At 35.1% G+C, this 131477-nt stretch overlaps 2 protein-coding genes and 1 long non-coding RNA gene across 6 annotated transcripts; 1 reads left to right on the plus strand and 2 right to left on the minus strand.

Annotated features, from left to right (window-relative positions):
* Window positions 1-5640: 5640 nt before the first annotated feature.
* Window positions 5641-119949, plus strand: LOC118439404 (neuroligin-1-like). The gene is made up of 13 exons (XM_035860688.1): window positions 5641-6178; window positions 44021-44434; window positions 57758-58039; window positions 89937-90075; window positions 90173-90186; window positions 98615-98794; window positions 99227-99942; window positions 100654-100838; window positions 106700-107046; window positions 108889-109075; window positions 114626-114953; window positions 117432-117900; window positions 119360-119949. The coding sequence occupies exons 2-13, from the start codon at window positions 44209-44211 to the stop codon at window positions 119680-119682; spliced, it is 3396 nt and encodes a 1131-aa protein (XP_035716581.1). The 5' UTR covers window positions 5641-6178; window positions 44021-44208; the 3' UTR covers window positions 119683-119949.
* Window positions 64609-66099, minus strand: LOC110860911. Its single transcript, XM_035860689.1, has 3 exons — window positions 65832-66099; window positions 65668-65760; window positions 64609-65029 (listed from the first exon to the last, which is right to left on the minus strand). The coding sequence occupies exons 1-3, from the start codon at window positions 66055-66057 to the stop codon at window positions 64683-64685; spliced, it is 666 nt and encodes a 221-aa protein (XP_035716582.1). The 5' UTR covers window positions 66058-66099; the 3' UTR covers window positions 64609-64682.
* Window positions 75395-77084, minus strand: LOC118439405. Of its 4 annotated transcripts, none has more exons than XR_004837407.1 (4): window positions 76869-77084; window positions 75932-76747; window positions 75698-75795; window positions 75395-75503 (listed from the first exon to the last, which is right to left on the minus strand). It is a non-coding gene; the product is annotated as an uncharacterized LOC118439405 (long non-coding RNA). The 4 variants fall into 4 exon arrangements; XR_004837406.1 differs by having other exon boundaries at window positions 75404-75503; window positions 75687-75795; XR_004837405.1 differs by having other exon boundaries at window positions 75487-75795; window positions 75932-76070; window positions 76408-76747; window positions 76869-77080.
* Window positions 119950-131477: the final 11528 nt, after the last annotated feature.

Here is a 131477-nt window from a genome sequence, read left to right on the forward strand (position 1 = left end):
GAGTTGTACACGTAAAAGACTTGCATTGTTAATTAACAAGAACAATCAAACAAAGATATATCTGTAATTGGCTTGAGGGTTACGAATTGTACAAAATAAATTATTTCGACGTGTAAAGTATACAAAACAAAATTTTGCCTTATTTTTAAATTGACTTGGTTTATAAATCCAAGTGATAAAGAGGTAATACACTAAAGGTTGAGTCTGATTCGTCAAAGGTGGTAACAAATCATTACCAAGTGTATATTTAAATTATGCGTGTTTATCACAGTGAGAACGATATTTTAAAGCTCACTGCAAGTCATCATTATTTAGAGTGGATATTTGTTTGTGGTTGTGGAGAAAGTGTGAGAAAGTACGTACGCGGGCATCCGTATGGACTTTGTATCTCCTCGCGGCATGAATATCGCTCTTTCTTCTTCTTTCACTGTGCGATCCGTATACTTTCTTTCATGCGTTATCATCACTCGACCAAAAAAGTGGTGAGATCTACATCGTCACCGAACAAACAGACATCAAATCACCACCACCACCAGCAGTATTTCAATGGTATGAATTTTATCTGGAAAATTATGGTGGTTGAATTTAAGAAAAAGAAATGCAAAATGTGATCACATATGGTAGCATCGGTTTGAAACGAATTTTGACCAATGTGCCTCCTGTCTCTGTACAAGTTACAGGAGAAGTAACTTTTAAAAAATAAGAGTAAAATGTTACTTCAAGATTATAGAAATTTTTACAGATTTTTGAATTGAGACAATTTGGCATGTTATTAATTTGGTTCACTTAATTGACTAAAAATTTGGTCTTAACTTTTATGTAACGTAACCAAGGATAAAATTACGACGAACATAATTTTAGCACAACTCAAAAAATTATAAATTATATGCACTTAAGAATGTTAATTTCAGGTTATTTGAAAATTTTTAAATTTCATACAAAATTAGGCGTTGATGACCCAAACCGATCACATTCGGTATGAACTTTAGGATGCAAATACAATTCTTGAAGGAAATAAAATAAAACAATATATTTTTTCAAAACACGGGTACACATACACGTGCTTAGGAATGGAAATAAGTAATAAGGGTTGCAATAATACGACCGAAATTTAAACAAATTTAACGGCAACAACTTTGTAAATTTGTAAAATAATAGAAGAAACTTTTACACAATAGATGTATTCATACTGATGGCTGAAGTGTTATGAGTGCTGTGGAGAATCTTATTTAATCTGAAATTCTTTTAGAAATATGTGTATTTACATTATCTTAATTTAATAAATTCTGTGAGCCATCCATTTATCCCTTGTTAATAAAGTTTCCCCAATCCGAAGTTATCAGAGACGAAGATATATAATTGTGTGATTACTTTTCTTTTATTTAAGCTTGGAAAACTTCAATGATTTTGAAAATGCTGACAAAAATGAGATACCAAAAACTTCTTCAGAAACATTGCTTGAAAATTGGGTAGGTATGCGTAATGATGACGACATGGTAATATTTTTTTCACGCTATTAGATGAGAGATAAAAATGCAAAGTGAAGTTTTTCCCGAAAAAAAAGAGTGCGAAATCGTGCTTCCCCACTTTCTTCATTGACAGAGGCATCATTTCCCTAAAAAAACTATATCCGGTGAGCACGGCACAATTTATGAGGATACTTACACACCGATAACGCAGAGGTGTTGCTACTTTTAGACGATTTTTTTAACAATCAAGATAAGTTTCCGGGAAACTTGCGTACGTAGATTGCTCAATGCTCGGAATTACCTATTTATTTATTTATTTATTCACATCAAGCTTGATTTAAAACAAAATCTTGTTACGCTTGACGGTAACCTATCATCACCACGTGGAGTCATTGTAAACCTCACCCGCATCATCAACGACTTGGTAACGGAAATGTGACCAGGATTTCCTCGAAAGTCAAAAATTATTTGAGATATTGTTGCTAGGTTTGCAGCAAATTTGAGTTTCGTGGAAGTTATTCCTTTACCAAAACTGTTACCGACGCTGGTGGTGACTCCACGTGGTAATAAAACTTGGTCTCCAATCTAAACACGCTGTTACATAGAAATCCAGCGTCAAAAACCCAGCTGTAAACCCATTCATCACGAAATGGTCAATGAACACAAATTATTGTGCGACCAGTTATCTCCCACGATATTAAAAGTCATATAACAATGAAAACCATATCCAGCTTGGAGTGAAAGGGAGAATGCTGAATCAGTGAAATCGTGGCGTGTAGCCCGTGCCGCATTTGATGTCGTTGCACTCGAAGTACAGAGATCGACCACTCGAATAAATTGAAATCTGCAACTTTAAAGCCCGTCTGCACAACAGACTCCAAAAATAAACCATCCGCGAAACTCTTCTTCATTTCACTGGCTACACAATCTCACAGACATCAAGTATTTGCAGAGGAACACACTCAGAAATTTGCTGACAGATAGATGTTGCTTGCATTGCTCATATTTTTGTAACTGGTTGGGCAGTGTTTGCCGTTATTTGATCTTGTTTTTTACCGATGTTTTCTCATATTTGTATTAATTATCATTTTCTAAATCTCATTTTCCATCCTTTTCTTACCAATAATGGAGTATTCCTCTGTTATGAATTTGATCTCATTTTGTTACAAAAAGAATCTAATTCTAAATAACAATTTTTATTGCCAAGACGCGAAAAGATAATTACGAAGGTGAAATCACCATTAAAAAAATTTACTCTTTACTACACTTTTCATACATGCCATCATCGACATTTGGTCAGACATCTCGAATATAATTAAAATCCTCAATTTTCCCAATTTTAATGAACAATGTTGAATCCTTACAAATTTCTCATATTATCTTTAACTGGTAATTCTCAGAAAACTGTTTCAAAAGTCGGGTTACGCATAAATATTTGTAACCTTGTTCGAATCAAGGAACAAAATCATTACAGTTCATTCCAATTCAAAAATTTTGAAATTATTTAAAGTATTACTGTTGATAAATTTTGAGCAATTGTATGATATCCTTGCCGTCTAATGAGTTTTAGCAAATTCAAACCGAACTATTAGATATGCAGATCCAGTCGGCATCCAAGGCAATTCTGTGATATCTTTAGGTAAATTCGTCAAGATTTTTAATTGCATGAATTATAATTTTCCAAATTATTAAAAAAATGTTTATATTCGGTTGCTTGTTAGTTTATTATTTAACGTATGAAAACAAAACAAAAAATATCGTGTTTTAATGGCTTGGAATTTTACTAATTTTTGGTTTTAAATTTGTATAATGAAAATTGATGGAAATTTATGTAGTCAAATTTTCATCGCCAATAAAGCAATCGATGTTTAGCGTTATTTGGCTTTATTTTTAACCAATCTGTTCTTATTTTGTACTAAAGATAAATCGATCCAATGGTGTCATGATGACTTTGATCATATTTTGCTACCAAAACAATACTCAACCAAGATCAATGCCTTGGTTGGATTCATACTGTTATACATAAGTAATACGGCAAACCATTTATCAGTCTTGATAGTATAATTAAAATCTTCATTGTAGCAAACTTTGCTGAAAAACATTAAACCCAACCCAGTGTGTGTAGTTATTTTTAACTCAATGCAATGTTGCAAAAGTCGGGTTATGTATATGTGTAAATTAGAAAAATTTGATGGTGAAATCACTCCAAGAAAATAATTGTTTCGCCATATTTTTAAAAGTGCACCTTAAAGAAAATGACAATACGGAGAAGTGGAGTACTGTCCTGACGAAAGAGTGAGTACATTTGGCTAATGGAATATGCAACCACTTTCTCCCCACCCCCACAAATAGACTATGTGAATGAGTGAAAGTTGGAATCTGCCACGTGTGGCAGAGATGTATCTTCGAAGCGAAATTTTGTGGGCGGGTGGTAGATTTTACTTATATATAAAATATACCACCTACTCACAAAGTCTTAATATATATATTAAGATTATTACAAGGTTGTAGAGGGATCATTTCAATAAAAATTTATAAAATGTAAGGTTTTTGCTGAATCGTGACACCGATTGTAGGATTTGTAAAATTGTAATTAATGGTAAAGCAAACAGATAAGGCGACAGAGATGAATAAAATAAGTGTGTTCAGATTTGCTTTAAATTATTATTGATTAATTTGAATTTATGGTTGCAACGATTACTGTTTGAAATTGATTTCTGTAAATTCTAGTTATTAAGGATTCGTAAATTTATCGTATTTTAGTGAATTCGTGTTTTAGTATTTTTTTACAAATTTTAGAAACATATATTCAAATATTTTGTACGGTGTAGGACATCAGTGGGGAATAAATTGACGTGGAAATTAAAATCACTACATGTCTACTCATCTTCAATAATATCAAGCTTTATTTTTTATCTAATTTAAATTAGTCTGTGAAATTTGCCAAATTTTAAATATAATCGCTTAACCGACGCAATTTTCTGAAACGCTGTAAACAAAGAAAACATAGATATTTGGTCCAAAAATTGGGTTTTGTACACCCGTTAAACTTGTTTAAATTGTGTTAAAAATGTGAAATAAAACCATTATGGTTCTTTTCAACTCGAAAATTATGGAATTATTGTTCAAAAATTGTCACTACCAAAAATTGTTCGGGAGCATAATATAGATCGGCAGCAAACATCATAGTTCTGTCACAAGTTTCGGGGTCTATTTGCAAATTTTAAAGCATGTAAATAATAATTAACATTTCCTGCCAAATTACTACTATATCATAGTTTATGCTCTACCAGCTCGGTGATTGCATGCAAAATGTCACCAATTTGGTAACAAATAACCACTAAATTATTTAGAGTGCAATTCTGTATCCACAGAGTAATCCTGTGCGAAGTCAACTACTGAGCACTCGACTTTCTCCTCTCTCCCCGTATTCCGTCTCAAGTTGAGACGACTGCAGTCCAAAAAACTCCTCAGTTCTCGTCAGACCTCGAAAGCGAAAGAATCACGCTGCTCTGAACTTCGTGCAGAATTCGTCTTTTCAACTTTTCAGAGCCACGATTTCCTTACAAGTTTTAAAATTAACCTGGAGTAAAATAAAGCATTTCGGGAAATTGAACGTAGTGAAAGTGGAGCGAAAGTTGATTTTTCCGTTGTTATTGATTGGTATTTATTTGCAGTGGAAGAATAATTGAAGAATTTAAAATCCATTTTTGTGGGCTCGGTGAAAGTTTTTAGCGATTGGTAAATTATATGTAATATTTGTACAATTTGTGCAATTATTTCTGCATTATAGTCAATTATTAATACTCGTTTGTGTTTAAAAAAAACAAGACATTGGGCGTACTCACGACAACTTCTTATTTCGCATCGCAACTCATTTAGCAAACTTGCGAAGATCAAGATATTTCTGTCGTGAGGGGATTCGCAAAATATGACTTCGCAAAACTCTCTTATCTCGCAAATCTACAGAAAAACACCTATTTTGGTATTGTTTCCATGGGTTTCTGTAATTTCTCTTGCAGAATTACTTTGCAAAATAATTTTGCGAAATAAGGACATGCTCAATTGCTGGGTAAATTTGCGAAAAAAAATCCCATGGTTTTCCAGCAAATTTTTTGCGAAATCTCGCATATCTCGCAAAACTTCGCAAGTTATGTTGCTATGCTCAATTTGCGAGATATGCGAGATATGCGAGATATGCGAAGGTTGACGTGAGTACGCTCATTAAATGAGACCAACGACTCGTGTAAATTTTAATAATTTGAGGGAAAATTGTGAAACTAAATTACTTTATACAATTGCAATTCAAGAGAAAAAGGCAAAATTGTGAAATTTTCAAAAATTCCACTGTAGTAAACTTACTGAAACATTAATTAATTACAAATTAACTTGTGAAATCGAATCTCCTCACTTCCACCAGTGAATCTGAATTCAACGAAAAACAGATACATAAATCTCTCTTGAATTAAAAAAAATCGCAAATTTTCTCTTTTCGATTTTGAAGAAATTCGTCTAAAATCTGTGTTCCTTGTTATTCAAAAGAATTTAATTCTGCGTGATGATTTCAATCTTTTGTAGATCTGATAGTTTGTGAAATATTTTTAGTGTCGTTTCGTGTTAGTGAGTGTTTTAGTGCTTTCGTGAGTTCCACTCCGCCCCAGAGAGAAAGCAATCGCGAGTCTGCTCTGATTTCACCAACCAACAAGCAGGTGATGATTTTCTTATTTTACTCGTTCTTCTCACCTCCTGGGGCATTTCCGCTTATCGAGAATGTCCGGATTGGAAAATAAAGTAAATACAATCTCGTGTAAAATTCGATCCGGATTTTTTTTCCATGAAAAAGTATCAGATTTTCGGATACCCAGTAAATTAAACTATTTGATCATTTCCTCGGTTTCCCAATAGTCATAAAGATAATGGCTTTCTCTCTCTTCTCCAAGTTTTCCTGTTCAAAAACACGATTCGGAAACGATGTAGAGAAATATTTTGTGTAAAAAAGATGAAAAATACCCGGGATTCTTTCCCCGAGAGAAGTTTTCCCTCAGTTTTTCTACTCCCTTATTCGTCCCCATACAAAAAAAGAAGCAACTAAACTGCACTCGAAGGACAAGATTTGGATTTGGTGGGCTCCGAGTTAAAAAAAATATATGACTTTTGTAGGAGAAAGCGGACATAAAAGTGGACAAAATCGACACAATTTACGAGTAATTAGGTCGAGAGGGAAGACGTTATCCTAACAAGAGGATGAGGAAGAAGGTCCAGTTTCGAGTAGTTTTTTTTGCGAAAAAGTGCGGGATCAAACATGGATTAGCGTTGAGAGGGAAATGAGAAGAGAAAGAAGGGATATTTTCAGAAGAGGAAGTGGGAGAAACTTAAAAAAGGGTGGACAATTTTGGTGCTAACGACAAATTGGACGAAGGGAAAGAGAGAAAATTCGGGTGAAAGTGAAGAGTAAAGCCAAAGAGGCGGATGGGACAAATCTGTATGAAAATTGGACGAATTTCTAGTAGTTTCACGAAAAATTGATTAAAATGGGGTAATACTGTCAAAATTTAGTCCAAGCAAGGGCCAAAGTGTGGCAAAATATTTTCCACATCGCGTAAATATTAGCGAAACGGAAATTAACCACTGGTTAAACTGAGGCGAGTTCATGGTCATAATCTGTCAAAATAGTGTCGAAATTACTGCAAAATTTTGGTGACAATGAGTAACTTGCGTAATTTTATTACAAACCTGATCACGATATTTCATTCCGAGATTTCATTAATCCAAAAATTAAACCGTGTCCGTACTGTTGAAAGCTGTCGTTAAAAAGTCCTTCTGAGAACAGATATCTTTACAATTCTTTCCAAAAATTTGGCGAAATCAGTATCATCAACTGGGGGATAGATACTGCTTGACCTCTCCCACGCTGTGCATGCCTCCCTCCCTCCGTTTCCTCCCCTCGTGGATATTTTATTTTATTTTGTTTTATTTAATAGGACAATTCTCAACTCGACAATTGCTTCTGGCTCGCTCTTGATCTCTCACCAACTTTCCCTCTCGTCCTCGTTTTCGCCAATTGCTGCACTTTCACCACTGCTTCTTCTTCTCGTTACTACGAACGAAGGGGAGAAAGTGAAAGCAATAAAATATGAGCGGATTATATGGCCTCGTCCCCTGTAAAATAGATGAGTGGGTCGGGCCACAATTGGGCCCAGATTATCGTGCCATATTGGCTACGAGAGAATAAACTGGGAGTAAAGTTGGACTAGTAAACTGCTAATTTATTGCGTTACGAAAGATTACACCGCTATTAATATCCAATCCGATCCGAATTACTGTTTGTTACCGAAATTCCGAGTCAACGGATTATGTACAAATGTTTTATTTCGTTATTAATCCGGGTGAAAGTTTGTGGGTGAAATGGTAACGAGGTTAATTTTGCCTTTGGTAAGAAGAGGACGTCGGGAGGACGAGGGAGATATCAACGTGTCATCGGAGGGACACTGACTGAGTGAGTTGGAACAATGGGATTTGTTGATTTGGAAGGAATCGATAAATCAATTGTTGGGGTTGTCTTGTTTATGCAAATGAGGGAGGAAGAAGGGAAATATATGTAAATGAGCAGGGATATAAGGGAAGTAAGTGTGGAAAAAATCAGATAAATGTGCATGGAGGAGAAATTAAAGGACCAAATGGTGTTGAAACTGGCAGAAAAGAGAAATAAGTACGGAACTTAAAATTTTGGTTTAATTGGAGGAAGAATTTTGTAAGAAAACAGAAAAATTGGTAAATAAAATTCTAGAAAAAATCAAGGGATGAAATTTGATAATGCTGGACAAGATTTGAACAAGTGTGTTACCCGAATCTTCAGAAAACTCGAGAAGAATAAATTTTTACAAAATTTTGATACATGCGGTTCAAAATACTGCTGAACATGGTGGAGAATTCAAATTTGAAAGCTGCGTTTTCAGAAAACTGGAGGAAAGTTCCACAAAACCAACGTAAAAGTATGCACGGGAAAAGGAAAATTTGGATGATTCTAATTACGAAATTCAACTAAAAATGTGTATAAAAAGCAAAAAATCTGAAATATTTTATCTCCCTTCATCTTTCACCCACTTTCTGCCCACCTTGTTTTCTTCCTAAAGTAAGTTTCTAATGCAAATAAATCCCTCCTCTAATTTTACCCCCGTCTAAAAATACTCTTGTTTTTGCATCTCTCAATTACGGGGAAAATTACTGCACACCCCGAAACGCAGTGACGCATGAAATTGCAACCTTACAAGTAGATCAAGTACTTTCTTTTCTTATTCTATTTTGCTTTCTCCCAAAACAGCAACAAAGAGAGAAAGAAACATCTCGTCTTTTCTCTCTATTTTCCATTTTTTTACAAACAACTCTAAGAAATCGATAGCTTACTTTCTCTTTGTTTTTCACTCTCGGAGAAAACCATGTGTCCGTCAAGGCTGGAAAAAATAATAATATTATTTAAACCACTCGAAAAGAAGAAGTTATACAACAAAAGATTTCGTATTCATTTTCAGAAATGTAAAAATAAAAATTATGGAGACTATGCACTCTTAGAAATCTGTTACCTGATGGCTAAGCTTTGCGGTAATAGATTCCGTATTATTTTTATTTATCAGAAACTTGAACTCAACAAGGCATTCGACGAATCAAAACCATAGATCTTCGTTATTTTTAGTTAATTATATTTCTGCACAAAATTTGAAATGACTTCATAATTCCTCAATTTGAAAATCTTGTATATTTCTTGCCAAACAAGATTTGTACGGTTCACTTGGTAGCAGAAGTTTTTGCATATTGTTTTTAAAATAATTGATATTATATGTTTTCTTCCATCGTGAAATTCAAATTACGTCTCAACCTGTAGCAAAGTGAAAAGTGTTGGATTTCCACAAAGTATTCCAGGCTTGGTAGAGTCACATTCGTAATAAAGTTTATTTTCATTTTAAATACTTCTATACTAAGGGATTATAATTTATTATTGATTTTGCCAATGTGATAAACGTTACCAAACCGGTGATAAGAGAATGACGCATAATTCCATCCTAGCTTTTTTCATGTGTAGTCTTAAAGTGACAGCCACTCGTCAAAAAGAAACTCGTTTTGGAACAAGATCTGAACCAGCTTTGGGTTAAAACAGTGAAAGAGTCGAAAAACAAAAGAAATTGCTGTCTGTGAAAGTTGAAGTTTTTTGCTCTCTTTCTTCCCGTTTTCTTTTAAACTTTCTCTTTTTTGACAGAAATTTCAACAAGTTGTTGTCTAGACGGAGGAAGAGTGAAGCAGAAGCAGCTTATGGAACATGGTTCCCCTCCGTTGCAAAACTTTCCTATAAGTTGCATATAGTTACACGTTAAATAGTTGGAAATATTTGGGTGTATTTCAAATAATAATTTTAGCTGTATATTTTTAGATTTTACAGAAATTTACATTTTTCATAGTTAAAAATTAGTTGTCAGGAGAATTAATACTTTTTTTTCAGGCCAACAAATAAACTGCAGGTTCTGTAGAAACGTTTTAGCTATGCAAATTTGTGGAATTTGATTGATGAAAAGGTCATTTTGGAATTCTTGAAAAATGTTTTCTGGTTTAAATTCTACTCAGATCGCTCATGCCGTCTTTTTTAGTGTAAAGTAAGTGTGAATAAACGAAAATTGAGTGTCGGAATAAAAAAAATAACCTCGCTAAAAAATTGCTAAAGGTTGTAGGTTTTTTTTTGCTCGAATGTTTCCAAATCTTCCAAATGAGTTGAAAAACTAATTTGTACCAAAATACCGACATTTTTGTCTTAGACCTAAACTGATCATCTTTCGTAAACTTCTGCAAAGGTTGTTCGATGTGCGGATAGTTTTTAAATTAGCTTACAAGCACAATAATTGAATTGGTCACTATTTATATTTCTTAAAATTCTTAAACCATACTTACACATGGATTATTTTTTACCAAATCTGGAAATTTTGGCGGTTAAAAAAATATAAGTATATTCATGCAGGGTGCACTTTTACATTTTCATGAATACATGTTATCAAAAACATGTCATGTTATCAATTAATGATTTGTCGTGTCGAGGTGAACGTGCCTCCGGAGGTCGAACATGGCACGTTGCGTGGCGTGCGTTAAGAAAGTTTAGCGTAATTAGAAGCCGGGCAGAGATGTGGTTTCGTCTCGTGGTGACTTCAACGGTGAGAATTTATGTAGCCGAAACCTTACGAAAGTCATGTTCCAGCTTATAAATTGTAGGATTGCAAGTGGCAATTAAATTTGTGTAATTTTTTTTAAAATCTGGTTTACATTATAAAGTATCTTTGCTAAATTTAACATTTTTCTGGTTAATTTGGACGCTAAATTGAAAGATTTTGCTAAATTATGATGCTAACTTAGATTATATGAAACATCAATTTTTGCAATGATGCGATTTACACGCCGTTTATGAATATCATCAAAAAATTAGTAGTAAATTTGCCATAGATGTTTCCATTTTCTATTAAAATTATAATGAAGTTTTTTTTGGACTAGCATTTTTAGTATCATACAAATACTTTACATAGTTCAAATTGTCATTGTTATTGTGATTGAAAGCACAAATTCATTCACAATAAAATAATAACCTAAAATTCATGAAGTTTACAAATTCAAAATTACGAGAAGCTAGGAAATTTATTTGTGATTACTACACTCAGAATAAAAAGTAAGCAAATTGGTACTGGGCGGTGTCTATATATGACCTCACTGGATTGGTAGCGATTTTCTACAGAATTGTAGTAAATTTGCTACCATCTTGTAGCATTTCCTTACCCCGCTGTAACGGTTAGTCAAAATATGGTAGCAAATTTACTACAGTTTCGTTGGAAATCGCTACCAATCCAGTGAGGTCATATATAGACACCGCCCAGCAGCAATTTGCTTACTTTTTATTTAGAGTGTGTCCAAATTTTCAAGTTTAACCATGAAAATTAAATACATAAATGTTTTGCACGTTGAAAAAAAAATACTACACATTTAAAGCAAAAGTTATAGAAAATTGTGGAGGATAATTAATTAATCGTGGGAAGGATGTGTCAATTCAATCCGCGAAATAAATTCGGTGAAAATTGCGTTGTAGATTAAGTCGAGTGAAAATGGAACGAGAAAGTTTGCCCTGTAATTAATGAATTGTAACGAAACTATTGAAATCATTCGACCCGACTGGTGGGTCGAACAGGATGTAGAAAATCCTAGGTTTATAAGGTTAAATTTCCTAAAGTAACAACTAATTTGTTTAATTGACAAACCCAAATTAAATACAAAAAATTGTACAAAATTATATACTTTACCAACTTTTCCAAAATAAAGAAAGAATCTGTGCAACTTTATGATACACTAACGGCCTCATATTTATTCGTATGTAATCTATGTAAACTGTTCCATAAAGTTTACAAACTTCAAATAATTGATGGTTCACACCAGATCAATGAAGATTGTAAAGATGATAAATTTAGATAGAAAGTGACGCCATATAATTATTTATTATGTAAATTTGGGTATGAAATTTTTAATAGATGAATTTTGACAGATTGTTGAACCTTTCAATTTTGTGAAATGGATAACTAGCGATCACATTTTTTAGCTTATCCTTACGGTCTTCACTGGACCTGATTTTTATGTTTGCGAGTTCCAAACATCAGCATGAAAATTATCTGTGAGTTTATATGAGCCTTTTCATTTCGAACAGGATTCAGGAATATTTGTGCTGCCAAAATAATAATATTTGCACCTCAAGAATTTTTTTAAATTATTGAATCCCATCCTTTATTCACGGCCCCCGAAACGTAGGTGATCGTTGTGGATTTATCGTTCGCTAAATAAATATGGGAGCGATTGAGTAAAGTGTAAAAGGACTTTCACCACGTGTATCGCCGCCATGCAAATGAAACTAACTCAGATAATGTGTGGACGAACTACTACCCATGCAAAAGGGCAGGGTTTCGAATGCAAGAACGAAGGAAAAAGCTACCTCATTCGGATTTTTGTAATTTTTCATCAAATTTGCAAGGTTACAAAAATCCCGATGAACTTGGCACAAGTAGGAGGATTATAAATCTACAACAGATTTCTCAACTGATCTTTATTGGTCTGACTTTAAGTTTAATGGAGATAGAATCATGATTTGGGGGACAGTTCGTTAAATAATTTCACAAAATTTGCGCAGTTTATAAAGGCATGAATTGGAGAAAATGCGAAACACAATTTTAGGAAAATTAAAAGGTATTTCCGAGTAATTTGAACGTCATAAAACTAAATTTGACTTGTTGGTGAATTTAATTAGATTAACTTAGATAATCGGCAAGGACATATTCAACTGTTGGATTTAGCAGATTTTTAAAAAATTGTAAATTATTCAATTATGCAAAACTATTACAAACATCGGAATTAATTTACTCAAAACTTGCGACCCGTAAGTTTTAAAATTTACAGAATTTGTGGTAACAAAATTCCGATTTGACGGAACCCTCCACGGAATATCTACACGATGGAAGTAATCAGACCGTGTACGTCCTGCGGTTTGTGCTTGTCTGCACAATTCCGTCCTCTGTCTCACTGTTAAAATCGTGTAAAGTAAAATTCGTGTGGTTGATTTTGATTGTGGGAAATGCAGACATACATAAGTTTCCAAGGATTTCGGTCGGATTGAAGACTTCATTATGGGTCGGGCGTAAAGCACGTGATCCATTTTGGGGGCATTGTAAATGCGTAAATCAGGGGCAAAAATTCTCCGGAAGACGGTCCAATATGTCATTCGAGTTCTACTTGTGCAAGTATTTTGGGCATTTATTTATGGCGTGATCTGGTTGTATTTTTATTTGAAAGTTATACCGTGTCAAAAATTCAGGCATTTGTTTTCTTGCCTTGAGCATTATTAGAAACACAACTCTAGCCTGTATTTATCACAAGAAATTACAGATTCTATTTTTTTATACAAAACTGTAATTATATTTTATACAAAACCGAAACCTTAAATTATCAAACTGTCTCACTGATCATCATCATGGTACAAAACTAAGAAAATAAATTAGAGACTTTATCAACTAGTGTAAATACCCACCCACCCAAACCGACCAATAATTAACCAAGCTATTTATCCAACATTTTACTGTTGGCCCGTGTACTTGTTTACATAACTAACAACAACATGCTATTTTTACTATCTTTACTCGCTTTTGGTTACATGTTTCTAAATATTAACACAAAAGACATCAAATCGAGGGAAGATTTGTAAAAAAAATCAAAATAACTGTTCATGAATGTTTTCTTTTGGTTTGTTAGCAAAATTTCCACCAAAAGTAGCGAAACATTAATGTTCCTGGATTTATGTGATGTTCAAAATTCGGGACATACTACAACCGAACGTGCTTTATGCATGGTCCGTCCCCCACACCGAGTAGATTTTACGGTTGAGTTTTGCTTTCCTTGTTTTGAGAATAGTTTCGGAATTCGGGATTAAATAGTTGAACCGCAAATAGGGTTCGTTATTCGTTGGTTTTAGGTCCAAATTTGATTAATGGTGGGTGGATGAAAGTATGTTTGAATGTAAGTGACGGAGAAAAGTAGGTGTTAACACACATATGTGGACACTCTAAATAATCCGGTGGTAGCAACATGTTACCGGGCGGTATAAAAGTGTTATTACTTTATTAAGTTTGGTTAATAGTAAAGTCATGTATTTAACTCGAGCTTTGTTTCAAAACAAATTGTTACCAATTACTGGTTGCACTTACCAAAAGAGACCACACATGACTATCGATTTAGCCCGGTTTGGCTTCAAAAAATTTCAAGTTTGAAAAAGTTGAGATTCATGTCGGATATGATAAAGCAACCATCTGGGATCATAAGTATATAACAAATACGAAATTCCGAGGATAATTGGATTTTCAACGTATTTTTCAGTGCGGCTAGTTAAGCCTTAGGCGCGCCTTCAAAGGGTGGGGCGGGCGTGAATGGTATCATACCGCTTTACACTTTTTATTTTCTCAGAGTGTACACTCTAAATAAAAATAAGTAAAATTTACTCAAGGTTGAGTAAAAAGGAGGATGACACAACCAAAAGTAAAGTTTACCCAGCCGTTGTGCAAAACTTGTCCAAAATTGTGTGAAATTTGCCCAAAGGGTTAAGTTTGAACAACGTTAGGTAAATTTTTCCTTTGGGTTATGCCATCCTTCTGTTTACTCAACCTTGTGTAAATTTTACATATTTTTTTAGAGCGTATACTACCACATATCCAAATGGCATCAAGATCTGTCATTATGAGGTTGGCGTACTTTCCTCCTAAGTATAAAGAAAGTTACCCACAAAATAATCTGTTGCGTAATTAAAATGCGCTACCAAACTGGTAAATAATGCGTAAACTCGGCAATAACAATTTTTCCCGAATTATTTACACTATGTACGATGCAATAAATACACATAACGAACAATATCAAACGCAAAATACGTTCAGCGAAAGTGTTTTGGGCCCAACTTTGTCTCACCACCACTTACAAAAATTAGTGTGTTAAAGATTAGGAATTTATCCCGTAATAAATATAATCTTGGATAAAAAGCAATAAAATAATGTCATCCTTCTCGTGCCGAAAGCGGTCGCAGAAAAGAGAAAGTCGCATAATAAAACGCGATACATTAAATAATTCTCTCGCTCAAGGAGAAAGTGCAGGAGGGAAAGTGGAGCGTGCTTTGGACGAGATTAGTTTCTGAGAAGGTTAAGCAAACGAAAAAAGAAGAGCAAAGAGGAAAACTCGTGATCTATATTTTTACATGGAGAAAGCCGACAGATAACAGCTTGCGATTTTTAGGTGAGAAAAAAAGAGGGTAAAATACGGTTTGTTTTTTTTAGATAGAAAATTTGAAGTATTAAAAGTAGCATAAACAGCAGGGTGAAAATTTAGTTTTGAATTTATTTCATAACGTGAACATTATTGTCACCATAGTAGTTTTTTTAAAACATGACATCTTAACGTTCTGATCATTTGACAAATAAATAAAATGTTTTTATCGTCGTGTAAGTCTAACATCAAAAAATTTTATTTTTTTACAATTTCCTTTGAACAAATTAAGTCTTTCATATTTAAAATTTTAAAAAATAGTTTCACCAATTTTGAATTTAATACAAGTTTTCGTTTTATTTGAATCTTTCGAGTTACAAAATTTATTTGAACTTTACTTATAGAAAACAGTAACTTTTAAAAATCTTACCATTTTTGACCAACGTAATATCAACTCAGTTTTTCTTTTCCCATCCCGCGCTGGTATCCTTCCCATACTATTAGTCTGGTAGGGATACGAAAGCGGGAATCAAATTTTTGGTGAAGTAATTCTGAGTCAGTAGTAACACCTGATGCACATTTATTTCTCCTGGGCTTATCATCTCGCTTAATCTTCTCGCTCCATTAATTCCTCCTACAAATGGGCAGGTTGAGAAGATGAAGTTACAAAAAAAAATAAATGGTAAACTGCAAGGTTTGGTTGTCGGTCTATTTTTTGCTTACTTAGGTAATTTTGTAAAAGTTGAACAAAATGTGTGGGAGTTTATGTTGTAAACTACGCAACATTTATTTTGATAAGGTCGCCAATACATTGGTCTCGGTATCATTGAGAAATTGAAGTCGTGTAGCTTATTTCACGTAATTTGGTGAAGCAAAGGTTTGCAAAGTAATAATTTACTGGGAAATGAGAAGTACTAATTATGTAATTGGCATAAACTTGAACTAGGTGAAGAAGTGCTCCACAGTTTCTTATAAAAGTGCACATACATAAGTCGTTACCCACCTAGAAAAAATTTTGCTGCATCTTTTTCATTAAATGATTCTAAAAAATGTCTGAAATTATTGAAATTTCTTCATTATGAAAAACTATTACGTCGTAATTGTTATTTTCCATTAGTTTGTATATTTAATGTGATAGGATTTTCAGATAGGTCTCTTGTCCTGCTAAATTTAAATTTTTGAAATAAAAAAAATAAAGTTTTCACCCATTTTTCAAATTATTCAACTGTGTTTTTATATAAATTGTCCTAATCTTTCGTTACTTTTACTTTTTTAATTTAATTTTTAATTTTCTAAACTTTAATAAATCTGAAGTCGAAAGTTAACTTGTGGGTAATTTAAATTTGCTAAAAGAATGCTATATAACGAGGACATGAGAAGTTCAAAAAGGCACCATGTTTTTTGGTTAAGCTGACAAAATTATTTGAATGCTTTTCTAATTAAAAAATGTGTCTACATTACTGGAAACTTGACGCATTGCACGAGACAGTTTTCACCTACAATTTAAAATATTTTTGATATTGATTTTGGATTTTGGAATATTGTTGATTTTGGTGATGGCACGGATGAAATTGAGTAAATCCTAGAAAAGTGAGTGAGCAATGAGTCTGAGGAAATGAAGAGGAATCCAGGAATCCGTCGTCTTAATGAGCACGATTTTGTTTACTGTTCTTCTCTGTTGTCTTAAAGAGGACGATTTAGTTTCTTAGTTTGTGCATCTCCGCAATATAAATCTTAACGACGGGAAACCCGGGTCGGGATTTTGGGGACCAGGCGGACACGATGTGATCACTCTTTACCGGGTTTTGTTGACCGGTACACTAACACATTACTGATTTGATAATAAACAATTTTGGATTACTTACAATTCAAAATAACGTAACGTCCTTATTGAAACGAGGGGGGTTTTAACCGGGTTTATTAGCCCGACTTAAAATTGAAGTGACGTTATGCATGGTAACTTATTAACTGGCCAGGTTCCATCTAAATTTGCTGTTTATGCAAAGTAATGGCCAGTCCAAAAGTGCCGGTTGAGAGGAGAATTCTTGCTTAATTGTGCATCTCCAGAGAAAGCAACGGAATGAATGTTAGAGACCATGCTGAAAACATGTGCAGAAAAAGTGTTTATTTTTGTCCATGAAATTGCTGTTTATAAAATAATTTTTGTATTCGTGGAGTCACAATGTAAATTTTTTGATAATTAACAATTCAATCTGTTTAATTGTTCCTGGATTTATTGGCATGTAGAATGTGGAAGCCTTGACCTTTCGCTGGTCCCCAAGTACGTTTCACAAAATACGTATTTTAAATATATCACAAAATCAATTTTAAAATAAAGCATAACATTTTATTAAACAATTAATTTCAGAAAACTCTGTAAATGCAGCAATTCACTCGGTCCTTGATAATAAAAAATAACCCAGAGCCAAAAGTTTAATTGCAGAGTTCAAAAATTGATAAAGCGTAACGCCGCAAACTAGTAAAAATTTAATGTACCTACGGTGGTAATATATATTTTAGATGTTAAGTTTATGGGGATTTCTAGAAATTACAGACCTAAGAAAGTTTGAATTTCAGCAAATTTAAATTTTTCCAACCGTTTTGACACCCAAAAACTATCAACTACTCAAAAAGCACGTGCATTTTAATATGTTTATAAGCATAAATACCTCTAACTAATCTAGAAATCATAAATTCATAGAAATTTTATATTTAGCATCTGCACTGCACAACTACAATATTTCGCGAATGTACCTACATTTGCAAAATTTTCCCCAGAATATCTTCCTCCCTTGAGGAACCTTTTATTTCACCACAGGGCTAAAAACTGCCCGACATTTTAAACCCCACATCAAACATAGTTTCGCATCCTACTTTCTCCACGAGCAACAAATTTGAGCAAATTTTAGGAGCAAGAAATGAAAGCCACATCACACGGAAAACTTTCCCCAGGGAATTCATCCTTCGCGGTTTGCTCATTTTGTTCACGACTGGAAATAATTATTCCGCCAAAAGAACAACGACCAAACCACGAAACTCGACAACAACACTTTCTCCCCGACTTTTACTTACTTTTAATTCTTAATGTTTTAACAGAGCAGCATTTCTGGGGGGAAAATAACAGAAATTTGTTTTTCAAAACTTTATTTAACTTCGAATTGCCCGAGTTGGAAGGTTTTGAAATTTAGAAAAATTTCAAGGTCAAAATTTTAGTTTATCCTGCCAAACGAAAATTGCTACACTTGAATTTGTTTTTTTTTCTGTAATGTCAAAGTTAATAGGTTGCACGTTGAGGTTAAACTTTGACCTTGTGACCAAATCTGACACCAAGTTCCACATTTTTAAAGTTGAATTCACATATCCTCCAAACATCTGTATCAAAATTAAATTAGCCGTCAAAAATTTAGGATCGCTCATAAAGCAGACAGACTGACACGACTCGTTCGATAAGGAAATTTCCCCCCTATGAAGAAAAAGTATGGAATTTTTCAACCAGAAATGCGTGAAGGTAACGGAGCGTGAGACGTGAAAAATTGGATTCACACACTCACACAGGGAAAAATTGTTTTCATTTCATACAAAAAACAGGTTTTCACAGGTTTTAAATGAGGGTAAAAACTTGATCTCAATATCTCTGAAAGAGAAAGTCTGTTGTTTCTTTTTCTGTGGGAGAAAAACTTAGGCGGAGAAGAAAAACACGCAATTACTTGTCCACTTCTTGCCAACAAGGACATTATTTAAAAGAACATTTTGAACTCTCTAAAAGTTTAGAGGTTAGATAAATTTCAAAACTTTTGTGTTCCATGTTTCCCTGGGTTTGTTTTGTGGTGAGAGAGAAAAACGGACATTACATGTGGACAAAGTTTAGGAGAGAGTATTTATTTAACGCCGAGCTGATTCTATACCTGTTTTTCTGTTGTGCGGAAAATTATGGGTTAAATAAACTAAAGCTAGTTAGACTTTCTCCTCTATCTGGTCAGGGTATAAGGAGCGACATTGAATTTATGCATAAATGTTGGATTATCACGGTTTTTAACCCCAAATATATTTAAAGCTGTGTCCAAGCATAAATAATTGTACGTAGCAATTCGTCACAGAATTTTATTAAAGGTAATTTTGTTTTCAGGAATTAATGCGCTACATACTTTTCATTTCCTTGCTTTTCATTTCCTTGAATTTCCTTGCCCATCATTTAATTATCATTTAAAATACAGTGCTTGTGGTTATACCAGTTCAAAAATGTTAAAAATAGTGTGTTAAGTTTACATTTTGCGTTCAACTTTAATAGTGTAACCACTCAAAATACTTTCAATGATTCTTTTCCAAATTTAATACGTTCTTGCCGATTGAGTCATATTATTTTGTCACTGATTATGAGTCAAGTTGAATTTCGGGGTAAATAAATTTTACCAATTCGCGAAAAATTACAACCACGCGGATGTACTTACCAGTTATAAAATGAATAAGAAAGCTATCGCCTGGTAACAAATGGTATTACCACCCAATTCTTCAGACTGTACGCATTTAAATATTTAACTTATTACGCAGTTTAGCAGATAAAATGAGATGGTTTTCTCTACCCCCTGATAAAATACTGCTGCCAAAAATTTCCAATTTTGGACGGAATTTGCTTATTTGACATCATCCGAGTCTTTTCCGCTGTTTTCAGACGGCGGAGAAAGTTGGGAGGAACGGGGGGTAAATGCATAAAAGATTTGTTGGAGTTGCAGGGAATTTTGACCTTGACTTCGATCTACACTTTTAGGAATCTAGTATAGTCACGCAGGTCAGGTACTGACTTCTCGGTACTAACATTGCTACCGATTGGTATTAAAATTATGCCGCTCCGTAAATATTTGCTACGGATAGGTAAAACTTTAATACCGAGATATTTCTAGACGGTATTAGTTAACAATGCCTCTTTTTTAGTCTAACATTAACACCGTTTGGCATTATTGTAATATTGGGTTTGTAAAAGTGTACTAAATAATGCCTCACTTTATAATAATGATGATAAGATTGACGGGATGCTGTGACCTCTGTGCCCAACAGAATTGATGACATGGTTTGTGCGGGGTCCGAAAGTAAATCGAATTTGCGTCGGAGAAAATCTGCACGTTGAATTGGAGAGGATTTTGTAAGAATTGGTCGAGTGGATCCAATTCAAATCATAAATAACGAAGAAAGAAAAAAGGATGGAAAAGAAAAACATGTTTAGAAACGAGTGAGAAAAGCTGGTTACGAAACGGAAGATTTCAAGTGCGACAGGGTTTAAGAAGGAAAATTTGTGAAATTAAAAAAATTAATTTTGATGATCTTGCCGTATTTACGTTGCTTTCGAGTTTTTAAGTAGTTTCGTAATTTTGTTTGTTCGAGTTAGCATTGAAATGGATTTGGCGTCATTATGATCTTTGAGAAGTTTGTACTTCTTTATTTTTAATATTAAGATCGTATGTCTTAAAATTCCCTAATTTAAATTATCTAGGCTTTCTTGTAGTTTTTCCAACTTGTATTTTTGCGCAATGTTTCAAACTTCGCTTGTAAAAAAATTTAAAAAAACACGAATTTGCAACCCTGACCCGTTTGAGCCAAAGTCCAGTTGTTCGAATTAGTCTCGTCCATTTCAGTCGAGTCCAGACCCGGAGTTTAATTTACTCCTTGAACCCGTTCCCTGTCGTAATGGAACTTTTACACGCCAATCAACCAAACCCTCCACAAATCGGACACTGAATAAAGGGCGTCACTAAACTTTGACGGGATAAAAATTTTACAGGATATTCAATTTTTGTATGATGAATTTAAATTTCTTGCCCTGTTTATCATTATCACCGTTTGGTAATAAACTGTTGCGCAATTTTGTCCCCATTTTATTCAAGTTAGCGTTTTTCTGGATCCGCTAAAAATCCCGACAAAAAATCACGACATTTTCATTGAACACCTCCAACCGGCTTTCACAAGGGATTTTCAAACAAAGTAATGTTTTCAAGGAGGGAACTGAATCTTGCTTGACGAATTGATGCAATCCATTATTACTCTTGCATTGCGTAAATTATTTATGTAACGATTTTTGTACTAGTCGATAAATGAGGAAGCTATGATAAATGGGTGAAAGTAATGACACCGTCAAATTTTAATTTATAATCATTTCCACGTCAAATACAATTTTTTCTCAAATTAGACTTCACGTAAAAAGTTTACAGGTGTCCAATACGATATGACGGATTTATTTAAGGTTTAAAAACCATCTGGTTTATAATTTGTTGTTTGAATGTATATGATCTAAAAATGTTTACGATTCTTCATTGATCTATTTCTGATTACAAAAATGTAGCTGTTTTTTAAAATTTAAATATTACTATTCCTTATTCTGCATAACTTACAAAAAGATAAGACTTAATTTGTAATCTAATTTTACCTCCTAAACATAACAGCTTTCAGAGAATTTAGTGGGTTACAAACATCCGAGTGAACTGTTTCTTTGTGTAAGCCAACAATAAATCACTTCAATAAATTTTAACAAAAAAGCTGTCTTCATAATTTATGCGGTCAAAACTTAATTTATTTTCGGTATGGTTTAACGCTAATTATGAGTTTCTGCAGTAGGAGAACTTTGAAATAAGTCTAGATTCCTAAGGCATTTTGTTGGTTCAATAATATGTTGATATTAATAAAACGAGGAATTTATGTTGATAGAGTGGAATGCTTGATATTTACATCTTTGTAATTATGCAGATTACAGAAGTTCCAAAATTTAAAAATGAAAACTAAATTTCTCGCGAATTTTGTAAATTGTGCAATTTATTTCAGTCAAGTATTTTGTTGATTTCCTTGCTAAATTGAATTTCAATTTTTTGTTCGCTCATTCACTAAAATAAAATAACGACAGGTTTCTATTCAGGTGAAAGCAGTGATCTGATGATGAGTCAACTCCAAAAATAAAATTCCGGCCAACATTTTTCCCCATAAAAATAAAAACCAACTTGGAAATATTTCTTTCTTTTCACTGACTTACTTTCACCCATACTCTTCTAATCAGAGAGCGGAAATATACCCAAATTTCTGAGTGAAGGTGAAAGTGAAATTCGGCCAAAAGAATAATAATCCAGGTCGCTGCTTCGGGCGGACAGAAAACTTGACGAAGTAGACAATGCCCCCCTTCTCTCACTCACTCTGCTTTGTGCCATTGTTTCTCGAAAAGGGTTAGAATTTCGCCGTAATAATGGGAATGAATGGAATTGTGGAAAGAATGCGGTTTCCATTTTAAAAAGTCCCTCGATTTTTGTGGAAAGGATGAAATACAATTGACCACAGTTTATAAAGAGCGCCTTTTAATGAATAAATATTTGAAGCAGATTCATTTTCGTAAACAGTTTGTACTCGAATTAATAATGGGTAGAATTTACTTATTTATTTATGTCTAGGTTTTGATTATGGTATTTTTTAATTTGAAAAATTGAGCATTTATCCTACAAGGTTTAATAAGGTCCGAATTTAGTGGTTATATAAAAATACTACTTTTATACAAACACATTCATTTTGACCAAAACCCAATTACACTAGCAATCTCGTTAATAGTCATATGCTTATATTTTCTGAATATTTCCGAAAAATGACGTCAAAATCGAGGCAACTTATTTTTAACAAAAACACCTTACCAACTCGAGTTGTTCAATTTATGTAATTATTTCGTTCAGAATTTGACACAAAGTTGAATTTGGTACATATTTTAAAACACGAATTAAGTTTTCATCGCATAAAATTTCAGAATTATTATTATTTTTTTGTATGTAAAAATGCGTGCGGTGTTCTTATCTTTCTGGACTCCATACACCTAATATGGATTATTGTAAATGTATGTTCTTCTATTTTTTTCACAAACGACGTACAATTGTGCAAAAAACTGAAAATATATACGGAGCAATATTTGTAATATGCAAATTAAACTTAACACATTTCTAGTGGGTGGCAAAATTATGGAGAACTTTGCCCTAAACAAGTACGCACGTCAACTTTTAGCCTTTTAGATTTGACAAATTTTTGTATTCTTTCCGAGTCGTCGTTGTTGGTCGTGAAGTTAATAAAATGAGCTCTGCGAAAGTGCGGTGTGTTTTGGATTTTGTGGATCTTTATACTTCTGTCGGATCCCTTTTGTTAAGCCGACCCACATGTTTCCGCCGTCTTGTTGAGAGCAAGTTACGTGACAACATGGGGCAAAACCTGACAAAGAGACGAAGCAAAAGGTATTCTTCCCCATTTCGCAGAGTTTTGGTGACAAAGTGGATTTTGTATAAATCATCTTCGCCTTGGGATGTCAAGCCAGGTTTGTAATAAAAGAATGGGCTTTTGTGTAATTAAAATTAGGGTGATAATTAAAATGTAATTAAGCCTCAAGAGTAGAATGCAATTCGGGATAATTAATTCCTGTAGGAGAAGTTGCGAAGAGAGAAATTAGTAGCACATTATATTTTACCATTTTTAAAATTATGAAATTTAATTAAATACTTAACGGGTAAAATTGTGCCTAGCAATATTGAAAATGTTTTTGAACTGTGATACGCCGAAATATAAATTCTTACAAAATGTTAATAATGTAATATATGTTAGATCCGCAATTGGGGGTGTCGGTCGTTTTTAAACAGATACAAATTTTTTGCAATCCCATTTTTTGCTAAAATTAGCAATTAAGTTGATTTACCCTGCAGTATCTTTGCTTTTTTATGGTAGGATAATTTATAAAAAGCTAATTATTTATTTGAAATCCATATTATCCCTCTCTTTTGCGTAATATAAGCTTTTCATGCATGAAAATCTCTCTCATATTTTGTGTTTTAAGTCGCCCCACTATTTTGATTCGCGGTGGTGGTGAGTTGGCAAGAGAAAGAAAGGCAATGAACAATTAACCTTGGATTTGAGTGAAGGTTAACAAGAGGTAGGAAGGAGTCGTGGTTTAGAGTCCGAACAGAGCAGACTTACTGCTGAGACAGTGGTCCTTATAGTGGACAATTGGTGTTAATAATTAGTGAGTTAATTGTGACAATAAATTGGCGTTGCATTATTGAGATCGTCATTTGTTTGTTCACACATTATTTACACCGTTTCTCGGAGGAAAGCAGAAGTCTCATCCTTTCAACCGGCGAAGAGACTACACCCACCCAAACCTGAATAGGCTCGCTGCTGGTAGTGGGAGTGGCTATTCAAAACTCTCAATTGGTTTATCCATTACGATTTCTTAGCGTGTAGAATGTGCCGATTGTTGCGGACTATGACAGGATTCTTTTAGCCAGTTGTGTTTGTGGCCTTGTTTTGTAATCTGGTGACTCTTCAGCTGAGCGAGGATGAGGGTTCAACAAGGCGAAAGGAGGGCTGAGCAGAGGGCCTGGAGCGACCGATGGTGGCTTTTGATTTGGTCCCTTTGACGACGACTTTCACTCCGTAACAAACATTTGGATTTGCCTCGAGGACGGATCATCTGCTGGCACGGAGAGAAGTAACGAATCGTTATGATGCAATTGGAACTGATAGAGGAGAAAGATGGAAGGGAAAGTTTCTGTACAACATGGATCTTTTAATGGAGAACCATAATGCAAAAATGTAAATTTTTCAAAATGTGTGAGAATTTTATAATTTGCGCCAGTTTGACATTTGTGACGAGGAGTTAAAAATTAAATTGTGAGGAAATCCGGCAATGCTGATTCTAATACTTGAAAAGAATTGCTCGGGTCCCAGGTCAAAATTTATTTTTAGCAAGGTTATTTTATTGGATGTTTAGTTTTAGGTTATTTAAATCGTTGATGAAAGATGTAGGTTCGGTGGCTTATGCTTTGTATTATGTCGACAAAAAAAGAACGGTAACAAAATCCTTAGAAAAATTAACGAAATAAAAAAAAACTTCTTTTAAAATTTTGAATCCGATCGCTCCTTGTCAAATAAAAGATATTTTGAAATCAATAAATCCTGAGAACGAATTTCAAAGAATTTATGCTACTCTGTCCAGAGTATAGTTTTTTTGACTTTTTGTCAACTGAAATTAGCTTTTTGTTGCAAGTTGCAATTTTGACAAATTCTGGATGCATTTACAGTTTAACTCTAAATAAGAAAATCACGAAATGAAGATTGTCCTTCAATCATCAATGTTGCATTTTGTCGCATGTCGTTCGTGGAATTCCCACGTGGCCTCGTTGCACTGCATCCTTTTCTGCTCGTTCTACAACTTTCCCCAAATTTCACAACGACGTAGAGCTGCTGTTTTTATTTGTTTGCAAAACCTGCTCGGCATGATAATCATGAGTCCCACGTGAATTGGATTGGATTCTGGGATCACTTTATCATATTTGTGTGGACTTTTTCCTCCTCGTTTGTTCCTCGCTGCAGGGTTCGGCGAACACGTGTTTTGTAAGAAAATTGAGGAAACACGGTGTTTTTTAAATAACTTCAGACATTTTTTGCATCTTTGGAACTAATGTAGCTTTATAGTAGTGGGATTAATTTGTCAATGCGAAATTCAAGTTTGTTACGAAACCAATAAATTTTCGTTATAAACTTATAACGATAAAAATACTCAAGTTGTTGGTCGCCTTAATTTCGAATTTGTTACACATCTTTTGTAATATTGTTGTAAAGTTGCTACTTGAGATTTGAAGCTAAGATTTTATTACCCCTTGTGTTGTAAGTGTAACGATGTGATAAGTTATCACTGATAACCTATCACACCTACCTGATAGGTTATGAATGAATGAATGAATGAATTTTATTAATCCCTTTTTTGGCCAATAATGGATATAATATAGGTAAATAATAATGCTAAAATTTCTTAATTGTTAGGCATATTGTGTAATTATGTACATGTACATGTCGCTAATTAGGAACTTTGGAACCAAATAAAATCGAAATGTATGCGAATATTTTAGAAATTTTGGATTTTGACGCCTGAATGAATATTTTTATAAAGTTGAAATATCTCTTTAATAAAAAAAACAGATGAGATTTTCGCGTGCTAGCTAAGATCATTTAAGGAGGGGTAAGAGCGAGGTTTAGATTTAAATAATATTAAAAATTTTCACTAGTCACTTGGCGTTCAACTCATACAATTTTCATTTTATTTTAAAATTAATTTTTCGAAACTGTGAATGGAATTTATTATTAAGTGAGGTATCGTTGGAAAGGTCTCGACGAGAGGATTCCGAATATATATACTTTATTGGGTGTATGATCACTCCTTGAATTTCCAGAGACCGAAGAATATTTCTGAGTTTGTGTCCATCTACTGCATGTTAGCTCTCAATCTACTTGCTGTGTTAAATTGTGGAGAATTGAAGATTTTTATTCTTCTGCTTCTGGAACACGAAGAAGTGGTCATACACCCAACAAAGTATATATATTTGGAATTTTCTCACCTAGACCTTTCCAATGATACCTCATTTGTGGGGATCGGTGACCTTTGACCTATCAACCTTTCGACGCCGAAACAAGGTCACGCAGGTCGATTTCGACCATAAGTCCAATTTGACTATTGTTCTACTGCTAAAGACCTACAACATAACAAAAATTGGGGAAACTGGAATTGGCGGGCATGTTTATTTCGTAATTTCTAAAAACCAAGTTTTCAAAAGATTTGAGCACCTTTATTTTTGCATTAATATCGGATTTTTTTGTTGCAAAATGTGTCAAAATATTCAACTCCCAAAGTTACTGGAGTTTGACCTTAAAGTCGCTTTCATGGTCACACCATAATTCTTTTCACGAAAAAAAATCAGAAAAAGTTGCATATTTTAATGTATACTCTACGTATCCGTCAAAACTTCTGTAACTTCGTGGAGACTAAATATATGCATCGATTGATGCAAAAAATCGAAATTTTATGGTCATTTGACGACGCTGAAAGTTTTTAAAACTATAACATGGGAGCTTATGGGAGGGCATAGTTACATACTCTCCGTCAGGTAGCGGTGGGAGTGTATCAGATCACCCCTTAAAGTGTTGTAAATTGCAAAGTAATTCTGAAAATTAGACTTATCCTCAGGAAATTCCAGAAATGCAACCAACACAAAAACACCCCAAAAAAATACGGTTCCCTCGCCACCCTGTCGTTTCCTTTTGCAGGAAACATTTCACATTCAAACAACACAAGGGCGACGGGAGTTCATTCTCACAGTGAAAGGGTTGTCATCTTATTAAAAGGTTTGTTTTACCAGCGAACACGTATATCCGCATGCCCTTCCGCGCGCAGAGAGGAATTGAGTGAAAGTGAAGGTAGGAATCTTGCCGGAGAAGTAAAGTCAAGAAACGAGGACGAGCCTGACTTCCTGTTTACACTGAAAAGAGCAGTCTTCCAAAGTTTAAAGTGCAACCTTCTCCGCGTGTTTTTGCCCTCTTTCTTCTTCCGGAGAAAGTCGGTCCGGCATGAAATTAATGAAATGATGAGCCACGCTACATCCAAGGCTCATAATCTCGTCGCGCTTTTATTACACGGCAGGGAATGTGGACGTGGAAAAGTGAAAGTATTCTTCTTCTCTTCGTTTCCGGAGAGGAAGTCAAATGAGAAAGTTAATTGAAGGGAAAATTTACGAAATTCCCGTTTTTTTTAGAAGGGAATTATTATAATTTAATCGAGGTGAAAGGTGGAATTTTATTTTCAGGGGAATATGATTTCTTAAAAGATGAAATTAGATTAAATTTAAATTTTGAGGTAGAAAATCGCATTTGGAAGTGCATAAGGTGGTATAGCGTTTTGTTGTCTCGTGGGAAAATTAGGGACGAAGTCTTTATGAAAAACTAGACTTTGGACGGACATTAAAGATTTTGGATTTATGATGCTCTTAAAGTCTCTGAAACTGAAAAAGGTCAAATCTCACCCATTGACTATTGAAATTTGGTCGAAATACGCTAAAATAATACAATGCTGAACATTTCTAATTTTATAATCGTTACGAAGTCAAGAGTTATTTACTGCAAAATCTTTGATCTCGATCCCCAAACTGGGAATATTTTCCCACCGGACACTTAATGAGATACGACGACTTCTGCACTTTGACTTTCAGAACTTCTCCCATGAATTGCGAACTATTATGGACATTAATTTTCATAATTTGTTGTATAACTTTGTTTTGTTATAAGATATGCGAATTAATTTCTGCACAAATTCCTGTCACGTTTTTACTAAACATTCGTAAACAAGATGTGACACTGATTGTCAAGCTTTCACACAATTTTGTGTCGAATGACTGGACGAAAGTGAAAGTGAAGAACTTTTTCATATTAACGTAATCCCAACCTCATCCCGGATTCGTTTCAATTTGCGTAAGTTTACAGCATCCGTTTCATCGAGGGAAGGCATCCATAGCGGAATTTTTAACTTTCTCTGAGCGAAAGTGGCTTTCACTCTGCTCTGCCTGTTGACTTGCTGGCCGACGAGTTCAGAATTTTGATGCGAAGTTTGGAAGGAATTTATTCTCTGCTTAATAACATCTTGCTGCAGTTAAGCGAGATGCGGACACTCTTATAAATTTTGGGGAGGATTTGAAGTTGCACGAAGGATTTAAGGTTTTACTTAAGATTTACTCAAAATATTTGATACAGTCGAATTTCAGAAAAAATAAAACATTTTTGAATTTTTATAAATTTTGTTTCGGAATCTGCTGGACGCCGTTATAAAGAATTTGGCATTTTAAAAACTTGAAGAGAATCAAAGGTCAAATGAATATTGGGGGTTTGAAATTTCTCAGATTGTTATGATTTCGAAAAATGTTAAATTTTCAACATCTTCGTTAATATATATATTTTCGATGCTAAAATTTGGCAAAGTGAATATGGCAATAAATAAATAGGTACATAGCAAAAATGTTGAGATTATTTAAAGAATACATGAATTTCACAAATAAGAAAATATTTGACTTTTGATAATTTCCGAAATTTTGGAAATGGATTGAGTTGAACGCCACTGTAAAAATTTTAAATTTCATGAACCTAAATGAAAAATAAGATACTTTTTTAGACATTCCTTCATAATTTCATTAAGTTTAACGCCATTATACAAAAACATAAATTTAAAAAAGTTGGAAAGATTAAAAGATAATTTACGTCGTTTTTTTTGGTTTTTTACTGAAAAACATGAAGTTTTTAATTGAAATGTCAGGAAAAATTAGTGAAAAGAAGTTACATTCGGAAAATTATTACATTACATTTATTTAATTGATAGAAACATTAATTAAATTATGTCTTTCGCATTTTTCGAGTTACAACTTGTAACTTACAAGACATGAAAATTTGTAAAGGCGAAAAATTTGTATTATCCACTTTTTAAGGGTGTCGTTGTTTGTGAGAATGATGATAATGGGGCTTTGTCAGTCGTGCAGCAGACTGGACGCTGGGTGGAGTGGACTTTGGGAAATTACTTTCTCCCAAGTTTTTTGTCTCTGCGAAATCAAGAATTTGGATGCTGACCCCGTCGCCAAAATTGTTTTCCGGGAGGAGACAAAAAAAGCGAAAACTGTTTTTTGTTTGGGCTCATCATGCACGAATTACTCGTTTTATTGGGGACCATGCTTAAATGTGGGATCATTGATTTGAGGGGAATTTTTGCTTCTATGTAACCCGAAGGACCGTAATTTTATTATGTTAAAAAAAATGAATGAATGAATTTTGAATTTGTCGTGAATTTGTTAAATCCGAAAATGCAAATAAGAATGGAGCCAGAAACAATTATTTGTATTACGTGACATTTAAGTTAAAATGTGAGTGCTGGAGATTCATCAATGGAAAACAATGGTCTGCTTAAAAATATCAAAAAGGCTGCCTTTTTGCACACTCTGAATTAAATCTCAAAATACATATTTTGGAAGATAAAAAAATATGTCGATTCTATATTTTATTAGAAACCGCATGGCAAGCAAAAGGGATAATTTGGGATAAATTATCCGCTAAATTTGCCGGGTAGGGAAAAGGTTCTCATGAATATACAGTAGCTTTTAATTTTCAGATTTTATAATAATTGTTGAGCCATAATTTGAATTTTTGTAAATTTAGCAACGCATACTCAAATACTTTAGATTGCAAATTTTTCTCTAATTTCGATAATTTTAAACGTAAATCGCAAGAGCAGCTTCAAGGCAAGAAATTACGCCTTCTTTATACTTCGAATTGAAATATAGTAGAATAGAATTTAGCGACAGGTAGAAAATACTTGCATATTACAGAATTTACCCAAATTCACGATTTTCAAAATTCTTACCAAAATTGTTTTTTGTCCAGAAAAATTTTAAAATTTTGGAATTATTATTGACTGATAATTTTAATTCTCATTGATTTTATCTCCATGTCTAATTTTATTTGTATGAAATAACATTTTCTTATTCATCTGCCATTAGAAGGACAACATTTAAATTTTCGTACACGATGCAAAAATGAGACAAAGCTACCAAAATTAACGATTTACTCGAATTCAACCATTGTTGTGCTCAAGGTCTGCAGTCACTGTTAAGTGCAAAGTGAAAGTATGAGCATAGCAGTGTTTTTATTAATAACGAGAAGATGAGAAGGGTAATTATTGGGCTTATGGAGTTGCCCACTTGGCTCTAACTTTTCCTGATGCGAAGGTTTTCTCTGTACGCCCCATTAATTAATTACCACTTACTTTCCCCACTCGCTGCCAAAGTGAAAGTCCAAAAATCCACCCACACGCCAGTCCTGAGCAGTGCGTACTTGTTTCGCCCTGGTCAAAATTAAAGTAAATTTTACCAAAATCGTGGGTAATTATGGTAGACTTGTATTTACCGTAAGTTAAAGGTCTAATGGTAAATACTTCTTACCAAGTTGGTAATTTGGTAACAAAAACATGACCACCACATGACCACCCATGAATTACTTATAATACAGTTGACAGTTTTGTTGTCGAATTGTTTAGAGCGTAGTATTAATTTCTCACGAATTTTTGAAGTAGCTACTAAACTGGTAAACTCTTACCAAATGCGTGATAGCGTGACGCTATTATTAACCTTCTACTACAGAATCATTAACAAGGAAATACTAATGTCCAGCGAATTTTTAAATTAAATTTGTAAAATCTACACAAAATATACATATCTTTATACGTCATACCTTTTGTGATTACCCAAATATTTACAATCTATGAGAGAAAATAGGAATAAATCCCGTTTTCACCCATTTCGTGTACTTAATTTCAACCGAGGAGACGCTCTAACACACTGAGGGAGACACCAGCCTGACTAATTATCTCGTTAGGCTGGGTAATTTGGCCAAATTTAATGCTGTATCTTCTCCTCATGCTCTCCAAAATGTGTGGAAGTTATTCCCACACTGGATTTTCCAGCAGAAATGTGAAGTGGTACTCAAGCTGGGTGAAAGTGGAAAATTAAAATTTATTTTCGGACGACGTTTAGAATAGTAAAACTGTAAAAGTGCACCAAAAATTGAATATTGTCCAGTAAGTTTGGCTATTTGTGTGGGTGCGAGTTATGTAAAGTAGGAATTTTTAATGGGACCAAGTAAACCGTGAAATTAAACAGCAGCTGCTAATTGACTATTTTGAAAGGAGCGAAAGGAGGTAGTCAGATTTTAGGAAATAATTATGCAACCGGTGGAAATTATTGTTTGTGGAGTGGCTTTTAATAAATTTTTGTAACTTTATTATAAGATTAAATTACTAATGTTAATTTCAGGCGAATTATTTGAGCGATCTTCAAAAACTTTGTTCAACAAAAATACCTTAATCATAATAAAAAATTGGCAAATAAGTCATTTTACAAAGTCAAAATAATTTATTGTCTGAATTTTATAACACTAATTTATATTAGATGAGCAATTTGTGGCGGACATTGATGAATTAATCTTGAAGCAGATATATTTAGCAGTATGCTAAAAAAAACATTTACAGAATCACTGGCTATAAACGTTGCCATTTAAATTGAACCCGGCAACATATAACTTTTACTCGAAACTTGTCAAATTTCTTACAACATTTCCAAAAAAGATCGAATATTTACAAATAGCCGAAGAAGTTAGTGAAAGGTAGCCCATTTCATTTTGTCTATCAATTCCACGTGCCATTCTTACCACGACCTTCTCAAAATAATAATCAATTAACAATGATTACAAATTACCACGTGTTGTTTTATATACTTTCACTCAAACATTCTACTCAAATTTAATCCTTAATCTGATTTCAGCCAAAAATCACGTCAAAGAAAGTTATTTTTACTCCTCAATTACCACCATGTTTGTTCCTCCCTTTGGGGAACATTCCGATCTCAAGTATAAGAACTTTTTCGAGAAAAAGACTGATCTTTTGCCCTGTGGAATTCAGGCGCAACAATTTCATTACTTTACTTAGGGAAGATTAAGCCATTTAATTGTTGCCCGTTAGTGGGGAAAGTGCTTAAGTGGGCAGAGTGAAAGTGAGCCATGTGAGATTCCGCTAAAGTGAAAAATATGGAAAATGGAAACTTTTAACTTTTTTGTGAACGTAACAATTTATGCGAGGAGAAAGTGGCACGATATGAATATTCATAAATGTGCGAGGAGAAGATACCCTTTTTGTCTTGGAATGGGTTCAAAGCCACTTTTTGCTCGGTTTCTGTAATGTTCTGGCCTGGGTTTGTTTGTATTGCATTTTTACTCGGGAATAATTTTTGAAAAAATGGGGAACGGTTTGGTTTAGTTAGATGGATAGAAATTTTGTAAAATTGAGAATATTTATTAAAGAACCATGCGTAAAGGGATTGATTTAATAGCCTAATTGTGTAAATTGTAAATAAATCCAATTTTTTACATGAAAATTACTCATACAAAGAAACCTGGGTAATTATTGTAATTCGCTAAAGTCGATTTGGATTATTATTAACTTTTGGCAAATGATTATGGTTTCCAGGTGTAGGGGTTCTTTACGCATAATTTTCAATTTGTCCAATTTTGATAATTTAACACAAATCATATTTTGCAACATATTAATTTATTATCCACTAATTTGGTGAAAATGTCAATCAAGACCGCCAGCTCTGCAATAATTGATTATAATTAGGTACATTAATACGTTTGTATATGTTTCTATTCTAAAAGTACTGAATATTATAATGTGTCGGAAAGACTTAATTTTTCATTGATGCATTTTTTGCAATCTGATTTTTTAAATTTGTTTTTCATTTTTTATAATTTTTTCGAATTTCAGCAATTTCGATAGAATTTGTGACGTAGATAAAGTAATTGAAAAACTTTCATAGTATTGCATACGTATTTCCTGTGAAAACAAGGAATGCGTTCTCCCAATAACCTTCACTCCCAATAACGCACAATAAAATTGTATAATAACCATTGATTCAAACTGCATCGTGTGAGTGTCGTAGTTAAGAATTGGACGTGGAAATGAGCGATAAAATGAAACAGGTACACGTTCCGAGTTGCCGTTTGACTTTCACTTTCTTGTCGTTTAAAAATCCGGCGAACTTGGAAGTTTGGCAAGATTGTTACCAACTGTACATGTTGTAATCCCGAAATCGTAGCGGTTTTCACCAATTTTCAAAAGAAGTATGCTAGCTCTACTTACCAAATTCAACTAAAAATGGGCCAACTTAATCTAGTGTTGCAATAATAATATATAATTCCATAAATAAATACTTTTGACTTTATGAAATTGCAAAATTTCAAACGTCTGAAATTATTGGTAGATTTTACCTTAATTTTTCAATTTAGAACATATTTAAAAAATTTCATATTTTCCTGGTTAACAATTTGTAAAAAAAAGTTCAAAATTAAATTTAGCGAATCAAAATTCCTCTAAAATTTAAATTTTACACCAAACTAATTTTATACTGCGTCCCAAATCAGTTCAGCTTTGTCGTCTTTTTAGTGGACAGGACGACAACGGGGTGACAATCTCTCGAACGGAAGTCAACAATTCGTCACTATTTGCAGACCACTTGAAAACACGGCTCTCATCTGTGAATTCGTCCAGAAATTTAAATAGTGCCGAAACAAGAAGCATAACAAAGGGCGAGCTCCAAATGTATTTCGAGGCGAAAAGGACACTAAATATTTGCACCGTGAATATTTACAACACTGACGAACACTGACACACCATTCTGAGCCGCGTCTCCACAAATTTGATGCTCTACGAGGGTGTGTTCTGGTGCACAAATTGGGGTGCCACCGCCACCTATGTGCTTTTATCCTCATTTTTTGATGCGAGGAGGTGTGGTGATGATGATGATGCGGAGGTGCCATCCCCCAGGTGGGCCAAATGTACACCGAGTTATTTGGTTGGCTCTCCCCGTTCTTCCATAAGCGTCACTCGAATACATAAGATCGATTCTTCTGGTAGAATCTATATTCTGTGCTAGGACCCCAGATGAAGGATTCATTCATATTTCCGTGTAAAACTCATATTTGGCGCCATGGCGTGGCGCCAAACTTAGAAATTTGCATTTTCGACCAATTTCAAACCCTCATAACTTTTGTAGTTTATGTCGGATTTTCAAAATTTTATGCTTAAAATGACCACAAAAGTCAAAATTTTTGAGAAAAAAATAAAAAAAAATAATTTCTAATTTTTGAGATATTTTTAGCATTTTTTCGACGAACCCCCATTTCTAAGAAAATTACGAAATTTTTCGAAAAGTTAAAAGCGATAATTTTGGAAAAAATTTCATGGAATACGAAAGTTTAACTCCTTGTCATGATTTTTGCCAAAAATTTTTAAAATCCGTCCAGGATTTCAAAAGTTCTGGCGGTTTCAAAAATAAAAACATTCAAATTTGGCGAATTTGGCGCCATGGCATGACGCCAAATATGAGTTTTACACGGAAATATGAATGAATCCTTCATCTGGGGTCCTAGCAGATTCTAAAAAACATAGTTACCACCCTGGACTCAAACGACAGGTCATGAGTGTCCCTTGTTAGATTTATCCAAATGTTACGTATCTACGAATCCGTTGCGAGAATTCACCCCGGAAATTACTGGGGTAAATTCCGGTGAATTCCGTGGTGGGTGATTTACATTAAATTTTATTTCTCCTTCCGTCTCCGTCAACGTCACGGAGACAGTGGGTAGTGGTTCAGCCTGGTATCAGGGAGAAACTACTTTTCTGCCATCTTCAAAGCAAAAAAGCAAACTTTTCCTTCGTACCCACTCCACCACCATGCATGCTCACCCGTCTTCTTCACAGTTCTTTTCTGGCAAGCAGGGAGATACCGTAAAATTTTAATAGCTCATGGAATTCTGATTAAATTATAAATTGAGGACTCCACCCAACTCCATCCACCCACCCATCGGTCAATAAAGGAGCTGAGACATCAGGTAAGCGCTTATCATACTTGGGGTGCGTGGATTTAAGTTTTTATGTTCAATTGAGAATGAAGACAAAATAACTTTATTTTAAAGCCAACGTTCCCTCGATGAGGAAAACGGCTCATACCAAATCCTGTGTGATTGGTAATATAATTTTACATTTTCTGTTATCTTTTCTACTCAAGTTTTAAAATGGAGAGTACGAGTACCAAAGAACTGCAAGACCAAGTCAAAACTCACGAGGCAAAAATACAAGAGCTCGAGGAAGCTTTAAATACAAAGAGTTTAAATGAAGCTGGTAACGAAGGGAAAAGAGATTGGTCACTTGGCCAAAGTGAGGACGAGGATGAGGCCGACAAATTACTCGGAAATTTAAGATCCAAAGATGATGGTAAAAATTTACAGTTATTATGCAAAATACAGACACAGATATATTGAATGAAATAATGAATTGCAAATAGATGGGAATATGTGCCAAATTGAGGAATTGCTGGCAGATATTGAAAAAGGAGCCGACCTAGGTCCTGAGATCTCACAAAATGTGGCGGAAAGCTTCCTCAAGACGATAAGTCGCCAACTGTCGAAAGAATCCAAGGCTAAATTACGAGAAACCTTAAAAACACCGTCAAATTGTAAACAATTTTCTCCTCCCAAGATTAACAACGAGATTTGGAAAATAATTCCCTCCCAGGCCCGCTTACAGGATGTTAAACAACAGCAGTCCCAGCAAGCTTTAAGCGTGGGTCTATCGGCGTTATCAATTATTACGAGTCAAGTCTTAATTCGGAAAAGTCAAATCCCGAATGAGGTCGTCAGCTCCATTGTGAAACTTGCCATAGATGCTGCAAATGTGCTAGGAGACCAGTCTCAACAAGTCAATTCTAACAGGAAAATGGATTTGAAACGATATTTGAACCCAGATTTTTATAATGAATGACAATGAAATAATTAAGTACTAGAAGGATTTCACGATGAGTTTCCATAAACTTAACTAGGTTCCTCAGTCTGAATGGCTATTTGGGAGTGAATTAAGTGAAAGTTTGAAGGAATCAAAGACTACATCCAGCTTGATGAAAAATACATCAGTTCCAGGAGGCGATCGATTTCATCCATATAATCGCCCAGGGACAAGTCGACAAAATTATTCTTCTTTAAACTACCAACGCCCGTTCCGGCCACGGTTTCAACCCCGGGGGAACGGGCAATATCGACCATCGTACCGTCAATCGCAACCGTCTCTGGGGTGGAGAAACAGTCAACCATATCGACCGAGCCGAAACTGAAATCTTTGGTAATCATAAAAGCGTGTAGGTTATCTAAGTATATTAAGGAATGGAAAAATTTAACTCCGGATAAATTTGTGAATATGTTAGTTCAGGGTTATGAAATCCCATTTAAATCACCTCCTTTCCAAGTTTTCGAACCAACTTCCCCAAAATATTCAGTTATCGATGAACAATTAATAGAAGACAGTGTCAGAAAGTTGTTGAAAACTGGTGCTATTAGTAAGTCCGAAATGGAGGAAGGACAGTTTGTGTCAACCGTTTTCACTGTACCGAAACCAGATGGTACGAGGCGACCAATTTTAAACCTCAAAAAATTAAATGAATTTATGGATTGCCCACATTTTAAAATGGAAACAATTAGGACAGCTTCGGATTTAATATTTACAGATTGTTTTATGTCAGTCATTGACCTGAAGGATGCTTATCACGCCATTCCAATTAGTCAAAATAGTCAAAAATACTTGAAATTTAGATGGAAGGGAACTCTTTATTGTTACACGTGCCTTCCGTTTGGTTTGTGCCTGGCCCCATATTTATATACAAAATTGACAAAACCTATTGTTGCTAGATTGAGATCTCAAGGAATTTGATTAGGTGCATATCTGGACGATTTTTTAATTCTCGGTCGGACACATGACGAGTGCAGAACTAATTTGCGAGTTGTGATTTCATTGTTAGAAAATTTAGGATTTACTATTAATGTGGAAAAGTCTCAGATGATTCCTTCCAAAATTGTTAAATACTTGGGTTTCATGATTGATTCTTCAGATATGGTTTTGAGACTTCCGGATGATAAGTCATCAATATTATTAGAAAAATGTCGTGCTGTGTTAAATTGCAAGAATTTAAAAATCCAAAAATTAGCCGAGTTAATTGGGTCATTAATTTCGGCCGTGCCAGCGACAAAAGTAGGTTTATTGTACACGAGACAACTTGAAATGGAAAAGATTTCGGCTTTGGTTTTAAATAATAACAATTATAATTCAAAGGTGATTTTATCAGATGAAGCTAAACAAGACTTATTATGGTGGTTGAATATTTTACCACGTAGTAGCCGTTCTCTTCATAAAGTTATGAATTATGATTATGTCATGTTCACCGATGCATCGCTTCAAGGTTGGGGGGCTGAATGCTCGGGAGTTGAAACTAAGGGCGACTGGCCTGCTGATTTTTTTCCAAAACATATTAATATTTTAGAGTTGTATGCTGTTTTCTACGGTTTAAAGTCATTGATTAAAGTTAAGAATAAGAACATTTTATTGAGAGTGGATAACACAACTACCTTATGTTATGTAAATAGGTTTGGTGGCTGTATTTTAGATTTGCACACAATTTCTAAACAGATTTGGCAATGGGCAGAAGAAAATAATATTTATTTAACGGCGACATATATCAATACGAAAGCAAATGTTGTTGCAGATCGTTAGTCAAGGGATAGGAGAAATTCTTCAGATTTTATGTTAGCACCGAATTATTTCAAATTCTTGCAGAGTAAGTTTGGCAGTTTTAAAATTGATCTCTTTGCGTCGTATGCGACGCGACAGTGTGCAAGGTTTTACTCTTATCTGCCCGATCCTTACGCTGAAGGGGTTGATGCTTTTTCGTATACATGGGAAAGTGGATCATATGCATTTCCACCGTTTAATTTGATTACACGGACTATTCAAAAAATTCAATGCGGCAATTCTGACGTAACTTTGGTAGTTCCTAACTGGGAAACACAGCCTTGGTTTCCATTATTTAAAAAATTAGCAGTGTCCGAGATTGTGATACTGGGTCCTAATAAGAGTTTACTTTTTGATCCTTTCAGAAATTGTTACATCAGTCTAACCAACAAAATGTCGCCCATGGCAGCAGTGCTATCGGGAAAATATGGAACGGTTTAAAAGTATCAAACTCAGTTAGGAAGTTATTGGAGGCGTCAAAATCAAAAGGAACTTGGTCGCAGTACAACTCATCATTAGAAAAATGGAAGACTTTTTGCAAAGATAATAATTGGTCACCAGAGGAAAAGATTGTTGAGCATTATTTAGAATTTCTTACTAGTTTATATGATAAGGGCTTAAGCTATAATACAATTAATACGGCTAGGTCGGCCTTATCGTCAAGTTATGGTAAAATTGATGGTGTAGCGATTGGTGAGCATAGATTGATTGTAGATTTATTGAAAGGTATTAGTAGATTAAGGCCAATTCAACCTAGGTACAATATCACATGGGACCCTGATAAAGTCCTGAGTTTTTAAAAGAATATTACAACCGAAACTTGCTCACTCAAGGACTTGTCGTTTAAATTATTAGCCTTAAGCATTAAGTACTGGTCAGCGGGTCCAAACCTTGTCAAGTATTAAGATTAAAAATATTCATTTCGGAGAAGCGGTCCAAATTATGATTTCAGATAGGCTTAAAACTTCAAGTGTTACCAGGAGTAACCCTGTACTAATTATTCCAACGTTCTCACAATTAGAGCTATGTCCAGTTAAAGCTTTGTCCCAGTATGTAAAACGTACAAGAGTAATTAGGAAAGAGATTGATAAGTTATTTATTTCATTTGTGAAGCCACATGGGTCCGTTGGATCTCAAACTCTGAGTAGATGGTTAGTTGGAGTACTAAAGTCATCAGGTATTGATGCTAGCAATTTTAAGGCACACAGTTTTAGGCATGCTTCCACCTCGAAAGCTGCAAAAAGTGGTCTCAGTGTAGATACAATTTTAAGAAGGGTTGGTTGGACTAAATCGTCTTCGGTCTTTGCTAGATATTATAATAGGCCAATTGTTGACGAATGCAAATTTGCTATTACTGTATTAAGTAGTAAATAAATTAAGTCGTTTTTATTATTATTTATAACTCATGATGTAAATCAAATTAACATTAAATCTTGCTATTAAATAAAATTAATTTGTAAATCGACTTATGAATCGTTATTGTTGACATATTTTGCTCATCGACTTGCTTTGAATAACTACCCACTGTCTCCGTGACGTTGACGGAGACGGAAGGAGAAATAAAATTGTAGATTTTGCGAGGTCGGCGAAGCCGACTGAAGCAAAATCCAGATTTTGTGATTCTTCCGGAAACGGAAGACGTCACGGCCCGCCCCCCATCCCCATAGGATAAGTCGATTCGCGCTTTGAATACTGTGAAGAAGACGGGTGAGCATGCATGGTGGTGGAGTGGGTACGAAGGAAAAGTTTGCTTTTTTGCTTTGAAGATGGCAGAAAAGTAGTGTCTCCCTGATACCAGGCTGAACCACTACCCACTGTCTCCGTGATGTCTTCCGTTTCCGGAAGAATCACAAAATCTGGATTTTGCTTCAGTCGGCTTCGCCGACCTCGCAAAATCCACAATTCTGTATCATGTTTAAAATTACCTTACAAAGAGAATCAGCTAAAAACCTATTTATTTAATTTGGGTGCAAATTTGTATCAAAAATACTAAACCGGCGTTAAGTACAAGTAAACTTTTTCAGATGGTGAATTTTTTTACATAAAAGAAGAATCATCTTCAGAATTTGAAATGTATTTTTTCTTCAAATGTTAGTTATATATAGAAATTTAAAAGGGTGAATACAAATACAGCCATATGCGGGATTTCACCATTACCAAATCGGTATTGAATTTCATACCCATTTTACCCGATTTTTTGTCCTACATAAATTTATTTTTTTGGCGTGAATCTGTCCATTTGTTCCTTTGAGGCAAACCAGTTACAAAATAAATCGATACGAACCACTTTCTAATTTCCATCTCAAAATTACGTCTCAAACCAAATTGATCCTTTTGAAGTAGGAAATAAGAGAAGAAGTAAAACTGTTTTATTTTAAATTGAGCCGCTCACAAATTAAAGAGAACTCTTTAAACTTCAACCCGCAATTATTGTTACGACGCTATCACCATCAAAGCGGAAAAGAAAATAGCACGTAATAAATAATTAATGTCGTTTTTATCCTTCTGAGGGGAACAATAGAATCGAAATTAGATCAAAGAAACCTAAATGGAAATTATGAAACAGTTTTTGTCATAGCCTTTAAAAGTTTTTCTGAGTAGAAAGTTGTTATTTTTGTAAGAAACAAAATAACACAAACAATAACACAAAAAATTAAATTTTCGTAATTATTGGGACATTATCGATTTCCCGAGGTGACAATTAAAATGAAGGTCACATCTTTAAAACGTTTATTTTTTTGCATTGTTTTTACAAAAAATTCGGACAAGGAATTCTTATAAATTTGCTGATTTGATTAATATTTCTCACCGAATTATATATACAAAACGGTGATATTTGTATCGGATTTGGATGAAGTTGAGGATGCATCCTTTCTGCACGGTCCCCCTTCTGGTTGGTTGAGTGGGTCCGCTGTGTAGTTGCTGCGGTTTTGTCTTCTTGTGTAAGTGGAAATGGAGGGTATTTAATCAGAGAAAGCTTTAGGTAAGCTTTCGAGGACTGAATCGATGGTATATTTCAGTCTCTCGCGATCCTTTCTCCCTAAAACAGTTGGTTTTCATTGCTACACACTATCAGCAAATATGGTTTACTTACAATGGCTGCTTCTCAGCGTATGCTCTCAGATTTTGACCAAATTAGTGTCAATTGATGACAAATTAATTAATGTGACAGGTGCAAAAAAAGACATGTAACCAATAATTCCATGTTTGCCATGTACTTGGAGAAATCAGTTTTTGAAAAATAAGTACACTTCATACACTTCATATCCCGGATTAAATACAGAGGACTCCGACTCATGCTTCGGGATGCTTCTCATCTCTAAATTTGCAAGCTTTCGCCACTTCACTAACGGGGGTGAACGTGATGAAATTAAGCGTAATTCCAGGAAAACACTTCCGCCTAATGGAATCCAACGCAAGGTGCAATCATATTAAGCAGAAAAGTTACCCCCTGTCGGATGAGTGTTGGTAAAGAAAAAATCAGACAAACATGCGAAAATCAGACAGGGCATACAATTTGGGAAGATTTTGGGTCTTGCAATCTCATATTTGCAACTTTTCCTACATTTTATATTTTATGTTGCACACTACCAATGTTTATGCTGCAATAAGCTGTATACAATATTGTATTCTGTTTTTTTGCATGTCGTTTTCACATTTGGCAAAGATTAACGGCATAATTATTATGCTTTATTAAATCGTGAAACGAATTAATTGCAGGTCGTGGTTGTTGTTTAATCAAAATTTTTATAATTTGCTTTCAAGATTTTTACAAGTGTGTAAAAATATGTGCAAACTTAAAGATTTGACTTAAAGTTTTCTCTTCTAAAGAATAACAAACTATTCACCACTAAATTCACATTTGGAATACCATAGAATACCATTTGGAACATACAGTGTCAATTAATTCATGTGCGTACTAACTTTCACTAGTTAAAGTGGACTTGACCAAATTTCCTCTCCCCAAAATAAATTTTTAATCATTACACCTCACTTTCCCCGAAATAAGAACAAAGTGAAAGTGAAATGAAACTGTTGTACATTTCGTCGTCCCAAAGTACTCGTCTCGTTTTAAGAGGCCGGATTATTTCGTTGTTTGGGTTTCTCCTCGACGATGTAACGCGTAATCTTGTAAACTTGTTTGGTAGGTGGACGAGGAGGACAAAGTAATTTCTTGTGTCTCCAATTTTCACCAAACCAAGAGAACCGAAATGGTAATGATATTACTACTTTGGCGAGAGAGAAAGTGGGAAGAAATTACGAGGACCTACCTGTAGATCCAGGGATTGGATGAGACTCGAAACTTGGAGAAAGTTTAATCGTCTTGCCCGTAAAATGGCCGACCGGGAAGAAGAAATTCCTATGTTGTAAATTAATCCTATTGTTTCTCCCGTTGTAAATACTGCAAGAGAGAAAGCATAGTTCGGCGAACTTTCGTACCACGTAGAGTCGTATTTATGATCTAAAATTTAGATCTTCATAGCTGTCGTGCTCGTCATATTGACTTGATTTTTATGTCAGTAAATAAATTATCAAAGGTGACATAATGTACATATCTGCTCACGGACAATGAGACCTGAAGAGAGGACTGTCCACCCTTCCCGGAAAGTGTGCATGTTAAATTACTGACAAAAATATTATTAGTCGCATGAGTTCATAAGTAGATTAGAAATTCTATTGATGAAAAATAAAAATTCCCAAGGTTGAATTTTAATGCCGTTTTTTAAAAAAGGAAGAAAAATTAGTATCCCTTACTGGGCCACAGATTCTTCAGTATTATTTCTAATGATAATGTATTAATTGCACTAAAGACAAATATCGATGAGGTTTTAATGGTTAATCGATGTCTCTACTTTTTAAAAATTATAAGTAAAGTAAAGTACATCATAAAATGCGTTGAAATACAAACAATTTTTATTTATTTTCCAGTTACAGATTTTCTAGTCCATCTATCACCGCAAAGGATCAAACTTTAATCAATTATTGAAAGTGTAAAGTTTCCAAATTTGACACGTGTACATGACACGTGTGCCATCATTACTAACGCCAAGCCGAATCCATTTGTGCCGTGTCTTCTCCGTCGTATTTGCAAATCTGATTCCCCGGCTAAATTTTACATATGGTCGCAAAAATCATAGTATCTTTTGCATGATTACTACCGACTTGGTAAAAATTATTTTCCCAGAGGTTTTAACAATAATTGTGAACCCAATTCAAATTTGTTCCCAGACTGGAAATAATTTCTTACACCGGAGAGTGATAAGTATGTTTTACAAATACTTTCGCCCTCAAGTTCCAAGAATAATACAATTTTGGAAACCTATGGTTTCACAATATTGTAGACGTTGTAAAACAGAAAAGTTCCAACGGTGTCCGGCATTCTGCGAATAATAATATAGTCATATCCGCAAAATGTTTACGTCCGCAGATGAAGTTCAGCACATGACGGTCCGCAAATGATTGCCCGCAGTTTTCCAAAAAACGATAATCCCGGGTTGGCCATCTAACTTGAATATGGCACGCGGCTGAAAGTTTGCTTTCGATTTCGGATTTAAAAAGTACGATGCGGAAATTTAAAACGGAAACCGCAGTAAATTATTTTATTGGAATTTCATACTTTTGCGTCGATATAACAAATTTTATGAATATTAATTAAATGTTATTACAGATCTTCCTGACCCGCTGAAGTTGACTAATATTTGTGTTTATGTAATTACAGATTTTCCAAACTAAAGCCACCCTTGGACTTGTGGGATTAAAAAATTTCTACAAATTGTGATATATATTTTCAAAATTCTAAAAAATTTGTGCAGTGAAAGTGCCCCAGTGAAACTTCTACACCTGTCATTTCCCCCCAATTTCCAACCTCCATCTCGACACCCGTCCCTGGACGATGCGAGCTTGGACATGGTCAGCTTCTCTTGGGCCGTGACCTCAGCACGACGGCGAGGTCACTGTAAGACTCTCACCTCGAAAACCACCCTCGCTCCCGTCCTCCTCGTGCTCCTCACCTTCCTCTGGACCGAGTCTCACTCCGCGTCGTCATCGTCATCGTCACCCATCGTCACGACGAAATATGGACCTTTGAAAGGTGTCCGGTTGCAGTTCAGCTCCAGCTCGGCGCGACATTTGGGTAATTTTTCCACTTTTCTTTACAACTTTTCTGACGAAAAGGGAAGTTGTCGAGCTAATTAAATTGCTTGCCTACCAGTGATCGACACCGTCAAGGAGTTGATAATGAATCGCGAGGAGAAAGTCGTCAAGAAAGTTTTGTGTAATGAATGAAGTGGCAATTTCGCCGGATTTTTGAGCGAGAAAGTAATTTGAGCCGGGTCCAGAAGAGCGAAATCTATCGTGCGCCTTATTCCAGGAGAAAGTCGGAGAAAGCTGAAAAGTTAGGAATGCTGATCTTAAAGACGACTTAACTTTTTTACGGAGTTGTAATGATCTCGAGATATTGGACGGATGGATTTCAGAAGGAGAATTTTCTGAGGTGTCTGCCTTTAGTTGAGCTTTGTTTTTGGGAAGAAAGAGGATTTTGTTATCAGCGGAATAAATACGAAGAGTCGGATTCATCCTGAAAGTGAAAGAGTGGATCAGGAAAAGTTGTTGTTTTGGAGGAATTGATTTTAAGTGGGATTTTGCTTTTGTGAAATTTGTGAGGATTGGATTTCAAATGGAATGCGAAATGGATTTTTTGCAGGGATAAATTTTGATGTGCTACTTTGCACAAGTGGAACAATATTTGCTTACTAAATTTCGTTACACTAAAAATGTGGATTTGGTATATAACAAACTGTTTTGTTGTTGGTAAACTGTAGTTCGAATAATTATGTAAAAATTGTGACAGGTGAATTTTCGATAAAGTTTAAAAATATTTTTCCATTCCATTTATTAGCCTTAGGGTCATTAAATTGATTATGTCAATCGAGTTGGTAAAAAATACTACTAAATTATTACGAACCAAAGAAGTGCACCAAGCCGGTATAATAACACTGTAATTGGTAAATTTCAATACTCGTGCCCCGATAACAAATTATTTAGTGTGTAGATACTTACACAAAAAATTGTAAACAGTGCAAAAAACGTTAATTGTTCCTGTTGGCATGAAAATGCATCCACCATTTGAAGGATGGATTGTGGGCCACTAGCGGAAAAAGGACGGCTCCGTTACATAATCACGACAAGAAGGAAATGGTCCGCCAAAACATTTACTTTGTTGGTTTTGGGTCATCTTCCTAACGACTGTTTGTCCGCTGGAATGGAGGATCATTTACAGGACGAAACTCATTCTCAGGGTTTCCAAACCCGTTTTTTTCGTGTCGTGTTTTTTATGTCAGGAATTGACATGTGTTTTCTGCGTTTTTAGAGCATTTTTGCCATTGAACGAAGAGATTGGAAACTGCATAATATATCATACAATTTAGCCATACCTAGTCGGGTACGAAGTTCTTTGATAAACATTTTTTACTGCAGAAAAATAACGGATAAGAATTTTTAATAAAAATTTTCCATATGGATGCATAATATACATGTGTATAATATAAAAATACTAAGTTCCCAAATTTCCTCTCCTGGAGTACACACGCTTGATAAATCTGATGGACGGCCGGTCGCTTGGAGCACGCGCGGTTTCTACCGGAAAATGGTCACAAGCGTGGAGAAACAAAATTTCAGAACTTCTGCATCAGTGGAAGTTTTAGAGAAGGCCATGGTCTCAATTTTAAGCCGCAAGTCATAATCTAGATGATTAAGGTCTGCTATTACCGATGGCATTTTTGTGACCAAATAAAATCGATGAAATGAGGTCAGAGTCAATTTTCGACAATTTTTGCACAATATGGCTGATCCTTTTAAGAAGTTCAGTTTCTATTTCTCAATACCCCGGACATCAAAGGTTTTACAATAAGTTTGGCAACTTCGGTAATGTAATTCTTGGCTTGCACTGCAACCCTTTCTAGAGAAAAAAACTGTTTCAGTTTCTCCAGGAGATTAATTCAAATCCAAACCATCACAAACTTAGGGGACGAGATGTTCGACGTTTTCTATTTGCTAGGGGTATGTATGATTTTTGCTTAGTGCAAATTCTTTAATTTTCATTTTTAAATTTACGCAAAGCTTAGGAGAAGTTTTCACAATAAACTGTGCGTAATCCGAGCGATCAGTTTACCATCAGATTTTGTAAGTGTGTGTACTCCAGGAGAGGAAATTTGGAAACTTAGTATTTTTATATTATACACAGGTATATTATGCATCCATATGAAAAATTTTGATTAAAAATTCTTATCCGTTATTTTCCTGCAGTAAAAAATGTTTATCAAAGAACTTCGTACCCGACTAGGTACTATTTATGCATGTGCGTAAAAAATATATATATGATTTTTCTTGGTCAGATTGCCTCACCAAATGTTGCCAAATTTCCTTGTAATTGAATGATTTCTGTGCCCTTTCGTAATTCTAAGGAGGGGAGGTTGTGTACTATCAACTCTCGGATCTCGATGCCCTTTGGATATTTTGTAGTGTCCCATGAATGAACAAGAACCCTGAAGTGGTTTAATGCCATGGCCACATTTGCGCCCGCCACACCCACTTAAAGGTTCCCAAAAATCGTTTTCACTCTAGCTTTCACTCATTCAAAATAACGCCAAAAATCCAATTTTACTCCGATTTTCAAATTTCTTTCACCATTATACTCCCAGATAGTTGATCTCTTATATACAGCATCAAACTCAACTTTTCGAAATTTTTAGTATTTTTAAAATTTAAAATTCTGAATGAGCATTGTTGTAGAAATCAACAAAACAAATTATTTCTGCGAGATAATCATCAAAAAAGTTGAGTTTGATGCTGTATATAAGATAGCAACTATCTGGGAGTATAATGGTGAAAGAAATTTGAAAATTGGAGTAAAATAGGATGTTTGGCGTTATTTTGAATGAGTGAAAGCTAGAGTGAAAGCGATTTTTGGGAACCTTTAAGTGGGTGTGGCGGGCGCAAATGTGGCCATGGCATTAAACCACTTCAGGGTTCTTGTTCATTCATGGGACACTACAAAATATCCAAAGGGCATCGAGATCCGAGAGTTGATAGTACACAACCTCCCCTCCTAAGTGGAATGAAATTATTCGAGTAATGAATTTAGATAGCATGTTGCAATTCAAGAACAAAATCAGGTATGAAATTAAATTTGAGAAACAAAATTTTTCTTTACAAACCCTTAAGGCCGATGTCCAGTATTGCATAATTTTTGTGCCATTACCAAATTCTTCATAAAATTGGGATGATTTAGCACCTACGGTAGGTAGAACCGTTACCGGTATAATTCTAGCACAAAAGTAGGCGTGAAATTAAATTAGTACATGAAACACAATGTTTTTATATACCCTGGAGACCAATGTCCTGAATTGCATTGCTTTATAACTTCGAACGATAATACGTCGTTGGACCGGATATTAAGAATCGATGCAACTACTGATGTTTGTTTTGGAGATTGATGTACACATTACTTTACCCATTTCTTTATGAGCTGGACATTGTTTTGCAAACTTGAGACGGAAACTTACATCAAATTTGTGTAAAAATCCTGACAAAGATAAAGTTCTGCTGACAAAGCAATAAGAACAGGGCAAAATTGTTTGCAAAAAAGTCCCAGAATTTAATTCAGAGTTGATTCTCAAGTTTCTTTTGTCTACAAAAGTTCAACATTGTTTAAGAAACAAAACTTTGTTTATGTAAAATTTAATCTAACTTATCTCCGTGGTCTTCCCCCCGGGTAAAAAAACGATACAATTTCAACTTATCGATTACACATTGTGTAATCGATTATGATTGAATCATAATCTTGTCTCCTTTTGCTGAATAATTTTCACTTTAAATTAAGCTATTATATAAAATATATCCAAAACTATCTAAAACTAGAACTCCATTTTTCTAAAAAATCTAATCCAGCTTACTCAAATATTAGATCATCCCGTTCAAAAAAGTATACCCCACCCACGCAATTTTGTTCAAACTTTGAGTCACAAGTGGGAGTGAAAGTCTGCCAAAAATTACCTCACTTGCATCGGATGAGTGATGCAATCTTTTCCTCCGGAGGGAAATGTGCACCCATAACAGTTTGACTTTCACTCGCTGCCAAACTTTTTCCCCAACCACGTGACGAGATGAGATATTTTCCCTCCAAGAACCAAATAAGTTATTGGCAGAGTGCGGCTATGTATTTACGAAAACTACCTGAAATAGGTGTTCAATATTTAGTAGGAATAAAGGTCAAAATACCAAGTCACAAAATATTTATGTACGTACAAAAACACAAAAATGAGAATTTTCGAAAAATTTGTATTTCCGAAGTTAATTCTGTTATATTTTCATGTCCAAATTTGTTAAGAAACAAATTCGCCTCAAGTCGTTGAACTATTTGCAAAATTAACATATTGCGTTTCAAAATACATACATACACATTATGTATTTTGAAAAAAATATATGGTTTGATTTCTTAAACAAGAGACTATTTTTAAACGCGCAAAGCGTACGGCGAATAGCCTCTATTAAAAAATCCAGACATATACATTTATAAATTTTTCAGAGATTCATATATGGGAAAACCTAGATATATGTAACAATTTGTAAAAATATTTTGAAATTTTTGTGATTTATAAGCCTTAGGAAACATAACCACAAAGTTTGAACATTGGTTGTCATAAAGTAGAAAAGTTGATTTAAATACATAACCGCCGTCTGGATACTCGTGGTGAGGGTTGGTTCTGTAAAAAGAAATGCTGAATTTTCTGCATGGAGGAGAAAGTAGTCTCTCACTTTTGAGGATTATTGCCGCCGTTGTCATCTGGTCTGGTGGTGGATCTTTTATCTCGTCGTCATGGCCAGGATCCAATTTTGTGGAGCGATTTAGCAGACGGCAAAGTTGAGGATGTATGCATTGTTGTAATAATGGCGATATTATGATTATTGCAGTCGCACAAGGAGACAGAGAGAGTGAGTTCTGGGTTTTGATCCCTATTTGGCAGGGGAGAAAGTGTAATTGTGAGGAATGCATTCCTCACAATTTTACATTCGAATGTAAAAAATAAGAAACTGAGCAAAGTTTCTGAGGAGATTGGGATATGAATGTACAATCGGAGGTTGTAAGAAGAGGAAGTAAACTCTTAACAATAAGGTAGAGTGGCGAGGGTAAGATTTTCAGATTTTCCTATATTTGTATGTACCACTAGGTAACCTAAATCTCGCTACATTAATGTAAGACTTTGTTATTACTACGCGGTGATATTTTTTGTCACCAATTCCAGTAGAACCCTATATGTGGGCACCGTCTGGTAATAAAATACTACCAAATTATTTGTACTGTTGGCACTACAATAGAAAAATTTGCCGTAAGTTGGAAAAAAGTGGCCGAGATGAACAAGGTGTCATTTTTACGCCGATTTGGTAAGCTGTGAACTATTGAGTATATAATTAAATGCAAAGTAACGAGAGAAGTGAGAGTAAGATTGTACTACTATCACTTCTCTCGCTACCCTTTTTTATGTTATGTTTTTCAGATTTGTTTCCACCTGAAGATTTGCAAAATACACGCAAAACATTGTGTGTAGGGGGTTAGCAATTCGAAAAAAAAAACTATCAAAAACTAGAGTTGAAAAATTTTTTGCAAGCTTCACAACTTGATGTCGCCAAGTTGAGTAACACGCGTTTAATAATAGTAACGCGTAATTTCGGGTCTTACTATTTGTAATGATAAAAATCCAACAGTTTAGATTAAAAATTTCCCATCTAGTATATCCGTTGTGTAGCTTTGTGTAATAAACGTAGCTCGTAGAGAAAGTCACCGATGTCAAAAACACATGTTACTAGTACAGAAAAACAGAAATGTTATAAAGCAAGGTTAACCACTTCAACCCTAGGAGACGAGTTTTTTCATACCTTTCACCCCTAGTAACCGCGAATTTTTACCTCCCTTGAGCCCGAAATTTTTATCTACTGCATGACGTTAATTCCTGGGCCATGAATTAAAAAATGGTGTTCCCACCGGAATTATTCTGGACACTTTTTTATGAAAATTGATGTGAATAACCTTTCAAGAAGGTATTTTGAGTTGTAGTTTGCATTTTTGAGTTGTGGCGAACCACCAATGTTTATAGCCGAAAATAGCCAACACGCCGAATTTTAAAAATGATTGTAATTGCATGAAAAGTTAAACAAGCATAGAGTAATACTTGCATAATAGTACGTAAACTCGCAAATATTGATTATAGCGCATAAAGCGCCTTAGGAGCCGATTTTGGGCGGGAAAACCAAAAATCCTTACAATGACTTTAAATAGACAGCAATGACAATGAATAATTATCCCGTGAGAGGAAATTGCTCGAACATAGACTATGGCGCATCTGGTGAATAGAAATCAATTTTAAGCGGGAAAATTAAATTCTACTAATTCCTGGCAATCTCTCAATTTTTAATTTTCCCGCCCAAAAGATATTTCAGCGGCACCCGGTACGTAATCATTAATTTTGACGTAGTTTACCCTACCGGCAAGATTATTTGTGGTATATAATTAAATCCATGCAATGATGCAATTCATCAAACTTTTAGTTTTCTCGCCCAAAACGCCCATTTGTGCTACATGCGAGCAAAACAATTTCTCTAATCTTATCGTAAAGCGTTGTTGAAATAAATCGGTGTCGAAATTTCCTTGCAAAAAACAGTTTTCACAACTCGGCGTCTTGGCTAGATATAGCCACTTGGCTATAAATTTATTTTGCATCCATTTCTAATATTATTTCCTAAGAGACAATTTATTATCCCGCCTAAAGGGAGGGTTGTTGACTCATAACTCTTGCTTTGCTTTGCTTGGAGAGGCAATAACCTAATTTTTTTCCGGATACGACACATAGTCGTAGGCCGGTGTGAACGGAAAATACGCCACATAGTCGTATCCGTTGTCAAGGGTCAATACGACACATCGTCGTATTCCGGTGCCAAGGGAACTTACGCCACATGGTCGTATTCGGTGTAAAGGTCAAATACGCCACATAGTCGTTATAGGGGCGAAGTGGTTAAAATACTGAAAGTTGGCATATGTCTAATTTTTCAAAACCCCTGCAAAATTTCCCACCTAACTTAAAATTCATTCGCATCAAACTTTTACCTTCCCCAATGGAGCCTGAAACGAGTTGATGAACTCGTTTTAGCATATTGTGTTTATTTATTATTTTATTCTGTGTCCGAATTGCGGCCTCGCGTGACATGACACAAAACTCGTTGTGATCTCTGCCAACGTACGAGCGTACGTAGCAGGATGAGAGAATGGATAATAATCATAACATAATAATAGCGCAGAACGGAAGAGAAAGGAGGTGGTTGGGAAGGATGAGCAGAATGGCGGACAAAACCCCGTTTTAATATCACTCACAGCTCAACCAAACGGCAAAACCGTGTCTGAAACCGCAATGGGAGAGAGTTTAATCACATTTCATTTTCATTTGTGTCCATGTTTTCCCTGCATTCCGGGCCTCCCGCTCGTTGCGATGGTCATGCTGAATCGTGTGCGTTATTAATGTTGCGTCATATCTGGTAGCCAAAAGTGGTGGAAAACTGGAGAGGATGAGATGAGAAGTAAAGAAGAGGAAGTTATGAGTGTGTTGGATGAGGGGAAAGTCAGGGAATTGTGCTTGCATTTCTTGTGGGGGTAAAGTAGTTGGTGAGAATTTTGTTAAGATGTTTTAGGAAAAATACTTAACAAATTCACATATTTTCAGTTAAAAAGTGGTGACAATTTAATCTTACAAAGATCCGGAGACTATTTTTAAATGTTAAAAATTCAGTTATTTTTGAAGTGTACAATTTTATGTTAGAAAACGTGCAGGAGTTTTTGCAAAAAGTTGCAAATTTAATCACTTTTTCTGAACACTTGAAATTCAAACTTTTGCAGCAAACACCAGTAGCAATTTGAGAAAAAAATTTGGTGAAAATGCAAAATCTTCAAGTTTTCAAACCCTACATTCTTTTTAACAAAATTCTCTTCTATTTCAAAATTTCTGGATAAATCTTCCCACCAATCTTTAGTCCCACGGAAAATTTTTACTTTCTCGCTTAAAAAATATAGCATAAATAAGAATTATTTTTTCTCTGGCCAGCCAACAAAATTGTAATTTTTTCCTCTGTCACCCCACCCGTTCCCGGAACGAAGGAGAAAGTACCAAAAAAATTCAACCCTTTCCTCTCGGCGTCTATGCACTTCTTTCCTTTCGGATGAAGAAAACTGCAACGTGGGCAGGAAGTTGGAGTTTAGGTTGGTTTGTGATTCTAATTTTGCTGCTGGGCAGTTGTGCGTTTTCTATTTGTGGTCGTGGCTGGTGGGCTGTTGTGGTCCACGTGTATCCAGAGGAGGGTCCAGTAATGGGACCCTCGTGGCTTCTTAACTGCCGCTCAGTTCCCATTAGGAATTATTCGTCTGTGGGCTTCTCTCGTGTCCACTTTGGGACCGTCAACTTCCTTTTTAATGGGAGAAAGACACCCTTAAAAAATTGGGAGGTTTAGTATAAACTGTATCGACCTGTAAATTGCGGAAAATACCAATTAGTTATAAAATTTGGAGGGGACAAATTTGTACAAAATAAATAACCGTTCGGTGCCACAATCTTGCCGGTAAAGAAGTTAAAAATGGCCGGTAACAAAGTTTTAACTTACTCAAAACGAAATAATTGAAAATGATTTACTTCAACGTCGAAAGGATTACTTGGTCGAAGTTTTAGTAGCAATTGAAATATAGGTTTCACATTGTGCACTTAATTAGCTAAAACTTTGTTAAATTCACTTGCAAACTATATATAAGCATAAAAATTAGTGGAACACGAGATTTTGTGATATTTTTACAAATGAAGAAATCTTTGAAATTCGCAAATTGGGTGGTTATAATTTAATATGTGAAGTCGCTTCTGGTACAGACATCGAACTTTGTAAAATGTTTTGGAAATTTCGGAAACTTACACCTACTACAAACATTGCATGATTATGAAATGGTTATGAAATGTTACCGAAAAATTGGTAGCAGGAAAGTATACTTTGTTCGGAAACAAAAAAAATACCGAAAAATGAATTAGTTGAAAGTCAAAATAATTATTTTTGGAGTATTTTGAATGTTCTCAATTGAAAGGTGACAGTTCTTCGAATTTAAATGTACTACTTCATGAATGCATTTTTTTTTTAATTTTGTAAAAACTAGTTAATCTTTCGAAATTCAACTTTACAAAATTTAATACGGACCAAATAGTCACTTTCGTGGTATCATTAAACTTTATAATCTCACAAATTGAAACGTATGAGATTTCTCTGGTAACAAATTGTAACCTATTCAGTAAGAAAGTATGTCGTATAAATTGTAGCAAAATTCACTGACCACAGAAAACAGGGAAGCTGATAATTCTGCCAAAAATAAGGAAATTGGGAAATGAAACATGTGCCGTGAAATAACATGTCCTAAATGAAGTCGATTCAACACGTTACCAGTGTCGTTTACAATACGTTTCGCGAGAATTTTTAGTGTGTATCGTGTAAAAGTCAAGACCAGGCGACTACGACGAGCTAATGTGATGCTATTCCATCTTATTTTAATATTTGGACAGTTTTGTTCCTCGTTTTAGTGCAATGCACGAATTGCAAATTGCAATGCAGATGATACAACAACTAATAAACCGTTACAACGCATGTAACCAAGGGGTGAAAGGAGTGTCATACGTCAATGTGAATATCAAATTGTTCGAAAATTTGTTAAGATTGACACTTCTGACGTGTTTTCGACTTTTGTGTCTTATTTGTGTCAAATTTAACAGTTGATAACCCTTATGTGACCTTTATATGACCTCTGAGGTCAAAATGGAGGTCACCATTGAATTCGGGGTTGAATTTCAGTTGAAATTGAAATAGATATGTCCTATGACCTTTACATGACCTCTGAGGTCAAAATGGAGGTCACCATTGAATTTGACATTGAAAAATAGTTAAAAATGACGTGTCACATGTCAAAACTGACAAGTGACACTTTTTCGTCACTTTTCGTCACTGTGACGATGTCATCGTCACAGGTTACGTCCAAACACAAAAGGACATGAATTTTCGAATTCCTCATTGAAAAATAGTTAAAAATGATGTGTCACATGCCAAAACTGACACGTGACACTTTTTCGTCACTTTTCGTCACTGGGACGACGTCATCGTCACAGGTGACGATGTCACAGTGTCCATCTTCGAACTCGTCCTGTCCATTGACGTTAGGAGTTTACGTTCAAAATTTCAAGTGTCTATGTCTTTTCGTTCAAAAGTTATCGGAGCTACGGACAGACAGACGGACGGACGGACGGACGGACGGACGGACGGACAGACGGACGGACATAACGATCTTATAAAGGGCTTTCACCCCTTAACAAAGGAAAAAAAAGATGAGATTGCCATTTTGATCAAGTTCACGCTAATCTTTGTAATTGTATTAAAAGTAACAACAAAGTTTTAAATAGCCACGTCAATATGCTAAATTTACGTCACGTCAATATGCTAAATTTACGTCACGTCAATTATGTATCACGTAAATAGGTTGACGTCAGTTCAGAAATTCTGCAGGTTTCAAGTGTTTGCAAACTTGACATTAAAATCCAAGCTGTTTAAGAATATTGCAAAATACCTCCTCAAAATAATCCAAGATAAAAAATATATCTAAATGTTAAATTTAATTTACAGTAAATAACTATTAATGAATAAAAAAAATACCTCCTCAAAATAATCCAAGATAAAAAATATATCTAAATGTTAAATTTAATTTACAGTAAATAACTATTAATGAATAAAAAAATATTAAAGTTCCTAAGTTTCTATTTCCTTAGTCACAGGGGAATTTTAAATTTGAATTTAATTTTTCCAATTTAGAAATGAAGGAATTGTTGTCAATTTTACATATAATTCGAGGAATTTTCAGAATTCCTGAATGATAGAATTTTTGGAATTTGACTCTTGACTCTGAATTTGTAGCTAAATTTTCCAAATTTTGTTTAAATTTCCACCCCAATTTTCAAAATCATCCCGGAAAGAGTCATACATCTCCCTTAAATTAGTCGATTTACTGAGAGAATCACGTCCTCAGTTGGTGAAAGTTCGGCACGACGGTTTTCTCCTCCGCTAATTGTTCCCACCAAATCCGAAATGGGAACGAGGCGGGCTAAGCTGTTACTCTCGTCGTTGCAATGTCATCCAATAATTCCGAATTAAACGTGGCTGGCGGGAAATGAAGGAATAAACGGAAATTGTTATGGCCCATCTTCATCCATTTTAGGTCAGTAAAACCAAATCGGTTGCTTATTCGGGGTTATACACGGATGCAGTTCTTCCCCGTTTACGGTGTGTATTTACACTGTAAATAATTCAGTGACAAAATTTTATTCTTAAAACAGTGACTCTACCAATTTCGTAACAATTGTTACGGAATGATGAGAAATTTGAATTTGCGGTAAATAAGTATTTGCAGGTCGTCGTGATTAGCATACCTTAAGTAATAAAAATACAAAATATGCATGAATTACTTTAAAGCCAGAATCAGTATTTTCAGAAGAAGAGATATAAAACTTAAGTGTAGATAGATGTTGTCTAAATCGAAATAAAAACCTAACAGAAAATTATTTGAGTTTTAAAAAAATTTCCCAAAGTTCCCCAGATTTTTCTTTGTGCAAAACGAACAAGTCTTTCGAACTTTACAAATTTCCGGTTTCATCAATCTACGAAAAAAGGGGTTTTATTTTAAAAATAAATAAAATAAATAAATTTAAAACTAAATGTTTAAACAAGAATGGAATACATATATTCTGCTTATTATTAGGAAATTACAAACTTTCGTTCAATTTTTCCATATCCTTAATTAGATTATTATGAATTCCCAAAAACTAAGAAATAATTCTTCCAAAAATCTTGACACAAATTTTTAATTTTCTTCTACGTCTTGAAAATAAATGGCAGATAGGATTCGAAATATTTATATAGCATGCCCAAGGTAACTGGTAGTAGCTCTTTACCCCGAAACCGCTGGAGATAATGAAAATCTGATAAGTGCGTTGGATTCCTCGTGCGATTTTGCATCAATACCGATAATCGTTTTTTTATTATTGCAAAGCATATCAAGAGGGAAAATATTAAAGGGACGCGGGCGGCGATAATTTTTCATCAAAAAAACAGGAAGAGAAATAGCGAATTTGAAAAGTGTGACATGAATTGAACGTGCACTTTAATTTAGTCAAGCGGGCTATAAAAACGTTGATGGGGACCCAATCGACTAAGTACAGTCGAAGAAGAATTTTTTCAAAGCCCCCAAGGACCACACCCGTCGTGAAGGCGCTGAAGGAGAGAATCAGAAGAAATTCCCGAAATTTCAGCGGAAATTACCCTCAAGGCTGACATTGTGGATGCAGATTATCCAACGAGTGCTCAAAATGAAGAGCTCTCCTCAAGCGGTACGCACCAAAAAAGTGGAGAAGATTTTTTTTAAAGATGATGAGATTTTAACAAGGGAAAAAATTTTTGACAAACGAGTTGACCTAATCTACGCCAAATAGGTCAAAGACATTCCCCAATATAGACAAAAGGTCAAAAAGTCACATTATCCAGGTTTTATGATGGTTTTGGTAGGTGGGAGCTAATTGGGGTAATTCCTCTACATTTCGTTGAAAATGGGGGGAAGGTGGGGAGATCAAATTTCTTAAAATACATTTTTGAGTTCGTAGTACATCCCCTCAATGCGATCCAGTTCAATGGAATCGATTGGGCCTCCCAGAAGGATTCAGTATCACCAAATAGTGGTAAAAATGATCCAAGCGTGGCTAAAAAAAACTAAATTCTGCACTTTATCTCCACTTCGGAATGACCATCATTCTGGCTGTGTTTAAATCCCCGGATTATGAAAAATGGTCAAAGTTAGAGCCAAAGGTGTGGTCTAAGCCTCACAGACGTGTGGAAGCTTTAAAAAAATCTTTGACCACAGAATGATACAATTTGTCCATGGATTTCGGGCGTGCACCAATCGAGGACTCGAGGTAGCGTCTTCAGCGCTGTATTAACGCAGGGGGAGGAAATTTCAAAAACTAAAAATTGTTTTCTACGCAGAAATTAACTGGCTTTCCATTAAAATTAACTAGAAGTTTGTAAAGCAAAAACTGTTGAAGCCACAGCGTTTCATTTCACTCCCAGTTAGCTTGGGCATGCTATGTATAGAGAAAACTTTTTATTCGTTTTTTTCCACTAAAACTCTTTTTAATCCAATTATTAAATCATTAATTACAACGCATTTGCAAACTAATTGCAAGAATACAATTCATAATAATGTTATCTGAAATATGATTTGTGTTTTAAAAATTAATTTATCGGATAAAAAATGTAACGAATTTTTACCAATTTTTGATTTTTTTTATAGATCCGGTCACTGCGTATCTTGGGATTCCGTACGCGTCTCCACCTATAAATGCGTACCGTTTCATGCCGCCCGTGGCTCCCCTGCCATGGCGGGAAACTCGGCCTGCGACGACACCTCCGCCCGCGTGTCCGCAACGCTTCCCGGACATTTCGAACCGGACGCGGGCGCTGGAGACGATGACGGAGCGACGCTACCTTTTTCTCTCGAAGCTTATTCCACATCTTGCCAATCAGAGTGAAGACTGTCTTTATCTCAACTTTTACGTCCCCACAAGTCCGCCAGGTGAGCCCGGTTTAAAATTATTACAAATATTTCGCTCGATTTTTGGTAAGTTTGCAAAACAATGAGGGTATTGATTACGAGTAAGGTCGCATCGCAACATAATTTTAAAAAAATATTGCGAATCAAATAGTGGAGATGCGAAAGTTCGAAAATTCATTTCGTTCTTTGCGAACGATGCGAACTCGTATTAAATGAAAATAATAATATTTTGGTAATTTTATAATATTGTCATTTTGCATCTAATCCATGATATCTAACTAGGTAAAATTACATTAAAAATTTACGGTAAAAACTCAAATAGTAGCCGGGGGTTACTATTTAAAAAATCGGTGGCTGGGACCCGGCTACTATTTGAGCAAGGCTACTATTTGGGCACGGTCACTATTTATAAATTATGAAAATATGCATGGCTACTATTAGCAAACAGCTATTGTAATTTTGTTTCCAGAGTCAAACTCAAATGAAATTTTAATAACAGCATCAAATCCTCCCTTAGATTCGTATTAGATGACAATTATATAGGTTAGGCCTGCTCTTACTAAATTTTATTAATTTCTCCGATGAGCCGAGTGTTCAATTCGATTTTGTATAACTGAGATTAAATTTAATTGTGATTTAATCACTTAAATGAGCTGGCTAGGAGATGTCTGGTTGTATGTAAGTACATTGGATATTGACGAGCGTCTATAATTCGATTAAGGCTACTATTTGAGCAGGGCCACTATTTGAGCAAGGTCACTATTTATAGAATTATGAAAAAAGGCAGGGCTACTATTTGGGCACGGCTTCTATTTGAGCAAGGGCTACTATTTGAGTTTTTACGGTACATTCAGAAATTATTATATAGATACATGTTTTGATATAATTATATCACAAAATAAAATAAAAAATATGAAATATAAATAAATAAAATATAAATAAATATAAAATAATGTAAAATTCACATGAATCCATGTAGTTAGATAAATTGTGCATAATTATTCTGACAAATTAACGAAGATTTGTTAAAAATTTGTAAAGACAAAATAATTGTACCGAAAATGATATCGCAACCTAACCACGGTAGACGTTTATTTACACTGCAAATTACTTCTTTTTGCGTCACTACTCGTCATATTTTCAAGTGAGGAAAGTTATCTACGAAAATTTCTCGCTAAGAAATCGTTCGATGGACTTTACAACACTAAAGTCGGAACTTGTAACTTACAACTTGTAAGTAAACTTCAAATTTATTAAAAATATTAAAAGTTCCGCAAAACGGTATTTGATTAGAAATGAATTTAAAAGATTCAGAAGTAAAATGATGTCAATATTCACTAATTGAATGCAAATTAAGTTTGTCTTTAATGAGGAATTAATTATTTAAGAAAAGGCAATGCTACAAATTAGTATAATTTGCGTGGCACAGAGACAAAAACTTCTGATTGGAATTCTATCCTTTCCGTCCATTTGAAATCAAGAAATATAATAAGTAATGACGCCGGAAGGATTAATTTGTAAAATACATCTTTAACGTAAATATTTAATTTTAGGTGATAAGCCCCGTTGTTGGAATTTTCAACGGTCAAGAAGCGAACTGTGGGTTGACCTCTGACCCAAACTGATCACATATGTTTTATTCACCTTCTCAAAGTTGAACTGACCAAAAATGTATTTTTTACAACTTTCCCTTCTAATTATTATTTCCACCGGAAGCGCAAACTTGCCTCAAAGAAGAATAGGACACGCTGTCACTTTAACTTTGACGAAACTCATCTCATTAGTTTTTCCTCCACTAATTTATGAATCTTCGTCTCAGAAATCAAGTAAATTTGCACCGTCCCGCTTTCCACTTGAAAGGTTTCAATTGAATTTGTGCGGAGATTGGAGAAAGCGAAAGCCGGATGAGATAATCGGTTAAGAGAAAAGGTGAAAAATGATGAGAGCCTCGCGAGGAATTTATTTATTTCGGGGGAAGAAAGTCAAAGTGAAAGTGGAGAACTGTGCCGAGACGGCTTCAAGCTTAACACGAGATAATGGAAGACTTACTGAATGGTGGATTTGTCGGAGAAAGCGCTAGTGAAAGGAGGCAGGGACGATGGTTGGACTGTAATTTTCAACCAGTTGTTTCTTTTCTCTTGGTTTTACGGGGAAAATAGAAAGTGGGAAAGGTGGATCAGTCTGAGGAGCAGGGAACGACATTGTTCATCCAAAATGCATTTTATTCATTATTATTGTCGCCTCGGAATGTACGTGGGGCGAGAGAAAGTTGGATGGAGACAAGGGGAGACGTTTTTCGGTGCATTTGCCATTTTCTCTTTGCTGGATGAATTGTAATCAGAAGGTTCCAACTTCGACTTGAGCATATTTTAATATTCACTTTTGTGACATAGTGAGCAATTGAGAGTGCGATTTGGTGAAAATTTTCGTAATGTGCTAACATCAGAAATTCCTAAAGATGCAAAGTTTTGCATTGTTAAATATATTGTGCTCAAATTTATAATCTGCCAAATCCTACACTGCGAACACATCATCTTATTTAATTACATATTAAAGTATTCATAATTCAAAAATCCATAAATGGCGCAAAGATGCAACGACAAATACCTAAAAATTAGTTTAAATCTAAAAAAAATACGTGTAGAATATAATTCCTGACAAAAGTAAAATTCTTATAGAAGGAAAATGCTTAAAAACATTTCTTACAGATATAAAAATGTAAAATTGAAATTCTTTAAAAAACCATGCATAAAATTCAATTTAAAAAAATATTCCTTCTTTTGACACCCTGTGTAAACCTAGTCTTGATGGATCCCGATTGATTTGATGATTCCGACTGACACGAGAAAGACAGAGTTGTGCTGAGAAAGTGGTGCTGGAAGTGGTCGTGGTTTGTTCTCTCGAAACGTAATTTTCCCTTTATTCCCGCGCCACAAAAGCTGTTTCTCGATGCGTGTGTGGCGGCGTTGATGGGATGCGACGTGTCAAACGGGTCGGAGTGAATGAGACGTAGCAGAAATAATAATAATTTCCACACGTAACAGAGTTGTAAGAAATTGCGAATTCTTCTTTTTTCTGGGCGAAAGTAAATCATGAAATATTGTCAGTTTCGTTATTGATTGACTTGAAGAAGTGATGAAGATGAAAGTTTGGTGAAAGCGGGTTTTAGTTTATGCACTAATGATGCGACGAAGTGTTGGCGGTGGACCAGTTTAGCGTGGATGAGTTGGATGAGTCAAGTGTGTTTGCGCAATTATTATGAAAGGTGTTGACATAGACGATGAGGAGCTAAACAGAAGTGATGTGATGGAATTGGGCGGGAATTTTTAATCTAGAGGTGATTCACACACGTAAAATAAGCTGGCAACAAGATCCGTGAACATGTAGTTACTATGAGATTTTATCACTTTAATAAAAATTTATTGCGGAATTATAACAACAATTTCCAGGAGATTCAAAGTTGTTAGAAATGTGTTATTTTCGTCAATTTATACCCGAATGGAGAAATATTTTAGTTTCTCTGAAATATTTTTGTTACCTTTTAATCACCAATATTAACCAGGCATTATTGTAATGTTGCTAAGTAAACCGGACAGATTTTCTACGCGCCAAAATCACGTGCCAATTTGATTAACATTGGAAGCGGGTTGAAATTCAAATCAAATCTATCCGGTTTACTTTGAGAAATCACAATACACGTGGTCATTTTTTTTGCTATAAAGTTATTATAACAGTTTAGAGGAGTGTATATTTTGTATTTTCACGAATTAATTTAATTTACACCATCCTTTGGGTTATTGGGAAACACTAACATTTAAAAAAGTACTCATTGTTGATGTAAAACGTCGAATTAAGAAAGTGACCAAATAGCTAATATAATAAAAGCTAACAGATAAATCGGACCGGTCTTCCCAAATTATTTTAAAATATAACATTTGAATTATTTAAAGGTTACCCCCAAAAAAATAATTCGTGCTGATCAAATCCGTTAAATCTCGGCACATATTTATTTCTAAATTATGTAGAGCAAGAATAATCTAGAACTCCTAGTTTGAAGTAAATTTCTTATTTGCGTAATTTTGTAAATCGACGCCAATAATTATTAATTTAAAAAAAGTATTTCTCAATGAAACAAAAGATTCGAGGGTCTCTCTCTCTCTCTATTTTTATTTTGTAAGAATGTAATTTCGTCTTAGGAATTGCAAATTGGATAAAAATTTGCAATACTTCACAAGAATTGTTGAGAAATCAATGTGTAAGTATTTAAAAGTATGTCGGTCAAATGGTTGACATTCTTCGTGCATTGCCGCTACTGTGATGCGAGGTGGAATCGATCAACTTCAGTGGCCCATATTGGCATGCAAATCTTCGTGGGAAATGAATTTTTTTGTAAAGGATTTCACCTTTACCTCGAAAAGTATTGATTTTGGCGGGGGCATCCTTGAATTTTCGAAGGCAAGAAATTAATACGGGTTTAGTCATCAGAGTGAAGTTAAGACCGAAAGTGAGCTAATCCTTAGGAAATATTTTTTACAGTAAGGTTTTGCTCGATTTTTTTTGTGAAAACTGGATTTTTTAGCGTATTTAAATACAAAGTGTCAGTTTTCATAAAATTCAGTTTTTTTATAAAGTTAGCTCGTACTCATTACAATCTCGTCCTTTTGCATGGGTAGAACTGTTTTCTATTAATATTTGGTTTATAAAATATAAAAAGCTTTTAAAAAATATGATAAAATGTTTTAACAAAATACTAGTCAAGGACTGCAATCTGTTTAATTTACTAATATGTAAAATTCTGAAAAAATAATAACTTCGACTTTGAAGTAATACAGAATCCGATATTCATAACGGGTTTCCTGTTTGAATTGTAGAATTTTTTTGGAAACCTTCGGATTTTGTACAAACTGAAGACTTCGTCGAGTTGGAGATGCGAAAGTTTGCAAATCATTTTTCAACTCAGTTTTAAGAACTTCTTGGCGAATTTTGTTTGATTTGTTAATGATGCGATCTCGTCATGGCATTAATTGTTTCACCGTCATGCTTAAGTGCCATTAACCGTTTTATCTAAAAGTCTTACGTGATGCAATTTTTGTATAAGGAGCTTTCGTGGATATGCTTTCATTTTTACTCAAAAAATGCAAAAATTTTCTGCCTTCAGAGCAAACTGAAAGTGAAAATATTGCGAAATAATAAAGGTCCCGAAGATGGACCACTTTACGTCGAAATTGGGCCTCCTTAGTCGCCGTGATGATGATGATGAAGGTAATTTAATCGGGTCATCCTCGTCACCACGACGCGGTCTCAGAGTTTAGCCTGCGGTTGGAGAAAGAGGAGAAAGCCCCGAAATAAACCGTCTTTAAATTAAGTGCAGAGTTGAGACCCATATTTCTCGGGATGAAAAGTATAAAGGGGAAAATCTTGTGGGAGAAGATCTTGATCGAATAATTTGACACAACTTTCTTCAAAAAAGATAAGTCGATAAGTGAACCAGGCTTTGGCTTCGTCGTGCCGGGGACCGTGCACGGGGGTTTCCAAATTTTAAGTTTAATACAAATTGAGATCAAACAAGATTTTGTGATTTTATAATATTGAATACTGAATTTAACAATTTCTTTAGTATTTACAAATTTTTGAATGATAAATAAATAATAATGTATTTTAAAATGGGTTCACATGCAAAATTCAGATTGTGTCATATTTGTGTTAAAAATTCAACAAAATTATTTCTCTTGCAATTTATATTCTAAAATTGTGAATAAACCCCCAAAAACCTGTCATCAAAAATGTCATTGAATCCATTTTTAAAATGATTCATAAAATATATGAACAATTTCCAAAATATTTTGACTAACGTGACAACCCTTCCGTGGCCCACATATGTGACCCATGTCACCAAATGACCCCGTTGACCCCTCAAATCGATCACAATTTTACTTACATAGTGCACTATCCTTCGCTTATCCAGAAATCTCTCTCTTTAATCCGGATTAAATTTCCCCATGAAACGAATCCCGCTTCGTTATGTCATCGTTTCGTGCATCAAGACGCCCTCCAGCTTTTCCTCCCGATTTGGCTTTTACATCCATCTCCTCCTCCTCTTGGAGAAAGTCAGTCCGTCACTTTGGACGGAAATTGTTCTTCCCGCCGTTGAAAATCAGCCTTTCGCTATCAGTAATTCAATCTCTGGTGGGCATATTATCTGGATCGCCGCGAGATCTCTAATCCCGAAAGAGGAGGAGATCATCTCTTTCTGGCGAAAGTACGAGTTCACTTTTACCATTTGCATAGAGTGCCCGAAGGTCTTTGAAGTATTGAGCGAATCATAATACTTACTTTCTCTTTTTCTTGGGCTGTTCTACTTCGCCCAGTCTGCATCTCTTTGTATGGAGTGACTTACGTGGCTGGATTGATGGTCTGTCCGTCTGTGTTTATATCGGTTTGTTTGATAAAATATCAACTTTGAAAAATATGTGTGCTGCTGTGAATTTGGCCACCCATGGTCCAGTTTCCCAGCGGCCCTTGCGGGCCGCTGGGAAACTGGCCCATGGGTGGCCAAATTCATATTGTTTTATTTCTATAAATTACGATGTCAATATATGCGCTCGAATAAAAACACGGTGCAGACATTTTGTTCCTCTGTTTTTTAAACAATTTCGTGTTTTTATTAATCCATGTAGTGCTTAGAAACCATTAATACGCCGGTAAAATCAAATGTGGGAATATGAACATTGTTTTTGGCTTGTATGATAGCTTGTTTCTCATAATTGCATTTCTTTATGATCTTAAAGTTCCTTTTCAAAATTTTCGGGATTTCGGTATACCAATATTTCAGTGTGCACATTACAAAATAGTCTTTCCTCACAAATGCACCCTGGTCACTAAGTTCGAATCCTCTATCGGGCCAACCGATTTGATTAGTGCCGGCAGGTTTTGGTGTAGGTGAAATTCCGAATACTGCGAAAAAGACCTTTTGAGCGTTAGTGATACCGTCAGGTTTCCCGTCGTTATCACCTAGAAATAAATAAGATTGAACAATTTTTGTGTGTGCAGGAAACATTTTATTCATATTTAACTAAAATCCTATTGTCTAGTAGTTAAGTCTAAAGGTCCGTCCAAATCGAAGAGATTGTGACACTCGATTTTCATTTCATTCAACACTTTCAAAACTCGCCAAACTGACTTCTGTTCATTGAAATGAACTCAAAAAGCGAATTTCCGCCAATGGTGATTATAATTTCTTCACCGATTGTCGTACATTGCAAGTAAGACTTTCCTCCGAACCCCTTATTAAACACGATACAATCATTTAGCAAATGATCTGGAAAAAGGTGGTCCATGAGATCTGCATTTACAAATATTAACTAATTATTCTAAGCCTTTACAAAGTTTTTAATATTTGAGCGGAGCAGTTTGTGTAGGAAGTTGGGTTTCATAAATTTTCGGTATTTCGTTCAAAAAATTAAGTAATTCATGTAAATAGTGCCCTCGGAATCTCACATGATTATTATAGTATTCTGTACATCTGTAACCGCAAAGCTTAATGTCTTAAACGATCTCATTGCCTAAGGTGTACCACTCAATCGAGTGATCATCAATTCTAGCGCTCAACCTTGGCTTGAAAAATGGCTTGGGCATAATTTTGGTCATACCACAAACTGCGGTAAGGTCTGTTCCATGAGCCCCTTCGTTGTCGGATGATGATGCCGACGATGAAGATGTTCCAGACGATGAAAATTCAACACCTACATATGAATATACGATCCTCAGCCAAGCAATGATTCGGAAGAATTCTTCCTATGAAAAACATGAGTACCTGATGCTAACGGAGCTTGTGAAGATTTTTCGATTTTCCTTCTTTTACAGATGAACTTTTTGAGTTTCTGAGCAGTCGACGGTTTACTCGAAGAACCGGCTTTCCCATCCAGATCGGGCTTACCACGCTTGGGTCGCTCATTTGCAGAAACAGGCGCATCTTCAGGCACTTGTTCAGATGTAATTTTTTCGTCGTCTGAGGCTAAGTCCTTCAGACTGTTTTCCATCTTATAGACTTGTGAATAGGTTCGAACTCAGCGAACAAACGCGGATAATACTCGCAAATTTTCTCCTTAAATACTATTGCCTCTATTTATATTTTTATTCTGATATTTTTTTTATGTATTTTATGTTTATTTATTGCTGCTTATTTCATTTTCAAGACCGGTTCGGAAATGCTAATTTAAAAAAAAAAAATATAAGCCTCATAATTCAGAGGTTTCCGAGAAACTTTTTCGGGAACTAATTTCAAATTTTTACGAGAGATAATTCCTCAGGATAAAATACACCTAAAATTATTTCCCCTGTATTATCACTTAACTTATATGTCACAGGTATGCTGTTTAGGATTTCTCGAATTTTGAACAAGTCAGTGGTGAACGTCGAAGCGTAACCTTTCTCGAATGTTGCTTTTTGAATCTTAATTCTAACATACTGTCCGATTCGAAATTTAGGAGTAGACGGCTTTGACTTCTGCAAATCCTCGTAACTCTTCATCCAAACATTAAATTGATTGGAAGGCTTTACATCTTTTGGTCGACAGTTTATGGACCTATGCACTGAAGAATTATAGGATTGTACAAAGTCTTGTAAATTGTCTATGTATTTCGTATCATTTGTAAATGTGAAAAACTTATTCAGACGAAGCATTAGCGTTCTATTAAATCTATTATATTAATGAATATGGAGAAGAAATCCATTTCACCAAAGGAATCTCAGTCGTGACAGTTCATTTCAGAAAAAGATCCTTTAAGCACAACAATGGAAATTGACCACGGTAATACATTTCAGTTGTTACATCGTTTTTCTATGAGTATTTCGGGAATTACGCAATCTGGCAAGACACAATTTTTAAAATCCTTGTTGCTAAATTCAAATAAGATTGTCACTCCAGCACCAGATAGGGTTGTAATATGCTTCACAGAAGAACAAGAAGCGTATAGAGAATTAGTGTCAAAATTACCTCATGTCGAACTAATCAAAGGCTTGGAATTCGATCTGGAGGAATTTAATCCGGATATCAATAATATTATTGTAATTGACGATCAAATGCATGACGCTGTTCAAAGCGAAAAAATTTATCAACTACTTACAAAGGGGTCACATCACAAATCAGTCTCTGTAATAATTTTAACCCAAAATTTATTCCCGCAAGGTAAACACGGTAAAACCATGAGATTAAATACCCATTACACAGTAATTATGAAGTCGCCTACGTTTGCTTCACAAATTAATTACTTAAGCAGACAAGTTTTCCCGAACAAATCACGCTTCCTTCCCGACGCTTATAAAAAGGCTACAAAAAATCCTTACTCCTATTTAGTGTTAAATTTGCACCCACGTTGTGACGATCAGTACAGAGTAATACAAGGTATTTTAGGTGAAACGGATAAATTTGTTTATCTACCAAAATGAAATATATTATTGAAATTGAGGGCTTTCAGTTGCACAGTGCATTTATTATAAAAGAATTGTCAATCGTCGCCTCTGATCTCGAAAATCATTTTTTTGTCAAGTCACCGTATAGTTTCGATAGATTGCACATGAACGATAGAAGAATTGTACGGTATTGCGAAAATCGTTTGCATAAAATTTATTGGTCATCTGGAAAAGACAAATTTATTACCGTACGAGATTATTTACAAGAACTTTTGAATAGAGACGTAGATAATATTGTATATACTAAGGGAATGGCAAAAGTTAACGTTTTACGAAACTTGTTTAAACTAAATTGCAAACTTATTGACATTAATACTATGGATGATAACATTAATCAATTATGGGATCAGCTAAGATGTGAATATAACGACTTGCAAGAAATGACAGAGCAACAGTGCCCGTTACGATTTCATAAAGCAAATCCCCATTGTAGCCATTTCAAGGCGGCTGTAATTTCGTTTTATTTCGAAAAACTGCAACATCAGGATGAGCAAATGCTTACAGAGGAATCAAGGTTTTCTGAAGACGTTACACAAATCCAACGACCAGACCAGGAAGAAACTCATTGAAGCGGCAACTCCCGACCAAATTAGAGCTCTCACAGAGATTGCTATGAATATTGTATGTGGAAATTTTCCGGTAGCAGAACAGAAATTAAAAAAGTTATCATTGCACAAAGACTCAATAAGAAAATTGTCAAAACGAACTTTATCACACAAGAAGAAAAAGCACTTATTATTGCAAAAGGGTGGTTTTCTACCTTTTCTGATTTCACCAGTTTTATCAGCATTAGGTGCAATTGCAGGTAGAGCCATTGGCTCACAATTGGGGTTATAAAATGGCACAAAGAATGCGACTGGTTGAAGACGACGAATACAAGCGTTTGCTAAAGAGACATACCCCTCTATCTCAAGTCAAAGAGCATTTCTTTCGTGATGCAAATGGTCGAGCCGATCAAGTACTTGATAATTCTGAAATCCCTGATGACATAAAAATTCAACTTTATGGTTCCATCATGAAAAGTGTAAAGCAACAATTGAATCAAATACTAGCTGATCCTATAAAGGTCAAACTTAGCCTAGACAAACCAGATGCAGCGATTAATGCCGATAGTAGTGCAGACTTTAGCTCCCTAGATCATTTTTCATCTGCTATATCGTCTGCACCGTGTTTTTATTCGAGCGCATATATCGAGTTTCGCGTCGTCGAAAGGTTCAGCGACGGCGTGGGATCCAGATACACTTAATGAAGTTCCTCAAAGTTCTCCTTTAAATTTGGACGACATTATCTTACTCAGAAATGAGCCCGCAAACGTCAAAGCTACGAAGCTTATTCCTCTCATGACCATGCTGAAATCAAGGCCCGATCTTATCAAATGGGACACAAATGGAAGGGTAACTTTTTTTGGAACAGAATTTGCCCCGGAAACCAACATAATTGATTTGGTAAATTACGTAACACGAGAATTGAAGTGGAGTCATAATCCTGCAGGTATTAATCGTATGTTAACAGTTTGTAAGATGGTAAACGTTCCAACGACAATGTTGTCCAAGGATGTTAAGCAAGACTTAATGGGTCCACTGGAAGGAATCAGAATTCGTTCTAATCAAACCGATAGCGCTTCTAGGATGGGAGGCTTTAAAAAATGGAAACCTATATCAAGTAAAGACAACTTAAATTCTAACTCAGACTCAGCTCGTTCATCGAGGGATACACATGGACCTACGCCGATGCGTAATGTAGATTCGGGTGCTAAAAGAAAACGACGCCGAAATCAAAATGCAAGCACAAGTTTCGGAACACCTAACTTATAAACCTTTCAACATGTTTAATAAGGACATGAGCACTTTCCAAAAACGGCTTCAATCGTACGAAGAATGGCCGACCAATAAGGCGCAAACACCCCATACGCTGGCCGAATGTGGATTTTATTATTCCGGCGAATCAGATAAAGTTATTTGTTATTTCTGTGGGGTCGGCGCGCACAATTGGTTGCCAGAAGATAATCCTTGGATTGAACACGCTCTTTTTTCGAATAAGTGTACATATTTATTGGTTAACAAAGCCAAAGCCAATCAGAAGGTAATTTTATCAAAAAAAATTTCAAGTCAAATTTGTATTAGTAATATTAGAATTACAAGCTTTGTCTTATTTCTATAGAAAAATTTTTCTGTTGATACCGCCTCTGAAGAACCTCATTCTGAAAATGGTAAAAATTTTGTTAGTTTCGCTACAGAAAAAATCAGACGATGCAAAATATTATAATGATTACCTTTCAGCTGCAGCTGCTGGAACTCCAATTCTGGCTACCGTAATGGTTGATCCTATCTGCAAAATTTGTGATGCATCTGAAGCGAGATTCGTGGTTCTGCCTTGTGCCCATTTAAGTATGTGTTTAGACTGCTTGTGTACACAAGATTATTGTCCACTTTGTCGCAAAAGGATCAAATTTCTTTTGAAAATATTTATTGCATAGACTCGACTTACATGTTTGTACAAACATAAAACTAATATATTTAAAATGAAATATAACCATTTTCGTTTACTTTATGCAATTTACAACTCTTAATTTTATTATTTCACATATACACTTAACATAAATTCTAACCGATGTAAACGGTTTACGCAACGATGCGACAATCATGATGGGCTATGGTATTAATCCCATCAGCTAAAATGTATCTCTTTGAATCAAAGCAATGGAGTGCAACTTTCGAAAAGTTTCCAGAATAGAGTTTGTGATGCCGTGAACGAATCAGATTCATTCTGCATACCAATTTCTTTTGTTTGAATAGCACTGATTTAAATCGTTTATGATTAATGTACTTATCAACTATTTGTTTCTTGACACCTTTCATTGCTTTCTTTCTTATACCTTTTCCAAGAAAGGAATACATCTTCGGCGCAACACCTACGAAACTCTCTAGAACATTTCCTTTTGCTTCATCTGTCATCTTCCCTATAACTTTCTTGTTGACGTTCAAATAAAGAAAGTGTGATTGGTCATAATTACTAAAATCAAACTCGTCAGCGTGCTCAGCCAAGTCCTCGTACAAATCTGCAGTGGTTATTGAATATGCTAATGAATCAGTATCTGTAAACAAGAATTTCGCTCTTTCCCCGAACCACTCGCCAATTTTATCATAGTGCCACTCATACATAAAGAGTTTACTTAAGTCGAGTACCGTGAAGGCAATATACAACGACTTATTTAATTTCACCACTGCGCGGTCAAGAAAAGTTATGACGAGGTCAGGACTTAAAATTTGATAATTTTTGAAATTCGAATGTCTAGTCAACTTCTTCATCTGCTCTAGGTTACTCACAATTCTAACATCTTCTCGATTTCGTACTTGTTCTGCGGATTTCCCGAAAATGCTATTTACAATAAATTTGAACAGATTTTGTTCAAAAATGGTTCGTGCTTGTTGACGCAAAGAACCGTTAAATAAGACATAATTTTTCAACCATGCAGATTGACTGAACTTAATTACACTGTGTACTTTTTCTAAAGTCATTCCTTTCTTTAAATAATATTTTAAATTCCTATAATGAACAGCGTACCTTTTACGAGGGCCCAAATGCGGTACGAGCTTAGGTTGCTTCTCAGAATAAGTCATATTATAATGGGAAATAAGGTCTGTCTGATACGAAGAAAGTAGCTTACTGTTTACACAAATTTTCTCGGGGGCAAGCGGGTACTCTGAATGTTTGGGGTGCAATGCCGACCCGTACCCTAGGTCCACAACTAAAATTCGCCCGATATTATCTTCATCGCCCCATTTTAAAATTTCTGAACGAACTCTGCGTCTTCCCATTCAAAATCTCCTGTGGGCAAATGCTGAAGAAGAGCTTCTCCGTACAAAATGTTCTTGTCAATGTAAAAAAGATAATTGTCTTCATCTTTTATTTTTCCGCTTTTTCGTATATACTTATTCCTCGCCGAAGCATATCGCGTCGAAATCATTGAAACACCACCGCGGAGTCCTAATTCTATAGTATTATACATGGCAGAATCGATAAACAAATCTAAAACCTGTTTCGTATTTAATAATGCAGCATCCCATGAATACCCTGCTAGCGAATAATAGTGAACAGGATCTAGTTTATAATGTGTCAAGGCAACCTCACGAAATTTCTCGAAACACAAGCCAACAACAAAGTATCGGTCATTAAATAGAGATCATGATAATCCCCTAAATCCGAGCAATATGATTTGAAAATATGTTTACCGTACTTGTAATCAACATCTGAAACGCCCGAACTTGCCAATGAATTGTAAAAGTCGGATTTTTTGGGAAACTTTTTTTGATCAAACTTTTTCCACTTATCCATATATTCATACATATAAATTCCTTTTCTGGACATTTCTTTAGCCGCACCCTGTCCGAAAATCTGTATTAATGGTTTGAAGTCTTGCTCAAAATTATTTCCCAACAACAAGTCATTCGTCAGAGTATCCAGTGAGGCTGTGAGGAAGAGAAACGAATCCAGAAAAACGTAATTCTCACAGAGCAACGCCATATACTTTTCAGAATTAGATGGAATCACTTTGACTTCTTTCGCAGACAGTTTTCTGACGTAACTAAGCAGTAAGTGCGAATCATAGCTCCTAAAATTGTGCATTAAAACCGGTATTCTATCTTTTTGACGGTATTTGGCATTACATTGACGATGCGCTGCCCCCCTAAAGCGTCCAGTTTCATGTGAATGGTCCCTTACTTTATCCTCCTGGAGAACATTTTCACAAATGTGACAAATATTACTCTCTTCATACAATGTTTGCTCTTCTAATGTAGGATTACTCATGGGCACCTTGTTTAAATTCAAACTATTTAGTTGATCGCAAATTTCAAGCTCTTTTACGAATATTTCCATGCAATCCTTTCCACGATATAACGATTTATAAATCACTTCATCGTTTGAGACAACTACAAAACAATAACCGCTCGGAACATGTTTAGCGTACTGCCGTATTTTTCCTCTTCTTCGCTTTACTTTCATACAGAGAGCCTCAAAATCCGAATAAATGACAAACCTAGATTTTAATTTTAACACTACTTCTATCCTTGTGGAAACCAAATTTATTTAGAAATCAAATACGTAAATCCCGAATAATGCCAAAAATTGTTACCCAGCCGGGAATCGAACCACGGCTCCCTTGAATTCATGTCAAGTGCTCTGACCTCTGAGCTACTAGGGCAATTAGTAACATTATAGGGACTTTTACTGATATTTGTCTGTGGCCTTTTTCTGTGAATTTCTACTTTCTTTTACGGTGGTAACGAACTGTTGCCTACCAAAGAAAGTTCACTTTTGGCCTACGATGGAAAGTTCTTTTTTATTCCGAACTAGGAATTTGTTTTGATTTTAACACTACTTCTATCCTTGTGGAAACCAAATTTATTTAGAAATCAAATACGTAAATCCCGAATAATGCCAAAAATTGTTACCCAGCCGGGAATCGAACCACGGCTCCCTTGAATTCATGTCAAGTGCTCTGACCTCTGAGCTACTAGGGCAATTAGTAACATTATAGGGACCTTTAACTTATTTTCAAACTTTTTAAATCGACAAACAGGCTCCTCGCGTAAATCATAGGGATCGGGCATGCAAACGCGTTGCTTCTTGAAACAAAAACAAAGTTCTTCGTGTTTATTTAAGCGAGCTTGACTTGGAAATAGAGCAAGGCAATTATAACACAGTAATCGCTTATGATGATTTTTAGAACCGTAAAGTTTTTCAATTCCATTTATGTACATAAAATGTCCTGGATTATTTGCACAGGTTTGAACGTAAAGTAGGTTAACAATTTTCCGTTTTTTATCTCGGATGTGCATACTTTGGTATTTAATATTTAGCTTCCCTCGATCATCGAACCCGAATACATTTACAGCGAACATCTTCTCAGCGTTTCGACTTTCAAATGTTTTGATATTCTGCTGTGTTGTAGGAAACTCAATGCATTTCCAATCATAATTATTTACAAATTTTTCGTACTGTCTGATCCTTGCTCTATGAAGTGACTTTATATCGTTAATATGCATGCCAATCAGAAAAGCCCATTGAAAACATTTGTTTCCCTGCATTTGCGGATTGATAATTGCTTTCTTTCCAGCCAACTCTTCAGGGACCGATACAAAACAACCACCTCGCAAAATCTCGAACTCGGCAACCCGAATATCGCTTCCTAGAATTTCGCATAAGTTCCATCCCGAACCATATTTCTCGAATATTTCAATTTGGTGTTGAAAATTCGTATCAATCGCGTTTAAAACGGCAGTCAGATAAAATTTGTTCAATACAACTTTCATATTCGAATTTATAAATTGTGTACAATATTCCTCTTCTTCTTTGTCGCAGAACGGGGTGTCTCTAATAAATTTACATTTCAGGGTTATTTGAATTTTTACGGATTTGTAGTCATTTAAGCATTGTTTAATAATGCCATAAATACAACGCTTGTTTTCTGAAAAATATTCCATTAATGTACGATACGGAGCATTTTTCTTCTTATTTCTTTGTCGATATGTTCTGACATATCCCTTACATGCAGCTATCTCTTTAAAAGGGTATGCGTCGTTTTGTCGCTTTCTCGATCCCGTCTGTCGACTGCTTGCTGCCGTCGTAGAAGATTTTATGTGCGTCAAAATATGATTATTTACAGCAAAAATATCGCTGTCCTCATACATGCAATGCGGACATCTATGTGAATTTATATGAATATCGTACGCTTTGTGTTGAGTGAATTCTAAATTACATAACTTGCATACATATAATCTAAAAGGCCTTCTGTGATTCGCAACGTGTTTTTCGAACCGCCTTGCTGAGGCGAATTGAAATCCACATGGGATGCATCTCGTGCAAGATTTCCATGAATTCATCTATAAAAATTATTACACGAAATGAGGATAAGAAAGATTAAATATTGAATAAATCATAAATTCGCAAGGACGCACATTGATATGAGAGAAGTGAAAACGCATATATTCCTCCGCATATAAAAGAATCCGCTCGTTCTTCAGTCTGCTACAGTATTTAATTATTAAATTGTCATTATACATAAATGTGGTGGTCGTACTCACATAGATTGTTTCATTCCTTCGAGCATCACCAGCCGCGAGTAGTAGTAGCAGCAGCAGCAGCAGCAGCAGCAGCAGCAGCGACAATACGACAAAATTCCGAGATTTGCGTCTAAATAATAAGAAAGTTTATTATAATTATTATATCATCATCATCTCAATTAAATTAAGTAATTATGTCATCAGCTGACATAATTTACGTATGTGTATCATACTTTTGTGAGTTGATAGCTTAAATTATTTGTGACAATTTGGCGTGTTGATATCGGGTGTATAATCAAATACCAAATGGAATTTAAAAATAATTCGGTTCTCATATTTATACTACTGAAGTGACATCATGACGACTAAAATGTCAAAGATCAAGTACACAGAAAGAAGTATTAAAAATAAATAAAAAATAATTTAATAACAATCTACTAAATACCTCTTGTTACAAAGAAAATAACTCAAACAAAGAAGATAATACGCATAGTCACAACAAAGTAATTAATTAGATCACTCCATTAACAAGCAAGTATTCACTTGTTATCGAATTATTTTATATTCTTGTTTACTGTCGTCATCATGTTCAATTTTGAGATTAAATCACGATATAAAGGACGACGATCTCCATTTAGTCGTATTAGTCAAAGAAATAATTTCGAGGAGTTAACTTTGAATTGTGAACAAGAAGAAAATTTTTCATCATGCCAAAAAGTAAGTTTTTTTTCTTTCAGAAATTTTATTCAGAAATATTCTTAAGCAAATTGCTTCAAAAGCAAAGAAAACAGAAAAAATTATTTGAATCTACAATTTAATTTCTATTTCAGAAAACGATAATCGCAGAAGCCGCAGCGCCACTCGCAGCACGAGCCGCAGTTCCAGCGATAGTAGTTCTTCACGGTCAAGTCATCGCAGTTCGTCGGGCAGCAGCGATGAGGGTAAAAGGCCTAGGAGCAAGAAAGCAATTTGGTCGGACGACTCGGAATCGGACCGATCCCCGAGAAGAGACGCCAAGAACAAGACGACCCACAAGGGCAGAAAGGAAGCCGAGAAGAAACATAAGGATAGCGACCGTAAGATTTATCGTTTTATTTTACTCATTTATTTTATTTTTTAATTTGTAAATTTACATTACGCTTACGCTCTTATTTACAGGTAGACGAGAAGAAGTTAAGGATGCGGAAAAGAAGCCCATGAAAAAGTCTAACGAAGGACCTAGGCAGGGATCGGGATCTGGAACTAAGCGAAAAGCTGGTAATATTTTTTTATTTATTAATTTTAAATATTAACACATTCGAGACGTAGATTAATATCTTATATAACTCGATTATTTTCAAATACTCAATGCAAAACATTAACTAAATTAATTGCTCACTTTCAGGCGACGACGATAAGAAGCCTGCGAAGAGGATCGTGAAGGACCAAGTCAAGACATCCAAGAAGGATCCCCAGCCTCACGTCAGCGGCGGAGGAGCAGGTGAACAGCCAGGTACAATTAAGAAAAACTTCTCGTCCTACGAAGAGAAGAAAGATTCGCAAAATTCAATTTGGTGGGAGGGGTTTTTAGGAGGCGAATACTACCTCCGACTCCAAACATGGCATAACAACTCAAAAACATATTTATCTTTACGCAAAAATCAAAATGTGGGCGCAAATATTCTGGTCGACCACTATTGGTCATTAGTAAAAGCGTTAGAAGAAATGCGCAACGACGTTGGTAGCATGCTCCCGGCAAAACCGGACGCTTAGAGCTTTATTTGATGTTAAGCTCACTAAAAGTTTTAAAATTCAAATTTTGGTTACAAATACTAGATTATTAGTTATTGCTCCATAAATCCTCTCAATACTTACCTTCAAATTAGCACCGGATCAATTCTGAAAATAAATAAATTCCAATACTTCATTAATTAACTAAAATTGTTGTCTATTAATTTCTCACACAGTTGACGGACTTATCTTTGTTCGTCGACATAGACGGGCAATGTTTCCGAGGAAGGCTACGCCTGGATCAGCAGCATATGACCTATTTTCTCAAAACTCTGGCGAAATCAGTGGTGGCGGTGTTGGTGTGGTGGAGACGGGGATCCAAGTTATACTGCCCCTCAACCACTTTGGTTTGATTAAGGGGAGGTCAGGATTGGCCGCAGCAACAATGATATCCACAGCAGGTTTGTTGCTCATTATTACATTACTGTTACAAATTGAATAATTACAAATTTATAAAATTTATTTAAGGTGGCATAATCGACCATGATTATACTGGCACGATGAAGATTATCTTGCACAACAACTCGAGCGAAAACTTCGCTTACAAAGCGGCGTCACGCCTCGGGCAGCTTGCAGTAATCCCAATGTACCACGGACCAGTGCGATACGTTGAAGGAACTAAGAAAGACGAAGAACACGGCGTTCAAAGAAGTGAGTTCTTATCCCGCGAGCCGCGCGGTGATAAGGGATTCGGTTCGACTGGACAATAACGCGTTTTTGGCATTGTTCATCACTTCACATATATCTCTTCCAACTTGCTAACAATTTTTCATTTAAACTGTTTTGAATTAGTTAATTAATTAATAAATTAACTTTTTAACCGTCTGGTCGGTATTTCCAGTCTGTTCACTGGGTTGTCACAAGCACGATCATATTCATCTGAACATTTTGGCATTGTATAACAACTAGAGTTAAAAATAATCCCATGTTTAGACGATCTCGTTCACTCAAGTGTCGCTAAAACTCCCATTCTCATATGAACATTTTGACATTGCATACATGCTTACACTTTAAACAATCCCATGTTTAGTCAATCTCAAACATTGTAGAAGCTCTGATTCTCATATGAGCATTTTGGCATTGCGTGCCCAATTGCATGCATGCACTTTTGATAATTTCATATTTGTTATAACTTGGCCTAACAATGGTCAAGTTATAACAACATATGTGTTTTAAGACAATGATTACTTCGAAATATTTGTCAATTTTTTGGCCGAGGAGTGTTTTACTTCTCGGAATCAATGTATATCTGTGGGTTTGTTCGTCTCGTAAAAATTTCAATTTTGAAAAATAGTTATGCTTATGTACCCACAAGTATCCCTACTTTTCAAAATGAAACACAAAATCAAAATAAATATTGAGCCTCGAACTGTATGGATTTTCCCTGTAAATTTTTATGCCCTGAGTTTGAACTGATGTTCTGTCGGTCCGTCCGTCTACAATTCTGTCGATATGTTTGATAAAAAGATCAATTTAAAAAAATACCTATCCCAAAGCGATAACTTTTTCACCATATTTCGAAATTTACTCAAAATTGCATCCTACATATCTCGGGCCGCATCAAATCCCCCATACAATTTCATGTCTCAAAATATGCAGCATGTTAAACATGTATTTCTCCCACTACAAGGATTTATTTTTTGATGAGAGTTATTATTACGGTCGAATTTTTACTGGACGACGAACCTCCCCCAAAAAAGCGAAGAGGCTGAAGCAGAGAGTTTGAGCTTTGATCCAAACTCGATTGCGTCGGGGCTCCAAATCCTTTGGCGAAAGTGCGGCCTTTGTCATTTTGTCCTCGCGTCGGACTGGATTGGGTTGGACGGCTGTCCATCTGCTGTGAGCGAGACGATGATGACGGCAGTTCGACAGCAGCTGGAGAAAGTAAATCCGCTTTACTTACTTTCTATCTCTCTCTGCTTGCTTAGTTGGTTGGTTGGTTAGTCGGAGGGGAAGATGGAGGAGTTGGAGGTACGAGTATTATTATGGATTTGCTAGAGAGAGAAAGCTCCAATAAGATCTTCTTCCACCGTCGTCTTAAGCGTGGAGGAGAGAAAAGAGAAATACTTGGAACTGGGAGACACTTGAGGAAGTAAAGTGTGAAGTGGACACGAATCGTAATTGTGCATAAGACGGGAAACATGAAAGCACGTTTTGCAATTTCGTGGTTTTTTTAAATAAAGGGTAAAAAATTGGTGGGCGAGAGATTTAAAATAAAGAGAAATTCGTGTTTGATATAGAAAATAAAAATTTACAATTCAGGAAAAAATTTATTTTAGAAAAGCTGGTAGGAACTAGGAACATTACAGGAAGATCTGTAATGAGAATTGTGCAATTTAGAAAGCCTTGAAAAATTTATTTTGCTTCAAGACAACAAACTTGATTAAGACAGAAGTTTACGAAATTAGTTCTGTCTGCAAATGCACTTAACATTTTTTTCATCCTGTCTTAATTCCAAAGACACTGATGCATCTTCAAAAGTTCGCTCCTTTCAAGTTATGAATAGTAGATTATTAGGCGATTTATTTCCTCCTCTCTTTCATGACGGATTACTCCGTTCGTCATATTCCTCACTTTCACTTTCACCCAAAAACATACACCGACGACGGCGTTGTTCACTTAATCTTAATCTCCTTAAAGTCAGTCGTCGTCCAGTTTTGGGGTATATTTCACCATCGCCTCGTTCTTATTGATGGCTTTGTTTTCCCACTTTCTTTCTTTCGTCGAGTCATCACTTCCTTCCGGTCGGTCTCGTGCGAGAAGTCAAAGTCAAGTCGAATCGACACCATTACTACGAAAGAGAGAGAGGAGAGAGAGCAATATTGCCGCTTTATTTCGCCTCGTCCACTTTTATTTTACGAGAGGATTCGGATAGACACATTTTTCCCACTTTCACCTCATCAAGAACGGGTAGAAACGGAGAAAGTGGGGAAAATCGGATTTATTTTATTGATGTTTATACTTCGGCGAGGAAAAGGGAACAAGATTAATTTTTTCGGGGGGTGTGAAACAGTAAGTTAGAAGTAAGGACAGAAGGTAGGAATTCGCCTGAATAAAAGTTGTTGTATGCAATTTTTTGCAAATTTCTACGGACATAATGGCCTCATAACTGCAAAAGTTCGTACAAAGTATGGTCCACCTATTTTAACCACGACAACCTTCGCGAAATTACCACATTATTAAACAAACACAGCTTAAGAATAATTTTTTTTACAGAAATTTGCCAAATTTCGCTATGAATTTTGCGAGAACTTCGTGCGATTTTTATTTAAAATTTAGCCAGCAAAGGGATTTGTTGTTATTCGCAAAGCTTTTGGCATCCTTTTGTTATACTAAATTTTGCTAAATAAGTTTACAATTTTGTCAACGTTCAACGCAACTTGCAATGACTAGATCTGGGTCAGCATAAGTTTATGGAAAATTTAATCTTGACACATTTGGCGTTGGAGGTGTTTAAGTTTTTTTCAGTTTTTCCAACGACAAAAATATCAAGAAATCTTATTTTCTTATCTACTTGCTTTGCAATTAAATGATTTTGACGTTGGTTTAATTTAAAAGTTACTGAGTGATTTCACGCCAAGTTGTGAGGTTTGAAAGTTTATATACTTTGACGTGAATTGAGGAATCGACATTTGAAACATTTTCGTAAACGCTTTTGTTACAAAAAGCTCGTAACGTCAAATGTGTGTAAAATTTATGTGCTTACAAACCTTACGTAGTTACGAAATGAAATTTCTGCATATCTAAACTCATCTAATTACATAGAACTTGCAGGTTTTGTGGATTTTATGAAGGTTACGAATGTTCACATCAGTCCCCTCATGCACTACAATCAAATTATTTAATAACAGTCCATGATGGAATCATCTGGATCGATTGGAGGATAATTCCTCCCGCTCATCTCCTCCCCTCGCCTGCTCCCGCTAAGCCGCTCCCGCTCGTCTCCTCCCGTATACATTTTCCTCCCCGTACCATCTCCTCCCCGCAGATCTCCTCCCGTATACATTTTCCTCCGTATTATATATTGTCTGACTACCCGTTGGGTAGTACCCAATGTATGGTTTTGGGGATTTTTATAAAATCTTCGCAAAAAGGATAATTATTATTTTTGTAACTCGACCATTTATCGCAAACTTTAAGGGAGAAGAGTTACCTAGATATGTACGAGTTTCGTATACTTCGCAAGCCTCGTACCACAACATAATTTTGCGAAGTTTGTGAACGTGCGAATTTTTGAGCAGAAAATGCATAGCATTTTTGAAGCTTACACTACTGCTCCATGGCTGATGGCGCCACAAATTTTACTTCACAAACTTTTTATCTTACTTATTTCCAGTTACCAACAGCAATAACTTCAAATTTAATTCGAACAAGAAATACGGAAGCTAAAGAATTTAATTCGAGAAGCGACTTCAAAGAATCTCATAAATTTCCTCACACGAAGCAAAATTTTGAAAAGCCATGGCGCATTCCTCCCTAGTGTTTACTTCGGATTTGTCTTAGGTGAGGCCAAATTAGTAACTTAGCAACCCCAAAAAAAGGGGGTAAAAAATTGCAGACCGTTTAGATTGGCAATGGTTTTTTTAATTTAAATAATGGAAAAGTTGCAAGCATGTATTTATCATTTCATGATGCCGGCATCAAAGTATTACATGTTGAAAAAATAAGTTTTACCTGTGCCTCATCTAAGGCAGTTTTTGAAAATTGTCTTGTTTCAAATGATGTTGCTAGGCGAACATGCAAACTAGTAATCTATACCCAATTTGAACGGTCCAAAAATCTCTTATTTGGAATACATTGGGTAATACGAAAACATATAATACGGAGGGAAATGCATCGGGGGAAAATGTATACGGGAGGAGATCTGCGGGGAGCAGATGGTACGGGGAGGAAAATGTATACGGGAGGAGACGAGCGGGAGCGGTTAAGCGGGAGCAGATGAGGGGGAGGAGACGAGCGGGAGGAATTTTCCCATCACCATCTGGATCAGCTTGAACATAACTTAGCTTTTAGTTTTTACAATGTTGGCATTAATGTTGCACGTTTTTTCTGTTTTTATGATAAACGCATAGAATTGGCATTCCGACAAAAGCATAATTTATCATCAATTATGAGAACCAAAATCTGTCAACTTTGCGACCATTTACTTTTTGGACATTTAATTTTATCACGTTTGACTGTATAGTATATGGATTTTCTTCTTAAAACAAAAATAATAAAAATGTGATGAAGTGTCATGAAAGATAACATTTTACATAAATGGTTACGAAATATGATAAAAAATGATTACAAAAATGCAATTTTTATTTGCTTATTAACAGTTTTTTGTCGTTTACATATGACATATATACATATGTTTACAAAAGAATACACAAAACATTGTAGCGATTATTAAAAAATTAGAAAAGACAATCTGGTAATGAGATATAGTAGGAAAAATCTCCACAAATTTATCCCATCCCACGAAACATCCCATTGTCCCCCACAAAAAAATGGAGGTACGCACAATTTTGTAAATTTAGCTCTGTCCAGAATAGCCCAGAATCAACAAACTTGATGGATTCTTGAAGCGAGAGAAGAATGACATGATTCGACAAGGAGAAATCGCACCGCTTAAAAAAAGAAAGTTCGTCTTTGCCTCCCACCGTGGTCCAGTTCAACTTTCTCCACTTTTCTCCATCCACATTTCTTCTTCTTCATGAAATAAATCCTGCCGTAAATGTTGGGCAGGTTTTCCTTCAGACATGAATTGTATAGTGTGCACCTAAGTATTTTCGTTCTTATACTCAAAAATAAGTTGGTAATACAATCCTCACCGCGAATATTGTAGTCACAAGATATGCGGCCATTCTGGTAAAGACTTACCACCGAAAGATAGCAATAATTTCCATCAAACTCAATTTTGACATTCTCTGGTTTGAATTGCTTACACGGAGGTAAACATTTTGAATCTTGTGGAAATTTGCTTGTTACCGTTTGGTGACAGATCCTTCATCATAATTCACTCAAAACAGTGACAAATAAAATTGTCACCCCGTGTATCGTGCCATCGGTAAACATTTTCCACTACAATAATTCCCAGGATATTCGTAATTATTACCTCGTTTTGTTCAATTCATAACAGATACATACGTGCTAAATTCGAGATTCGCAGAAATTATTACCTTTTTCAGTGGTAATTGTTTACCAATGTATTCGAGCCTCAAATTTTACTATACGCGCGCGGTAATAATTTTGTTACCAACATATTTTGAGTGCGGGACAATGATGGGTTGCATTGTGTCTACCGAAGTATTTTTACTCCTACGGTTTCCTCGTCTCGTGGTCAGTTAGCTGTGTCCATTATTGGAAATAAGAAAGGAAAATTTTCTCCCAGAGACGCAGATAAATTGCGGAAAAAGTTTTTCCCTGGGAAATAGAGGAAATTTTCAAGGATGCAGTTTTGACGGGTTGCTGTAAAAAGACCTATTTTGTGTCTGGCGGGAAAATCAATGGGGATCAGGGAGGAGAAAGTTTAGAGCGAAAGTTGACTGCTTTTCGCGATACGACGGACCAGATGTCAATTTCGTCTGTGGGTCCTGTAAGTTTCTGCTCCACGGAACAATATCTTTTTGTTGAGATGAAAAAATGCTTTACTTCATATCTGAATTTTGCAATAAAAAATGGATAGGTAGATTTTGTAGAAAAATTTTACTTTAACAAATACGTGAAAGAATTGTTGAAAAAGTTTGAAATATTTGAACCAGTAAAGTGTATAAACGAAAATGTTAGATATCTTTGGCACAGAAGGAAATTCACTATGTGAGCTTATGTAAATTACACATATAAATATGTAAATGTACAAAGTAACCCAGAATATATTATAAGTAAAGGTCAAAATGGTCAAAACTTCATCGCAGATATACTTGTAGGAAAATAATAATTTTTCTAAAATTCAGGGAAATGTAAAACTGGGTAATACAAATCTCCAAATTAACTATTTTTCAAAATATTTACGCAAATTATTGTAACTGTAAAACTATTGACCTATTAATAACGAATTTACTGTGTGAGTACGACAGACAAATGCAATGTAAATGTCGCAAAAACACAAATTTATTGCCAATTTTTCTCAATTCTCAGTAAGCAACATTTATATCAAACATTTGTCAATTTTATAAGTCCTTTGCAAATTTTATTCCATCATTGTTATATACAAGTTCGCATAATTTTCAAAGTTTGTAAAAAAATTGATCGACCAGAATTTACCAACTCGTAGTGAAACCCCCGAATATCCACCTTGTAGAATTTTGAGGGAGCAAAAATAAATCGTGGTCATGTATCCCATGGAGAAGGTCGACCATAAATAATTTTCTCTGATATTTGCACTCCTCGATGTGACGCATTGATTTATTTATTTGTAATCGTTACCATGAATGAGGTTGTCCTGTGGTGAAAGCAGTCGAGTCAATTTTGGGTTAGTGGAGAGAAAGCCAAAATGCGGGGGGTTGCTGAAAGGAGAAAGATACACAAGAGAAGAGAGATGAAGACAATCCAGTCATATATTTTGGATGGAGAAAGTCAAAGAGAGAATTTATTTGTTACTCACTGATATTATGAGGCAGGGTTTGGAGGAAATCAATTTCTACAATTACTAAATTTTGTAAGAAATTGTATTTCATAAATTTCAAATAATTGCTAAAGATTGTGTAAAAATAAAAATTTTTTGGTGGAGTTTAGTCTCCTTTAGACGATTTTTTGAGGTATTAGTACAATAATCAATCACAAGATTTGCAGCAGCTATTGGATGTTTTTTAAATATTTTTTTTTAGTTGCAGCAATTTTTGGTCGAAATAATAATTTAGAAATGTTTAAAAAATAAATGGAAGATATGAAGAAAGGAGTGGATGAAGGTAAACCAAATATTTCGTATGGAAAAAGTAAAGTAGAGAATTCATTTGTTAGAGTTTGATCTCGTTTCAGCGATTTTTCAAGGTTTAAGTGCACTAATAAATTAGAAGGTGGACATGAAGGTTTGTATTTATTTATTTATTAGTTACAAGAATTTTTTATATCTAAATTAGAATTTCTAAGTGTTAAAAAAATAAATCAGAGATATAAAGAAAAGAGAGAGATTTGCAACATTGCAAAATTTTGATGCCGAGTTGTGCATTTCACAATAAATAAGTATTTAAAAAGGTCCCCAAAACAAGTGTCATATCATAAGCATTGTGTTTTTAAATTTATTTGTGTGCCATAATTCTTCGAATTTTTATAACTTTTTGAATTTTCCAATGTAATTTTTCGATTTTTCAAAATAAATTATTTTGAGCAATTGGAAATTTAGGGTAAACATATTTAATTTTGAAAGCAGGAAGGGTTAAAGGGTCCTTTGATATTCCTGGTATGGAGAACTCAAAGCTCGAATTTACAAATTGTCGCGCGTAAATTTAAGCGAAGAAAAAATCACATTTTTGTTCAAATTGACTATGAAATACATATAACAAGTTCCCTGAGATTTTTCTTAAAAATTGTAAAACATGTATCTTGGCAGTGGATGATATATTTTGTAATGCACAACCCGGCAGCAAAATTATACGTTTTTATTTTAATAAATTTCATGGGATTTTCCTGAAGAAGCAAAATGGTTAAAAAATTACAGAATTATTTCGGATAGCACCCTCGGGGAAAAATCGAAATTCGAAAAAATTATAAAATTTCGAAGAACCACAGCACCCAAATAAATTTAGAAACCCTATGCGAGCGTAAGCTCGTTGGGAACCCTGTGTAATTTAATCACACTTGTTTATTGTGAACTATACAACTCGGCATCAAAATTTTACAATGTCGCAAATCTCGTTGAAAAAATTCACCCGGATGTTCGTGCAAAATTGGTGCGAAAATGCTCTCAATTATTATTCTCAATTAACACGACATTCGTAACTTGAGTTTTTCATAATATTTGTAACCTCGTAGAAATAATAAATTTATTGCCACTTTTCAAACATCTGCGTTAATTGTAATTTGACATTCTTTCTGTAATGCCCATTTTCTCGTGTGATTGACTGATGTGGGATGGAATTGACACCGCGTGTCCTTCCGCCTTCTTTCGGACACTTCCAGTCGTGATCTTGTCATCTTCACCTTCGTCCAACTTTCACTTTCACTTAGGGTGACCATATTTGTCCTGACTAAAACCGGGACATTTTTTGGCCAAAAAATTTTTCCATAATATCTAGTGCTTGGCGAAAAAATTTGCTATAATATCTAGTGCTTGGCGATTCAAATATCACCGAATTTTGAGAATGAGCCAGGCCTGGCTCGGTTACTTAATTTCCTTTTCCAGGAAAGGAAATTAAGTAAATATTACATGGATGCTACTAGTATTTATGTACTAAAATATACCTTTTCATCAATATTTTGGCGAAAAGGTGAAGTAATTTAATTTTTCCTGACGATTTAAAAAACCGGGACACTTTATCCAAACCGGAACATTTTCGGGACGCCGGAACAGGGTTTGAAAAGCGGGACATGTCCCGGCTAAACCGGGACGGATGGTCACCCTACTTTCACTTCAACATCCGGGATAGAATCTCTACGCAACTTCGACGGAGATCTGACACCGAGATGAAAGGAAGCAGATAATTCGAAGAGATGATGATGACGAGTGAAAGGAGGGAAGAAAGTGGGAAAGAAAGGATAAAGGAGAAAGTTGTACTTGAAGAAATATTTGTATTTTTGAATTGTGTTGTTGTGCTGTCAGACTTGGTACCGTGAGGTGTAACTTTCTAATCGGAGAATGAGGTTAAATAATTTTGTAACAAGGTTATGTTTTACAGTGCACTTTTATTTACAAAATTGTAAAATATGTTACTTTTTTTTGTACCAACTTTATCGATATTCCTGAGATTGTAAGGATTCAGTCCCATTTTGTAATTTTTATACTATTTCATGGGACCAATGAGTTAATTTTAGGTTTAAGGAAGTGAATATGTTTGCTAAAAAATTGAAATAATGCAGCAAATAGGCCAACAATTTACATAAATTACAAAACAATTTTTTCGATTTTCCCTAAATATTAAATGCATGTCGTATTTTTTCCAAATTGTTATCTTACTTTATTCATACTGCCGACAAATTCTGCAGACTTGCCTTATCCCAAATTAAGTAAACTTGTTAAATTAAATTTCATCTCATTCTGCCGACTTTGTCAGAATTATTAAGGTTTAATACGTCGTAAAATAGAAATTAGTCACGACGTCCCTGTTAATCACGTCGCATCGGAGGAAATGGTTTCTGTTCTAGGAAATGGGTTCGTGCAGATTAGAATTGTGCATTTAGTGGCGAAAGGGATAAGAAAGTCCAATTAATTACAGATTAGTCAGCAGTTTAGTTTGTATAATTGTTATTTTACGGCGAGTGAGACCTTCTCAAAGTTTTGCCTCGTCACGGCACAAAACGTGAGTTTGATATGTAGAGAAACGGGAGCCAGGTAAGGAACAAGAAGTGCATGACAAAGTAAGTAAATAATCCGTACAACTTTCCTCGTTAGCAAACTAGCCACCGTTTTCGGGTTTGTCTGGTCAGGTCAGCTGAAAGAAATCACGACATGAAGTCAACCATGGAGAAGGGTTCGTAAAACATGTGTAACAATTCTCGCAAAATATTGCAATTGTTTTAGCATTATTTGGCGATAACTTGGTGATCATTTAAAATATTTATAATGCTAAGCTTTTGACTAATAAGCTACACTACGGAACCGAAGGATCTGATCAGATCGTGGTGACCACATTGCGTGTCTATCGATTTGGGTAATATAAAATTGAAATTGTATAATTGAAATTTCAATAATTTTGGGTATCTTTAAATTTAAGCTAATTATTGTAATTTTCAATTTTTTTTACAACAATTGATCTAACGCTGTAAAATTTCTGTGAATTACTATGTTTGATTTAAAAATTGTTTACATTGCAACTGATTTATTCTTACGAGTAGTAATTATCTCGGCGAGACCTGAAGTATATATTTTGCTAATGTCGGCTTATCAATATTATTTTATCCGAAATCGACGTCAAAGTTTGAACTTTTTTAAAAATTTTTGGTAAAAAAGTTGAAATTTTGCAATTTAATTGCTCTCCTCTGAAATAAAAATATTTCCTGGAAAGTTTTTTCTAACGTCAAACGTGATAAGGGGACAGAAAATTGTGTGAAAATTGTGTGAAAATAAAGCACTTAAATGTGGTACAATTTTGGCATCTTGCTTCTGGTAAAATTGCATGCCGGACAACCTCCCGTCGTATTCACAATGCTGACAAAATTGTGAAAAATATGCCAATAAATTTAACTTGAAAATTCAAAGTTTATAAAAATACATCTTGGGGCACGAAAAAGATTATTTCATTGTATACTAGCGTATAAGCCCGTCTCCCGCCGGGCGACGGGCTTATTTGATTTTGATGAAAATTAATTGGGATTGTTCATAATTCCACCGAATTTTTTGTTATTGTATCTATATTTGAAGCTTAAAAGTCTGTTGGAAAGGGAAGTAAAACTCTCCCCACTTCCGTTTCCGTCACGGAAAATTACTTTCACTTCCGTTGCAGACAAACATTTCCAGCTTATAATATAGATGTCTATTTTAAAAAGAAGAAGGAATTTCCGAACCCTGGTAATTTTCTCGGTCACCCGAAAACAATAATAATAATGAAACGATCCCATTTTATTTATAGCTTGACCAGTAATCGGACCCAATCCAATTCGGTTTTATTCTTCCTCGTGGTTTGTTCTCGGTCCTGTTTTCATCCTTGTTTGCGGAACGGGCTGTCTCGCGTCGTAAAGTGAATTGAGTGAAATGTGCACTAAATAATGATGATGAGGAAAAGTTGGTCGTTTTGCTCGGTGAGAGAAAGCTGACTAATTACACCCCCAGCTTTCTCCTCCTTACCCAACCAACTAAATGTGGACAGGAATTTGTGTATAATGCAATGAGTTGTGGGTTCACTAAATAATGCGGTAACCATATTGTAACCAAATTACAAAATTACGTAACCAAATTGTACCCGAGTAAAAACGATTTGTTATCCAAAAACCAATTTATCTCGAACGCGTTTAAATTCGTGATGAAATTCTTGATACTGATTACTGGTATCATGTTGTGTCGGTCGACTAAGGCGAATGACGCTTGGATAATTCCATATCAATTTATATTTTACAAGAGCAATGGAGTTACGTGAAATCTACAGAACTTAAAACTAAGAACGAATCTCGACACAAATTTTCTCGGCGTTAAATCATTGCATATTCTTGGAAATGGACGACAACTTAGGATAAAATTAATAAATTATGCTCGAGTGAAATTTAGTACTGCTATATCAAACTGCTTACTACGACTATTTCCTATGATTTTATAAATTGCAATGCCAAATATTTAGCCAAGTACAAATCCAGCTCCTTAATTTTTGAAAAATACTTACGTTTCTGAAATTCTTTACCTTGTACCAGAATTCACAGGTTTTTACCTTTCCTACAATTTCTGATATATGGAGACAATTCACGCAGGGCTTGATGACATTGTAAAATCAAAAATGCAAAGATTCTGTAAGCTGGCAAACTTTTACAAGGTTTTATGAATGTTTCCAAGGAAGATTAGAAATTTAGAAATTTTTGCAATTTTACTTTTTCAAGTGATGATCATCAAGTGACTCTAACAAAATTACTTTTTACATAAGTTGTTTTTTAACCTTGTTTTGTATCATATGGCTGTTTTGTTACCGCATTTTTTACGGGGTGCCGGTAACACTGGTGCGGGAAACTTGGCTAGAAAGTAGTAATTACGACTTGCCTTGATTACAGGGTTTTATTTTATTAATAAGCGGGGACAAAGTGAAATTTATTAGAGGGAGAAAAAGTGAGTGAAACTTGTAGTCGATGTAGGACAGAAAATAAGGTGGAGTTTCATTCAGCCAATTCACGTAGATAGGTATTTGTAACACAGTAAAAAATTGCGTAAGTTGGGGAAAAAGTTGGGGAAATAAATTAGACCTGTTGACAAATGTTATGAAAATACGGTAACAAATTTATTGTGACCTTAAACAAATCGATGTGCATATTCATTTCAGAAAAGGTTTGATACGGTGTAGACACTGATTATTTTTCAACTTTTAACATTTCACCGTGAATCAATAATAACCTGCATTATCGAAAGTACAACATCTTTTTCATATATTAATAAGTTTTGAGAAAAATAATAAATTTTATTGTGATGTACACATTAGTCAAATGACTATTAGTCTCGTAAACTTGACAAAGAATATGTCGGCGTCAATTAATTTTGTACAAATTTGCACGTCTGGTACAGACTCTACAAGAATTTTACAAGAATTGCAAAGTTTACCAGGTTACTAACAGATACTTTGGGTACATTAAAAAATCGTTGTTATACGTGAAAATTTCGACAGATGAGAACTGAGCTAAGGCGAAACGTGAAAATTTAAAGTGTATTTTGTACCCGGTTCTTAAATCGTAAAAAGAAGTTCAAAATTATTTTTAAATATAGTAAATAAGGAGCGAAATCCGTCATTTTTTCAAATAAAATTTGAAATTCTCATTAATTTGAATTTCAAATTAAATTTCAGAAGATTCCCGCCGCGACGCCCGTTATCCGATCGTGCTTGTGATTCACGGTGAGAGTTGGGAGTGGGGGAGTGGCAACGAATTTGATGGGGCGGCCCTCGCCAGCATCGGAAATCATATCGTCGTCACCTTCAATTACAGGTCAGAGTTACAGACGAGTTGAAATTCAAGTTACTATTGGCGCTAAATTCTTGTACGTAACGGCTAAATGAATATTTTATGTTGATATAATTTTCAGGTTGGGCCCTTTAGGTGAGTAGCGGAATTATTTAAATTTTTTCAAGTTTCGACTCCCACGTATTTCATGCGTTTCATGATTTATGATGAGAAATTGTAATATTTAAGAGGTAAAGTGTCCCACATATTAAGTCACGTGGTCGCAAATTTGTTACGGGGGAGTTACAAGTTGTAACTTACAAATACACCATATCTACAACATCACATATCTAAACTAAGAATTGTCCTGTTTTTTATAAAAAAAATATTCCACTTGGCAAATTGTTAAACATGTCGTATATATACGTACCCAAGAATTATACGAAATTTCTCAGCACAATACGCAAAAAAATATTCCTTATAAATGTGCCACCAGACTGCTCTGTTTTTTTCTAAATTGTTAAAAATCTGGTAGTGACACATAAAACATGATAATGACTTCCGACCTGATTGGCAGTAGTTTTTTTCTTAGTGGTAAATTCTTGCTACCAAAACATTAGTAAACGGTAATTCCCGTTATTACTAATGCCCGTAGTAGATTCGAATATGTACCCTAGGGTGTAATGATTTCATACCAGATTTCTAAAAGTGTGAACTCTTTAGAAGAAACACAAAAAGACTTGATTTGTGCCAAACAAATGTAAATCTAGACAAAAATACCGTAAATAAAAACTCATGCCAGTTTGTGACGCAAAAAAACCAGGAATCTTCAAGCAGGAAGGTTGCAAAAATTAGCTCCTAGCGAATCAGGTTGCATTCTGTAATAAGAAAATTATATAACTTGGCTAACTCTTATCACCTGGCTGGCGATGAGTGAAATGTAATATGAGACCGGAAAACAAGGAATGTACACCTGTCCACCCACTGCTTCACTCTTAAAAATAGGCTAAAACTTTTCCTTGTCCACAAATAAATACGAAAATTATATGATAAAAAAATATGTCGATAGTTTAACGCCATTCCGAAAAAAATAAGAATTGTAATTTCGAATTTACATAATCGAGATGCTTATTTAGTATAAGCTTGTTTTAGTTTGTACTAAAATAGGATCTAACAATTATGAATAAAGCAGGGTATTCCGACCTGGGTTTTAATGGGTTGGGTTTTATTGGGTTTTAATGGGTTTTAATGGGTTGTAAATGAATAAAACCCACTGGGTTTTACCATGTTAAGTGGGTTTTATTTGGGTTTTAATGGGTTTTATTGGGTTTTAATTGAGTTTTACCTTAAAACTAAATTCTAAAAGTTAAATACATCTCCTATACGTTAGAAGACGTTATCTCAATTCATTCTAAAGCAGTTTATTTCATTACTATTCTAGTATATTATAATTCGGAACAAATCAACAATTGACTCCATCCTTTAGCATCACAGATTTCAAGTGTTATAAAACAAAAATAATTTGAGAATAGATACAAATTCCGAATTATTTTTGTTAAGTTATTACTTAAAACTAATAAAACCCAATAAAACCCATTAAAACCCAAATAAAACCCAATTAACATGGTAAAACCCATTAAAACCCATGGGTTTTATAATTCTTGATTAAAACCCTGGGTTTTTCCGAACCCTGGAATAAAGTAAACTGAATTTTGTAATAGAGAACCGGGTTCCAAGTTTTTCAAAAATTAGGAAAACTATTGCGAAAAAATGTTAAGAAATATTGACTAATTTGATGTAAAAAATATGAGATTTCTTGATTGAAATAATTTTCTTGTGATGCAATGCAAATGCAACGAACAGATAAACGTCTAACAAATTATTACTGTGATTTTTTTAAATACTAGAGAGAAAGCCGGTAAATAAAATTTGCACCAAACTGTAAATTAATCAATCTTCCTTCATCACCGTTAGGATAAAGTTTGTCACCGGATTTTATAGAGTGCAGAATACATAACAAGCTCGACAGCCATGCACCTCATAAAGTTTTTCTTGTCAGAAAAAGTCCCGCAAAACTGGGCCAACTCTTGACAAGAGTCGCTTTCGCAAAAGAGAAAGTAATTATGATCACATAACGTTCTCTGACGTGACTTTCACCACGAAAATTAAGTACAACCCAGATCTGAACCAAGACGCATTTCAAAAATTACTATTCGACCAGTAGTAGAAAAACCATGTGATCTATTTTTTAGAAGGATCGTTCCCATCTTAACTATAAAAAGCACCACACGTACATGAAATTTTCGAAAAATTCAATTGTGTCTGTTTTTAAATTAAATTTTACATCTATAATACTTACACATAGGTAGAAATGCATGTTGCATATTTTTAAAATTCACTGGTTTCTATTTTTCAGGGTTAAATTTTGTCTATAAATTAAGCACTTTGTTCAAATCAAAATTTAATTTAAAGAGTTTTTAATTTAGTTAACAATTAAATATATTTTTTGCAAGCCGTAACGTCGTTTTGTGGAAATTAGTAATATTTTTAGCTGAGTTATGTAATTCAGATGGTTGGTCGCGACTTCGATCGAGGCATTGAAAGTTTTTTTTGATTGTTAGAATTTCACCTTTTTTGTAATGGCCTTTCACCACCACCACATTTGTATATATACAAGTCTATGGCCACCAGGCCACCACATAGATGATATTGCCAATACGAGACTATAAACTGCACGCTAAATAAAGTTGTGTACAACCGGTTGAGTAAAGTGGAATTGGTTAATTTTTCTACAACATTGGTACAAATTATTCCAACCTAAGACTAAAAACTAATCAACGGAGTTGTATAAATTGATCTTTACCCAACGTTGTAAATTTTGTAGTCATTACTTGTGAAAAATCGGTTTTCTACATGTATGACTAATTTTTACTCAATTATTGGTTAGTTTTTTTTACAAATAATTGCAACAAATAAACCAACGTAAAAGTTGAAAAACTCGCTACAATAAAGAATAAATTTTATACATAAGTTGAGGAAATTTTACTCAACACTTGTATCAAAATTAACAAACCAGTTGTGTGGTCTTGGATGACGCTTCCCGCGAGCACAAAAATTCTTCAGTTCTTCTTGCCACCTCGCCGCTCTAGTTAGGTGGAGATTTTTGTTCCTGCAAATTAGTTAAAAATTTCTAGAAATGACGAAATTTTTGGAATCAATTCTCCAGACAGTTGGACTGGAAGTATTATTGGAAACTTTTAAAGGTAAGATTATATATTTGGTGAAAAATATAGGTGTTGTACTATTTATGTCATCCGAACTATTAAAAAATCGTGCAATGCTTGGTCATTATTATAATTATTTATTTTTCCAATTTTAGATAATGATTTTGACGACGAACTTCTTCGTCAAATTCCCGACTGCCCTGCTGGTTCACTTGAGGAACATCTGTTTGCCACGCTGGTCCCGTCAATAGGAAACAGACTAAAAATAATTGGTGCAATTAGGAAGGTTAGTGTAGTTAAGGAAGAAAATGTGTATATATGTAGCTTGTGTCATCGTTCCTTAAATTCTTTCAAATCTTTTTGGAATCATATCAGGGATTTTCACGAGATAACAGGGCCTTCAGCCAGAATAGATTGTCCCTTGTGTTTAATGACCTTCACAAATATTAACAATGTTAGAAAACACGTGCAAGCCAAAATATGCCCAAAATTACTTTCACAATTTAGTTTTCCAAAAATAACAAATAACCTTAATGATGAGAATATTTTGTCTCAAGAAAGTTTTTTTAGTCATGATTATTCTGCCAAAATAATTAATGAAGTGACAAATGATTATAAATTGTCATTTATGAGGTCACTTCAAATGTCTGGATCAATTCCCCTAGTAAAATCTGGGGAAATTCTTTGTGCTGCAAATTCTTTGGTTAATAGCATTGTTGATATTGCTAAGACTTTCCTACAACCAGATCTTTCCCACGATGAAATTATTATCAAATTAAACTCTTTAAAGGAACCATTTCCGAAACAAACTTCATCTCAATATCAAATTGAAAAATATTTAGAGAAAACAAAAATATTTATAGAAGCACAGGAACTACGACTTGGTTCGCATTTCAAATTCGACAATTCAGTAGGAGCGATGCGTGAGAAATTTGACAATATGTACTACTTCCGGATATCTGATATTCTTCCCGTAGCCCTTAAAAAATATAGAGAGGTCACTGATGCCGGAGGACGTCTGAATCAGGATAAAAATATTATACGGGATTATCAGTCAGGGGAATTTGTCAGTAGTTTTACAGGAAATCCTCTTTTTATCCAAATTTACTATGACGATATTGAAATCTGCAATCCATTGGGTGCAAAAGCTAAAATCCACAAATTAGGAATGTTTTACTTCATAATTTCGAATTTTGCTCCTCATTTAAAGTCACAGCTTTCCGCAATATTCCCACTATTAATTGTTAAATCCAAATATATAAAATCATATGGGATGAATTCCATTCTTGCACCAATTGTAAATGAGCTTAATAAATTAAACAAAAGTATGCCTAAATCCGAGGAATTTGAAAACTCACCCTTTAGCAATGTCCAATTACTTCAAGTTTGTGGTGATAATCTAGCGCTTCATGCAATCCTTGGATTTTCTGAAAGTTTCAACGCCAATTTCCGTTGCCGTTTTTGCAAAGCAACCAAATCACAGAGCTACGTTGATGTGGAGGAGCGAAAAGAGTTGATTCGAAATAGATTGGGATACTCTGAAGATGTTGAGGTTCAAAACGTTAGTCTCACTGGCATAAAAGAACTATCCATAATTAATCAGATTGCTGGATTTCACGTTACTTCTAACTTTGCCCCCGATATTATGCACGACATATTTGAAGGAATTTGTATAATTGAATTAAAGCTGGTCCTCGAACATATTTTACAGAATAATTATTTTTCGCTAGTTGAAATTAATCATAGATTGTCATGTTGCTTGAAGAGAAATGGTCATCATTTAACAAAATTTCCCGAAATAGGCTCAAATATTATTGACGGCGACAAAAAGTCTTGTTTTTCTGCGTCAGAAATGAGTAATTTCTTTCTCGTCTTTCCTGCAGTTTTTGGTGACCGAATTCCATCCGACGATAAATATTGGAACTTAATACTTAAATTTCGGAGAATAATACGCATCGTGATGGCTCCAGTCATAACACGATCAAAATTATTACTTCTTCAGTTCTTAATAGCAGAGCATCATCAGATGTATATTGATTTAACGGGGAATAATTTAACTCCAAAATTTCATCACTTATTGCATTATCCAAACGCAATTAATCAGTTAGGCCCACTCAGAAATTACTGGTGTATGAGATTCGAAGCCAAGCACAGATTTGCTAAAACGGTTGGTAAAAACTCGTGCAACTTCAAGAATATTTCCAAAAGTGTCGCAAGGCGAATGTCCCTAAATATGGCGTTTTCACTTGGTTCCATTAACATTGAGCCAAAAGTTCAACTTAGTATTGGACCCGGCAATACATTTGACATTAGGGACATCAAAGATGATGTAGATTTTTCCACCATATCGTCAGCTCAGTGTAATAAAATATTTTGCCTTGATTTTGTTCAAATAAATGGTACAAAGATTTCTCCACTAAACTATTTTCTTATTGGAAGTTCTGAGTCGGGGCTGCAATTTTGTCAGGTGATTTTGTGTTTTGTTCATGATGAGAGTGTAAAATTAGCCGTTGCTCGTATTCAATATGTTGAAAAATTTCAATATTGATACATTTTCAAAGTAGGAAAAAAAGACAAGGCTGAAATACTTGACCCCTTACAACTTGACCTTCAAAATCCATTGGTAGTGGTAAGGTCGTTCGATGAGTGTGATTCGGTGGATAATATTTGTTGTCCTATTGAGTTAATTTAGTTATAAGCTTATAATAATAATTCCCTTCTTTATCGTGATGCTCTCAATAATTAATTATATAGCGAACCAATTCGAAATCTGTGACGTCCAGCGTGCAACAGATTTCCGACGGTGACCAGTCTAGCCAGGAGGATAATATTGTTCAGTACTTAGTGGTTCGTAAATTTGTTAACATAACTTTATTTGTTTGGTTAAGTGCTAACTGTTTAAAAATATTAATGACTTCTAGGTAACTCCGCCCACCGCTACGCCACCTCGCCAAGAGGAAAACATATTTGTGGATGAATTACAAAATATTCCGGTTTCTCCAGATTGCAACGTCGCGGATCCCTTATTTGTAAGTTTAGTTGTAAGATATAATCTATCCTTTTTAATGAAATTATTTCTGTCAAGCAGGACGTTAAGCGGATTATTCTTACATCTGACGCTGATAAAGGAACAACCAAAGGAAGGAAACTTTTAGATGATTGCGTTGAAACAAATGTGATCAACTTTGCCCTTAAAAATCTGATAAAACGACGGACCGTGAATCATCTTGTTAAGCAATACTCATATTAGTAATTAATACTTAATTATCATTCACAAAACTATGCGTTACCTTATATGTTTTACAAAGTAATAAGTTGTACTAATTTTTGATTAATTTTAGCCCGCCTAAGTACGTGAAAGAAAAGTTTGCCCCGATGCATTGCAGTTCAATTGTTTCCTTCGCTCCCAGACTCTCAAAAATTGGATATAATTGGAAGAAAAATGTCAACACTTTAAAATATTTAAAATATTTTCCACTGAATTCAGATTTTTTGCTTCAATTTCAGAATTTATTCTACAGTGAGTCGAAGTTATCAAACTCCAAGAGAGAAGGCTCAGATGGAATTATTTACAGAAGAATTCCAGCATCCGGTTTGATTGAGGACAGATTGAAATATATTCGTCGAAAGAATGAAGTGAAGTGTCGAGTCCAACCGCCTAATGTGGAATCGTGCCAAGTTTTGGGTAGGCATATTATGCATGACAATTATTTAAAATTCCGGGAAAAATTACTAATTTTGTGAATTTATCAGATCCAACTGTAGACGAAGAGGAGAAAAAGTCTTGGCTTCTCAACTCTACCGTCCCCATATCTCAGGTCACTAAATACATGTCTGAGACCTACTGCTTGAGAACATCCCAATTCAGGAACACGAATAATTTAGCGGAAATGTTGGACCAATGGCCAAGGCTTCTCGACACTCCAGGAATGGTAACGTCACAACTTTCTAAGCGGACTAAATTTAAATTTGATAAAAACTATCGAACACCTTATAACTTTATGCAAAGATTGAGCTGGACTTCAAGACTTTATTTCCTGGCAAATGTGATAAGATGCTTCTGAAGTGGGCAGCAGTTTCAGTACAAATCTACAGTTACGCCGAGAAAATCAAAACCAACTTGGACGAAATCGGCATAAAAAAACCTTTGTCGAATTGGTCTAAAGGTTAGAAATTAATAATTAAGAAATATAAAGTTAATCATCTAATTTTAGTTGTGAATTTGAGATTTGTAAATGTTTTTAATATTGACTTATTTACACGAAGATGACAAGACGGTTGGGGCGCTTGTGTTACTGCCATATTTGACTGCTAGCTCAGCCTATTCAAAGAAATCCAAAAAGAGGAAGAAAATAACATCGGGAGAGTCAGCTGAATTTTTCATACAAGTTGTACCGGTTAGCTAATTTATTTTATTGATTTGTTAGGTAATAATAATTGGTAATTCAACGGTGTTATGTTTATTTAGGTAACACATGACATTGAAAATTTTAGGACAATTGAGTCAAGACGAAAACAACCCTTTGTTCTGTGTGTCGGAGAATTGGGATCCCTTATAATACATGACTCCTACGTTATGGTGGAGAGGAAACTTGTGAAAGCGTCGTCGCTAATTAATGCTGTGGATATCTGTTTCAAAATGTTTCATGTGCTTCAACTTCAATTCCCTGATGAATGTTACCCAGTCTGGTGCTTCTTCGATCACTCGATTTATCAAACTAAAGAAATTCGTTCACCCCCCTCGGCAGTTCTTTCACTTGGATCTCAAATAACTATAGATTAAGTTTATTAATATGCAACTACCTGACTTATAAATTAAGTACTAATCATGTTCTAGTTGTTAAACTTGGTACAAAATAATTATGTAATAATTTTAAAATATGACTTATATGAATAAAAACAATACTTTTTATTAAAGGTAAACAACATCATCTCTGAAATAATTATTAAATTCCAACCATTTATTGTGCACAATTTATCAAATTGTTGGAAAAAAATTACTCAATAATTGATCAGAATTTACCAAATAATTCAGCAAAATTCACTTAATAAAAGTGAAATTTTACTCAACTAATGTATAAAATCTTGTCAACCCATATTTTCGTATCGCGATTTAGTTGGGTTAATTTTACTCAACTTTTGATCAATTGGATTACTCAACCCCTGAGTGAAATTTTTACACAACAGTTGTGTCATCTCATTTCGGCCTCAACAGTTGGGTAAAATGTGATCAAACTTGGGTAAATTTTAATCAAATTTATTTAGCGTGTGCCAGAAATATTACAATTTTTCCCAATTGATCATGCACAAACAAAAATACGTTGATTTTTTTTATAACTTCTTCCTCCAATTTTGTGCAGGTTTTTTGAAGACGAGTAACCAGCAGTCGAACTTTGGTCTGCTGGACGTGATCGCGGCGTTGCATTGGGTGAAGGAAAGCGCGGACAGCTTTTCCGGGGACAAGAATCGCATCACGCTTCTCGGCTACAGGACCGGCGCCGTCATCGCCAATCTCCTCCTCGTCGCTCAAATCGCCAAAGGTAAAAAATTTATTTAAATACTCCCACAATACGTTGATCTTCGTTTATGGTAGAGGGACAATGACAGATCTTGTACCTTCAAACAATTAGCCTTTTTTACAATTACAAAATTTGGCGTAATAACACCACTAATTTACGACTTTTTTAAAAATTAATTACAAACTCTTTATTCGTCACATCTCAAAAAATTAACAAAAAAAATATTGAGGCGACGTATTCATGAGAGGACTTTACTCATTTTATGCTATCCATAAATATTATATAAAAATTCCTATTCTCCTGTAATTTTAAAGTTATGCTCGCTGTACAAAATAATTTTCTGATGAACGTTCCGACTATGTTTTAGCGCTAATATTGATACCAAAATCAATTAAAATACCTTAAAAGTTGGCCACTTTAGCACAAATTCAAACTAATAATCTTAATTTTCAGGTTTATTCCAACGCGCCATTCTAATCTCGGGGTCCGTCCTGTCGCCTTGGGCGTTACAACGTCGCCCAGAAGATGTCGCCAAAGAGCTGTCCACGGCGCTCGGGTGTGTCGGCAAGTTGCCCTTGTCGCACCCAGAGTCTGATTTGGCACCCTGTTTGAGGAAGAAACATGTCTCCGAGCTGATCTCCTTTGTGCCTTCGTCGCCCAAATTCCTGTCCGCCTACGCCCCTTACGTCGACAACGTGCTGCTCAATAACCCAAAAACCTTGATGGAATCTGGCGGACAATCTTCGTCATCTTCGTCGTCGTCATCCCAACATTTCGTCCAAGACCAATTTTTGCGCGCGGAGCTTTTAATTCTGTTCACGACGTCAGAGGGCGTGCACGAGCTTAACGATCACGAGCTCCGAGCCGGCTTTGAGTCGGATCATCGGGACAAAATTTTGAGAACGCTGGTCAGAAATGTGTTTAATTATCATCAGCAGGAAATTTTGTCAATTGTTCGGAACGAATATACGGACTGGGAGAGACCGATTTTGCACCCGATCCCGCTTCGGGATTCGACAGTGGAGGCGCTAAGTGATTGTGTGGCGATCGGACCGTGCCTCCAAGTCGCAGGGATTCATGCGAAGAGAGGCGCGAAAACGTGGGTGATGCATTTTTCACATGTTTCGAAGGATTCGGGAGGAGCTGGGGAGGAGTCGGCGGGGTTTGAGGTGAGACGAGAATGTTTGAAATATTTCTTTTGTGCAAAATTGCAAAGTTTCTATCTTTGTGTGCAAAAAATTATATTAAAATTTGTTTTTTCCCAAATTACGCTCAGTCTTAATTTTTAAAGGATATTTTGATACAGTATACATGATTTTCTAATTTATTGCAAGATTTAAAAAACAGATTTAGTAAAACATATTTAGTAAAATAGATGCGTCAAGACCGTTCTCGCAGCAGCAAGACCATACGTTTTAATTGCACAAACTCAATTTGTAAATGAGATTATTTTTAAATACCAATTTTGTTGTAGTTTTCTCCGATAAAATTTGTGATCAAATTGAATCAAATGAAGTCATAAATATTCTAATTATTTCATAATTATTTACAGGATTTAAAATTCTTATTGATTCAATCTTGACTGATAATTTTTTTAAGGTCGCGAGACAATAGCTTTTATGAAATTCATTATTAATATGAAATGAAAATGCGTGTTTCACACGTCGTAATTTACTTTTTCGAATTCGGTGTATATTAATTGAGCATGAGATATGATCACGTCTTTCACAGGAATATTATTTTCATTTTTCATGTTTTTTGCCGAGAAATCCAAATTCATCTTGGAAATTAATATTTTTAACGGAAAATTTGCAGATATCAAACTCAGAAAAAAAGTTTTAGAAAACTTCTTTTTTCTAAAATGTTTCTGTCATTTGCAGCGACTGGGAAGTCTGGAGGGTGACATTGTGCCTTACGTGATGGGACTCCCGGTGACGAACAATATTCCCGCCTTGGGCCTCAACCAGCACATTTCGCCCTTCGCCGCCCTCGCAAACTTCAGCAAGCAGGACGCCTTCGTGGCTGAAATGTTGCTTCATTATGTCGCCAACTTTGTGAAAAGCGGGTAAGTTGCGAGAATCGTGGCGTAATTTTCTCGACGGGAAATGTTAATGAATGGGGGAGATTTCTATAAAATAAAGGATTTGCTTAATATGTAAATTATTACGTAATAAATATGTGTAATGGGTGTACTCACGATAACGTTCATGGTAAATTTCGAACATTGAACAAATTTAAAAGGTTTGCGAAATTTGTATTCGAAGATTTCGAAGATTTCGATAAGCATTTTTGTGTGAGACTAATAATTTTGGGAGTTTTGCCAACAAAGGTATCCCCCCAATTTTGTAGCATGACATCATTTCATCAACATCATTTCGCAAAAAATGCTTGCATAATGCGACCCGAAGTTAAAAGTTGCGACGAGTACGCGCAATATTATTATATTCAGAGTGAACAAATTTCGGAAGGGTAATTTTTATATTTTGAAAGGAAAAAAATATGATTTGGAACGCTTTTGATGTTTAAGTTTACGAGTTACTAAATTACCTCGTGTACACAGAGTTCCATAAAAAATTTTGAGGTTAGAAAGTTCAGAAGTTATGATTTTAAATGATTTTCTAATTTTTGAATGAGGTGGATGCCGCAGACATTTTATTAAGAGGTTTAAATAGCAAAAATTATAAGGTAGATGCCCTACCCCCCTTCTAAAAAGGTTGATAGATTTCATTCTATGCATTGTGAGGTGGCTTTAATGCTACGCTATTGGTTTGTCAGGCCAATGCTGGTGGTTTGATACCACGGAGGAAAGTAGCAGGGCGGCGAATTCACGGGTGCAGTTGAGTGCATGTGTGTAGAATAGGGAGTGAGAGAGAGAGGATCAGGCCTGGTTGAGAGGATGCGGACTCGAATGCGGTCGTGGAGAGTGAGACCTGTACACAGTTAGTGTTCTCTGCACTCCTCTGCAGAGGCCTGTCGCAGGGCTTTAGTTAGCGTGAGGAAGAAAGTGCATGTGTGAACGCATCCGCTTTAACATACATCGGATTTATTGCTGCTACTCTCTAGCAGAGCTCAGCTAGCTATCGCAGCCAGTGAGAGAATGGTTAAGAGATACATAGTTGATTGGGCTTTTATACCCTACAGCAAGTCAATCCTGACTGCTGATAGGTAAATGTAACCTAATTAGATAATTGCTTACATGTAAATATATAAATACATAATCAATGATGATTCGGGTGGCGTCTGGCTACTCACTAGCCAGTCAAGGTCTGTCTCAGTCCTTACAGCATTAATCGACCTGAAAAATTAAAACTGGAAAATTCATAATTTTAACAATTATTATTTGAGATCATCAAAATTATAAATTTTGTATATAAATATACAATTTAAATTCATTCATTGATAGGAATTTAGTACATTCGTGCCCAATTTTGTATTAATTTCTTTGCATAGGTATAAAACGTCATAAATTGTTGTCATCAATTATAGCGAGGGGTAAAAATTCCTCAAGAAATCGATCACAAGGTGGTCAGGTGGTCTTTTCACGAGACACGATGTCTTATAAAAAATGCAAAATATACGTCGATTGACATGACTTTTTCCGACTGGAAGTGGGCTCGTGTCCTTGTTATCGCGTCAAGAAGATTACAGTGAAGAGGGGAAACTTTTGCGGGGGAAAGTCCTTTCTCGATTCATCAAAAAATCCGGCATGTGTTACACTGACGGAGAAAACACTTTATTTTCGACGTTGTAGTTCCTTCCTTGTCGGTCTCAACAATTGGAGAGAGTTAATACTAAAAAATGGTGAATGACACTCTTAAAAATGTTCGGGGTAAATTATTTCGTAATTAGGTGACGAGAAAATCAATAGAAAAGATCAATTTATTTACACTTGTTTCATGAGGCTTGAAATGAAATTTGAATTTTTCAATCCAATTTATTGGAAGTATTTTATACATATTAAATTTTGTAATTTGGTGACGTCGAAAGATATTATTTTGAGATGTTTGGAACCTCTGTGTTGCTGTCCAGCTAACTCGATACTGATACTGATTTGCAAAAATTTGCAACTTCGTATTAATCGTTTACTACCGTGTTATTTGGTAAAATTACGACCAACAAATTAGCAGAATAATGTAATTGAACTAATCTGCGCTCAATTTTTAAGAGTGCTTATCCTACCGAGTTGTCGTTTTGTGTATCGGACGATTTTCCGTGTGCCGTCCAGATCACGAACTTTCTGTTTTGCCTCTATTTTACTTTACTGTCGCACTTTTTTCATATATTTTTTACAAAAAAAAACTTTTTTGAAGGCATCAAAGTGATGAATTACTTCCGAGATGGATTTTTAGATTCCTGGGTTAAAAGTTACTTTTACTTTAGGTTTCTGTGGGTAGTTTTTTCAATTTTTTTCTAGCCGTTAAAAAAATGCATGTTTTTACGTTTAGGATTGAAAATTTGTGTCTGCACATTTGCGCATTGAAAATAATATCGTAACAAAATTGTGGTCAACTAGGGAATTATTAAACCATATATTGCAAAACAGCAGACAAATACATTGTCAAATTTATCACTAATCAACGTCAAATTTCATATGTAAATTTGAAAAGTAACGTTTCTAAATTATTTTATAACAAGATTTCAGACAAAGTGTGCAATATTTTCTCGGTTTATACGCCGGAATTATTAATTTATCAAATAGTATGTACATTTTATTGCAAAGCTTAGATACCATTGTCCTTCTACTTAGTTTGTAAAGCGCTTTTTGTAAATATGACCAGTCATTGGATTTTAAAAGGTATTTCTAGATCGAACTAATATACTTTCAAATTTATCGCTTATTATTTTATACGACAATTCTTCCGAAGCAGTACAATTGATTAGTTAGAAAACTTATGGTTAGATCTAACTGACTTCTCGTTCGAAATATGTAACTGTCAAAATTTTATTGCTAAAAAAATAAATTTATCACTTTAAAACTACAAATTTCTAAATTACATTTCTGTATGTGTAAAGCATTTTTTTTATTTTGGGCTAGTTCTTGAATTATAAACGGTATTTTTATAACCTAGTAATCAACTTTATAATTTACTGTAATTCTTACACACCGCAAGTATTAATTCCTGCAATACGAAGATATCTTTGAATGTTCATAGATTTTTTTCCCCATCAGGCAATTTTAAGTTTAATAATCTTAATTCCTTGTAAAGCTTTCTGAGAGGTTATTTGATTTTTGAAAAATAATATAAAATAAACTGCCAAGAAACCTTTCAGATTTTTTTCACACGATTAATACTTGCTGAACAGTATATACTTAATGTTCGAAACACAAGTGGACTTTATGCGAAAAAGGATTGTCACCGTTTTTGGCGGTAAATCTTTACCAATAATTTTATTCCCACATTATTCGCAGACTGTGAATCGCAGTGCATCATCAAATGATCATTATTGACAAGTTGCGCCCACCCGAGGGAGTCGGGAGAAAGTTTGGGTGAAATATTTACCGAAAAATTAATGTTGAGATGAAATTGCGGATGAAACTTTTGCCTCGTTGATATCTTGTTTACGCGACATCCATCTCGTTCCCCGAGCGAAAGTTGGACCACGAAAAGTACAGATCACAAGATAACCAACTTGTTGAGAGGTCTCTTTTCTGCAGAGTAATTTCTCTCGGAGAAAGGACAACTTTCGCGAGTGACAGATTTCTCTTTGAACTTGGAGGATTTCATGTTTATTCATTTGAATATTAATTAATTAAAATTCTGGGCATAATTATGAGCGGGAAAAATTTAAAATAAATTTTACTTTCACTAGTATTATATAATAAGTATATATTTCTGATTTGGACGGATTAAGGGGAGGAAATTTAGTAAAATTGTTTAAATTGACTAAGGCGAGAAGGATAATATGAATATTAAATTATGCCAGGTACAATTAGCTGGATAATTATATTTGAAAATTTATGTGTTATTTGAAGAAATTTGTTTTCCTGGGAAAATAACCCTGGTTTATTAAATAACTTAGAAATATGAATATGAAATTTCAATCCTGCAAATTATCCAGAGCGGGAAGCAGGAATTAAAATTAATAGAAGTTGCTGAGAATTGGCTGGTAAGCCAAATTCCAAATTTTAGGAGAATAGGCTCCCGGTAAAAATATACTTGAATTACTGAGAAATATTAATTACTCGAAATTCTGTTAATTATCACTCATAAAATTTGTAAATAAAATTTCCCCATAAAAGTGAAACTCGTGGAGAGAAAGTCTTTCGATTTGTGTCGTGCATAACTCGGTCATTAAAACGGGTCGACAAATACGAGGCAGAAACATAATCGACATTTTGGAAAGTTTTGTCATTAGTGAAACAAGATGTTGAAGTAACGAAGGCGCGTGTCCTTTTCCGGTTTAATTTAGGCCACATTTAGCTTCCTTGACTTTGAAGGATCCACTTTTGTCTGTGTATTGGGGCTAGGCACGTCAAAATTGGGGAAAACATTACAAAATAACAATAAATTTTGAAAAGCAATTTAGTTTGAGAAACTACATTTTTGTTCTCTAATTTATTTGGTAAATCTCCATTTTCAAAAATCATCCTGCATGCTTGCTCAAGATCCATAACACAATATTGACCAAAGTTTCAAATTCAAAATAGAACACATTTTGAACAAAAAAATTTGTATAAGAAAAATGACTAGATTTTTGTTTTGAAACTCATTTACAAAATTTTCACTTTCAAAATTCAACCGGCATACCCGAAATCCATTACGTGAAATTGGGTAAACTTGGCAAAATAAGAATAAGTTAACATCAATTTTTATAACAAAAACTTTAAAAAATTGTTTTAAAAATCATTGGATACTTGCTTCAAAATTTATTTACTAAATTTTCATTATTTAAAATTCTTATTTTCGAAAATCATCCTCAAGACGCATGACATACATTTTGATATTAATCACTTGGCATGAGTACGCTCATTATTGTCGGAGAGGAGAAAACGGCTGATGATGCAGACGAAGAGAAAGTGTGTAAAGCACGGAAACAAAAGTTGTCCAAGTTTTACGGCTGGATGAGTTTGTTCCCCGGCCTGCAAAGTCTGAGCGTCTAATGAGATCCTGCTTTTGGCTGTAGAAATGTATGTATTTGTAGAGAAAATTTTCTAGGTCAAAAACCAGAGCTGGAAAATTATACATTCGGTAACGCTTTCTCAGTAAAATCCGAACTCCCTCCAAAATAACCTTCCATCGTTGACTTTGCAATTGAATGTACAATCTCTTGATAGACTTTTTCCGGTGAATTAACAACCTTGATTTTACATTGTTAAATCAAATTTCTATAGCGTCTAATCGGTACTAAATAAAACAAGCTTCAAACCTAACTTAAAAACACCGGATAAACTATGATTTTTAAATGAAAAATTTATTTGGTTGCAAAAATTTACTGGGGAGATCGTGCCTTTGACTTTTGGCCTTTAAGAGTGTGACCAATGATGTCGAATATTGGCTTGGCCTTACTTTTGAGGTCTTTTGTCAATTGAAACTTGCAGAATTTAAAAATACCGTTTGTGTGGAATTTTCAAAAAATGCGTGCAAAAATTTCCGCCGATGAGGAACCTTTTCCGAGTTATGGATAAAAATCTCTAGCAAAAATATTAGTTGGGCGTCTAACTTGAACTATTTATTGAACTTTTCTTACATTTTTAATATTCCAAAAAACTGATTTTGAGGAAGAAAAATTTGTAGTATTTAAATTTTCCAGTCAATGTGAATATAAAAAATTTTAAAAAATGAAAAATTTTGAGGGAGTAAAAACTATTAAAAGTCAAAATATAATAATCTATGTACATAAAATTCAAAATTATGAAGGCATTAAAAATCCAAAATTTCCACAGAATAAGTTCTCACATTGATTGGACTGTGATTGATTTTTCAGTGATCCCAACCTCAACGAGGCCACCGCTCTGGGCTTATCCTCCTCCTCCCATAACGGCGACCCTGACCATCACTCCCCCTCCGACGACTGGGTCGTCCTTGGACCAAATTCCCGCGAGCAGAGAGACCAACGGCGCCGAATTCAGGCTCCCCAGCCGTGGGAAAGTTACGAACCCGTGGGTCAAGTTTACCTCAGTTTGGGAGCCAAGCCAAGGCTGCGGAATCATTATCGCGGTCATAAAATGGCTCTTTGGTTGAATCTGATTCCTCAAATTCATCTACCCGGCGGGACCGACGTCACTCTCAACCATCACGCATTCCCCGATGATAATCCTAACCTTTATATCGGTAAGTGGAGGTGAAAACGGGGAGAAAGCGGACATAAAATGGGCAGAAAGCAGCTAAGAAGAAACTGTTGAAAGATTAAAACCCTAAAAAATATGAGACTTGAGGTAATAGTTTACCGAGCTGACATTGGGAACGTTATTATCGAATTGGTAAAAATACCAGTAAATTTAATATTATTTTAGTATTATTTCTCAATTGATAACTCGATTTATGAATCGGTGACATTTATACCAATTTTTACCAATAAAAGAAAATGGTAACATTAAGTACTACCTAATCGTTATGGTAAATATTTGCATAAATTTTGAGGTAAGGACAACCCAGATTTTATCACAAATTTGTTTCGTCCATAAATTTAACATTATTCTTTTTAAATATTGTTAAAGATTATTTAAGGAGGGGTAAGAGCGAGGTTTAGATTCTAATAATATTAAACATTTTCACTAGTCATTTGGCGTTTAACTCATACAATTTTCATTTTATTTTAAAATTAATTTTTCGAAACTGTAAATGGGATTTATTATCAAGTGAGGTATCGTTGGAAAGGTCTCGACGAGAGGATTCCGAATATATATACTTTTCGGCTGTATGACCACTCCCTGAATTTGCAGAGCGACAAGAATATTTATGAGTTTTCGCCCATCTATTGCATGTTAACTCCCCAATCTACTGCTGTGTTAAATTGTGGAGAATTGAAGATTTTCATTCTTCTGCTTCTGAAACATGAGGGAGTGGTCATACACCCAATAAAGTATATATATTCGGAATCCACTCATCGAGACCTTTCCAATGATATCCCATTTGTGGGGATCGGTGACCTTTGACCTACCAACCTTTCGACGCCGAAACAAGGTCACGCAGGTCGATTTCGACTATAAGTGCAATTTGACTATTGTTCTACTACTAAAGATCTACAACATATAAAAAATTGGGGAAACTGGAGCTGAGGGTCATGCTTTCAGCGCCATTTCTAAAAAACAATTTTTCAAAACATTTGGGTATCCTCATTTTTGCATAAATATCGGATTTTTTTTGTTGCAAAATGTGTCAAAATGTTCAACTCCCAAAGTTACTGGAGTTTGACCTTAAAGTCGCTTTCATGGTCACACCATAATTCTTTTCACGAAAAAAAAATCAGAAAAAGCTTCATTTTTCCATGTATACTCCACGTATCCATTAAAACTTCAGTAACTTTGTAGGGACTAAATATATGCGTCGATTGATGCAAAAAAATCTAAATTTGATGGTCATTTGACGACGCAGAAAGTTTTTAAAACTATAACATGGGAGCTTATGCGAGGGCATAGTTACACACTCCCCGTCAGGTAGCGGTGGGACTGTATCAGATCACCCCTTAAGCCCTCTGTGAAGCAAGTACGCCCTTTGTAAAATTTCTGAGCTTGCGAGTACAAGTCGTATGTAGCAGATCAGTTGTGTTCGTAAGAATTTTAGACTTTTTTCAAAACTATTAAATTTCGGTAGCACGAATACAACTTTCGACCAATTTGGGAATGCCAGATCGATATAAAAATAAATCACACAAAATACACGCTTTTAACAAACCAAGGATAAGTACAGTTATGTCAAGGAGCTCCAACTTTTTTTTACCAAATCGGTAAAACTATGTACCATTACCAAACCAATTAAAAATAAACTCGTTTCACAATTTCTAAGAGTGTTTCCATCGCATTGAAAATGAAATCAAGGAATTTCCTCCCAAAACTGGAGATTCCTCGCTCATCAATAAATTATTATTATTGGATCCCACTTTCTCTTCAGTGGACTGGTGCTTTCTCTCATTTAAAAAACAGTGAGTTTGACTCTGATTTTATTTTATTGCAGGACAAGTTCGCCCATTATCCGCTTACTCGCTGGGTGAGCAGGGACAAAGCCCAGGTTTTGGAATTCTGGTGGCCCAGCCGCAGCCGGGCGGACCGCAGACGGCGTCCCCAGGGGCGTCATTGACCACCACGGAGTGCCTCGAATCTACAGAATCACCTCTCTCGCAGGGCACCCGGCACAGCGTCCTGTGAGTTTTTACAAAATCCTCCCGTTTTATTAGCCCTTTTCAAAATTTTAAAAGACTTTAATCCATGAAATGATAAGATAGAGATAGAGACCAAGGTTGAATGAGTTCGGCTTGAAAAGAGAGATTTTATCGAGAGGAAAGAGAAAGCAGGGTGTCGGACAAATTGATATTTTATGGAGAAATTTTTGAGGAAATTTTTTTTAATTGTGGGAATTTTAGGTAGCATGAAATTATGACCAAAATTTGAGATAGAAGAAATTGTAATTCGTTGATGGTGATGGGTTTTACAAGTTCTCTTACATGGATTTGGTATGAAACTTTGAAAGTTTGGAGAGAGTTTATGACTCTTTTTGATGTCTTATATAGGTTTTTAAATAATTTTTATCGAAAAAAATGACTTAGGTATACGTACCAATTTTTACATGATTGCTGAACATGTTTACTGTTCTTAGAAAATAATGTTTCGTAAAAGCTTGGAAATGTCAATGTTTTCCGTTATTTCAATTTTTTGATACGTTATTGACAGGTGAAATTAATATATCCTTTCTAGGGAACGTGTCGATCTGTAATTTGAATTAATTATATAAATAATATCAGAAAAGATTTTCAAAGACGGCAAAATGCGTCAATATTTAAAAACTTTAAATCAAGAGAAACTCAGCGCAACCTAGTAAAGATTTAAATGAAAAACACTCAAAAATTCAGAAATCCGATTTGTTTTGTTATAAAATCCGGAAATTACTGCTTCAAAATTCCCAAAATAATGAACAACTCCAAATCAAACAATTAAACCTACAGTGCAGACTCCATATAGCCCGAGTCAGGGACATAGTCCCTGACTCAATAAGTCAGAGTCCGCTTCTAAATTTTTGTCCGAATTGACCGACATAAAGCTGTATATAATCCAGAAGTGGTTTTTAGCCTCCATACCAAATTTCAGATGAAAATAACAACTTTTAAAAACGGTATGGGTCCCCCAGTGTCATTTTGGTTGCACTTTGCAAACTTTTAACTTCATATTATCTCATGAGAAGCCATTAAGTATCACCGTATTGAATTTCATCTTTTTAAACCACTTTCTAAAAATCGGTATGGGTCACCCCATAGAGTCACTCCAGATAAAAATTTTACCAATTTCTTTTCATATTCTTCCATTAGGACCCAAAAGCAACATCTCTGCCAAATTTCAGTTCGATGTGATGGTTTTGAAAAATCGGTATGGGTCACCCCATAGGGTCACTCCAGATAAAAATTTTTCCAATCTGAAGTCATATTCTTGCATTAGGTGCCATTAGCAACCACTGTACCAAATTTGAACTTTCTACGACGATTTTGAAATTTTGATGCATACTACCCCACCCACTCCGATGGCTCCCACCGGTCAACCACTGGGCCGATTTCGCGCATCTTCGAACTCGTTTCCTATCTTTTTTCCAATATGCATATGGTACAAATTTCAAGTCAATCGGTTCAGCCGTTTTGGCTCTATCGTGCCGGACAGACAGACGGACGGACAGACAGACGGACGGACATGACGGTTCCATAAGCCCTGACTCGGGCTAAAAAGTTAGACGAAAATTTTCAAAATCTTTACACTGCATGCTGTTCTACTTCAATTGCCAAAAATACGGATGACGTGTTCAAAATCGCAAAATTTCCACCTAGTGAAACCCTGCCTCACTTTTCCGCACTTTCATGAGTGGACTTTCTCTCTCTTCCAAACAAGACGGAGCGATTAGATTCATTGTGTTTGAGTGTAAAATGGTAGTTTTCTTTGCACGGTGAGAGCAAAGAGTGTGCCTGGCAGTGGGCGGACGGGGACGATGGTCAACTCAAAGAGAAAGCAGCGAAAAAGAGCTGAAGGCTGGGACTCCCTCGAGATTTGGATTTACTTTGAACCCACCCGTTTTGATACATAATTGAATTGAATTATTTCAAAATTTCCCAAATTTGGAAATATTTGTGGCCAAGCTTAGTTATATAGATTTATCACAAATTTAAATTTTACGGTAAACAAGTGTTACCAATTAATGATGACAAAATTGGTAAACTCGGTAGCAAATTATTACTTTTTTATTGAAGATGGAAAAAATTATTTAGCCACCCAGCAATTTCTTCACTTTTGGTAATAAATTCAGCTTTGTTACCGAATTATTTCCAGTGAAACAGAACACTAAATTGATGACACAAGTTCTGCACATCCCTTGGGATGTGGACGGACTGGAATATTATGATATTTTGTGAAGTTTGTCTCCATAGCTGTCCAACAGTTGTCATGGCGGAGATCGGCGAATGAAAGCAGGACACACTTTGTGAGCCAGTTTATTTATGTCATGTTCAGACCCCAGGCGTTCTAGGTATTTGGCTCATGTACATATTCAAATATGGAAAATGTACGTAAAGGGAGAAAATTTTAAATTGGAATAAATTTCATGTTCTGCAAGAGGGTTGTGCACACTCGAAATAAATTGGTAACAAAATCGTCACCGCGTGCAGTCACTATGTGTCTTGGCTTACGACATTGGACAAGATTTTTTACCACTGAACAGTAACACTTATTTTTAGAGAGATTCAAAAATGGTTACCACATTTTAATAAGTCTGTAACGGGAAAGTGTCACATTTGACTTTCGCGAAAATTGTTGCTGCTCTTCCGGAGAAAAATCCTGGTAGTGCCACACGTAAATATTGACTACACGCGGTTACGATTTTGTTACCAGTTTATTTTGAGTGTGCATATTGAAGGTGAGCAATTTGATGAGTGTTTGAGGGGTCAGGATCCCCTTGTCATGTTTCTAATCTTAACCTGTGGAATTGCCAAAAAGATACGTGTTTCGTATTTCTTCTCTCCGAAGAGAAAGTTAAACTTGCAATAGTGTATTAATTTTCCTAAAATGTTGAAATTCTTCATTCTTAATTATTACGATCTAGGGAATTTTTCTATAAATTACTGGAATCAATTTGTTATTGCTAGTAACGAAAATGTTGAAATAATTCTAGAAAGTTTATCATTTTTGCTAATTGTTTACTCCGTGTTTGAAATTTTGATAAAAGTATCATTTTCTTAATGTAATAAAGATAAATATCGCTCCTCTCATTAAAATATTTTCAGGAAAAGTACAAATATTAATATTAATATAAGACTTTTGAGGAAACCTACGTCGGGAAAATTCTTATTCATCCAATGATGATTTACAAACTTACTTGTATCAACCCTGTCTTTTTCTAAGGTGAGGTAAAAAACTATGGTTACATTTACACCTTAGTATGCATTCACCCCCCCCCCCCTTTCGAAAACTTTGACCGCGCCCTACAGCCAAGGGGGTGCGTTTTAGAGAAAAAATAAAGAGAGCAAAAAATCAATTACGGACCTAATCTAGTGCTATCTTTAGGGATTTTTCGATATGACTTCCCAGAAAAAAGTTTTGATAGTGGTGAATGGTTGCGTTTCGCAGTTTAAGTATGAAGGAGACAACCTACATAGCTGGGTATCTAAATTTATGAAAGATCGACCCCACTTTACTATAAGGGGAAACAAGAATTGGGTCAATTGGTTGAGAAACTAGCGACTTTTCCTTATAACGAAAATTTCCGAGTGGTTGCTATATAGTAATTATATAGTTACACCCTCGTTATGGAGTATTTATAGTCAGATCCAGGGCTTATGGGACCGCCATGTCGGTCCGTGAACACGATTGACTTGCAATTTTACCATATTGGACAAAGTTAGGAAACGAATTCGAAGGTGGGAGAAATGGGTCAAATGGTTAAGCCGTGGGGGTCATCTAAGTGGGTGGGGTGCTATGCACCAGATTTCAACATTGTCGTAGAAGGCTGAAATTTGGCATACAGATTGTTAGTGGCTCCTAATGGAAGAATATGAAATCAGATTGGAAAAATTTTCATCCGGAGGGGCCCTATACAATACCTAGGTAAGGTCTCCCATACTGATTTCTCAAAATCATCAAACAGAGTTGTAATTCGGTACAGCGATTCCCATTCGCACCTAATGGAAGAATATGAACTGGGAAAATTTGTATGTGGAGGGACCTTTTCAAGTCACCCACACCTTTTAGAAATTGTCACCAATGGTCTTATATATAGCTTTGCACACAAGTCGAAGCACAAATTTGAGAGTGGTTAGGAATACCAAAACTTGATATCTTTCAACTGACACTTTTAAAACGTCTGCTGTAAATTTTAACGAATTAAATTGACTAATATATCTGCAAGACTAACGGTGTAAATGTTGCTTTATAGCGTACAATAGTGGTTATATTCTATATTTGCTTTTAAAATTCAAACCGAAAAAAAGAATTAAATAAAATATAGCTTGAAAAAGTAAAAAGTTCTAAGGTGAGGAAGTGCACTTAAAAGTACTAAACAAGCTCCCTCCGCCACCCAAATAATTTTACTTCGCCTGGGCTGTCTATTCATGCAAAATATCGGCAATAATGTTTCGGCGTCACGCAAGAAAAGAAGGATTAGATTTAATTTCTTGACCCAGAGTTAACTTTTGAATTGGTTAATATCCAGTCAGATTAACATTGCTTGGTGGTAAGGGTATTAGCAATTATGATCATTTGGTGGTAATTATTACATATAGTTCATCCGTCCCCAAATATTTATTAATTATTTGTATAACTAGTTCGACATCGTGCTCGTTGTACATTCAAGTCACATATTTTTATTTCCAACAGATATTTTGCAAGCAATAAACAGCCCAGGCGAAGTAAAATTATCTGGCTGGCGGAGGGAGCTTGTTTAGTACTTTTAAGTGCACTTCCTCACCTTCGAACTTTTTACTTTTTCAAGCTATATTTTACTTGGTAATTCTTCTCAAGGATGCTCCAGATGAGGATCGGATGCATTGAGTGAGTTTGGTGTAGAGAGATCTTATCCCAATTCGACGATGGTGGTGAAATTGTCACACGTACACGTTCTGAGGTCAGTCGGCCAGTTAGTTTAGTGTCAAAGTGGATCCTTCTCTAGGAATCAAATTGGGACGAAATTTAGTCGCACATTTCCTTCACCTTGGCGTAAATTGGACCAAGTTAGTGTGGAATGAGGAGGCTGCCTTGATGTCCACGTTTTTTTCAATTATTACCTATTTTTGTCTTGATTGCTTTCACCTGGTGAAAGAAGTCAGATACTTTTTTTACAATTTGTGACAAAAACGAGACTGGAATTTAATTAATTTGTAACTAATCGAATGTTTACTTGATGGAATTGCCTTTCTGTGAAATTTTCCAATTTTTTTCTCCTAAATGTTAAAACTCCTCATTTGTTGAGCTTCAATCAGCTTGTTTCAGAAGGAGAAAGCTGTCGTAACTCAAGATTATGTAAAATTGTTACATATTTTTTCAATTTTTTGTAGATTTTAAAAAACTCGAAAACCTCACATAATAAAACTGATAAAATTAACATGTTCATTTTCACTGTTATCTCTGAGTGGAAAACCTTTCCAAATTGTTTACTTTGGATAAAAATTATTTCAGGTTTCAAAAACTGACTATAAATTGACAAAATTTTCTCTTTTTGATTTTTTCAGGCGTATTGATTCGAACGAAGTAGAAGTAGAAATTCGCGGTGGGGGTGGCGAATCTGTGGTCCCGCTCTCCTCCTCCCCCGGAATGAGGGGCACGAACGAGTACGACTTCACCACGGCGCTGACCGTCACCATCACTGTCGGCGTCGCTCTCATCGCGCTCAATTTGGTCGTCTTCTCGGCCATCATGTGTCAGCGGAAGAGGGCCATCCCCACGAACAATGAGGGCGGCGGGGGCGGACGTGGCATTGACGAGGTGGACGAAAGCGGGCGAAGTTCGGGGGGTGGGACACCCCAAAAAGGTGGGGTCTCCCAGTATCAGCTAGCTCAGGTGAGTATAAGAACTTTTTTTTGATATACGGTAAATAATTTGGGAATAAAATTATTAGTTTTACCGAGTTGGTAGCTTCTTGGTAAAAGTTTACGTTAACGAACGGTGATAATAAATTTATGTGAGATTCGAGTTTTCTACAATTCTTTCACATATTTGTGACAAAGAATTTACTAATTTGAACTCCGTCGATCAATTTACCGAAAATTTTTGTCGAGAATAGTTACCAGTCAGCAGGAAATTGTTACCAACTGGATAGAACGAAATGTAATATGAAAACTTTACCTTGGATTTTTCCTGCCAGAGTCATTAGTACTCCGAAAACAGCTCGTGTTCGTAGCGATTTTCTTTACCAATAATTATGCACAACCTTAAAATTTTCACCCTTCAGATCCTTATTTTCATCTTGGTAGTAATTAAAATTTTCATTTAGTACCCAATTATTGTCATCACTCGGTAACAAAATTGTTACCAAGGCCACCAGAGCTAATTTCAAGTACACATTATTTAGAGGGCACCCATCATTTTTGCAACTTCAGCAGCAGGAATTGATGGTGTGATTTATTCCGGGGCGAAAGTACGGGTGTCGTTAAGAGTGGGTGGGCCGAGGAGGAAGTGAAAGTAGGCGAAAGTCTTCATTGCAGGGAAAGTACAATCAATTAAAGGCACATTAAAAGCGAAAGGAGAAAATGTCAGCCACTTCGAGGGAACGAGTTCTTTTTTGGCTAGGTCTCCGTTTTATTTATGGTTTCCAAAAGTGGGTGGCAGAGGTTGAGATTACATAAGATGGGATTCTCCTCTTTTTGCTGCAAATCATGAGTTGTCCGTATAGTGATTAGGAGAAACTTGGGTGGGCAACAGTTAATGTGTGGAGAAATTGAGCACATTTAACGAGGAGAAAGTATAGTGTAGCCAAAGTTTATACAAAGATAATAATTTTGTAAGCGACAAAGTTACAAAAAATTTCATAAAAACGGATCATTTATAAAATATGAGAAACTTGAATTGAAACAAATACCAGAGTCCAGAATATTTAAAAAAAAAAAACTTCAGACCAGTGTTTTTCTGTGCATGTAGGGTCGATGCGGGTTAGTGTGGCCACGAGGCAATTGTGGCCAAAGGCTTTTTCTATGATAAAACTACACATTTTTCAAAAACAAAAAAATTCACATCAAACTATAACTCCTTCTTGTTCTGAATTACAAATTTGGAGATCTCGGAAAATTAATCATCTCACCAAATTAGTGCCATCAAAATTTCATAATTAAAAACATTTTCGGATCAATTTGATCAGGCGATGTTTAAATTTGGATTTCATAGGCAATAAGTAATGCCAGCATTATAATTAATTTTACTCAACACAATAAGCGCCCATATTATATTTGTACATTAATGTTTAAATAAAGTAGCTGTCCAATCAATTCAAAAATTGGTGTCCACACTAACCCTCCAATATTATGAATTGAGGGGTAAGTGTGGCCAGTAGTGATAGTTTAGTTTTGGACTTATATTTTAGCCAAACCATTGCTTGTGGCATATCATTGGTCTCAGGTAGATAAGGGAATTCCGATTAGATTACTAAAATGTAGCAACCACACCCCCAAGTGGGTGTATTTTGTAATGTTTTTGACTTTTTGACATTAACAATATCAAGCGATGTAATATGTTGCTCGTATCAGCTCTATGAGGGAACGAATTTTACGAATAATAAAAATTTGGCAACCACACCCCCAGTGAGTGTGGTCCTCAGCGCCTTTCCGGCCTTCACGAAATTATTTCGTGTGATATTTAATTTGTATTATCCCCATGAAAGAATCTCCCCACAAATATTCTGAAACCAAACCCCCAGTGGGTGTGGTTTTCATCGATTCTTAAGTTTGAAGATACCAAGCGATGTCGTACATACGTCATTTCTCTCAGCAGTTAAGATTTCCACTGAATAACTAAAATTTGGAAACCACGCCCCCATAGGGTGTGGGTGTGGTGGAAATGCTGTTATCGAACTGGGCGACATATCACATGCCTTGGTGTCTTTAAATTCGAAAAGCATTTTAATGCAAATAATGTGTGCATTAAAATATATAGGTGTCCACACTAACCCTTCCACTGGCCACACTAACCCCATTTGGTAGGGTTAGTGTGGACACTGTTTTTTGATTTTGAATAATTGGTAAATATTACTTCCAATTATATTTTAAAACTTTTTTCGGTCATAAACTACAGCCAAATAGTTAAATAGAAATACACGATGTTCTAAATAGGTATTTTTGACTCGCAACCATTTTTGTTTCACTGAAGAACGCAGAGTTGGAAAAAGTGGCCACACTAACCCGCACTGACCCTACATAGTTCCTTTAAAAATCTATAATATTTTAATTCCCTGAAAGTCGTGAAAATCCCAGAAATCATGCCATACTTTCACTTTATGTCTCTCTCACTTTCTCTCATTTCTACACAACTTTAATTTCCCGATTTCAGGAGTGGTCCACGGCCTGTTGTTCGTCCTCGAACCACAACCCGAACCACCCGCAGCAGCAGCAGCAACATCACCCTAATGACTTTCCAACCACTCATTTATCATCCTCCTCGGTCTACATGCCCGCAGAATCCATCTCAATGTCCCAATACCACCAGCAGCAGCAGCACCACTTTCACCACGGTAACAGCGGTGGCGGGACGTTGCCTCGGTCATCGCACGGTCATCAAGGTCACCACCTCGCCTACGAGACTCCCACGGGAGGGGGGACGCTAAAACGGGGGATGTACCATCACCATGGGAACCACATTTTGGCGATTCCCGACTGCGTTCAGCCCGTCCCAAACGCCATAATTTTCGAAGATGGTGACGACTTTCAGCAAGAAAGGGGCGGATTCGACCATAATTTATCCGGAGGACGGGGAGGGTCAAGCATGAGGTTGTATATGAACCAAAACGCCGTCGTGGTGGGTAAGTGGATAGTATTTTATTTTTTGAAAAGTTGAGAAAATTTCCAATTTTTTACGGGTCTACATAAAATCAGATTCTGAATGATGCACAATCCAAGCACTGTGTACTATATTAACGCAAAAATTTAATTAGATCAAATGTCAGAAGAAGTTTCGACGATATAATTTAGATTAAATTCGGCTCCTTGCTTAATTAATTTTTCCAAATTCGCGAATTGTACAGGTACAAGTAGAATTTTTCGAAATTTTTGCCATATCAACGCAAAAGTTAATAAAATTAAGTGTCCTGGGTTATATATTATGTGAATTACTAATTCTAGCGTGAAAAGTAGTGGATTTTCGATATATTTATCAAAATCGTAGTCATGTTAATAGCGGAAGAGATACGTCTTATACAAATTTGAGAAATATTTACGCCAAATTTAATTAAACTAAATGTCAAGTAATAAATAAATAATGTAGATCCGTATATGGGGATGCCAGATTTATTCATAAGAGTGGAAATTTTTTTCAAAGATGAATCCTTTAAATTTTGAAGATTATATACGAAGAAAAAATGATAAACAATATTGTTTTTTTACTCTAATGAACATACAAGCTTGACATTTTGAACATAAGTCAAGGGGCTCGAACTGATTAGAATTTGAGCGTCACAAGGCACATTGTAAACAGGAAAATATGTCAATTTGATATAAAATTTTATCTCGGAATTCAATCATGACCTCCATTTTGACCTCAAACGTCCGTGGTTTCACTCCTTCGTTACATTCGTTTGTAACAGTTTATTCTTTAAAAAGGAGACAAATTTCCCAGTTTTGTGAGGCCTACATAAAGAACAGACTTTGAATGGTGGGAAAATTGATTGTGAAATCGGATGATTTTTATGAAAAAAGCAAATTTGCAAGTTGTAAATTTGTTGTAAATTACAACAAAGCAAATTTTAACGTGTACCATGTTAACGCCAAATTTAATTAAAGTTAATGTCAAGTTCCCAACGTTAAATGCAGATTTGTTGAGGAGAGGTTGTAAAATAAAATTTATTTACACGGTTGAATTTTCTAGAAAGATAAATAAAAATGTGAAACGGTTTCGACAAATAAATATTGTCTTCTTCAGGATTAAAGATGAATGAAAAAGATAAATGTTTACAAATAGGGCAAATCAATGTCTCAATCAGAAAATTTCAAAAATGGCATCAATTTCGTAATTTTCGAGATAAATGCAAGTTTTGATACTGAATACTGATGTTAATTTTACTTATTAGTTAGATGTAAAATTATTTTTTGGCACTACAAACACCTAGCAATTAAAAAATAGCGAATTCGTTTTCGATGAAATTTAGATATTGTGAAAGTTGCAAATAAATTACGAAGTTGTTTACAAATAAATATCAAAACTGGGTTAAAAACTCGGGGCAATTCGGCTAACTTAAATTATAAGTATTTATTTACTTTCCTCAGGTGGCAGCATGCTGGACATCTCGCCCCCACCGGAAGGACCAATCATTCCACGTGGCGTCACGCTATCCCCAAATATTCGACGTGGATCGGGCGGAAATACTTTGTTGGAGGGAAGAGAAGGAATTTTGTTATCTCAGAAACCTCGAAATCCCATCGTGCCTTGTTCCTCGAGCCCCTCTGTGTCCGCGACGAATTCCACGTGCTCAAACCCATCCCCGAACAGCGGGACTCCAACTTTGGTCGGTGTTCTGAAAAGAAACATGACGCCGAATAATCCGTCCACGGTTAAAAAGAGGGTCCAAATTCAGGAGATATCCTTCTGACTCTCTACTTGTATAGACTAACCAAAGTTCGAAATAACCGACGATAAGTACAAATATACATATTGTGATATCATACCTAAATGCCTCGATTCCAACTAATTTTATTTGAAAAACTGTTACATAGATTTAGTCGTTGCATTTTAAAACTCAATGAAATAAAATAAAACAAATTTTTTTAACTTGAAATATATAGATTGATGATTTTTTAAAATTCAATTTAATAAATATAGAATCTACACTGTTAAAAGGGCTTTGCTAATTTCTCCAGGAAGTGTCCCACACACTTTCATCACCACGTTTTAAAATTAAGACATGCAGAAAATTAGCAACAAATTATATATAGAAAATTTTACCACATTTGGCAATCGTTTTTTACAATGAGGGGTGACCAGCTTGAAAAATGTAGAACAGAAGCACGGTAAAATTCAAAAATACATTCAGCAAAATTTGTGCCCGATTTTAACATTTCTAAATTTTAGAATATTTCAAATTGAAAACTGTCATATTAAAACGCCAAGATGTACAAAAAGTCGTATTTTTGTGGCTTTAATATAGATACAAAAAATACCGGTTTTTTTATGAAATTTAGGATTTCTAGATGAGATAGAAAAGAATGGTGTTCTAAAATTTAGAACATAAATTGAAAGCGGATATTACATCAAGATTACAAAATATTGTGTAATCATAATTTTTTATCTTGAACTAGAAACATCCGGTCACGAGTTTTATCACTAAATTTTTGTGACATTTCAATTTCTGTTTAAAATTCATGCGTCTCATGATTATGTATAATTTCCGTCGAGATTGTGGTAAAATTCTTACATTTTTCTCTTGCAAATTTTCTCCGTGCATCACGGACAAATTGTCCATCTCGAAACTGGGTGTTTCTGTAAGTATCACGATAAAAAATACTAAACACATAATGGCTTTTAATGTTTTTATAGCGTAAACTTTATGATTTTATAGAACGTCATTAAATTTCAACTAGAACCCTTAATTTAGATTAGAATTACCAAAAAGACTGATTTGTTCAGATTTCGTAAATCTTAATCTAAGAAGCTGATTTTTTTGGCGGTTTAGTTTGACACTTTTCAATTTCAAATGTTAAAAAAGCAAGCACAAATTTTATTACAGCATTTTAAAATTTGCTGTATTTCCGTCACATAGATTTTTCTAGGTCATCACCAATCACTGTAAGAAAAATGGATTGCTAAATCATGCCATACGAGGTAAAATTCCAATATAATTTGTTTCGAATTTTCTGCATGGCTTAATTCTTTAAATCGTAATGATTAAAGACGATGCACTTGAGAAGATCAATTTATTTTATTGCAAGGCATTACGTAACGAAGGTGGTGTTGCATCGTAAAAGTAACGTGGACGGAAATTGATCATGAATGAGTGAGCATTTCTCCGCCGACTTTTGGCCCCAATCTCATAAATCTTTGCACAATGATCTAATCCGATCCGCGCAATTCCATACGAGGAGAAAGTACACTCTTAAAGATGCAAAGGAATAATTTTCTGTTGTCGAAGTCGTCGTCTGGGATACTGTTGTAGAAAAATTGGTAATAAAACACAACAAGAAATGATGAAAAATTCGTTACCAAGAGAAATTTGGATTTTGATAGGTTTTGAGGACGAAATAGTGCATTTGCGCTTGTTGAAAATAATTGGTTGAAATACAGATGTGTTAATCCCAAGTTAGAAATATTGTGTAAAATTAATTTTGAAAATTTTATATTCACAAATTTTTGGAAGGAGAATAATTAGTAGAAATATGCAAAATATAAGATAAACCTAATTTGTAAAAAATTAGAGTAAAATGGAAGTGATAAAAACAGATACAAATTATACACAATTCTCAAAAGATAATAAATTTTTATTATTACAAATTTGTATTTAATCTTACAATGCAAGTCTTTTACGTGTACAACTCAGATCTGCATGGGACCAATTTTATTTTGTTCATCACAAAAAATAAGCATATGCGTATTTTTTCATTTTTCCTAATGCGCTAATTTGAGCGCGTGGCGCCAATTTTAAACCATTTTCCAGCCAAAACTTCGATTTTAAAAAATTCTGTAAATTTTCGAATTTCAGCGCGAATCGTAAAATTCGAAAACATGTCTCTTCAGAATGACTTATTCGACTTATGAAAAATCCAATTGTCTCGAAATTTGATTTTCAAAATTTTTTGCCAGTTTTTGAAATTTATTAAAATTATAAACTCTTTCAAATTTTTAATTTTTCAAAAAATAATGTATGTGGATTTTTTATAAGTCGAGTAAGTCATTCTGAAGAGACATGTTTTCGAATTTTTGGATTCGCGCTAAAATTCGAAAATTTACAGAATTTTTAAAAACCGAGGTTTTGGCTGAAAAATGTTTTAGAATTCGCGCCCCGCGATCAAATTAGCGCATTATAAAAAATGCAAAAATATGGGTATGCTTATTTTTTGTGCTGAACAAAATAAAATTGGTCCCATGCAGATCTGAGTTGTACACGTAAAAGACTTGCATTGTTAGTTATGTAGAACTCAAAAAGATAGAACTCAACGAGACAAAAAGGCGATTAGTGTTTCTTTTTTCTTAGATGAGGCTATAGTTACTGCAGGAAAAAAATCATCTAAGTAAGCAGTCACTACAGTTTTGGAAAGCTTAATTTTTTCAGATCTAGGTCAATTTCCATCCGATTTTAATGAAATTAGTGTCCAGAGTTAATTATGGCAAATTAGAATTGAACTGCCGAACGGGAGGCTAAAATGTTGACCTGTTTCTGAGATATGCAACAAAAACACCATCAAAAATGTGTTTTTTGGAGATTAGAAAAAAATGAAGACATGTATGCTAAATGTAAATGGGAAAAAAGTTGATAAATATTTTTTAGAAAAATACAAAATTACAATGCCCCAAATCGGCTTAACACTGAGAAAGTTTTGATGGTGGTCAAATATCACCACTCCCACCACCACCAAGTTTAGTTGCTAAGGCCCACCAATCACACAGGAAAATGATTATTAATATAAGGGCGAAACCCATTTATCAGATCGTTATGTCCGTCCGTCCATCGGTCCAATAACTCGTGAAAGCAGTGAGATAAGACTTGAATGAAAATTTGAGCCTCTAGGGCCGTGGGGAGTGGTCCCATTAACCCTATTATAACTCGACTGAGATTATGTTGAGTCGTTCTTGAGATATCTTGCCCACAGACGGACGGACGAACAAAACGATCGCAATATGCAGCTTACACTACTTAATAAATTACTTTCAATGAGAATACAAACTATTAAATAAAAGAAACCCAAAAAAGGAAAACTTAGATGAGACTAAGAAGTGCGATAAAAAGTATTTAATAAATTTCTTCTCCAGTGAAGGATATAGAATTTTAATATTTCCAGCATCAGCGCCCCATTTCATTCACTATCATATAAATACATACAAATATACAACTATTAAATTCAAATATGATGTACCGAGAAATATTAAAATCAGTTATTAATTGTTGTTGTCAGTAAAAAATTATGAATCCTTGCAATTATACAGAAAGTTGATACATGATATACAGGTCCGACCAAATATAGTCGACTCTTTTCCTTAGTAATATGTATATACATATATGGTAGGGAATGAAATGGGGCGCTGATGCTGGAAATATTAAAATTCTATATCCTTCACTGGAGAAGAAATTTATTAAATACTTTTTATCGCACTTCTTAGTCTCATCTAAGTTTTCCTTTTTTGGGTTTCTTTTATTGTTTTTTGTTTCGTTTTAGTTGTTAAGTTGGTAACAAAATTGTTGGTAGTAACTAATTCTTAATTTCTAAAAAATACATAAAGTGTAACAACCACATTTTCAACAAAAACAGTGTAAACATCGTTTTAATAGTAAAATTTTGGTGAAATGGCAAACTTTTATCTGTCGGTATTACCACCTGGCAAAAAAATGTTCCCCAAATTTGGCACTATATTTCTGAGAGTGTGAAAAATATATAAGGGATGCAGTGCAGTTAAGATATTCCAATCCAAACCAGTGGTGGAAGCACTTTGATAATTGCTGCGAGAATCTGGTCGAGATCATTTGTGCTCGACTTTCACTTTAATCACTGCCTCCACGCGGCTCAGGGAAAGCCCCAGGTTCGGAAAGATCTGCCCAACTTTAAAGTGATCACGAGGGACTTATTATTACTCCAGATGGATGGCTACTCCAGTAGAAGAAAATCAAGACAGAAGGATGCAGGGTTTAGGAAAGCGGAAGTGAAGAAAATCACAGTGCAAGCCAAATGATTTATGTACATTTAAATTCCATCATTTATTGTTTCAATTTAAACGTCCACTTGTAAATAAATCTACGTTTCAACATTTCTCTAATGTTAAACTTTGTATAATTGAATTAAATCACGAAATAATTATGGGAAGTAAACCTATACAAGTCTGATCAATTTTGAAAATTTCTACAGGGTAAAAATATTTATGATGGTAATGACTTATTTTGATCCACGGAACCCTGTACTTTCTCCACATGCTTAAATCTCCGATATCAAGACAACCATTAGTTTCCACGGCGAGCTGATTCTTTCTACGGCGTCTTGCATCAAAATTTTAACAGAAATTGCAGATCCGTCGTGTCACCCAGAGATCGACGACGACTAAAAGTTTTCACTCTTACAATTATTGCTCTCTCGTGCCGTGCGTGGTGACGGGTGAGATCTTCTTAAGCAATTAAAACCGACAAGAGGCAGGAATTATTGCTTCTTGGACCATTTAAAATTTAACCATACGAATTAACTGCGTGATTTGACTTCGAATTGGTTTGGGCGTTCGTGACTACAGTTTAAAGTTAGTTTTATATGAGATGCAAAGTAAGAAAACAATGAGGAAATATACTAACTTGGGCTTACGCACATAACCTAGCAAAATGCAAGTTTAAATCGACCCTCCGACTAGTGTGGTTTTGTGCCTAGGGCCCGAACATTGGTATTAAAAAACTAATAATAAATAATAATAAAATAATAAATATCCGGAATTTTGGGTATGGTACAAATGCACTGCACGTTTATTACACGTTAGAAATCCATTATTAGAATAATACCAAGCGGTATTCATATATGTGAAGTATTACCGATTTATGTAACCAAGTAACTGTTGCCTTGCCATATCCGACTGCTAAATTTAATCAATATTAACAAAATGTATTTCTTTGGATTAGCATTTACCTAGATGATGATGATTAGGACCAAAATAATGCCGAATCTGACTGTTGTACTGTTTTCTTAATTTATTAAACTAAAGATATTGGTATTGAACTTGAACAATAGAAATTGAAAAGGGAATTACTGATAAAATAAAAATGAATTGGACATCAATTTATCAATTTTATATTAATTAGTTATGCAAAACTTCGCAGAAAATTTGGTCAAACTAAACTTGGAATTCAGTTTGCTCGATTTTTTCTTAAATTCCTATTTCTTGCTAGATTTGATGGGTGTGGAGCGCACGTTAGGCTCGACTAGTAGTCATTTGCACCTTGCACCCACTTTTACCCCCGCGGATAAAATCAGGCCATTTGAAGGAGGAAGAAAGCGGATCTGTCTGTTCGATGGGCAGGTGTAAATTGGAAAATGGGTGATTTTCACCTACTTGTCTTTCACGTGAGTGAGCACAAAGCAGTCGAGACCAATGGACCAAGGGCCGTGCAGAAGTGGCGTAGGTTTTCTTGTACTCAATGTGGTAACACAAATGTTTTCCTAAAATTTCTAAAGGCAAATCTTCGAAATTGAATAAAATGTATGATTCAGAAAAGTCTGGCAGATTTCAATTTTACAGTTTTTAAATTGAATTAAAGCACTGGAAATTCAAGTTATGCGATTACAATATATTTAGTTATGTGATTTCAATTAAAAGTCTGGTGGATTAAAAATAACCCTAACACAAATTTTGAGTAAAGGCAGGCTGCTCTTGTGCGTTGGTAACGATTTATTACTGAACCGTGGTTATTTGTCAACGAAGGAATCATTTTCTATCATCCACGCGGAGATAAATTTCTTCTCGTACAGAGATGAAATGAATGATACGGTGTTACAGTATTTCGCATCGATGCCACCGAATTTAATTTAAAAAATTGCAAAATGAACTGCGGTTGCATGGATCACCTTACCATAGCTATTTTTGAATTATAGGCAACCACCCCCCCTTAAAAAATGGGGGTAAAAAATTGGGAAAAATGAGGAAGCTAATGTACACTCCGTAAAAAAATAATTAGACCTCAAGTTGTATTTGACATTTTAATGCCCCCATAAATACAAACATTTTGATGCAGAAAAAGTTTCAAAATTCGAAAATTGGCGGTTTTTCGACCTACATATAAATCGTTAAAAAAGTGACCTTAGCGGTCATTTCTAGTCTGACAACCTGATGCCAGATTTTTCTCCTTGAGAAGAGCTACATTTTCAGCTTTTGTTGGCCGAGTAGAAATGACCGGAACAATGAGTTTTTTGGGGTCAAAGTTTCTGAGGGAGGGGCTTATTTTGCAAGAGCCGTAACATACATACATACATAGTATGGCTGCTTGTGAAATACTACCCATAAAAATAATGATAAAGAATAAAGTTATTAAAGTAGCCTCAAATCGATCTAATTGTTAAAATTAAGCTTTTCTGAATTTATAATGGTGATATTCACTCAAAAATTAACGCTATAGGGCTTACCTACAGACTTATCAATTTTTCAGATAAGCAAATTTAGTTTATCTAAATCGCCCCAAATTTAAAACTTAAGCTTTTCTGAATTTATGATGGTGATATTCACTCAAAAATTAATGCTTTGAGGCTTATCAATTAAGTTATCAATTTTTCAGATAAGCAAACTTAGTTTATCCATATCGCCCCAAATTTAAAACTTAAGCTTTTATGAATTTATGATGGTGATATTCACTGAAAAATTAACGCTATAGGGCTTATCTCCAGACTTATCAATTTTTCAGATAAGCAAATTTAGTTTATCCAAATCGCCCCAAATATAAAACTCTTGAATTTATGATGACGATAATAGGAGGTATGGTGTATACTAGACACTGAACGGTAATTTCGGGTTACATATATAATAAAATGAGGCGCCTGGTTGGATGAAAAGTTTGCATGGAAAAAGTGAGACGAAGAGAAATGGATTTCATACGACCCTGACTCGAAATGATGATGGATACCCACCGCGAACCACTTTTCTCACTCTGTCTCACATTCCCATGCGAAATATGGAAAACGGTTTTGTGGAACACTTGACGTGGTATTCATCTACATTGACAAGTTAGAGTTCGTAGATAACTATAATTACAAATTTGAATTTGAGGCTAAATTTACAATGCAGTGAAGCCTAAGAGTTTCCAGAATCGATTGGGATTTTGTCACTATATTATAATTCTCAGGGTAATTTGGGAGATAATTTTGAAAATATACCGTTTTTTTGTACAACATTTAGAGAGTTCTTTTACTAATCATCAAGCTAACGCCAGACCGACAGACGAAAAGAACAATGACGATCTTTCTGCACGACCCAGCTCGCTAGGAGAAAGTTGAATTGAATCGAAGCCTCCGTGTCGATAATAAAGAAAGCAATAAATCTAATTTTGTTTTCACAAAACTTCACGAAAAACTTATTTCTTTTTCTTCTTCTGATTTCCCAGGATTTCTGTATTCCTGATTTTTCCACACGTTAGATTTTCTCCAACAATGATGGGAAAGGTGTATGAGTAATAATGATCGTTTGTATTTTGCTAGTGGTATTGTTTCGTTTTGGCCCATTTTTCTTTTAATAATTGTGTGATGATGAGATAACAAATTGTAATCGTGCGTCCTCAGGTCAATATCTTGTCTCGCGTCACATAACTCATCAAATGATTAATTTGCGAAATAATTTCGCGAAGTTAAAGATAAATTTGATTGATTAAGTTTCCCAACAATAGCCTTTCCCTATTAAATGGCTCAATGTTCGATTTGCAAATCTAATTCAAAATAATTATTTCATTTTCGACGTGATCTTCTTAACAAATCAGATTTATAACTTCTGAAACATTTCATTACGCAACCGGCGTAAAGTTATGGAAATTTCAGCGAAAATTTTGACGGATGTTGCAAAATGCATATTAGAAACTTGATTGGGTTAGGGAGCCGCAAAATTCTGAAAATTAAATAATTCTGATTGATTTACACTGTTTGTAACTAACCCGTCCATATATATTTTTTTCAATGGGCATAAATAGGAGTTAAACTCCACCCAATACCAACCATGGCTTGTTGGTTGAGTGGTCTCTGTCTGGAATTGTGAGCTTTTGCAAATAATGCTGGGATTCGAACTCACAACTAATTCTGCCTTTGGTGTTTGCGCAGAATGCATGGGACAATGTGCTTCAACCCCTTAGCGACCCAACTTTGGGAATACCTGATGGAATTCACAAGCGACGAGTGACGCCCTCTCATGACCAATGGTCATCACACCTCCTCAGACCTATGGTCTAATGGACCAATGGTCCTCACGCCTGCTTAGACGACAGACCAATGGTCTAATGGACCTATGGTCCGACGAACCGAGATTCCGGTAAACAGCGTAAGTAATAAGAAAAATATAGAAATACATTCCAGACAGAGAGCAAAAAACAAGCCAAATTTTTTGCCCAAGTTGTCCATAACAATTCAAAGCTTTTATTTATCATTATCATTTTCCCATTATTTTGTATCCCAGAATTAGAGGCCACATTTAAAAATTTGCAAATTACAGGTCGAACATCATTAGATGAAGTGGAACTGTTCCACCTGGGATGCTGTTCCAGTGGAACAGCATTCCATAGTTCAAAATTTAAAACTGGTCTGGAATCTAAAATAGTTTAAGTGTTTAAGAAATCCCTAATTAAAATTGAAATCTGAAAGTGTAACGTCAATTAACAAATTTAATATAAATTTACAAGCTAATTGTAGAAATAGGTTGAGCTCTGAACTCTGATTAGAAATCCTGCCAACTTTGTTTGCAATATTATTATATAATTATTTTTAAACCTGAGATTAGGATAAGTTACATATCCATCAAATAACAATTTTCCTTAATTCAATATGCGAATTTAATCATTCATACACTCTAAGAAATTTTACCACCGGACTGTCACCGAGCGGTGACTATATGTGACTCTTCCGCAATGGTGGTCACCAACCACCGCGCGGTGATAGAAATTGCCATCACCATCGTGGTGGTAGACATCTACCGGGTGGTGGTAGAAGGATGTACATTTTTTATCACCGCTCGGTGGTATGCCACCACCATAATTAGCTCGCCTTTTCACTCTCTGGTGATAGATAAATACAAATAATTTCAGTATTTCATACAAAAATGTCACATTTTTCACAATTTATTGCTTTATTAGCTCACACTGCGTAGCACGAGAGCTATTGAATTCCTCTTGTCCGTCCGTCCGTCTGTCTGTGTGTTAACGAGTTTTTTGCATCAATTGATGCTAATTAATAATCCCCTTGACCATTATTGAATAAATTAGGCGCACCATTGGTATCGAACAATCCGTGGCGCAAATGGTGCGAATTAATTGTGCAAATGGATCGAGAAAGGACTACAATTTTGGAATAAGTAGCACCGTTCGTATTGAACAGTTGGTTATCCAAGCTGATGCGAAACAATTGGATGAGCATCAATTGATACTCACTAGAATGGATCAGGTCCATTTTTTCATAAATTAATAGCACCGTTGGTATCTAACAATCGGTAACACAAAATGATGCGAAACAATTGGGTTAATTGATGCAAAACGCACCAATGGTACAGAATAGCCGGGAGAATTTATTATATAATTTTGACACAAATTTTTTGAAATTTTATTTGACCCACCACGGTTAATCTCCAACAGTGGTGCAAAATACTTTGTCATCTTCCTCGTTTTTCTGCACCATTGATGCATAATTGCATAATAATTATTGATCTATTTTATGCCTCGTTTTTCTGCACCACTGGTGCATAACTGCTTAAAAATTATTGATCTATTTTATGCTTCGTTTTTATGCACCACTGGTGCATAATTGCTTAAAAATTATTGATCTATTTTGTTGAACTACTATAATTTTGCAGCCAAGGTGCAAAGGTGCCAGGTATATTACAGGGTGAGCTACTTCTAACGTTACTACGGTTTATGCAAATATCTAAAAAGATAATTAATATTTTATATCGTCGTTGAAGGATGGAAAAGAGCTATTGCCATTTGGTGTTAAATAAGGAAAGAGCCATCTCCACTTTGTGTTAAATAAGGAAAGAGCCTTCTCCATTCGTCGTCAAATAAAAAAGGGGCCTTCTCCACTTAAGGGGCGATTTGCGATTTTTGGATATTCAGAATCCTCATGGTCTAATTTATAAGAATATATATGGCACATATTTTTTTAAATTAATGATTAACGACAAAAAGTTCCTAAAGTTGATGGATTCGGATCTCACTTTGCTCATGTTGTTGACTCGAGTCCGGCGGAATCAATTCCAATGCAACTGAGGTAAATATTAGCCTACGCAGCCAGCCTCTCACCAGCCAGCGGATAAATTTACAGATTTAATAATGTGAGAAGTATTCTTATTAAATCATAATCTGACATTTAAGTCCCCAGCCCTTCATCAACATGTCTCAAGAAGGAGCTTCTTCAGAGAACACGTCTTATGAATTTAATTCATTTAGCTTAGCCGAAGTACGCCAAATTCTCCATGAACCAAACACAAGTAAATCCTCCGGTGGGTTATTAATTAAATGGTTTTTATTCGGCAAATTCCTTAATTTCTTAATTGTATGTGCAGACATACTAGGCCATATTGAAGATCAACTGCAGGAGTCGGACCTCTGTCGAACTACGAATAATAGTAATAATTTAAATTGGTAAATTTGAATTGAAATTTTCATCGCATAATTTTTTTAATTTGTTTAAACATCAGAAAGCATTTCATCCTTGGACAATGACGAGAATTATGTAGACGCCCGCAAAAGGAAACGTAGAAAAAAGGCGGACAAATTGTCGAGCAAGCAAGCAATAAATTACACAAAAAGGATGAAAGGTAGTCAATGTGTCTTTTGTTAATGTACACGAAAAAAGTGGCATGCTTATTGTTTGGAAAATCATAGGTGAACAATATTGGGGTACAAAACTAGTGAAGATAACCGACGCCAAGGGAGAAGATGTCAAGAAGACGGCGTCAATTATTAAGGAGGCCAGAACGATTGGGCCACCCTGCAGTTCCAAAAAATGCGAGGCGTCAAAACTACGTAACTGTGCTCGGTTCACAGAAACTGATCGACAGGAAATTTTTAAAAATTTCTGGCAATTGGAATGGGGAGAGAAACGTGGCCATGTTGGGTCCTTAGTAGATGTTATCCCAATCAAACGTAGTAGAGCCAAAACTGACAAGTCCACTCGCTGCGAGTCCCATGTGTACTGGTTAAAATTAGATGGAGCAAGAATCAGAGTCTGTCGCAAAATATTCCTTAGCACGCTAGGACTTGCAAAAAAACAGGTCAACAACTGGATTAAAAAATGGTGATAGGTTTATCACCATTACGGTGATGCTCGCTATCTCCACTCGCGCGGTGATAACGCCGATCACCCAATTTCTTAGAGTGTACAAATATACATGCTATAAATATTGCATTTTTGATTAGCATCGATTCTTATGATTTTTTAAACGACAATTCGTTTGAACAACTATTTAATTTCTTAAATAAATCGATTTTCAGAGTCTATGAATGAAGAACTATGAAGCACATTTCCTTTA

Source organism: Folsomia candida, unplaced genomic scaffold (assembly GCF_002217175.1).
Source record: "Folsomia candida strain VU population unplaced genomic scaffold, ASM221717v1 Fcan01_Sc035, whole genome shotgun sequence".
Taxonomy (NCBI): Eukaryota; Metazoa; Arthropoda; class Collembola; order Entomobryomorpha; family Isotomidae; genus Folsomia; species Folsomia candida.

What these genes read in the sequence shown, in the direction of transcription:
- LOC118439404 (XM_035860688.1), top strand. Translation starts at nt 44,209, where the DNA reads ATGGTCAGCTTCTCTTGGGCCGTGACCTCAGCACGACGGCGAGGTCAC. An exon ending in CAGCTCGGCGCGACATTTGG is followed by an intron (nt 44,435 to 57,757) that starts GTAATTTTTCCA and finishes TTTTTTTTATAG; the next exon opens with ATCCGGTCACTGCGTATCTT. An exon ending in CCCAGTATCAGCTAGCTCAG is followed by an intron (nt 114,954 to 117,431) that starts GTGAGTATAAGA and finishes TCCCGATTTCAG; the next exon opens with GAGTGGTCCACGGCCTGTTG.
- LOC110860911 (XM_035860689.1), bottom strand. Translation starts at nt 66,057, where the DNA reads ATGGAAAACAGTCTGAAGGACTTAGCCTCAGACGACGAAAAAATTACA. An exon ending in ACAAGCTCCGTTAGCATCAG is followed by an intron (nt 65,761 to 65,831) that starts GTACTCATGTTT and finishes ATTCATATGTAG; the next exon opens with GTGTTGAATTTTCATCGTCT. An exon ending in AGACCTTACCGCAGTTTGTG is followed by an intron (nt 65,030 to 65,667) that starts GTATGACCAAAA and finishes ATTTATTTCTAG; the next exon opens with GTGATAACGACGGGAAACCT.